The following is a 132,598-nucleotide window of genomic DNA, read 5'->3' as shown; positions in this document are numbered from 1 at the left end:
GTTTGTTAATGAATATGGGATCACCTGGTCAGTTTGGTAAAGTTGCCTTTTTTCGATAAACAATATGTAGCGAATGTTCTTCTCCAGCATTAAATATTTCATTGCTTCCTCATCCCACAGCTTTCTTATCCAAGCTTCTGTTTTTGTACATTTTTACTCATTCCTTTGGCAGATGTAGAACCTGAGGCTTCACCAGGGGAAGTGTTCTTCCCACAGTCACTCAGCAAGCTGCTAGCAGAGCGAGGATCAAAACGCAGCCCTCCAGATGCATCCCACACCAGCCCGAATCGCTCAGTGCCTTGGGAGTTGGGGGGATGTAGACACTCCCCACCACCAACCCAGCTTTCTAGACAGGTCCCTGTCTGCTCAGCCCCTGCCCCTCCCTCTGCAGCAGCCTCAGGCTTTGGGTGGGCAGGAACCCCACCGGGCAGCCTGCTCTGTCTCCATGGTGATGAGAGGAGGGGCGGGGCTGCAGAGGGGGCAGACGGCTTCTCTCCCGCTGGGTCCTCATCAGCCCCCTGGTGCCCTGTCTCCCCGACTTTGGATTTTATGAAAGTCTAATGAAGTCCGCTGAGCCTGGAGGACGTGAGACCTTCTGAAGTTTTCTTCTCTTTTTCTTAAAAGTATTTTTCTTCCTCTCTTTGTTTGGTTCTAAAAGAGTCTCCCCTCCTGCTTCCATCTGCAGCAGCTAGAATTCTTCTGGCTTGCTTCAGAATGAAAGCAGTGGCCGTGTGTGAAGCATCCACTGTGTGCCAGATGCTTCACACGCATCATCTCCAAGCCAAAAAACAACCCTGAGAGAGGGATGATTCTTCCTCACTTTGTTTTAATATTATTATTGTTATTGTAGAGATGGGGGTCTCACTATGTGTCCTGACTGGTCTTGAACTCCTGGGCTCAAGCAATCCACCTGCCTCAGCCTCTCCAAGTGTTGGGATTAAGACCGAGCCTGATCTCTTCCCCATTTTGGAGACAAGGAAACTGAGATGCAGCGATCACATCACTGTCATGGTCATTCCTCCTTTCATGGAGAGAAGATTTTTCCTTACCTGAAGCAGGTGCCAGGAGGAGTTATGACTGTAGGCCCTCACCCCGGCTCTCCCTTTTTCCAAGTGATTTGAGCCCCCAGACTCAGATGTCTGCATCTGTACCAGGAAGATTAGCAGCCAGAACACATAGATTGATGACTTGTCACAAAAATGATTTTTGAAAAATTATCTTGCACGTTTTTGAACACTTCCAGTTCTTAGTTGCTCGAAGTTCCTGAGTTCCCCAAGGCCCAGGTAGATGTGGTATCAGTGAGGGTGTCAGCTAGGAAAGGAACGTTAAGATGAAATCACAGGACAACAACCTACATTGCTATAAAATTAGAATCTTAAAACCAGCTGACGGCTGGGGGTGGTGGTTCACACCTGTAATCTCAGCACTTTGGGAAGCCAAGGCAGGTGGATCACTTATTGCCACGAGTTCGAGACCAGTCTGACCAACATGGTGAAACCCCGTCTCTACTAAAAATACAAAAATTAGCCAGGCGTAGTGGTGTGCATCTGTAATCCCAGCTGTTCAGGGGGCCGAGGCACGAGAATCTCTCTCTTTTTTTTTTAAATATGGAACGCTTCACAAATTTGTGTGTCATCCTTGCACAGGGGCCATGCTAATCTTCTCTGTATCGTTCCAGTTTTAGTATATATGCTGCCAAAGCGATCACCATGAGAATCTCTTGAACCCAGGAGGCAGAGGTTGCAGTGAGTCAAGATCATGCCATTGCACTCAAGCCCGGGCGATAGAGCAAGACCCTGTGCTCCCCACCACACCACCACCACCAAAACAAAAACAACAACAACAAAAAAAACCAGCTGGCAAGTTTCTGAACAAGCAACCCACTGGCTTCCCTGATGTCTCATGCCCAGCCAAATCCAGATGAGCCCATCAGTGACTTTCCACCGCCTCCTTGTCAGCACTGCTGCTGGCCATGGAGCTGCCCCACTGCTTCAGATCTGACCCCGTGTCCTGTATCAGTGACAGTGTCTTCAACCCAAGTATCAGAAACCACCAACTCACATTGCTTCAACAATAAACAAATTTATGATCGCAGAGAGGAAGTCCAGAGGGAGGACAGGCTTGAGATTCTGATTGATTCAGCAACTGACAGACATCTACAGGATCATCTTTCCATCTCTCTGTTCTCCCATCCCCATGTGTCAGATTTGCTGTTACACTGGCTTCTTTCATGGTTGCAAGATGGCTGCAGCAGCTCCAGCCGTCCCATCTAAACAGACTTTCCCCCAAATATCCTTTTCCTCTTCCTCCTCCTCCTGCTTTTTGTTTTTTCTTTTTGTTAAAATTATTATAAAATATTTCAAACCTGTGGACAAGAATAGACCACCTGGGTTTATAATACCTTAACATTCTGCCATATTTGCTTCCTAGAGTTCCTTTTAGTTCTAGGAATTTTGATACATCTATAGCTATGTGTTGTAACCAGGACCACAGTCAGGATATAGAAGAATCCTGTCGTCCCCCAAAACTCTCTCCTACTCTTTCAATTTGACGCAGCTTAAATCATAGGGAAAATATATTCTTCTCAGTAGAAATTCACAGATGGGGTGGATCAAGAGTTGGTCAATTCAAGGGCTGGATCTGTCTATTTTCCTGCTCTTCTGTCCTTGGGTTGTCGACTTTTTCCAGAAGAAAGTGAATTGGGTTTAGAGCCAGGCAGACCTGGGTTCATAGTCCCAGCCAGTCTACCCTACTCTGTGAGCCTGGCCAAGTTCCTCCACCTTTCTGAAATTGGGGTTCCTCATTTAAAGATGAGGAAACAGTGCTCCCCATGGAAGCTGTTCCTGAAGATGAAATGAGATAATAGGTGTGAATCCATTTACACAGAGAAGGTCCTCAGTAAATAATCATAAGTCAACCTTCATCACTAGCTGACTGGAGAGCCTCAGACTCCCCGGGGAAACACACCGGGGGCACTGGAAACTGAGCTCTTGGCCCTCTGGCCTCTGGGTTTGGACTGGATAGGTGCAAAGATAGAGGAATCTGTGGCTGACATTGCCTCTGTGAGCCTTCCACTCTGCCAGGGGCTGCGAGGAGCAGCAGCCATTGCCTGCCTTAGGTGAGCCCCTGCAGCACAGCAAGGCTGTTAAGGGGTGGTTTGGAACCTGACAAATCTGGGCCCAGATCCCAGCTCTGCCACTTCCTCACTCTGTGACTGTGAGCTTGCTGCTTAAACTTGCTGAACCTGTTTCCTCGTTTGTCCCCACACTCCATCCTCAGGCACAGGTCTTGCTCGGGTTTAATAAGAGGTCATCTCTGTGGTCACCTGAGGCCCTGTACTCTCCCTCCCCTCAGCTCTGATTCTCTAGCTCTTTCCCTCCCTCACCCACCAGGGTCCCCCCTTCCTCTGTGTGTCTGGCTTCCAGGCTATGCTGCCAGCCATTCTTTGATCCTGAGTGGGGGTTGCAGGTGAAGGAGGAGCTTGTGGTAGATGCTGGAGGGTGAAGGGGAGGAGAGGAGCAGGCCCTCCTGGAGATCCAGCCTCAAGGTGCAGTATGGAAAAGACAATCAGGCCAGCATGGTGGGAAGCCTAGGTGGGCAAATCTCTTGAGTCCAGGAGTTCGAGACCAGCCTGGGCAACATGGCAAAACCCCGTTACTACAAAAAATACAAAAATTAGCCAGCATGGTGGCCCACGCCTGTAGCCCCAGCTGCTTGGGAGGTTGAGGTGGGAGGATCATTTGAGCCTGGGAGGCAGAGGTTGCAGTGAGCTGTGATCTGCGCTCCAGCCTGGGTGACAGAGCGAGACTCCGTCTCAAAAAAAAAAAAAAAGAAAGAAAGACAATCAAACATTGTGTACATTTTGTATTACGGCGTAAACTCTTAAGAGGGTGTCTCCTGCTTTGTTATGCTGAAAAAAACACTGTCTCCTTCCCAGCTTCACTTCTCATAAACGGGCTCCTTTGAGTAATCTGGTCAGAAGGATATGAGCCTCCAAGGGGCACCCGGTGGGTGCTGATCTTCTTCATTATTACTAATACTAACATTTATTATTATTATTACAGCAATCCCAGAGTGGGACACAAGATATACTCAATAGTGAATCCATTGAAAGAAGAGTCAGAGCATAGTTCCAGACTCTAAGTACTTGGAGACTAAGGATAAGCTCAGTCTGGCCTGGCAAACCCCCAAGTCTTCCAGTGGGGGGCGTCTGCCTCGGTGCCGGGGGGCTGATGGAAGGGCTGATGGTTTTTCAGACTAAAGGCCTGAGCCCTGAACAAAGGGCAGTTTCTGGGACGAGCTGAAGGCTGAGGGAAAGGAAGACAAGATGGAGCAGCTCTCCAGGGGTGGGTGGAAGGGAGGGTGCCTCTCCGGCTTCTTTTGCGCAGGAAACTGGGGTGTTTCACCTGTGTCACAATGTTGGCTCATGGCAGGCCTGGCCTCTTCCAGCCCGAGGGAGGATCACGGGAAGAAAAGCAATAGGGGCAGTTGGCTGTTGCCAAATATGCAACGGCCTCCGATACTTGGGGCTGTTTCCCCTCGGCCACATGAGGAAATTAGCCAAGTCCCAACCGGCTGAGCCCTGAGAGAGCTGCTGGCGGCAGCTGGTAGAGAGCCGCTCGCTGCCTGGCCCTGCCTTATCCTGGGGAGAGCACGAGCTGGGAACACTGGAGGGCTGGGGTTAGGGGGAGGTTAATGAGGACCAGGGCCTGGGGTGGAGCCTTGGTTTTGCCTCTGCTTGGCTGTGTGAACCTGGACCAGTCTTTGCCCCTTTCTGGGACCTAGGGTCCTCATTCATAAGAACAGCCACCATCTTTGAAGGGCTTAATCCATATCAGAAACCAAGCCAAGCCCTTGGCTGACATTCTCTTTTAATCCTTATCTAACCCTGAAAGTAGGTATCATTGGCTCCATTTCACAGATGAAAACATTGAGGCTCAGAGAAGTTATGCAACTTGCCTAAGGCCACACAAGCAGAAAAATGGGAAAGAGATGTTGAAGACTTCAAAATGAGGGGAGGGGGCGCCTCCTGTTGCGTTATGTGATGGAGGTGACTGTGGATTGTGGACTCCTGGAGAAGCATGAGGGGTATTTTGTAGGCAATGACAAAATCCAGTGACACTTAATGTGACCACATTTTTACCCACAGATTGGTGAGGCCCAGAAAAACAACCTCCAGGGACCTATCCTTTCAAGCTTCTGCACCATTGACTATGCCATTTCTTCTACCTGGAGACTTTCTGTCCATAACTGGAAAACTCCTATACATGCTTCAAGGCCCAGTTCAAATATCGCCTCCTACATGGAGCCTTCCAGGTTCTCTGGACTCCCTTCAGAGTCTGTCTCCATAATTGTCACCCTGTGTAATTGTCATCTGTTTACTTGCCCATTTCTCCACCTCTCAGAAATTGAGAGCACGGGTTCTTAGGCCAGTTTGTCCTAGGTTCAATTCTGGCCTCTGTTGCTTTCAAGCTGTGTGACCTCGGGAAAGTCACTAACCACTCTGAGACTCTTTCCTTTTCTGTAAAACAGGATTAATAATATCTACCTTGTGTTGTTAATGTTAGATTAAACGAGCGAACGCATTGGAGTCCATATGAGATGCTCAATTATGCCGTGTCTATTATCATTTGTGGTGGTTAAGACTCTAAAATTGCTTTCAATTTTTTATTTTGAAATAATACCAAACTTACAGAACAGTTTCAAAAATAGTAAAATTCCTATATTTACCTCACACAGATTGTCCAAGTTAGTAAAGTTTTACTAAACTTATCTTTACAGGTGTATCTATATATGAATATATATGTGTATAGATGTATATATGTAAATATCTTTTCAGAATTATTTGGGTGTAAATGCATGCATAATATTTTAGTTTGTGTTTCCTAAAAACAAGGACACTTTCCTGCATAATCACAGCACAAACAGCACATTTTTTTTTTTTTTTTTAGACAGAATCTCTCTCTGTCACCAGGCTGGAGTGTAGTGGCGCGATCTCGGCTCACTGCAATTTCTGTCTCCCAGGTTTAAGCGATTCTCCTGCCTCAGCCTCCCAAGTAGTTGGGATTACAGGCACGTGCCACCACACCCAGCTACTTTTTGTATTTTTAGTAAAAACAGCGTTTCACCACGTTGGCCAGGATGGTCTCGATTTCTTGACCTTGTGATCTGCCTGCCTCAGCCTCCAAAGTGCTGGGATTACAGGTGTGAGCCACCATGCCTGGCCTATCACAGCACAAACATTAATACAGCATTACCAGCTAATCCACAGACCCCATTCCCATTTCACCAGTGGTACCAATAATGATGTGAGTGGGTCTAGGTTCCAATCCAGGACCTCCTGTTGCAGTTTCTTCTCATGTCTCTTGGTCTCTTTTTTTTTCTTTTTTTTCAGATGGAGTTTTACTCTTACTGTCCAGGCTGGAGTACAGTGGTGTGATCTCGGCTCACTGCAACCCCCACCTCCTGGGTTCAAGCGATTCTCCTGCCTTAGCCTCCCGAGTAACTGAGATTACAGGCATGTGCCACCACGCCTGGCTAATTTTTGTACTTTTTGGTAGAGATGGGGTTTCACCATGTTGGTCAGGCTGGTCTGGAACTCGTGACCTCATGATCTGCCTGCCTCTGCCTCCCAAAGTGTTGGGATTACAGGCGTGAGCCACCGCGCCTAGCTTTTGGTCTCTTTTAAGCTGGAACCGTTTCTCGGTGTTTTCATGACTTACATTTTTGGAGAGGGCAACCCAGCTACTTTGCAGAATGTCTGTCAGTTTGGGTTTGGCTGTGTTTCCTCGGGACTGGACTCAGGTCATGCCCTTTGAGCAAGGAAACCACAGAAGGGATGCTGCGTTCTTCTCAGTGCCTCAGGTCATGTGACATTCAACGGTCCTGTTGCTGGGGATATTGACATTGACTGTCTGATTAAGGTGGAGGTGTAATACATGAGGAGGGACCAGCAGGTGGGAGTCACTGGTCAGTGGTGCCAGGGTGGCCTCCCCAAGGACCTCGCCTGAGTCATCCCGTCTGGTGTAGCAGGAAGGCACCCAGGGATCTCAGGGCAGTGTCTAGGTACCAACCAGCAGCAAGTGTGGCTACAGCCACGGCTGTCCTTAGGCAGAGCCCTGGGCAGGCAAATGTTTGGGGTCATCTCAAATCAGCATGTGAGGACCATTCTGGCAGCCCAATTTCACATGACTCCACCAAAGTAACATCGCACTGGCCAGCAGCGATGATCAGCTCTCCAGGCACCCTCCTGAAACTGGGACCTGGCCCCAGGGCCCCAGGACACCTCATAGGATGAGTCCCAGAGCTCTCAGGGCACCTGGCAGGTCCATCCTCAGGGTCCAGGGCTGGAAAGTGCTCCCTAGAGAATAAATGAGGAATCAGACAGCAGATCGGGGCCTGACTCCGGGCCTGGGGTGCCCACGCCGATGACACTGCTGTCCCTTGCTGGTTCTAGGTGCCAGGTGGGACCTAGAAAGTTCTGAGGAAGGCACTCTAAGGTGTGGGGCACCCTGAGGCATAGGGCTTGTGGGGTCCTGACCTGCCCTGGTGTAAGGGCTGCAGTGCTGGCTCGGTTCCACCAGTTCTCCAAACCCAGCTCCCTGTCACCTCCTCCATAAAGCCGGAACCTGAAAGCCCTCTTCAAGCCCTCCTTCTCTCTTTCTCTATTCTTTCTATCCTCTTGACCACTCTGAAGTCCAGACCTTGATTCCTGCTGTCTGGCCTCCAGATGGCCACTCCGGCCTTGTCTCAGGTGCTCAGGCTCCAAGCTGGTCACCTACACCTGCCAAAGAGATCTCTCTGAAGCCGACACCAGCACCGCCCCCCTCTGCATCACCACGGGGCAAGGCCCACTTCCCTAACAGGCTCACAGGGCCCTCCAGATCCCACCCCACGGGTTCTCGCACTGCCACATTGAAGTACAACCTCCCAGGAGCTTGTGACCATGCCGATTTTCAAAAGCAAGCCCCACACCCTGATCCTAAGTATAGGATAGGCGACAAGGCTTGGGAAGCTCCCAGTTGATGCCACCTCTCAAGAAACACTAACTTAGAGAAATAACCTTGAACATGTGAACCTTTGTCACACCTCCACGCCTTCGAAGATGCATTTCCCACCGCCTGGCATGCAACACTGCGTCCTCCAGGAAGCCTTCCCTGAACTCCCTCCCTCCCACGGCAGCTTAGGTTTATTCCACACAAAATGTACAGCCTTTGGCAAACCAGGCCTGGACCACGGGGGCAGTTATTACTCGTTGTCGAGGGGATAAATGCTGACTGTGCAGCTCAGTTCAATCCCACTTCCACCCATTAGGAAGGGTCGCTACCTCAGCCACCCTCAGTTTCTTCCTCTGTAAAATGGGATAGTAACACCAGCCTTATAGGACTTGCCAGAGGAGTCAGTGTGATCAAATGTGTGCGTGGCACTTAGCAGCTGGTCTGAGTGTCTGCAAAGGTTTGGGTTCCGTTTTCCTTCTCTCTTGAGACTCCAGTTCCTCCCACTAACTGGAGCCATGGGGGAGCCTCTCAGTGGCTCAGGTGACAGCATATATTCAGGCTGGGAAACTTAAGGGGCATTTTTTTTTTTTTTTTGGCTGGGTCTCCCTCTGTCGCCCAGGCTGCAGTGCAGTGGTGCAGTCTTGGCTCACTGCAACCTCCGCCTCCCGAGTTCAAGCTCTTCTACCACCTTAGCCTCCTGAGTAGGATTACAGGCACATACCACCACACCCGGCTAATTTTTTTTTTTTTTTTTTTGGTAGAGATGGGATTTTACCATATTGGTTAGGCTGGTCTCAAACTTCTGACCTCAGGTGATCCGCCCACCTTGGCCTCCCAAAGTGCTGGGATTGCAGGTGTGAGCCATCGCGCCCAGCCTTGAGGGGCATCTTATAGGCCAGGAAATGGCAGGACTCACACCTCCTCTGTCAGCCAGGGCAGGAGCCTCCTGTGGAAGGGGAAGGACGTGAGGCCCAACCTGCTTTGCCTGTTGCTTCATATTCCTGATTCTCAGAAACCTGGGCCTAATCTGTCACCATCAAACGGCCAGTGTCCCAGAGGAAGATGACTAAGCTAAATGGATGCCTGGTGGAAAACCCAGGTAACTGGCTGCAGGGCAGGGCTCAGTGCAATCAAGGTGACCAGGTGTGCATTTCTGGACCAGTTCCTCTGCCTGCTAGATGTATGGGTGGGATCAGGTAGGTAGCACCGAAGGCTAGAGGCTGTGAAAAGGCAGGTGTCACAGTCCAGGTGGGACACCATGCAGCCAGCAGGAACTCCCTCTCTGAGCTGGCATCTGTGATGGCGTAGGAGGGGCATGGGGGAAGGGCAGGCCAGGTGGAGGGAACTGTTTAAGCAAAGGCACTGAGAGCCATGCTTTGGTCTTGTTCTGGGTGGTGGGTGACACTCCAAGTTTTTCAAGTACAAAGGTCCTCCCATGATAGTAGTTAGATTTGCAAAACACTGAGAAAAAGCCGCTGAAATTTTAGCAACTCTTTTAAACACATTTGCATTTTTTAGTCCCCAGTTTACAGACATCTGAAATGGAGAGCCAGGGGCATGTTGGATGACATTGATAAAATTTGGCTAGAGGGACCTTGGAGCAGAAGGCCCCAAACTTGCCCTGCCAGTTCCCTGCCCCCTCTTCCCCACTCTACCTGGGGAAACAAAGTACTGATTCATTGGCAGCGGGGCCCGTGGCCTTTAAGCCACAGAGCCTCCTGCCCACTAGAAAACAAGGCTCAATCAATGCCCCAAAATCCAGCCAATCAGAGTGGCAATGCTGAATTCCTACAGGAGGGAGAAGGAACTAGGAGAGCGGAGAAGCAGGCAGAGGGGTGGAGGATGAGTGCTGGCCTACAGACAATGCTTCATGGGTCTGCGGGTTTGCACGCTCTTGGAAAGAATTTGGAGCCTGCACCACCTCCCCCATCACAAGTATCCACAGCCCAGAGGCCAGGGTTTCCATGTTAGACAATTGGATCTATGAAAGGATTTTGAGCAGAGGTGTCACACCATAAGATGTGCTTTCATTATTATTGGATAAGAGTTACTGAGCACTTACTCTGTGCAAGGCACAATGCTAAGTGTGCATCTCAACTAATTTTAATAAGGTTCATTCTGCCTTCCAGGTGGAGACCTGGAAAATTTCCTGTGATTCCATAAATCAAATAATATCCTTTTGAGAAATTCCTTTTCTGCTTAAGTCAGTCATGGTTTCTTTCTGTTGCTTGCAACTAGGAACCCTGGTTGATATAATGCCTGTGAGTTTCTGTGTATACGTGGGGGATACACGAACATGCATGTGTGGCTTGAGTAACTGAGGTGACCATAGGTGGTAAGAGCCACAAAAGGCAGTATCCTGGGGTCTGTCCCCAAGTGCCTGATAGTCTGAAGGTGGAGGCTTTCTTCCTGAGGGAAAAGGGAGCATGAGCACTTACAAAACCCCCACATGTCTCCATATGCAGCATCTCATTTAATCCTTTCCACCAAGGAAGAGACTAATACGTGCATTTTACAGATGAAGACACAGAGGGTCAGGGTGGTTGCTGACGTCTCACAGGTACTAAGAGGTGGATCTGAAGACAAGTCCACACACTCGTCTCCTCCCATTGTACCCACTACCTGACCCATGGGACTCACAGATGTACCTTGAGGACTAATGGATGGGAGATGAGCCAGGGGAGGGCATACAAACAGGTGAGGCACTGTGCTGGCTTTTTAAGAGGAACCCTGACTGGGCTGGTGAGCGCCACTTCCAACCCAATCCCAGCTCGCCTCCCCAGCACATTACTGGATTCTGACATGGGCCTTCCGTGGACTCAGCAAGAGATTCCTCTATAGGGTGCCCCAGAGGGCCCTGCCGGCCACCAAGTGCCTACTGTGCACCTTGCCCTGTGTTGCAAGCTCTCCAAGGAGTGAACAGTCACTCCTCGTGCCCCAAAGCTGCTGCCAATCCAACTGGGTACAAGGCAACCACTGTACAACGAAGGCACCCTTGATGAACTCCTACTGTTTGCCAGGCCAGGGCTGGCGCTTTCCACAGGTAATGGGACACAGTTGCTGATGACCGAACGTGCCCAGCCTCTGCTGGAGCCCTGCCTACTGGAGAGCCTGGCTTGGCCAACTCAGATCCTTCCTCTCCACCGCCCTCCCAGGAAGGGCTGCAGGGTTTTCTTGGGTTCTGGGCGCAGAACGAGGAAGAAAGGGGCAGGTCAGAGGAAGGCCAAGGGTCTGGGCTTTGCTCTGGGGAGACCTCTAGAATCTACATGTGGACAATGGGCATTTTTCATCTGTTTTGTTTTCTGATTTATTCTAAGAGCCTAAAACATCAGCTGGCACATAGCATGTGCCCAATAAACACCGTTGGCTGAATGAAGGAAGTCTGGAGCAGGGGGACCTCCAAAGACATGGCAGGGACTGTGCTGAAGAAGTGGACAGTTGAACTAAGGGGAGTGTTAGGAAGTAGTTCTATAGACTGTGCCTATTTCCTTCAGGAAGCTCAGAAGCACAAGTGAAGTCCCTGAGTCATTTTAACATTATTTTTGGGCCGCCAGGACTACGATCCTGTGACACCCACATGCCCTGAGATGGGACCATAGGCTTACACATCAGGCTGCTGGGTTGCCACAACAATCCTCCTAAGCATTTACTGAGCGTGTAAATGGTACCAGGAGGGGCTCTAAGCTCTTTGCACATGTGTGTATGCATGTATACACACACAACATCTCCACGAGGCAAGCACTGTCTTTATCCCCATGTTTGGAGGAGGACCCGAGGCACAGAGAAGTTGAATAGTTGGCCCAGGGTCACACAGTTAAGTGATTAACTCGATCTGGTGGGCACCAGAGGGCGCCCTCTTGGCCTTCCACTCACCCACAGGAGTCCGGGCAGAGACAAGGGGCCAGTGAGTGGGAGCCACTGGTTCAGGGAGGGCCAGGCTGCCTTGTGGCCTCTGGAGGGGGCTTCTGAGTCTGAATTTCTGGCCCCTTCTTCCAGTCTCCCGCCTTGTCTGCCCAGGGAGGAAAAGTAAACATAGACAGGTTGTCAGCCAGGGTTCATCGGGAGGCTGCGGTTTTCCCAGCTGTGGAGTGGCCACCTCCTCCCAGCCTCCCCGAGCCAGCCATGGACGCCAGCGGGAACACAATGTGGGAAACGTCGTGGGAAAACAGCAAACCCAGGGAGCAAAAGAAAATAAAGACCAGCAGTGACGCCTCCACTCAGAGAGACCTGTGGACACCATTTGCGGTGTTTATCCAGCAGTTTTTTTCTTTCTACCGGTGTGTGCATGTATGCGTGCCTTTGTGTACATAGACTTGTGTATTATAGCGTTATGCAACAGGGATATTCATTTGACGATACTGTGAAAGTTTTTCCATATCATTAAACGTTCTTACATCACGTATGTTTTCTTTAGCTTTCACATTGTTGCTGTATTTTAATTTACAAAGCTATTACCTGCAGCACCTTTTATAGCTTGCGATTCTTTATTGAGGTGTAATTTACATATTGTAAAATTTATCCTTTCTAGTGGGTAGTTTCTAGTTAGTAGGTTTATGAGTTTTGACAAACCCATAGTCATGTAATCATCACCATAATCAAGATACAGAACAGTTCCTTCACCCCCAAAATGTCCCCGTGCCCCTTTATAGTAAATCTCTCCCACCATCCCCGCCCCTGGCAAACACTGATGTTTTGTTTTCCTATAAGTGTGCCTCTTCCAGAATATCCATATAACAAATGGAATTATAGTGTATGTAGCCTTTTGGGTCTGGCTTCTTTCACTTAGCACAGTGCTCTGAAGTTTATCCATGGTATTGCATCCATCAATAGTGTTTCTTTTTGTTGCTGAGTAACATTCCATTGTGTGGGTGAACCATAGCTTGTTTATCACACACTGGTTGAAGGACATCTGGGTTGCCTCCAGTTTTGGGTGAATGGAGCTATGATGAATTTTCACATACTGGCTTTGGTGTCAACATAAATGTTCTTAGATTCTTAAGAAAATACCTAGGAATGGGTTGCTGGGTCCTATGGTATTAACCTAAGCATATGCAACATCATGTTTTTTTAACATGGAGAAAGTGAACTATGTTTTATTTATAATTGCCTGATATCACTATAAAAATTCATATAGTATACTGGGATGCTAAGAAGACAAACTTTTTTAAAAGCCAGATAATACAGATAAACCGCTTGCAGTTTGGTATATGTCCTCCTTCTTTTGTAATTTGTCTAAGAACATACCTCTAGATTACATAGTGAGGATTATACTGTATCTGGATGTGGTTCCATAGTCTGTGCTTTTCAATTTTTCTTTCCATGTCACCACCTTAAAATCTACCATGTCTTTTTAGAGTACTGCATAATGTTCCATTGTATAGATGTAAGAAAATTTATTTAAACAATTTCTTTTGTTGCATATGCAATGAAGTTGTTTGCTAATTTTTGGCTCTTATAAACCACATCTTTGAGATAATTTTTTTTTTTTTTTTTGCATTTACAGTTATTTCTTTAGGATAAGCACTTAGACATAGACTTGCTGGGCCAAAGTGTTGCCTCTACCATTTTATTTTGCTTGGCTTTTTCCTTAACATTTTTTTTTCATGCATATATGAAAAGTTGATAACACAGACTGCATCACAAATCCAGGAGAAGAGGATGGTCTTCCCAGGAAATGGTGCCAGAATAACTCACTATTCATATGGAAGAAAATGAAAATGATTCCTTATGTCATCCCACACATTAAAAATCCATTCCAGATGGATTAAGGATTTAAATATAAATGGTAAAACTTTACAACTTTATAATAAAATATAGGAGAGCGTCTTTATGAAAAGATTCTTTAATGAAACTTAAAAACATGAGATTAAAAAGTTTAACCCATAAAGAAAATAGTTGACAAATTTGACTACATTAAAATTTAGAGGACCCTGTTATGAAAAGACCCTATTCAGAGAATGAAAAGATGAGTCACAATTTGTAAGATTTGCAACACATGTGACTAACCGAAGAGCAGCATCCATAATATAGAAAAACGCCTATGAACAATAAGAAAAAGATTAATAAATAACACAATAGAAATTGGGCAACAAAAGAACAGGAATTTCACAAAAGAAGCATAAATGATTTAAAAACATGAAAAAAATGCTCAATCTCATTATCAATCAAAGAAGTGCAGATTAAGACTCACTGAGATATCATTACATACCCACTGGATTGGCAAAAATTTTAAAGTCAGGCTAGGCATGTTGGCTCACACTTGTAATCCCAGCACTTTTGGAGGATGGCTTGGGTCCAGGAGTTTGAGACCAGCCTGGGCAACATAGGGAGGTCCCATCTCTATAAATAAATAAACAAACAAACAAAGCCAGACAGCACCAAAGGCAGATGAGGGTCTGGAGGGAGCTGGTGAACATGTAAACTTTGGAAAACAGGTTTCCATCTTCACCATCTTCAGTAAAAGTGTACAGGCTGTGCTGTAATTTGACCATGCATGTCTATGCACTCCCAATCCCAGGGATGCCCAGAAGAAGCCTTGCATCTGGATATCAGCCACAGATACGCAGATACTCAAAGAAGCATTGTGCACCTGGAGAGAAATCAGATAGCCATTAACAATCAAACATAGAAACATTGGCTGGGCGCAGTGGCTCACGCCTGTAATCCCAGTACTTTGGGAAGCCGAGGCCAGCGGATCATTTGAAATCAGGAGTTCAAGACCAGCCTGGCCAACATGATGAAATCCCATCTCTACTAAAAATACAAAAATTAGCTGGGTTTGGTGGCTCACACCTGTAATCCCAGCTACTCAGGAGGCTGAGGCAGGAGAATCGCATGAACCCAGGAGGCGGAGGTTAAGGTGAGCTGAGATTGCACCACTGCACTCCAGCCTAGGCGACAGAGCAAGACTCTGTCTCAAAAAAGAAAATAGAAACATTGTAACATGAAGACGATCATATACTATACAGCAGCCCTGCTTATCTGCAGTTCCACTTTCTGTGGTTTCAGTTACCCGCGGTCAACCTCGGTCTGAAAATAAATGAAAAGTTCCAGAAGTAAACAATTCATAAGTTTTAAATTGTGCACCGTTCTGAGAGCATGATGTTTAGTCTGCCTTGCCTTGCCTTTCTCCTGGAAACTCCAATAAAGCCTCTGACCTGGTGCTGTCTTTGCCTCTGCTTCTACCTCCTCACCCAAGGGTGTACACTCTACAGGGTGCACAGGAAGCATGACACAGGCATCTGCACGGCCTCCTGGTGCTGCCCCCGTGGCCCTCTGTGGCACTGTGTGATGCTTTGTCTTGGAATTGTAAGTAATGAATTCTTCTTTCTCTCTATGTCATCAATCACCCCCATAAATTAACATTCCTACTTCAATCACTGAGGCAGGGGGGTTTGATCAGGAAGGAGCATGCAGAGTGTCAGGGGTAACAGTAATATTCTATTTCTTAAATGTATTAGTGAGTTCAAGGGTATTTATTGTTTTTCTTCAGACTGTACATATGTGCCTTTGTCTCTATGGCATGTTCCACAATCAAAACGAAAAAAAATCCATAATTACTTTCATTTCCTACAAAAGTAACACGTCATTGTACCAATGTTAATGTCTTAGTTTTGATAAATGTGCTATGGTGTTGTGAGATGTTAACATGAGGGGAACTGGAGAAAAGGTATACTGGAAATTTTCATACTGTCTTTGCAACTCTTCTGTCAATCTAAAATTATTTCAAGATAAAAAGTTGCTACAAAGCAATGCAGAAGCTGAAGCATGCAGAGCCTTGGAGGTCACTTTAAAGTGTCTGGGTTTTGTTCTCTGAGCAGTCGGGGGTCCCTGGAGGGTTTTCAAAAGGTGGGCAGGACCCAATGGGTGTGATAACATAAAATGCAACTTCTGAAGAATTTCAAATATTGTCATAGATGTGGAGGCGGAACTTCCCTGTGGCCAGATGGAGATTGCTTTGACCACAGGCCTGTGCACCCCCTGGGTGAGGCCATGGCCCCTGCGAGGCGGGGACACGTGGAAGGGAGCCAGAGAGAACACAGCATCCATTGATCAGCAGGACAGCTGTGGGGAGGGACAGACCCACAGGCGGTAGGAGGGGCCCTGGGAGAGATGGGAAGGAAACGGAAGGACAGAAGCTGCCAGGGTGGGTTGGGGATTGGGAGGGAGGTCTGGGGGCTGAGAGAGGGCTGGGAGCCCCCACTTCCTGCAAGCTTCCTGTGTCCCTCAGCCAAACCCTGAGCCTTCTCCCTCCTCAGGGCCCTTGCAGCCTGGCACCTCCTCACTCAGCAGGTCTCCTACCCCACACCATGAACACACACCTGCCTCTCCTCCCTCTCTCTCTTCCTCTCCGCACCCAGAAGAGGCCTGTCCCTCCACCTGCGGCCTTGCCCTCCTTTTCTGATTTTTGATTTTGTCTTTTCAGCTTACAAGATTTTTCATCATAAAATCAGATAAAACTCCCTCTTGATCCCAGGTTTCCCTCCAGCCACCACCGCGGATTCCCTGCTCAGTGTCTCCTGGTGACTCTCCACCCTCTGTCCGCTTCTTCTGCTCCCCGCCCCCCCCACTTTCTACCTACAGGCCACCCCTTTCTTTGCCCATCGTGGACCTCCCCCGGGCTGCTTTCTCCCTCTCCATCTCCCTGGGCTCCTCGGGTATTACAGACCCCTTTGCTTATCATCTCCCTCACTCAGGTTATGAGTTAAATTGTGTCCCCTCTCTGAAAATTCCTGTGTTGAATTCCCAACCCCCTCAATATCACAGAATGTGACCTTATTTGAAGAAATGGTCTTTACAAAGGAACCCACATTAAAATGAGGTCATTAGGGTAAGGCCTAATCCAATAGACTGGTGTCCTTATAAAAAGGGGAAATGTGGGCACTCGTACATATGGCAAGGATGCCACTTGAATGTGAAGACAGCCGTCCGCAAGTTAAGAAGCCAGCCTGCAACAAGCCCTCCCCTCACAGCCCTCAACATAACTGGCCCAGCTGACACCTTGATTTCAAACTTCTAGCCCCCAGAATGGTGAGACAATACATTTCTCTTGCTTATGTGACTCCATCAGTGGCATTTTGTTATGGCAGCCCTAGGAAAAGAACCCAGCCCATGAGGGTGGCGAAGCTCTGTTCCCTTCACCATTTCCAGTGCCAAGAACAAAGCTTGGCGCACAGCAGGAGCTTCACAAATATTTGTGGTTTGGATATATGAAAAAACTTCTTTCCAAACTCCATGGACACTCCTTTTGATTATCTGATAATTATTTTTAAAATGTATATTTATTAGAAGAGGAGAAAAATGTGAGATTCAAAAAGTTCGTGAAAAGTACATTCTTCCAGAGTTGTTCTACGAAAGTATAAGCACATAGATTTTGTATTAGTCCATTCTTGCACTGCTATAAAGGAATACCTGAGACTGCATAATTGATAAAGAAGAGACATTTGGCTCACGATTCCACAGGGTGGACAGGAAGCAGGATGCTGGCATCTGCTTGGCTTCTGGGGCGGCCTCAGGAAACTTAAAATCGTGGTGGAAGGTGAAGGGGAAGCCAGCACTTCACGCGGCTGGAGCAGGAGGAAGAGAGAGAGCAGGGAGGTGCCACACCCTTAACCAGATCTTGTGAGAACTCACTCATTATACAGTACCAGGGGGGATGGTGCTAAATCATTCATGAAAACTCTGCCCTCATGATCCGATCACCTCCCATCAGGCCCCACCTCCAACCCTGGGGATTACAATTCGACATGCGATTTGGTGGGGACACAGATCCAAACCATATCAGCTATCGTGTGTTATGTAATTGGGGGGCCTTTAAAAAGCTTCCACAAATCTTTGTGAATGAAACATACTGCTGAGAACTTCATGTTTATACTTTCTTTGTCTTGGGGATGCCAGCCTCAGATGGTTCCCAGGAACCCCTGCCTTCATGAATATCCTCTCCCACACTGGATAGGGCTCACTGCACTAGGACATTGTGGAAATAGTAACAGTGTGTGACTTCTGAGGTTAGGTCATGAGACACAGTGGCCCATGGGGCTCCCTCTAGGATCACTCACTCTGGGGGAGGCCAGTCACCCATGCTGTGAGGACACTCAGGCAGCCCTGGGGAGAGGTCTGCAGGATGAGGAACTGAGGCCTCCTGCCAGCACCAGCACCAGCTCATCAGCCATGTGAGTGAGCCATCTTGGAAGCAGATCCATCAGCCCCTGTTGAGCCTTCAGATGACTGTAGCCCTGGCCAGTAGCATTGTGACTGCAACCTCATGAGAGGCTCTGAGCCAGAGCCACCCAGCTAAGCCATTCCTGAATTCCTGGACCACAGAAACTGTTCATTGCCACTTTAAGCCCCTAGGCTGGGGAGTCATTTGGTACCTAGCAGTAGGGAACAAATACAACCTTTCTTTTAATTTAATTGTGTTTTTTGAGACAGGGTCTTTTTCTGTCACCCAGCCTGGAATGCAGTGGTGTGATCTCTGTGCACTGCATCCTCGACCTCCCAGGCTCAGGTGATCTTCCCACCTCAGACTCCCCAGTAGCTGGGACTGCAGGCATGCACCACCATGCCTGGCTAATTTTTGTAGTTTTTATAGAGATGGGGTTTCATCATGTTACCCAGGCTGGTCTTGAACTCTTGGGCTCAAGTGATCTGCCTACCTTGGCCTCCCAAAGTACTGGGATTACAGGCATGAACCACTGCACCTGGCCTCTTTTAATTTTTAGTTTTAGAGATGGGGGGATCTTGTTTCATCACCCAGTCTGGAATGCAGTGGTGTGATCTTGGCTCACTGCAGCCTCCACCTCCCAGGCCCAGGTGGTCTTCCCTCCTCAGCCTCCTGAGTAGCTGGGGCTACAGGCATGTGCCACCACACCTATCAAATTTTTGTATTTTTTGTAGAGATGGGGTTTTGTCACGTCACCCAGGCTGGTGTCGAACACCTGGGCTTGTGATCTGCCTGCCTTGGCCTCCCAAAGTGTTGGGATTACAGGTATGAGCCACCGTGCCTGGCCCTTTTAAACTTTTACTTTTAGAGATGGGGTCTCATTCTGTCACTCAGGCTGGAGTGCAGTGGTGCAATCACAGCTTACTGTAACCTCAAACCCCTGGGTTCAAGCGATCCTCCAACCTCAGCCTCCCGAGTAACCGGGACTACAGACACATGCCAACCTTGCAGATAGATCCACATTAGTCTGTTAAGAGAAGTGTCATTCTGTTTACTGCCTGCCAACATTCCAGGAACATATTTTCATCTTTGATTTAGTAGGTCTGGGAAAACCCTTAACATTGCCTGTCTCTTTCCCATTGAAGCATCCTTTGAAACTCTCTCCTCATTTTCCCTGGGGCCTAGACAACTCCCTGGTTCCCTTGTGAGCTTCAATTCCACCCTTTAAACCCTGGGGGTTTCCTGGGTTCTGAGGTTCTGTCCTGGGCCCCCTTATCTCCCAGTTCAATAGTCACGAGCCATGGCAAATGACGAGTGGGTCAGGCACTACTCCCAACCCCCATCATGATGACAACTCCTCACCCTCCTTTCCAGCTCAGATCTCTCTGGAGCCCCAGATCATCATCCCCAAGACAGAGATGTCCCAAAGGAGCCTCAGGTTCAGGCGTTCAAAACTAAATGTGTCTTTTCCCCAGCCCTGCTCATCCCTGCTTGCCTCTGTCTAAGAGATGGGCCTGCCTCCCTCCCATGACCTGCCATCATCCTGACCAACCCAGCAAGAGCAACCAACCTAGCCCTATGGGTTTGCCTCCTTGATAGTTAGTTCAGCACCCCCATTTCTCCTCCTCAGCCCCCCATGCCCTCCATCCACCATCCAGGCCACCATCACTTCCAGCCCGGACCATGTAACAGATGCCTCACTGGCCCTCCTGCTGCCACCTGGTCCGTTCTCCACATGGAAGTCAGAGGAACTTCAAAATCTAACCTAGGGCGTGCCCCCTCCTCTCTACTTAAACCTTTTGCTGACACAGGGGCCAAGGGAGAGCCTTCTCCTTGGCCCCCTAAAGGTTCTCTGAAAAATCACTTCGCAAAAGGCACATTAACTGGAGAAAAGGTACACAAATTTATTTAACATTTGTTCATGGGAGTCTTTAGAATGAAGACCCAAAGATACAGAGGAAATTGTTCATTTTTATGCTTACATTCAATGAAGTATAAACAGCCATGCAGAAATACAACTGGACAAAAAGGGTCTGATCTAAAGCTGATAGACTGAGTGGGAAAACCCAGCACGGCCTGCCTGTCTAGATGCTTCTTGGTCTCTCTGAGCAGTGTTCCTTCCTTCTGGGGATGGGGCAGGACCTTTTCTGGAATGGGGGTCTTATGACCTACAGTCAAAGGAAAGATCATTTCTTTACGGCCAGTTTTTATACAGAAAGTTGGAGGGAAAGTTAGAGTAGTATTTTTAGGTTTTATGACTAGCTTTGGGGAGAAGAGGTTCTGGTTTCTACAGCCCATGTTGTGGAAGAAGGACTCTAGTTTCTATGGCTAGCCTTCAGGAATAGGACTGAGAGCTAGGAGGGCAGAAGGGGGTCAGAGAAGAAACTCGCTTCTGAGGCCTTCATTTCTGGGTATTGTTTTCTAAGTCTGATATGGTTTGGCTGTGTCCCCACCCAAAATCTCTTTTTGAATTATAATCCCCACAATCCCCAAGTGTCAAAGGTGGGACCAGGTGGAGGTTTCCCCCATGCTGTTCTCATGACAGTGAGTGAGTCTTATGAGATCTGATGGTTTTATAAGGGGCTCTTCCCCCTTTGCTTGGCAGTCACTCCATCCTGCCACCCTGTGAAGAAAGTGCCTGCTTCTCTTTTGCCTTCCACCATGATTGTAAGTTTCCTGAGGCCTCCCCAGCAATGTGGAACTGTGAGCCAATTAAATCTCATTCCTTTATAAATTACCCAGTCTTAGATATTTCTTCACAGCAGTGTGAGAACAGACTAATACAGTAAATTGGTACCAGGAGTGGGGTGCTGCTGTAAAGATGCTAAAAAATGTGGAATTGACTTTGGAACTGGGTAATGGGCAGAGGCTGGAACAGTCTGAAGGGCTCAGAAGAAGACAAGAAGATATGAGAAAGTTTGGAACTACCTAGAGACTTGTTGAGTGACTTTGACCAAAATGCTGATAGTGATATGGACAATAAAGTCCAGGCTGAGGTGGTCTCAGATGGAGATGAGGAACTTTTTGGGAACTGGAGTAAAGGTCACTCTTGCTATGCTTTAGCAAAGAGACTGGTGGCATTTTGCCCCTGCCCTAGAGATCTGTGGAACTTTGAACTTCAAAGAGATGATTTAGGGTATCTGACAGAAGAAATTTCTAAGTGGCAAAGCATTCAAAAGGAAGTAGAGAATAAAAGTTTGGAAAATTTGCAGACTGAGGAGGCAATAGAAAAAGAAAAACCCATTTTCTGGGAGAAATTTAAGGCTGCTGCAGAAATTTGCTTAAGTAACCTGGAGCCAAATGTTAATCACCAAGACAAAGGAAAAAATGTCTCTAGGGCATGTCAGAGACCTTCATGGCAGCCACTCCCATCACAGGTCCTGAGGCCTAGGTGGTGAAACAGTTTTGTGGGCTGGGCCCAGGCCCCCCACCTGCTCTGTGAAGCCTTGAGACATGGTGTTCTGTGTCCCAGCTGCTTCAGTTCCAGTCATGGCTAAAAGGACCTAAGGTACCACTCACGTCATTGCTTCAGAGGGTGAAAGCCCCAGGCTTTGGTGGCTTCCACTTAGTGTTCAGCCTGAGGGTGCACAGAAGTCAAGAATTGAGGTTTGGGAGTCTGTGCCTAGACTTCAGAGGATGTATGGAAATGCCTGGATGTCCAGGCAGAAGTCTGCTGCAGGGGTGGAACCCTCATGGAAAGCCTGTGCTAGGACAGTGTGGAAGGGAAATGTGGAGTTGGAGCCCCCACATAGAGTTCCCACTGGGGCACTGCCTAGTGGAGCTGTGAGAAGAGGGCCACTGTCTTCCAGATCCCAGAATGGTAGATCCACTGACAGCTTGCACCATGCACCTGGAAAAGCCATGGGCACTCAATGCCAGCCAACTAAAGCAGCTGAGAGGGGGGCTGTACCCTTCAAAGCCACAGGGGCAGAGCTTCCCAAGGCTTTGGAAGCCCACCCCTTGCATCAGTGTGACCTAGATGTGACACATGGAGTCAAAGGAGATCATTTTGGTTTACTTAAAGTTTACATGGTAAACTTAAAGGTTTAATGACTACCCTATTGGATTTCAGACTTGTATGGGACCTGTAGCCCCTTTGTTTTGGCCAATTTCTCCCATTTGGAATGGGTGTATTTACCCAATGCCTGGACCCCCATTGTATCTAGGAAGTAACTAACTTGGTTTTGATTTTACAGGCTCATAGGCAGAAGGGACTTGCCTTGTCGCAGATGAGACTTTGGACTTGGACTTTTGGGTTAATGCTGGAATGAATTAAGACTTTGGGGGACTGTTGGAAAGGCATGATTGTGTTTTGAAATGTGAGGATATAAAATTTGGAAGGGGCCAGGGGCAGAATGATATGGTTCGGCTGTGTCCCCACCCAAAATCTCATCTTGAATTATAATCCCCACATGTCAAGAGCAGGACCAGGTGGAGGTAATTGGATCATGCGGGCAGTTTCCCCCATGCTGTTCTCATGATAGTGAGTGTGTCTCATGATATCTGATGGTTTTATAAGGGGCCTTCCCCCTTCACTTGGTACTCACTTCATCCTGTCACCCTATAAAGAAGGTGCCTGCTTCTCCTTTGCCTTCTGCCATGTTTGTAAGTTTCCTGAGTCCTCACCAGCAAAGTAAAACTGTGAGTTAATTAAACCTCTTTCTTGTATAAATTATCAGTCTCAAGTCTTTCTTTCCTTTCTTTCTTTCTTTTTCTTTCTTTCTTTCTTTCTTTCTTTCTTTCTTTCTTTCTTTCTTTCTTTCTTTCTTTCTTTCTTTCTTTTCTTTTCTTTTCTTTTCTTTTCTTTCTTTTTTTTTGTTAGACAGAGTCTCACTCTATCACCAGGCTGGAGTGCAGTGGCATGATCTCAGCTCACTGTAATCTCCTTCTCCCAGGTTCAAATGATTCTTCTGCCTCAGCCTCTCAAGTAGCTGGGATTACAGGCCTGTGACATGATGCCTGGCTAATTTTTGTATTTTTAGTAAAGATGGGGTTTTGCCATGTTGGCCAGGCTGGTCTTGAACTCCTGACCTCAAGTGATCTGCCTGCCTTGGCCTCCCGAAGTGCTGGGATTACAGGCACGAGTCACTGCACCTAGCTGGGGATTTTTTTTTATAGCAGTGTGAGAATGGACTAACAAAGCCCCAACACTGGCTTCTTACACTTTACAAAAAGAAGAGGAAAGATAACTCTTAGCATGTCATGTAAGGTCCTTTTCTGAACTGGCCTCTGCCAACCTGTCTCCAGCCTCACCTTGCTCAGGCCTCAGGACCTTTGTGCTCGCTGCTCCCTCCTCCTTGATCATACTTTACCCAGATGCTTTGCCACTCACTGCCCTGTCTCCTTCAGGTCTCCACTAAGGATATGTTCATCAAGAGGCCTTTTCTGGCTACATGTCATGAAATAGGAGCCCCTTACTCCGTGTTATTTCCCCCCTCAGCACTTACCTCCTCATGAATATTATGCCTTGGTTTGCTTATTGGTTTGGGTTTTTTCTCCTCTTTCCCCTAGAATGGAAGAGATATGAGGGCAGGGGCTTTGTGTACATTTGCTCATGGTGCCTAAACCCAGTGCCTGAATAGAGCCCTGCATACAGTAAACACTCAGCAGGTGCGATAAACTTCTCGCCTCTTCCTGCCACACAAATCTGGGCTCCTGCAACACTGAACTGCTTTTTGCTGCCGACCCACACCACTCTTACCTCCAAGTCTCTGCCCACGCTCATCCTCCTGCCTGGAGGGGCCTTCCTCCTTTGTTTTTCAAATTTTCATTTAATTTAAAAAAATATTTGTATATATATTTTCCAGAGATGGGGTCTCACTCTGTTGCCCAGGCTGAAGTGCAGTGGCACAATCATAGCTCACTGGAGCCTCAACCACCTAGACTCAAGCCATCCTCCCACCTCAGCCTTCCAAGTAGCTAGGTGCACACCACCACGCCCAGCTAATTTTGTATTTTCTGTAGAGATGAGGTCTTGCTCCTCTGGTCTCAAACAAACAAGTTCAACCAACTCCTTGCTCAGGCTGGTTTCAAACTTCTGGCCTCCCAAACAACCTTCAGCCTCAGCCTCCCAAAGTACTGAGATTATAGGCATGAGCCATAGTGCCTGGTCATTTGCATATTCTATGGTTCCTTTAGGATTCTACTTGTGTTATCACCTCCCCTTCCTGGGCTCCTGCAGTATCTCAGACATCTCAATTGCAGTACTCATCATTGCACTTTTGAAGGATGTTTGTTGTTTACATGCTTGCTTGTTGTGAGCATCTTGTGGGCAAACTCCCGCCCTGGTAAACCCTTGGCAAAGGGCCTGAAGTAGTCAATGCTGAGTGAATTTTTTATGAACGAATGAATGAATGAATGAATGGAGTTAGCTTGAGTTTGGCCATAGGTCTTATTCAGTGACCCTGAACAATCTCTGTCCCTTTCTGGGCCCCAGTTTTTCTCAATCCATATAGTCAAGCTGGGTCTAACTAACCATCTGTGTTTATTAACACTGCAATTCTGGTCTCCTAGCCCCTGGGGTTCTAATCCTATTGGGGGAGGCAGATGTCTGCCTGGATTGCATCCCCATGGGTCATTCTGATGTGGCAACAGCTGGATCCATGAAGACCTGTTCCCAACCTGCAGACCTGAGACTCTGCTTTATAAGAAACCAGGTGAAAGGAACACATGTGGGCTCCTGGAGGACAGTCTTGGAGGACTCCCTGGGATGGGGGAACACAGGCAGGAGAAAAAGCGACGCCTCCAGCTTACCCTCTTCCCTATCAGGGCTGTGGACTGTAAGGGGGAAGAAAAACAAGCACAGCTGCACAGGACAATTTAGCTCTTTCACCGTGAGTTAAGTTCCCAGCCGCCTGTTGGGTGAGGCCGCAGCATGACCTTGGCCCCCTCCGGGGCGCCACCGCCATAGCATCTGCCCATTTTTTTTCATACTGTAAGGAAGAGGCCTGGGGTGTCCTTGGGTGGCCCCAGAGCTCTGAAGTGGGGCCATAGAGGGAAAGGGGCCGTCCCCGTGGGAAAGGAGGGAGAGGAAGCTAGAATGTTGGGGAGGGAGATATCTCACTGCTGAGAATCCAGGGATGGGAGGAAGCTGAGCTAAGCTGTGGCTGTTTGGGGTGTGTGTGGCTTGTGGAGCTCCTCTACTTATTTTTTTTTTTTTTTTTTTTTTGCAACTGGACTACTCTAAGGGGATGTGGGCAAATTGCACAAGCCCTCAGGGTCCCCCTTGCCTTCTCTGTGAAACAGGTGCGGCAACTCTGATGATGCTGTGAAGAGGCCAGTCAGGTGTTTGCCACTCCCAGCATGCTGTGTGGCCCTGGAGAAGACAGTTACACTCTCTCTGAGGACATCTTTGCAAGGCAGGTGGGGGCAGAATAGAGATGCCTAAGGGAGCCTGTATCTGAAGCGCCCCATCCTTACACAGCATATCAAGAATATGTAGTATTAACACAATTTATTACTGTTGATGTTGGCCTTGATCATCTGGCCGAGGTCGTATTTGTCAGATTTTTCCACGGTAAAGTTACTTCTTCTTCTCTTTTCCATACTGTAACTTTTGGAAGGAAGTCACTATGTGCAGTCCACACTTTAGGAGTGGAAGTTGTTTATTTATGCTCTATCGCCTTGGGGGTGAAGTATCTACATAAACTATTTGGAATTCTTCTGCCCGGGAAATTTGCCTAATCTCTCCCACTTACAGTCATGTGCCGCATAATAACATTTCCGTCAACAACGATGGTGGTCCCGTAAGATTATAATGGAGTTGAGAAATTCCCATTGCCTAGACCTTCCAGTAGGACGAGATGTGGATGTGATAGGCAGTGATACTGATGATCCTGATCCAGTGTAGGCCTAAGCTAATACGTGTGTTTGCTTCTTTTTTTTTTTTTTTTTTTTTTTTTGAGATGGAGTTTTGTTCTTGTTGCCCAGGCTGGAGTACAGTGGTACAATCTTGGCTCACTGCAACCTTCACCTCCTGGGTTCAAGCAACTTCCCTGCCTCAGCCTCCCAAATAGCTGGGATTACAGGCATGTGCCACCACACCCGGCTAATTTTTGTATTTTTAGTAGAGATGGGGTTTCCCCATGTTGGCCAGGTTGGTCTCGAACTCCTGACCTCAGGTGATCCACCAGCCTTGGCCTCCCAAAGTCCTGGGATTACAGGTGTGAGCCACCACACCCGGCCCATGTTTGCAGTTTAGTTATTTTTATTTTTTGTTTTAATTTTTAGCAACAAGGTCTCACTCTGTGGCCCAGTGTGGAGGGCAGTGGAGGGATCCTAGCTCACTGCAGTCTTCACTTCCTGGGTTGAAGCCATCCTCCTGTATCAGCCTCCCGAGTAGCTGAGACTACAGGCATGCATCACCATGCCCGGCTGATTTTTCTTTTAATAGATAAGTTTTGCTATGTTGCCCAGGCTTGCCTTGAACTCCTGGCCTCAAACTATCCTCTTGCCCTCAAACTATCCTCCTGCGTCTGCCTTCCAAAGTGTTGGGATTATAGGCACGAGCCACTGCATCTGGCCTTCCATTTTAGTTTTTAACAAAAAAAGTTTAAAAATTAAAACAAATTTAAAAATAGAAAAAAAGCTTATGGAATAAAGATATAAATCTTTATATATAAATATATATAATTATATATAAAGCTTATATATATAAATCTTTCTTTAAATCTTTTTTCATACACTTGCTTAATGTGTTTGTGTTTTAAGTTGTTATTACAAAAGAGTCAAAAGTTTTAAAAATTAAAAAGTTTAGAAAGTAAAAAATTACAGCTAAGGTTAATTTATTATTGAAGAAAGAAAAATATTTTTAGGGCTGGGTGCGGTGGCTCACTCCTGTAATCCCAGCACTTTGGGAGGCCAAGGCAGGTGGATCATCTGAGGTCAGGAGTTCAAGACCAGCCTGGCCAACATGGTGACTCCCCGCCTCTACTAAAAATACAAAAATTAGCCAGGCGTGGTGGCTGGCACTTGTAATTCCAGCTACTCGGGAGGCTGAGGCAGGAGAATCCCTTGAACCCGGGAGGCAGAGGTTGCAGTTGAGCCAAGATTGTGCCATTGCACTCCAGCATGGGTGACAAGAGCAAAACTCTGTTTCAAAAAAAAAAAAAAAGAAAGAAAGAAAAAGAAAAATATTTTAATAAATTCCATGTAGTCTAAATGTACAATGTTTATAAAGTTTACAGTACGGTACAGTAATGTGCTAGGTCTTCACATTCACTCACAACTCACTCACTGACTCGCCCGGAGCAACTTCCAGTCTTGCAAGCTTCATTCCTGGTAAGTGTATTTTTACGGTTCCTTTTGTATGTTTAGATACACAAATACTTACCGTTATGTTACAACTGCCTACAGTATTCAGTACAATAACACAGTGTACAGGTTTGTAGCCTAGGAGTAGTAGGCTATACCATATAGCCTAGATGTGTAGCTGGCTATACCACCTAGGTTTGTGTAAGTACACTGACGTTCACACTATGACGAAACTGCCTAACAGTGCATTTATCAGAACATATCCTCATAACAATGCATTTATCGGAACGTATCCCTGTCAATAAGGGACATGTGACTGTTTATTTATACACTTATTTATTTATATCAGTGTATGCTTTATTTTCTTGTTCAAGTTGTTCCATCCAGCTTTGGTCATCAGAAGCTCTTTCAGTTGTTTTCTGTGTCCCTTTCACATCCTTCCATCATTGTGGATTTCTTTGATTTTTTAGGCATTTTCTTGCCTTCTGTCATTGTATGATGTTCCAGGCTCATCTTGTACATTGTACATTTTCTACCCCAGTCCTTGCTTGAATCAGCCATTTCTCTCTAAATTTCTCTCTCTCTCTCTTTCTCTCTCTAAGACAGATCTTGCTCTGTTGCCCAGGCTGGAGTGTAGTGGTGTGATCTCAGCTCACCGCAACCTCTGCCTCCCAGGCTCAAGCCATCCTCCCATGTCATCTTCCTGAGCAGCTGGGACTACAGGCACATGCCACCATGCCCAGCTGATTTTTGTATTTTTTGTAGAGATGGGGTTTCGTCATGTTGATCAGGCTGGCCTGAACTCCTGGGCTCAAGCAATCCACCTGCCTCAGACTCTTAATGTGTTGGGATTACAGGCATAAATCACCATGTCCAGCCTGAATCAGCCATTTCTCCGGGGATCCCTGTTTTCTTTTACTGGAGAATGTAATTAGACACCAAAATCTGGATGTTAAGTGTGCTAATTACTATCACAATATTGATGCTTCTAAGTACTCTCAGCTGAAAGAACAAGGAAATATATGTATATATGAACTTCTGTATATACACATACCTATAAACATTTCTGTATGCAACTATCAACTTACCTGTCTGCATTGGGAAGCTACTGTCTCCAACTCAAATCTATTGCCATATGGATCATTCCAGCCCCTTGCTTGTTGGTAATCTCTCACTCCAACGGTGAGAAACCTCATCGTTCTTCTCTTGAGAATCCAATTGTCCGGACTTTGGCTAGTGGGAGCCCCTTTAAGTTGGCTCCTTTATTCTTGGCCTCATCATTCATTGAGTGTTTCCTTGCATTTTGACATGAGATGCTTCAGGTTCACCGTGCACTTTCCCTGCCCAATCCTGGAATCAGCCATTTCTCTAAGGACACTAGTTCTGTTTAGTGGGGAAGGCATTTAGGAGACAAGATCTGGGCCCTGAGTGTGCTAATTGCTATAGTTATGTTGCTTTTCCCTGGTCTGCTCATGTCAACGTCTCCAATTAACACTCATAGCCATAGCCACAGATCCTTCCTCCACTCCCTGTTTTTGACTTCCTTTTCGCATAGTGAGAACGCTGAGTCCCCAAAAATCAGCACATTTACTCATTTCTTCCATCATACAACACAGAGATAGTGGTTTTAGAATTATAACACTAAATACCTAGACACCTGTGGTTAAACTTATTTATTTTCCTTGTGTGGCTATATTATTATTTGACATTCAGTTAAGCTCATCTCTTTTCTCTTTGTTTACAAGTTTACAGTTTACATTTTTATTTTTTTATTTAATTTTATTTTTGAGAATGTAAAATATTTGCATAGTTAAAAAGTCAAAAATCCTGTACAAATATATTCAGAGGAATTTCGCTCCCATCTCTTTCTTCTCCATTGATATTCCCAGTAACTCCTTAAGAGTAACCATTTGCAATAAGTTTCTGATTTATCCTTCTTGGGTTTCTTTTGCATAATTATTTAAATATGTATGTAAATACATAAATGTTTCTTTTTTATTTTCTTAAAAGTTTGCATAGTAGAGGTAGTCCTTTATTTTGCTTTTATCTTATTTTGTTGTTTAACAATATATGCTGGAAATCACTCCCTGTAGGTTTATAGAGATCTTCCTGCTTGCCTTCACGGCTGCATAACATTCTCTCGTGTGGTACCATAGTTTGTTCATCCAATTTTCTACAGATGGGCATTTGGGTATTTTCAACATTTTGTATTATAAATAATTCCTCAATAAATAACCTTGCATATACATTTTTCATATTTGTGGAATTATATCTTTAGGATAAATCCTAGAAGTAAATATCCTGGGTCAAAGAGTAAATGCATATGCTGTTTTGTTCTATATTACAAATTCCTTCCTAGAAGGTTTATTGCCAACAGGCAGTACTGACAATTTATAAAAGTAACTATTTGCTCAAAGCCACACCAACAGGTATTGTCAAGCTTTTGAAATTTTGCCAATGTGATAGATGAAAAATGGCATTTCAGTGCAGTTTTGATTTACTTAAAAAATTCTCGTATGTGCCAGGCCCATTGTACATACGTTTCCCGAGGACATGTGTTGGGTCATTTCAAACAACCCCAATACACTGGATCTTAGGGCTGACCTAATCCTATGGATGTTTGGTGGCTGTGGCTCTCCACCATGCCTTTGGGGCCAGGAGGGTCTCCACAGAGGTTCCCAGCTTCTCAATACCCTCCTCTGGTTCCTGAAGGCTACTGACCCTGCCCTGAGTCCCCCACCAGCTGAGAAACTGCTTCCTCCACACAAAGAAGACTCTGAGTGAGGAGGATGACTTGGCTTCTGAAAAATGCTGAAGTCTTGACCTCCTCCACAATTCCGAGGGCCAGCTGGGGCCAAGGAATGATGGAGCCAGGACCTCAGGGTAGGAAGGACTAGTATGGACTGCTGCTTGAGGAAGCTGAATTTGGAGACACAGGGCAGCCTGTCTCCCCAGGATGAGTGGTCCAGCCTCTGATGACCTCTTGGCTTCAAAACTCACTAACTCTCTCCTCCTCTGTCTGCCTGAATAACCTCCCTAAAGCTTAGAGATGACCAGGGGTTACAAACTTCTTCTGGCTCTCCAGGCTCTGACCCTCACTTTTCCAGTGGGACTTCCCCCGTTACCTAGTGCACTCTGTGTAAATCCATCCAGTCATCCGGCTATCTAGTCATCCACCCATATTAGTTATCTATTGATGCTTAACATAACAAATTATTTCACAACTTAGCATCTGAGACAACAATAAACATTTATTGTTTCACACAGTTTCTGTGGATCAGGTGTTTGGAAGCAGCCTCACTGGGTGGTTGTAACTCGGGGTCTCTCATGAGGTTGCAGTCAAGCTGTCAGCTGGGGCTGCGATCATCTAAGGCCAGACGCGGCTGGAGGAGCCACTTCCAAGGTGACTCACTCACGTGGTTGGCAAGTTGGTGCTGGCCATTGGCAAGAAGCCTCAGTTCCTCGCGAGCTGGGTGTTTCCACAGGGTTGTTTGAGTATCCTAACAACATGGCAGCCGGCTTTCCCCATAGCAAGCAATCCAAGAAACAGCCAGGCAGAAGCCACAGTGTCTTTTATGACCTAGTCTCTGAAATCACAAGTTATTACTTCTTCTACATTTGGCTGTTTACAGGGGAGTCTCTGAGTTCAGCCCACACTGAAGGGGGCTCCGGAGTGTTAAGAAATTTGGGGACATATTTTAAAATCATCACACCATCTATCCACTTAGCCAACAAAGATTTATTGGGCACCTGCTGTGTGCCTGGCCCTGTGAATAGCTCACAGTCCAGAACCTTGAGGAGTATAACATCTAGGTAGGAGTGCAAATTCAAATGTCCACAGGGCTCAGGAAGTAGTATGAATGAGTAAACTGAGCCAGGTGGGGACTCTGGTGAGCTGGATAGCATGTGCCTAGATAAAGGCAGAGGCTGCTGCCCAGTTCCAGAGTGTCTGTGAAGCCTCCCAGCTTTTAGATGTTGACAATTAATTCCATTTTCATGGTTTTTCTTTTCTTTTTTTTGTTTTTTTACCCTCTCTTTTCCTGATTTGGCCTATCCACTGGCAGTTTGCAAGCTCTGATGCAGCCACACCAAATTTCTCAATGTTCCCCGAAACATTGATTCATTCAATAAACATTTACATGCACTGGGCCCCTTTCACACATTACAGAAATAACTTGCAATCACCCCCTGCACACGCTGTTTCTTTGGCTTGGAACGCCTTCTTATTTTTCTCCCCACGATGAACTTCTATTTCTCCTTCAAAACCTAGGTGTAAATGTCCCTTCCTCTGGGAAACCTCGTCTGACCCAATCTCTAGGGGTTTTATTGGTTCCCTCCTCTAGGTTCCTACCATATTTGTGCCCACAGTTCCATCAATGCACCCCTGCCTCACTCACCAGAAGGTGGGCTCCTGGGGGTTGAATAAAAAGACAGGGTGGAGAAGATTGTCTCTGGCCACCTGGCAGGGCTTCCCAGGGGAGGCGGTCCTGGAAGGAGGAGCAGGACTTGCAGAACAGGGGTCCCCTGGTGGGGGAAAGAGGAGAGCAAAACCAGAGGCAGGAAAGCATGGGTGGGGCCTGAAGCTGGGAGGGTCCCGGCTCCTTCCTCCACAGAGCTCACCCAGCCACCAAGGTTCTTGGCTGCCTCCCCAGATGATGAGGGGCGAGGCCTGCAGGCCCCCACAGAGGAGCCCAAAGTAATCAGGGGAAGGGAGACTGCTGGAACAAGAAACCCAAGTCCTGAATGAGTCATCGATGGAGTCTGTCCTACAATAACAAGAAAGGGCTGGACTGGGAGGGAAAGAGAAACTCCAGAGGTGCAGGACTTCTCCAGAGGCTCCGGGATGTGCTGCGGGGAGCTGCACAGCCCTCTGTGCCCCCTGCCTCGGAGTCTGCAGCCCCAAATTCCCCCAGAGCCCTGACTTTTGGCTTCCACCACCCTTGGAGCCCAACTTTTCTCCAGCCCCCCATGTCAGCCCCCTTGCTAGTGGGTCTCCCTGCAGCCCCTGCCCCTCCCATGGTCTCCTCCACCCAGCACTGGAGGAACCTTTTGAAGGGAGGTGGGGGCAAGAAAAACCTAATGTGATCACATTACTCCCTCCTGAATTCCTTCCCATGAGTTTTCATGACTGTAAGGAGAAAATTCAAACTCTCTGGTATACGGAGCCTTGCCCATGCCTCCCACCTCCTTTTGTGTCCCTGTCCCATCACTCTCTGGCTTTGTTTTGCCTCCAGCATGCTCTCCTGCTACAGGCCTTTTGCATGCTGTTCCCTCTGACTGTAATGCTTTTCTCTGACTTCTTTTTTTGCTGGTTTGTTTTGAGACAGAGTCTCGCTCTGTCACCAGGCTGGAGTGCAGTGGCACGATCTTGGCTCACTGCAACCTCCGACTCTCTGGTTCAGGCGATTTTCCTGCCTCAGCTTCCCGAGTAGCTGGGATTACAGGCATGCGCCACCACACCCAGCTAATTTTTGTATTTTTAGTAGGGACAGGGTTTCATCATGTTGGCCAGGATGGTTTCTATCTCCTGACCTCGTGATCTGCCTGCCTTGGCCTCCCAAAGTGCTGGAATTGCAGGTGTGAGCCACCGAGTCCCGCCTTCCCTGACTTCTTATGTTTTCTCTTTGAATCTCAGCTTAAGCCCTCTGGGCCACCCTCCTGGACCTCCACTGGGTTCCATTGATTTGTGCTCTTTTTTTCCCTTTAAGACCTTACCACCATTTGTATGAGGCATTCATTATTAAGATCTGACTGTCTTCTAGACTGTGAGCTACATGAAGGCAGGGGCTGTCTGTCATGTTCACCCTGATATGGCCAGCATCCAGCGCACTGTCTCTGGCACAGACTGGACACTCAATAAATGCATCTCGTGACCTCCATCCCTAGTGAGACGTGACATATGCATGTGTTGTTGCCTCACAGCAGACAGGGGCAAGAGGCAAAGCAGAGGTTATGGGTTCCATTTTACAGGTTAGAAAACTGAGATTCTGAGAATTCAGGCAAACCCCCAAGATGTCTCAAGGAGTTAGTGGGCACGGAGGGACCTGAATTCCAAGGTCTCTGCTTACATATCACAGGCGTCTCCATCAGGAGGCCATTTTAGGGGCAGATGAAGTATAACAGATTGTTGTCCTGGCTGGACAGTGTGACAATGTGAGTCACTCTTCCCTACGTGAAGCTCCCTGGCATAAATCAGGACAGTTAAACAAGGTAAGTTTGCAGTCTTTTTTAGGAGCTCTGAGAGGTTTTATTCCCATAGGTTATTTCCATCTCATCCTTCCCACCAAGATTGTGGGCACCCTAGGAAAGGGTGAGACAGTGTCTGAGGTCCCTAATATACCCACAGGTCACTCTCCAAAGCCCGTCCTAGGACCTGATCAGGAAACATTTAAACATCAGATTTTCCCCTGTGAAAAGAGGAGGTCATTGAGAGAAGAAGCTGTCTTTTTTTGTCTTTTTCCTCCTCAGTGTTTCTGAAGTGGGTAATGATCACCAAAGGTTTTGTTGTTTACCTTGTGTTCCCATCGCCCTCCTTCTGTTTGTTTTGGAGAGCTTCTCCTCTCTCCATGTAGCCCTGGTAGAGCCATCATCATGTACTCCCACCCAAGGGTGGGCATAGAATCTATTCCAGCCAATCAGAATATCTTCATTACCTTGGTCACAGTGATTGGTTCAAGAATTGACATGTGACCCAAGCAAAGCCAATCAGGGTCTTCCCTGAGATTACTATTTTGATGATGTCTTTATATTAGGATTGCCAGCTTGAGACCTTATAGGCCTGGAGGCCAACTTCTCTAGTCATAGGGAAGAAGCTGTTAGAATGATGACAGAGCTCCTGCACCACTTCTCTGTTATAAGGCGCTTAAAGTCCCTTTTTACTTTGAGATTGAGTTGAGTTTCTGTCATTTGCAATCAAGAGTCCTTGGCCAGGCACAGTGGCTCATGCTTGTCATCCCAGCACTTTGAGACCAAGGTGAGTGGATCACCTGAGGTCAGGAGTTCGAGACCAGCCTGGCTAACACGGTGAAACCCCATCTCTACTAAAAATACAAAAATTAGCTGGGCATGGTGGTGGGCACCTGTAATCCCAGCTACTTGGGAGGCTGAGGCAGGAGAATCACTTGAACCTGGGAGGCGGAGGTTGCAGTGAGCCAAGACCACACCATTGCACTTTAGCTTGGGCAACAAGAGCAAAACTCTGTCTCAAAAATAAAAATAAGAGTCCTTGATGGGGAAGGCCAATTTTATGCTGAGGGAGGTGCCCTTCAGCCTCCCTGTCCTGGGTCATTCTTTGCCCCTAGCACTTACAATAATCTCTGTGCCACCCCTATTCTCCCCATTAGAGAAGATGAGGATCACTCCTTTCCAGCCCAGTCTTCTGCAGCTCACAGCTAATGTCACCTGTGTCCTCTGAGAAACAGAGGCCAAAGACAGAGTTAAGAATGCCAAGAGATGCATGGGGGTAATGCCTGCAAAGGATAATGGGGAGAGGGAGCAGGAGAAAAAATGGGAGCCTTTGGACGTTGATGCAGGTCTATGAAAGGAGACGGGGAAGGAAGAAGGATTGGGTAGAAAGAGCTTCAGACTGTGGTGCATCTCTTAGACAGTCTTGGACAGCCCAACAGGGGACTCTGGCACAAAGATTATTCATAGAGAAATTCTATATTAGGCAGAAACAATGAACCCTCATTCACAGTGTGCTTAGCTGCAAGCTGCCCAGGAAGCAGGTGGCCTCAGCTCAAAACCTGAAGCAGATCCTGAAGATATCTGCAGCTCACACAATCTATCTTGAAGGGAGATCTCAGTGGACTCTATGGTTGATACACTCTCTTAGTGCCTATACATTATCATAAGGGCCTATGGCAAAATGCAAACCCAAGACTTCTGTCTCTGGAGCCTTCTGCCTCTGGAGGCCGTTTTCTTACACATTGTGAACTTCAGATGGTGAATAAGCATCGTCTTCATGTCAATATATATTGATTGGTAGCAGCTGCCTGCACTTTCTGTTGAGGAGGACTCTGGGGCAGTTTCTAGGTTTAGCAGAAAGTTCCAATATGGATTAGTGATGTCTGTCATGGGTATGGGAGGGGTGAGTATATGCACACATGCCAAGTATTTAGCATCCTCATAGTAGGAGCAAATAAATTTTTAATAAACGATTGAATGAATGCATTCTGAATCCTGTGACATCCTGCTTAAATTAGGCAACTCCCTTCCCCCAAGTAAGCCTGTCCCCTGGTGAGGCGTCCTGGCACTTGGGCCTGGGAATCTCAAAACCACAGGCAGAACTTCCATTTGCTGAGAACCTGTTATATGCCAAGCACTGTGTTAAACGCTTTCAGTGCATTCTTTCACTGGATTCTTACAAGAGCCTTATGAAGAGAGATTATATAATCATCATTTTATGCTGAGGAAACCGTGGCCCCATGCAGAGAGCTGCACAGTGAACCAGTCGCAGAGCCCATTTCCACAACCCTTCTCCATTTTCTCACTCCACCATATATGTAAGACCAGTGATGGATTTTGTTATTTCTCAAAATTTAGTGTAGCAATTGGCACATGATTCAGTTATTTGTTTGCCAGAGAGAGAGAGGGAGGAAGTGAATACTTGAAGTCCTTGGAAGATCCACTGGAAATTCCCAGAGAGATGAACCAAGTCCAGTCCAGCAGTTAAGCCTGGGTATTTGAAGGGTGAATTCACAACCCCTAGCCCCTAACATAACACTATTTTATTTTATTTTTATTTTTATTTTTGTGGGTACATAGTAGGTGTATATATTTACGGAGCATATCAGATGTTTTGATACAGGCATTTGATGTATAATAATCACATAATGAAGAATGGGGTATCCATCCCCTCAAGCATTTGTCCTTTGTGTTGCAAACAATCCAATTATACAGTTAGATATTTTTAAATGCAGTTCAATTATTATTTGCTATAGTTATCCTGTTGTGCTACCAAATACTAGGTCTTATTCATTCTTACTATTTTTTTTTGTACCTATTAACCAACCCCACCCCACCCCCCCCCCCCCCCCCCCCCACCACTACCCTTCCTAGCCTCTGGTAAACATCCTTCTACTCTCTGTCTCCATTCATTCAATTGTTTTGATTTTTAGATCCCACACATAAGTGTAGCATGTGATGTTTGTCTTTCTGTGTCTGGCTTATTTCCCTTTGCATACTGACCCCCAGTTCCATCTATGTTGTTGCAAATAACAACATCTCATCCTTCTTTTATGGCTGAGCAGTACTCCATTGTGTGTAAGTACCACATTTTCTTTATCCACTCATCTGCTGATGGACACTTAGGCTGCTTTCAAACTTTGGCTATTGTGAAGAGTGCCGCAACAAACATGGGAGTGCAGATGATCTTTTCCATATACTGACTTCCTTTCTTTTGGGTATAGACCTAGTAGTGGGATTGCTGGGTCACATGGTAGATCTATATTTGGTTTTTTGAGGAACCTTCCAACTGTTCTCCATAGTGGTTGTACTACTTTACATTCCCACCAACAGTGTAAGAGGGTTCCTTTTTCTCCACATCCTTGCTGGCATTTGTTAATGCCTGTCTTTTGGATAAAAGCCATGCTCACTAGGGTGAGATGATACCTCATTGTAGTTTTGATTTGCATTTCTCTGATGATCAGTGATGTTGAGCACCTTTTCATATACCTGTTTGCCATTTGTATGCCATCTTCTTTTGAGAAATGTCTATTCAAATTTTTTTTGCATGTTTTAAAATCAAATTATTAGATTTTGTCCTTTATAGTTGTCTTAGCTTCTTGTATGTTCTGGCTGTTAATCCCTTGTCAGATGGATAGTTTGCAAATATTTTCTCCCATTCTGTGTGTTGTCTTTTCACTTTGTTGATTGTTTCCTTTGCTGTGCAAGAGCTTTTTAACTTGATGTGATCTCATTTGTCCACCTTTGCTTTGGCTACCTGTGCTTGTTGGGTATTACTCAAGAAATTTTTGCCCAGACCAAAGTCCTGGATAGTTTCCCCAAGGTTTTATTGTTGTGGTTTCACAGTTTAAAGTCTTAGATTCAAGTCTTTAATTTATTTTGATTTGATTTTTGTATATGGCAAGAGATAGGAGTCTAGTTTCATTCTTCTGCATATGGATATCCAGTTTTCCCAGCACCATTTATTGGACTATCTTTTCCCCCATGTATGTTCTTGGCACCTTTGTCAAAAATGAGTTCATTGTAGGTAAGCAGAATTCTTTCTGGGTTCTCTATTCTGTTCCATTGTTCTATGTATTTGTTTTTATGTCAGTAACATGCTGTTTTAGTTACTATAGCTCTGAAGTATAATTTGAAGTCAGCTAATGTGATTACTCCACTCTTCTTTTGGTTTAGAATAGTTTTGACTATTCTGGGTCTTTTGTGGTTCCACATAAATTTTAGGATTGTTTTTTCTATTCCCGTGAAGAATGTCAATGGTATTTTGATAGGGATTGCATTGAATCTGTATATTGCTTTGGGAGTATCTTTCCATTGTTTGGTGTCCTCTTCAATTTCTTTCATTTTATATTTTGTAGTTTTAATTATAGAGATCTTGTATGTCTTTGGTTAAATTAGTTCCTAGGTATTTAATTTTATTTTTAGCTATTTTAAATGGGATTACTTTTCAAATTTCTTTTTCAGATTGTTCACTGTTGGCATATAGAAATGCTGCTGATTTTCATATGTTGATTTTGTATCCTGAAATCTTATTGAATTTGTTTATCAGTTCTAGTAGTTTTGTGGTGGAGTCTTTAGGCTTTCTCAAATATAAGATTATGTCATCTGCAAACAAGTATATTTTGACTTCTACCTTTCCAATTTGGATGCCCTTAATTTCTTCCTGTTGCCTGATTGCTCTATCTAGGACTTCCAGTACTATGTTGAAAAACAGTGACGAAAGTGGTCATCCTTGTTGTGTTCCAGATCTTAGAGGAAAGGCTTTCAGTTTTTCCCCATTCTGTATGATACTAGCTATGGGTCTGTCGTATATGGCTTTTATTATGTTGAGGTATTTTCCTTCTATACCTGGTTTTTTGAGGGTTTTTAATCATGAGCAGAAGTTGACTTTTATCAGATGCATTTTCAGTATCAATTGAAATGACCCTATGGTTTTTGTCCTTCATTCTGTTGATATGATGTATTACATCAACAAAATGGATTGGTTTGCATATGTTGAACCATCCTTGCATCACAGAGATAAATCCCACTTAGTCATGATGAATGATCTTTTTAATGTATTGCTGATTTCAGTTTGCTAGTATTTTGTTGAGAATTTTTGCATCCATATTCATAAGAGATATTGGCCTGTAGTTTTCTTTTTTAGATGTGTCTTTGTCTGGTTTTGGTAATACTGGCCTCATAGAATGAGTTCAGAAGTATTCCCTCCTGCCTATTTTTTGGAATAACAGCACTATCTTATAAGATGCATGTTAATTCTATGTACCAGACACAGTGCAAAGCACTTTACAGTCATTAACTTATTCTCCACCACAGTCCAATGAGGAAGTATGATTCTCTCTCTTTTACAAAAGATGAATCTGAAGCTCAGAAAAGTGAACCTCCCTGAGGTCATACACAGTATGACTACAAACCATAGGGGTGTGTGTGTGTGTGCACATTGTTGGTTGCATATGGAATTGCTACACCGCGTCAGTAGAGAAAAGTTTTGGAAGAACATGCCTGTGAACAAGGATATAAAGTATGTTGAGAGGCCCAAGGGGTAGACTGTAATTGCACCTTTGTTGTTGTTGTTGTTGTTGTTGTTTTGAGACAGAGTCTCACTCTGTCACCCAGGCTGGAGTGTAGTGGTGTGAATCTCAGCTCACTGCAACCTCCACCTCCCAAGTTCAAGTGAATCTCCTGCCTCAACCTCCCAGTAGCTGGGATTACAAGTGTGTGCCACCATGCCTGGTTAATTTTTTGTATTTTTAGGAGAGACAAGGTTTTGCCATGTTGCCCAGGCTAGTCTCAAACTCCTGAGCTCAGGCAATCTGCCCGCCTCGGCCTCCCAAAGTGCTGGGATTACAGGCATGAGCCACTGTGCCCAGTCTGTAATTGTACTTGTTTATGGACAATTTCATATTCATTTCTTCTTCTTTTTATGCAATTTAATTTCCTTTTGGGTGATCAACTATTCCTGATATGTGCAGGTGCAGTCTTAGTGAGGCCCTGGGCACATGACCCAGTTAGAATTTCTCTATAAAGGCTTTATTTTATTTGTTTGTTTTTTAGAGACGGGGTCTCACTCTGTCTCCCAGGTTGGAGTGCAATGGTGAATCATAGCTCATTGCAGCCTCGAACTCCTGGGCTCAAGTGATCCTCCCACCTTGGTCTCCTAAGTAACTCGGATTACAGGAGCGTGCCACCATGCCTGGCTCTTTTAAGGTTCTGAGTCCATCAGTGAGGAACACAAGGGCAGAGAGAATGGTTGGGATTTATTCAGGTAGCGTAGCAAAGAGGTTAATAACATAACTTACGGAATTGGATAGCTGTGTCCAATTCAGAAATCCACAGTTTACTAGCTGTCTGACATTGGGCAGGCCACATACCCTCTCGGTGCCTCAGTTTTTCATCTGTAAAGTGAGGACAACAATAGAATCTTCTTCATAACTGTTATATACTTAGAAAAGTACCTGACACATATAAAGTTCTACTTTGGTGTGTTTGTTTGTCTTAATGTAATTCCATGTGTTCAAACATTTCCAACTCTTTCCTGATAACGAGACCCCTGGAGCATCCTACTTACTCCAGTGCTTTCCAGAGGATAGACCCCAGCCTCCTCATTGATTCTCTGAGTGCCAATCCATTCTTTTCTGCTTAATTAACTCAGAACCCGTTTCTGTTGCCTGCAACCCCAGAATGCTGGCTGTCATGTCAATTCTGTCTCATGGCAACCTGGGACTCTAAAACCTTCAAGCTGTGATCTCTCAACTCTCAGTGGAATTCAGTAGTGGACATCAAGTCTATTCTCTCCTTAATTCACATCTAGAGTCATGATACTAAAACTATCTAGACTGTCTCCTGTAGAGAGGGTTTACTTGATTGCTGGACTGTGTAGCGTAATGGAACTATCGCGGGGGATTAGTAGTCCCAAATTAGTGATGAGCAAGTGAAGGTCAGGGATGTGAAGAAACTTATCAGAAGTTGGGATAGGATGGCTCCTAGGTCAGGTTTTCTCTGCTAAAAGACTGATTAACCTGTGTGGGGAGGGAGATTGGCTGTGGATAAGGCTTGGGTCTGAACTCTAACCCTTACAACTACACTTGTCTTTTTCAGTTCTTCACTTACTCCCCAGTTCCTTTAAGCTGAATATTGCCTCAGAGCTTTTGCACATGCTGTTCTCTCTGCTTAGAACTTGGTTTCTCTGCATCTCCCCGTCTCCACTCTTCTAATTCCTCCCCTTTCAGATCTAGGCTTTTCCCCCTTTCAGATCTAGGCTTTCAGACCTAGGCTTCCTAGACCACCAGCTATAAGTCGATCCCTCTACAGTTCCCAATGTCAACATTTGTTTGCTTCCTTCTTACAGTTACCACAGTTATTATTTTTTTATTTTTCCTGTCTATCTGTTCCTTGCCTGTCTCCCCCACTAGACTGTACATTACTTGAGGGCAGGGACTCTCAAGTAATGTATAGTCTAGTGGGGGAGACAGGCTGACTCAGTGCACAGAGTTTGATAAATAAATGGACAAATCCCCGAGTCATCTCACCAGGAATAACTTTGGTCACTATTTTAGTCTGGGCTGCTGTAACAACATACCTTAGACTGAGGGGCTTATACACAACAAAAATTCTCTTCTCACAGTTCTGGAGGCTGGGAAGCCCTAGATCAAGGCACAGGCAAGTTGGGTGTTTGCTAAGAGCCTTCTTTCTGGACCTTATGTTTCTGGGCCTATCTGGCTCATAGACAGTCCCTTCTCGCTGTGTCCTCGCATGGTGGAAGGAGCAAGGCAGCTAGCTCTCTGGGGCCTCTTGGGCACTAGGCTGGGCACGGTGGCTCACGCCTGTAATCCCAGCACTTTGGAAGAGTGAGACAGGCAGATTACCTGAGGTCAGGAGTTTGAGACCAGCCTGGCCAACATGGCGAAATCCTGTCTCTACTAAAAATACAAAAATTGGCCAGGTGTGGTGGCGAGTGCCTAAAATCCCAGCTGCTCAGGAGACTGAGGCAGGAGAATTGCTTGAACCTGGGAGGTAGAGGTTGCAGTGAGCTGAGATCATGCCACTGCACTCCAGCCTGGGTGGGCAACAGAGTGAGACTCCATCTCAAATATATGTGTGGGTGTGTGTATATGTGTGTATATATATGTGTGTGTATATATATGTGTGCATGTATATGCCTATATATTAGTCCCTATATATACATACATATATATGTGTGTGTGTGTGTGTGTGTGTGTGTGTGTATATATATATATAGAGAGAGGCACTAATTCCATTCGTGAGGGCTCTGGCCTCATGATCCAATCACTTCCCAAAGGCCCCACCTCCTAACACCATCATACTGAGGATTAGGTTTGGGCCTATGAATTTGGGAGGGACACACACATACAGACCCTAGCAGTCATCTAGTTTCTTAGTGTCACTCCAAAGCTGAGGTTCAGGAGGAAATACCGACTTGACCAAGGTCATTTTCTGAGAATCAAGAACAGAACTCGCACGCAGCCGTCATCACCTCAAAGCCTTGAATTAGGCCGTCATGATCGGGCCTAATGTGGGAGAATTCAAGGGCGCTGGGACAGATGCTTACTCCTCATCACCGAATCTAAGCAGCAGGCACTATCATCATCATCATCATCCTACCCCATTTTACAGATGAAGAAATCGAAGCTTAAGAGAGTCTGTGCCTTGCTGGGAAGTGGATGAGGAGGGGACTCGAACTCGGGCCTGCCAGCGAGGTCCGCGGGCGCTTAACCCGGCTGCTGCGGCTCGAGGCCTCGCTCTGCCCCTCTGTACAATGGGGCCGCCTGGGCCGGGCACGCCGTGGGAAGGGCGAGGAGCGAGGGGGAAAGCTAGGCGGGGCGGGCTGGGGTTCCTAGGGTTCCAGCTGGCGGCCGAGGGGGTGGGCGGAGGGAAGGGGGCGGTGGAGGCGGGGCGCGCGGGCTGGGGGCGAGGGCCAGGCACAAAGGGGCCGCTGTCGCGCCGCGCCCCGCCCCGCCCCGCCTCTGCTGCCGCCCCCGGTCCGGTGGCCCGACCCGCGCCGCCCATGGCTCTCTTGTGTCTCTCGCCGTCTTCAGCCTCAGTCCTTCTCTGTCTCTCTCCCTCTGTTTCTCTCCCTGTCCCCCTCGGCCGCTCCTCCGAGATGACGCCGGGGTCGGTGCCCCGGGCCTGCCCTCTCCCCTGGCTCCAGGGCTAGGCGGGACCGAGGGCTGCCCCAGACAGACGGACCCGCGGACCCACAGACCCCGCGCCCAGGAGAGGAGCCGCGCCGCCCGCCGCTGGCAGCCCGTCACCATGGTAACGCGCCAAGGCCTGGACCACTTCGCTCTGCCCCCTTTCAGCGGGCACAGCCCTCCCCTTTCCCTACAGAACAACCCCAGGTGGTCTCGGCCTTTTACGCTGAGATGACCCTCAGTGCCTCGGCAGGGCTGTGCTTACCTGCTTCCACCCCAGCAGGGGTTCAGGGGCAGGAGCCCATCTCTGGCCGCGTCCTCTCCCGGCTTCTCCATGTGTGTGCATGGATGGAGTAAGATTGGACTTGTAAACTTTAATATTTCCCAACCCCTAGACCTGAGCCTGAATCTGAGCCCTCAGGCTGAGGACTGAAACGGGTTGGTTTTGCATATTAGTTGTGGAACTGACTGTGATAATGCACATTGTCCCGGCAGGGAGTTTGGATGGGGGAGAGTGGTGGTGGGGGTTAAAGTCCCCTCCCAGGCCAGCCAGGCAGTGCAGAGCGAGGAGGGTTAAGGGTCCAGAGTGAAAAGGAAAGAACCGCTTACCAAAACTTGGGAGGCTTTGGCTGTTTTAGACTCAGCTATGGAAAGTCAGATAGACACAGGGTGCCTCCATGGGAGTTGGCTGGGGAGAGGGAAGAGGAAGGGACTTTTGGGGCTGGAACCTTGAAAAAAGTTGGGACATTCTGGAAGAATTTTTGTGTGTGTGTGTGTGTGTGTGTGCGCGCGCGCGCGGTGGCGGGGATGCGTTTGTGCCAGTATCTGGCAACAGGGAATGAAAGAAAAGTCTGTTTTCAGAGGATTTCAGCCCAGCTCCAGACAGATACAAAAGCCTCAGGCAGATTCACAGGGGCTGTAAGGATTTGAAAAAAGCTGTGAAGACAGGCCAAGGCTTTAACCCCGTGACTGTGACCAACCATGTTGAATTTGTATGGGTTTTCACTCACAGAAATGCTTCTCCACAAGCAGAAGAATTCCATATAGAGGTGTTCATACTCTCTCTCACACACACACACACAAACGCATGCACGCACATACACATACACATGCACGCACACGTACACATGCACGCACAGAGCACACCTGAATGCTCCCACTGACTCACACGGCTGAACACATGTTCACGCCTTCTCATACACCCATGCCTTCTGCACCTGCTCCCCCATACTGCTAAACTATGGACATACACTGGCATACACACCACAGACATATTGCAAAACCAGGCACCTACATCCATGCACTGGCGGGACAGGTGTACACACACATGGCTCTTGGAGCTGTTTGAAAATACTCTCATAAGCCAATGGTTATGCATCTCTCCCTACTGGCAAGGCCCCATGCTAGGTGATTTACATCCAGGAGTCGGTGACTCGTACCAACTCTAAGATTAGACCTGCTGCTGTCTCCAACAGATGGGGACCTCAGGCTCTGGGAACTTAAGTAGCTGCCCAAGGTCACTCCAACTAGAAAGTGCAAGTTAGGACAGTCTGAATTCTGAGCCTGCAGTCAGCGGTCACCGTCACTCCAGGGCCACAGCCTGCACCTGGTGTTTGCCAAGCCTCTCCTGGCTTCACACCTAACCTAGTTATTAGAAATCCCTCACTGAACCCCAGATCCTCAGATCAAGGGTCAGGCACTGGTCTGTCCCCTGTCAAAGGGTAAGCAACTCTTTCCAGATTGGGAACAACGTATAGATTTCCTTCCCCTGCCTGTCTTTAAATAATAAAGGTTGTTGCCAGCCTACCTCCCTGGCCTCGCTTCTGTGCTCCAGCGGCTCCAGCCTTGCTTCAGAGCCTCTTATGGTTCATGCTCCCTGCTGCCCCAGGGCCTTTGTACATGCTGTTCCTGCTTGGAGGAATACCTTCACCTAATGAATTCTTATTCACCCAGTAAATCTTCACCCAAATGTCACCTTTTCAGGAAAGCCTTCCCTGATTTCTCTGACTCTTACTCTAGCATGTCATGTATCTTTCCTTTATGATAACCCATCATAGCTGTAATTTTTGTGGGGCATTTGATTAACAGCTGTCTAGTGTTTGGGGGCACCCCCATTGCAGATAATCTTATGGCACAGGGGCTTAGGGTTGATCCTGTCCCATGGTTTCCAAAGTTTAGTATCACTGAAACAACTTTTACACATCCACTTACTGGATAAAATATATAAGAAAATAATAAAATCTACTACTCATTATTTGCTCAATATTTTTCTTTAAATCAACTTACTTTGTACACTGAAAAATATATCTAAATAGAAAATTTTATATCACAACCATGAAAAAATCAGTATCCATTGTCGTAAATAGGAGGTAACTAAGCCAGGCGTGGTGGCTCACGCCTGTAATCCCAGCACTTTGGAAGGCCGAGGTGGGTGGATCACCTGAGGTCAGGAGTTCAAGACCAGCCTGGCCAACATGATGAAACCCCGTCTCTACTGAAAACACAAAAATTAGCCGGGAATGGTGGCAGGCACCTGTAACCCCAGCTACTCGGGAGGCTGAGGCGGGAGAATCGCTTGAACCCGGGAGGCAGAGGTTGCAGTGAGTTGAGATCGTGCCATTGCACTCCAGCCTGGTTCCTGCCTTAGGGGCTGGCAGTCCATGGAGAAGGCAGGTTCATCCACAGATAATTCTAGGCTGTGTCTGATGGGTGGTGGGGGTCCATCCCTTAAGCACATGTGTCCTGAAAAGCAAAGAGAAGAGAGGCAAGTCTGGAAGGGCTCTGAAGGGTGGGCAGGAGGTTGCCCAGTCCAGGGAGCGGGCAGTGGAAGCAGAGACACAGAGATGTGTGTGTCCAGGCAGCACTTTTCAAGGTGGGGCATCCACCAAAGGTCCCAGGAAGGGAGATTTTAGACGGCGCTTAGACGAACATTTTTTAGTTTACAGATTTTCATCTTAATGACTATTAGGAAGTAATTTAAACAGCACAAACACATAATAATAAATATAAATAATTTTTTTTTGAGACAGGGTCTCGCTCCATCACCTGGGTTGGATGGAGTACAGTGGTATGATCATAGCTCACCACAGCCTCTATCTCCCAGGCTCAAGTAATCCTCCCACCTCAGCCTCCCTACAGGTGTGTGCCACCATGCTCAGCTAACTTTTAATTTTTTGTAGAGATAGGGCCTCTCTGTGTTGCCTAGGCTGGTCTTGAACTCCTGGGCTCAAGCGAGTCTCCTGCCTTGGCCTCCCAAAAGTGCTGGGATTATAGGCATGAGTCACCGCACCCAGTCAAAAACTAAATTTAAGTTGAAAAAGAATTGACAAAAAGTCAAACGTTAAGTAAATAATAATTAATAAAAATATTAAGCCATTAACAAATTAGAATATGTGAACATGGCAGAAAGAACCTCATGAACGGGCCCATGATGATTGGAAAGCCCTGGGCTACAGCATAAAGTATGCTTAGAAGAAGTAGGGAAGGTAAGCTGGGAACTGACTGACAGGCCACAGCACCAGGCCAGTGAGTTGCTAAGGCAATAGGGAGCCACCCGAGATTGTTGAGCAGTGGAGGGTCACAGCTGGATCTCTGTGTTAGGAAGCCCACTGTGATGGCTAAGAGGAGCCTGGCGTGGTAGCAGGGAGCCTGGGGAAAGAGACAGGACAGCTGGTGGTTATGTGCCCAGGGTCATACCCCAGCTCTACCATTTACTAGCCATAGAGCCTTGAGCTCAGTTCCTTAACTTGTAAAATGGGAATAAAAATACCCAGCCCATAGAATTATTGAGATAAAATAGTTAATGGAAAACGCTTAGCGCGGGCCTAACACACAAGACAGCAGGAAGCAGCTCTGGTTACAATTGTGATCATGCTGTGATTTGGGTGAGGGAGATGGTGAGGCCAGGGCAGAGGGAAAGGGGAGAGGGAGAGAAAGGAACAAATACAAAACTAAGGCTCAGTGAGGGGAAGGGGGTCGAGGTCACGCAGATGATACAGAGCTGGACGTGAACGTGGGTCTTCTGACACCCACTCGCTTCTCGGTTCACGGCATCAGGGCTGTTTTTCCAGTTTCTGAAAGTTTTTTTCTACGAGCCAATACTCACTCATACCTCCACCCACACAAAAATAAAAAGGACTTTACGCAGAAGTTTTAGTTGGAAGTGAGCAAGAACTTCCTGGCAGCCAGAGCCACAGAATGCTGGTTCTAGAATCCCCAGCCTGGAGAAGTTCGGGAGGAGTGTCCCAGGTCATTGAGACTGGAAGCTACAACCTGACACCCGCTGGGCCATGTCTGGCTCACAAATGTGTTTGGCTTGGCCAACTTTTTCAAAATTGGGAGGTTTTACTGAAAAATCAGTAGATCAGGTGGTGCTGGGCCGAAGCAACACTCAGCTGATGCGGATGAGAAGGGGTGTGTGCCCCAAGCCCCTCTATTCCCTATTGCTTCTCCGGTGCTGAGGCTGACTATCTCCAAAGGGTGGAAGTGAGGGCTTTCTCACATTCAGCCAATGTCTGTCTTCATGTTACCTGTCAGGCCCCTGGAAGCATTTATTTATACCTGCGGCTATTGGTTTAGACTGACTCTCCCTAGGCCTGAGGCAGGAAGATGAATGAGACAGATTTTTTTTTTTTTTTTTTTTGGTGACGGATCTCACTCTGTCGCCCAGGCTAGAGTGCAGTGGCCCAGATCTCTGCTCACTGCAGCTTCTGCCTCCCAGTTTCAAGCAATTCTCCTGCCTCGGCCTTCTGAGTAGCTGTGATTATCGGCACCCGCCACCACACCCGACTAGTTTTTGTATTTTTAGTAGAGACGGGGTTTCACTACGTTGGCCAGGCTGGTCTTGAACTCCTGACCTCAGGTGATCTGCCTGCCTCAGCCTCCCAAAGTGCTGGGATGACAGGCGTGAGCCACCATGCCTAGCCCAGACAGATCTTTTTAAACCTTCTCACCAACTGAGGATTAACTGATCCCATTTAGAAACTACATCCCAGCTCCAAACCTTCCTGAACTCGAATATACTTTTTTTTTTTTTTTTTTGAGTTGGGAACTCGCTCTGCCCAGGCTGGAGTGCAGTGGTGTGGTCATAGTTTACTACAGTCTCCACCTCCTGGGCTCAAGTGATTCTCCTGTCTCAGTGCCTCAAGTAATTGGGACTACCATGAGCTACCATGCCTGGCTAAGTTTTTCTATTTTTTGTAGAGCCACTGCACCTGGCCCCTGATTATACTTTGAATTCTAGAATGCCCCTACTGGAAGGGTCCTTGGAGATAGACATGCCCAGTGCCTCCCTTTTGTAGATGGGGAAGGGTCACCCAGCGAGTCAGGGGCAGAATCTCACCTTCCCTAGGCATTTTTTTTCCCCCCCAAGGAACAGGGCAGAGGTTGAAGGTAGTCCTAGGACTCTGTCCATTTTAGCTTTTATCAGTCCTCTCTTCCCAAGTAAGGAGGCGGCAGATGCTAAGTGATACTAAAATCTTTGCCCGTTTCAGTAAATGGATAAATCTGTACCTTTAAGAAAAGCTCAGTCCAGCTGGGCGCGGTGGCTCATGCCTGTAATCCCAGCACTTTGGGAGGCCAAGGTGGGTGGATCACCTGAGGTCAGGAGTTTGAGACCAGCCTGGCCAACATGATGAAACCCTGTCTCTACTAAAAATACAAAAAATTAGCTGGGCGTGTTGGCAGGTGCCCATAATCCCAGCTACCTGGGAGGCTGAGGCAGGAGAATCGCTTAAACCCAGGAGGCGGAGGTTGCAGTGAGTCGAGATTGCACCATTGCACTCCAGCCTGGGCAGTAAGAGCAAAACTCTGTCTTGAAAAAGAAAAGAAAGGCTTAGTCCACATCTCAGAAGGTCCAGCTAACAACATCTGGTGAGAGCATTTACAAAGGGAACCAGCCTTAAAAACACATACACTCACACTTTTATTTTTTCCTCTCCTGATTATAAAAGCTATACAAGCTGGTTACGAAATGTTTGGAAAATCCAGCAAACTATGAAGAAAATTAAAAGGCTGCCTTACGAGGCCCCTGCCCCGCACAGTCCTCAGGGGTAACTGCAGTTAACACTTAATGTCTACTTGGACTTTTTTCTAGGCTTACGTGGTTTTACTCCTACTGTCGATCATACTGTATGACACTGTTTTCTTTAAAAAAAAATTCCAATAGTCAGGGGTGGGAGAGTTGGCTGGCAAGGGGCCTGTTTCTGGAGTGGTGGAGGTCTTTTGTCTCTTGATCTGAGTAAGTGGCTACAGGGTTCATACGTAGGTAAAAAAGCATCATCCTGTGCCTTTTATATGTGTGTATTTTACTTGATAAAAATGGCACTTACGATTATGATAATAGTAGCTCATTGCAAAGACATTGAAATAGAAGTATACACACGCCCCTACTCCCCTGCCCAGGTATAACTGCTGCGAGCAAGTAGTCCCTCCGAACCTATAAGCTTCCCTGGGTCAGTCCGGAAGGTCATGAGCGTGGTGTAGGGGCCAGCAGCGCGGGACAGCAGACAGGTCTGCCTGTCCCCTTGGTGAACTCCTTCTCTGGCCTTGGGCTGCAGGGGAGGGGGCTGTGGCTCGTCTGGCCTTCTTCCTTTTCAGCCTCACACCCACTGGCTCCTGCCTGGGAACAGTTAAAGGCCCAGGCGGGCTGCGGGCTGTGCTCACTGGGAAGGAATGGAAACACGTCTATTAAGTTTCATGGAAATCATGTTGAGACGCCCACGTCTGGTGTTTGGGTTCCTGTGGTCCCAGGCTGGGCTGCCGGGTGGATTGGGAATGACAGTGGCTAGCGTTCCTTCCTGCAGCCGCCTGGGCACCCCCACACCCACCACGGTGTGCTTCCTCCAATACTTGGACGGCTTATGAGCCCCTGGGGTTCAGGCCTGTAGTGGGTAATGTGCTGGCCAAGAGCTCGAAGCCCTGTTAACTTGGAACATTCTTCCTTTTTACTGGCTCTCCCTGAAATGGTAACAGTGTGTGGCAAACTGAGCCAATTTGTGAAAGCCAAGGGCGTCCCAGTCTCTGAGCCTTGCTCTGTGAGAGGTAAACAGTTTCTTCAGGTTCCTCTAGAAACTGGGAAGGACAGGCAGCTGGGATCGTCAGTCCCCACAGCTGGTGGTCCCCAGGCAGAGGGGGTGGCAGGAGACAATGGAGGATCTGGGCAGACGTGGCAGGCCCCAATCTGGATTGGATCCTGGCTCTGTCTCTCTCTTCTCTGTGGTCTTGGGCAAGGTCAGCCTCGGTTTCTTGACTTGCAAAGTGGGTCGTTCCTACTTGGCTCCTGGCACCGTTGTGTGGGCTAAGCAAGAGAATGCAAGTAGGGGACCTGGGCACAGTAGCCACCTGGAGACTGTTGTTATAATTGCAGTGACAGCAGTGGACACAGGGAGAGACGAGGAGAGGGGTGATACAGAGGCTGGGACTTAAGCTTGGGCTGACAGGATGAATAAAAGTAAATAAGAATGAATAACAATAACAGCAGCGGTGATGCCTTTGACTTTCCCCAAGACTCTCTATATCCACTAGCTCCTTCTGTCTCTAGAACGATCATCTGAATGAGGTAGGATAGGAATCAGCATCCCATCTATGTGCAGAAGGGGAAACTGAGGTACATCAGGGAAAGATAGTTTAACTCACTGTTTCCCTGAGGTTAGGATGCAGATCACAGTGATGACATAGATAACTGGCAAGGGGCCTCTTTCTGGAGTATGGAGATCTTTTGTCTCTTGATCTGGGTAAGTGGTTACAGGGGCTCATACATAGGTTAAAAAGGCATCAGCCTGTGCCCTTTATATTTGTCTATTCTACTTGACAAAAATGATACTTAAGATTATAATGGGGTCAGGCACGGTGTCTCATGCCTGTAATCCCAGCAGTTTGGGAGGCCGAGGCGGGTGGATCACCTGAGGTCAGGAGTTCAAGACCAGCTTGGCCAACATGGTGAAACCCCATCTCTACTGAAACTACAAAAATTAGCCGGGCGTGGTGGTGGGTGCCTGTAATCCCAGCTACACGGGAGGCTGAGGCAAGAGAATCGCTTGAGTCCGGGAGGCGGAGGTTGCAGTGAGCCAGGATTGCACCACTGTACTCCAGCCTGGGCAACAAAGTGAGACTCTGTCTCAAAAAAAAAAAAAAAAAAAAAAAAAGATTATAATAGCAGTGGCTCATTGCGAAGACATTGAAATAGAAGTATACACACACACACCCCCACTCCACTGCCCAGATATAACCACTGTAAGCAGGTAGTTTTCTATGTCCCTCTGCACCTGCAAGATTCCCTGGGTCAGTCCAGAAGGTCATGAGCATAGTATAGGGGCCAGGAATGGGGCCTGGTTAGACACAAGGTATGTCACAGACTGGAACTAAATGACATGGAACCAGTGATGAGACAGTCAGTTCCTTTCAAATTCTCTGAGCTTCTCCAGTCCTAAGGAGGAAGCCTTCCTCTGGTGATAAGATGTCTTTAACATCTCCCTGATGCATTTGGGAGAAAGAGAGGGAGAAGACACCCTTAGGCTCCAAGAGGTGACCAGATGTCCCTAGAATTTAATGGCACTATTCCTTTACATTGTTTACTTTTATTTTTTTAAAGTAGTTTATTTTCATAGAAATACAAACAGTAAACAAAAAATATACCTTATATAATGAGTAATATAGTTAAATATATTTTTATAAATGAAATAATATAAAAACCATCCAATGCATCATCAGTTTATTTTTGGAGTTACATTCTATTTATGCCAGTTTACAGTTATTTTTCCATTTACAGTGATGATGTAACAACAATTATTATATTACCACAGATCCACCCAAACATGGTGATTCCTACCTTCTTCTTTTTGTCCTTGCCCTGACATGTGCCTGGTAACATAGCCGCCCCCACATATCCCCACGTGTGTAGAACATCATGGCGCCCTGCATTTGCATATTAAAAGGCTAGGGTAGGAAGGCCAGTTTTTTCGTGGGCTACATGAGTGACATGCCTGGTCAAACCAATTCCCTGAGCCCTGTTCAAATCAGACACCACCTCCTCCAGCCTCCTTACATAAGCAGCCACTTTTCCCGCATCACACGGGGTTTTCTCTTTGTTAGAATCTCCCCTCCCTCTGTCTCCATAAGGGGGAGCTGTTTCCTTCTTCCTTCTTTCTTTCTTGCTTATTAAGCTCTCTGCTCCTTAAGACCACAAAATAATAACAACAATAATAATATGATCACAGAAATTGTAGTGATGGCTCTTACTTAATGAGCACCTACTAAATGCTAGTCCTGTGCAGAGAATTCGCATGTATTACCTCACCCAATCTTGATCAGCTCTTTAAGGTGGGTGTAATTACAGTCTCCGTTTTACAGATGAGGAAACTGAGGCACAATGAGTTAAATCTGACTTGCCAGGTACACACAACCAGTAGGTGACAGAACCAGAGTTTGAACCCGGGCAGTCTGGCTGTACTTGCGTAACTGCTGTGATGATATAGAGTCTCACTGAAAAACACAATTATGTAAGTTTTGAAAAAGTGAGTAGATTTGAAGAAAAAGAGTAAGTGCTAATAGTATACATGATATGAGGAGATGCTAAAATCATGAAAGTCATCATGAATCATTAAATTTCTACAACCAAAACAAAACAAGCTTAGCCCAGCTCAGTATGCTTTCTTTACACAAGGAAAGAGGCCCAGAGAGGGAAAGGACCTACTCAAGGCTGCACAGAGAGGCCGGAGCCGGCGTCTCAACAGAAAGGCCATGTCTCAGGAGAGTCCACGTCTCAGGAGAGAGGAGGGAGTGGGGACGGCACACGGCAGGGGAGGGAACTGCTCCCAAGTTTGCATGGGGTGGGAAATGTCAGAGTTTGACCATGATTGGTGGGGTTGGGGGGGATTAGAAGAGGATACCAGGCCAGATGAGATTTTCCCTGTTCTGCCAAGTTGAAGGCCTCTCCCCCCACCTCAGTGTAAAACCTCCTGGGTATGTGTGATTTCAGCACCAGGTGCCTGTTGGTCCATCATCCTGAGCTCACGGCCGTGGCAGTGCCGGGACCCTGTTTCTGTCACAATGGGCTGTGGACAGTCATTCATTCACTCATTCATTCTACAAATAGTGATGGCGGCTCCCTGCGCCCAACACTGTGTGGGCTATGGGTGGGAGGGAGCCTCGGTCCTCCGTAAAAGCCTCCTGGCATTGGAATCTTGCTGGCATTGAGAAATGTTGCCCTCCTCCTCCTCAGAGTTCCTACTGTATTTCTCTTTCTTCAGGGGCCTCATTTACTAAAATGATTTTTCCTTCCTAAATAAGCTCCCTTTGAGTGGGGTCCTTATTTATTCTCATCTCCCTTTGCACCCCTGGGCAGCAGGTGGACCTGGAGCTTGCAACCAGGCTGGGGCAACTAGAAGGGCCCCCATGAGGCTCATGACCCATGGGTCCTAAGACCATACCTGGGTGGAAGCCTCTGGCCTAGTCCAACTTGTCTATTTGACAGAAAAATGGTAGTTCTGACCAGGCACAGTGGCTCATGCCTGTAATCTCAGCACTTTGGGAAGGCAAGGTGGGTGGATAGCTTGAGCTCAGGAGTTCCAGACCAGCCTGGGCAACATGGTGAAACCCCATCTCTACCAAAAATACAAAAATCAGCCAGGCGTGGTGGTGGGTGCCTGTGGGCCACAGCTACTTGGGAGGTTGAGGTGGAAGGATTGCTGGAGCCCAGGAAGTCAAGGCTGCAGTGAGCCGAGATAGCACCACTGCACTCCAGCCTGGGCGACAGAGCAAGACCCTGTCTTTGGAAAAAAAAAAAAAAAAAAAAAAAGGCTGAGCATGGTGGCTCATGCCTGTAATTCCAGCTATTCGGGCTGAGGCAGGAGAATCGCTTGAACCAGGGAGGCAGAGGTTGCAGTGAGCAGAGATGGGGCCACTGCACTCCAGCCTAGGCAACAGAGCAAGACTCCTTCTCAATAAAAAGAAAAGAAAAGACAAGACAAGAAAAATTGTGGTTCAGAGAGGGACATTTTGTTCCCTCTGCCATCAAATTTATGAAGCACCTGTTTGTGCTGGGTCCTGTGCAGACACCGAGGCCCGAGAGAAGAAAAGAAGCCAGTGCTTTCCGTACCTGCCTCCTGTTGCCACTGCAGCAAATGATCATGCACTTTAGTTTCAAGCTACACAAGTGTAGTATCTTGCAGGTCATAAAAGATCAGAGGCCTGACATGCATCTCATTGGGCCAAAAACAAAGTCTTGCACGGCTGTTTCTCTTCTGGAGGCTCTAGGGGAGAATCCATTTGCTTGCCTTCTCCAGCTTCTAGGAGACGCCCACATTCCTTGGCTCCTGCTCTGTGTTCCAAGCCAGCAACATAACAGCTCTCTGATCCTGCTTCTGTTGTCGTATTTCCGCTATTTATTTATTATTTTATTTTATTTATTTTTGCTCTGTCGCCTAGGCCGGAGTGCAGTGGTGCCATCTCGGCTCACTGAAACCTCGGTCTCCCAGGTTCAAGCAATTCTCATGCCTTGGCCTCCCAAGTAGCTGGGATTACAGGCACACATTACCACACCTGGCTACTTTTTGTATTTTTAGTAAAGATGGGGTTTTGCTATGTTGGCCAGGCTGGCCTTGAACTCCTGACCTCAGGGATCTGCCTGCCTCGGCCTCTGTAAGTGCTGGGATACAGGCATGAGCCACCGCACCCAGCCTATTTATTATTTTTAATGTGAGAAGAGATGGGATCTCATTATGTTGCCCAGGCTGGTCTCAAATTCCTAGCCTCAGGCGATCCTCCCACCTCAGCTTCCTGAAGTGCTGGGATTACAGGTGTGAGCCACCACCCCTGGCCCATAGTCACATTTCCTCTTACCCTTCCCTCTTCTGCATCCTTTTCCACCTGGCGATTACACTGGGCCCATTTGTCTAATCCAGGATGGTCTCCTTGTTTTAAAGTCAGCTGATTAGCAAACTTAATTCCATCGGTAGCCTTAACTCACCTTTGTCTTGTAAGGTAGCACATTCACAGGTTCCAGAGATTAGGATGTGGGCATCATTGGAGGTCATTCTACCCATTACACCTGCCTTTAGATGGGAACTGCTGTAATAGGGGCACTATAGGAGCCCAGAAAAGGGGACACCTGATCTCACTGGGTAGCGGGGGGTGCCCAAGAAAATCACCTGGAGGAGGTGACGGCTGACCTGAGTCTTGAATGAGGAGTTGGCCAGGTGAGGAGGGGTGGAAGTGAAGGGCATTCTAGCAGGAGGACACTGCATGTGCGGAGGCCTGGAGGTGAACGAGGGAAGGCATGTGCCACTGTGGCCGAAGCATGGAGAGGGGCGGCAAGGCTGGAGGGGAGGCGGGTGGAGGGCAGCTGCCAGAGCTCGGGGGAGCTGGATGACTGGAGGCTAATGCTTCCTGAAGACAGTGGGAACCTTTGAGAGGTTTGGAGCAGAGACTGATGAGGCCAGGTTTGCGTTTGAGAAAGATCACTCTGGGGTCCTGGTGGAAACTGGCTGGGGTGAGAAAGACGAGAATTTGGCAGCCAACGAGAGGAGTCAGGTGATCCTGGGTCCTGGGCCTGGTGTTCCTTCTCCTGGACTCTGACTGCCAGGGGAACGGGCTGACTGCCTTCTGGATCCCTTCCTGGAAGAGGCGGTGAAGCCTGGATCAGGGCGGGGAGCAGGGGACGGAGCGGAGTACCTGGCTGGAGAGCTGTTGGCGGAGGGGAAGTGGTGTGGGACACACTGAGGGCTGTTTGTGGGTCGGGAGGCAGGAGGAGAAGCAGTGTTGTGAGCAGATTTCTGGCCTAGGAGCCTGACTGGGCGGTGGGGTCATCACTGAGATAGTACTGGAGGAGGAGCAGGTTTGGGAAGTTGCCAGATTGGGTCTGATGTGTTGGTGGTTGGTGGCTGAGAGGCATCTAGGAGGTCCATGGAGGCAGCTGGCTATACAGTCTGCAGCCGTGGACTTGTATCAGTTATTGCTGAGTGACAAATGACCCCAAAGTGCAGTGGCAAAACAGGAATCACTGATTCTCACTCTCCCGTCTGCATGTGGACTGGGGCTGTCTGATCTGGGCTGGGCTTCCCTTGTGGCTCAGCTTCAGGCTACAGGCCTGCAGGCCAGCCAGGCGGTCAGACTGGGGCAATGGCAGAATCCTCTTTCTCTTTGACCCTGACCTGAATGCCCGCCCCCTGACCCCTATTCCTACACGTCTCCTTGGATCAGCAGATGACATTTGAGCAAAGACCTGCAAGAGGTGTGGGAATGAGGCTGTCTTGAGGAAGAGCATTCTAGGCAGAGGGAACAGCCAGTGCAAAGGCCCTGAGGTGAGATTGTGCCTAGTGTGTTTGAGGAACAGGAAAGAAGGCCAGTGTGGCTGGCAGTGGTGAGTGAGGGGGGTGGGGTAGGAGAGGAGGTCAGAGAGTTAGCAGGGGCCTTAGGCATATGGGGCCTGGAAGGTCATGGGAAGTGGCCTCTGTCCTTATTATCATTGCTATTATCACCCCCTCCTCCTGTCCCCCACAGGACCCTCCACCCCTCGACACAGCTGTCCAGCATGCCCTGGCGGGCCTCTATCCTCCTTTCGAGGCCACAGCACCCACCGTCCTGGGTCAGGTGTTCCGTCTCCTGGACTCTGACTTCCAGGGGGATGGACTGAGCTTCCTTCTGGATTTCCTGATCCCTGCCAAGCGCCTGTGTGAGCAAGTGCGAGAAGCAGCCTGTGTAAGTCGAGAGGGAAACAGGGCCAGGGGCAAAGCTATCCCAGAAAGTCTTGGGGCTAGAGGTGGGCAGAGAAGGAGGTGGGCTGGCATGTGTCTTGTTTCACGGGGAACTGAGTGTGTATGGGGACTTTCCAAGTATCATTGCTTGCCCAAGGGGAGATTTCAGCCTCCCAGATCGAGGGGGCTTTACCCTGTGACATCTATGAGTTCATTACATTGTACTGTCACCAGCAGAGAAGGCGGCCTGAATAAAGGCATCCTTGGGGGCTCCCTGGTCCTGGGGAGCCTGCCCTGCACCTGACATTGTGGGCATTGCCAAGTGCCTTGGGTGAAGTGGGACAGCTTCAGTGGAAATAGCAGAGAAGGTGCTAGAGCTTCCCCAGAGCCCCTGAGGCATCAGGACTCTTGCTTTCTTCCCCTGTGACCTCTTCAAACTCAGATCTCAGGGAGGCCTCTGCCAAGGCAAAGTGGAGAGAAAACTGTTTTAGCGAGACTCATTGGCTGCAAACGACAGAATCCTCACTCAGACCAGGGAAGGGTGGATCAGGCCTCAGGCCCAAGTTGATCCACTGATCAAACCCCTTGAAGACCCTTTCTGTCCCTAGTCTATGCTTCGTGCTGCTTGTTGGCATTATTCTTCCAGGCTAAGTGTTCCCACGAGGCTGGAACCCAGGGAAGCTCAAGGATTTATCTTCTACCCTAGAGAGGAAAATAAACTCTTTCCCATCCACTGCACGTAGAAAAATCTCAAGAAAGGATCCTGACTGGCCAGGCTTGGGTCATATGCCCATTCCTGGACCAATCACTGTGGCCAGAGGAGTGGGGAACCAGGATTGACAAAGCTTGAGTCATGTGTCTACTTCTATGGTCAGAGGGTGGAGCTGTTTTAAGAAAAGGATGAGAAGGCCGGCAGTGGTGGCTCATGCCTCTAATCCCAGCACTTTGGGAGGCCAAGGCAGGCGGATCACGAAGTCAGGGGTTCGAGACCAGCCTGGCTAAGATGGTGAAACCCCATCTCTACTAAAAATACAAAAATTAGCTGGGTGTGGTGGCACGCACCTGTAGTCCCAGCTACTCGGGAAGCTGAGGCAGGAGAATCGCTTGAACCCAGGAGGCAGAGGTTGCAGTGAGCCGAGATCACGCCATTGCACTCCAGCCTGGGTGGCAGAGTGAGACTCCATCTCAAAAAAAAAAAAAGAAAAGAAAAGGAAAGGATGAGAGAAGCCTGAGGAGACCAAGTCCTCAAATGTCCACCGCAGGAACTTGCCATTCCCTTCATGGGTTTCCCAACTATTCCCTGCCCTATTGTTAATGATCACCCTCCTGCTACCCCAGCCTCAAGAATCACAACGAGGTTCTAAGGTCCCATCAGCCTGTCCTGAGTTACTCACTGCCTGTCAGGGACACAGCTCATCAGAAGCAACAAGGAAGGGTGGGGACTGTGTGCATCATTTCAGTGGTACAAGTAAATTGAATGTGGCAGCTAAAAGTCCAGGGTTAGGAACCAGAAGGAAAATGAGAGAATCTATTTTACTTGCTTAGCACAGAGCCTGGTTCATAGAAATAGCTCAATACATGGGAACTGGTATTGGAGAAGAAGGGAGCTTCTCATGGAAACATTTGCAGCCACTTTCACATGACACTATTTCATGCAGATGCTCTCCTATCTTTATTTATTCTCCCTGACAAGCTACACAATTGCCCACTTCCCTTATTTGGCCATTTAAACTTCATTTGCACTGGCCCCTTCCTCAAGGTAACTTTTCCACGTCTTTATTTTTCCTTGTAGGTGAGTTTAATCTAATTGCAACAATAGGCAAATATCTGTCAACCTCAGAGCAGTGGGAAGTCACGTGGGATTAACAGGATGGCTTCTGGGGTCAGATGCCCCAGGTTCAAATCCAAACTCATCACTGTGAACTTGGGAGATCCATGTCACCTCTTTGAGTTTCAGTTTCCTTATGTGTCAAGCAGAAACGTTAATAACACAGCACCTAACACATGAAGATGACACACATGGCTTAGGGCAGACTCTGACATGCAGCAAGTGCCCAGTAGCTATTGGCTATCACTATCCCACTTCCTTGTTTCTCCATCTGAAATAAGAGCATGGCAGCCTCAAAGTCTGCCTCTCCAGCCGCCATCACCCAGAGGCAGCCACCTTCACATAAGTCTGGTGGGGCTTGGGGACAGATACAGCTGACTTCAAATGTGAAGGCCTAGGTCCAAATCCATGATGTTTATCCACTGTGTGGCTATGAGCCAAATGTTTTACCACACTGAGCCTCAGTTGCATCATCTGTAAAATGAGAATAATAATGCCTGAACTGCCTACACCAAACTGAGTTACTGTGAAAGTCAACTGAGACGATCAAAGCCATCATCACTATGGTGCTTTGCTGTTTGCAAAAAAATGGCTGGGATGTTTTTTCTCATTCAATGACAAGGTGAGAGAGAAAGCACATTGCAAATCCAAGAGGGCTAAGTTAAAAGGATAGAGAAACCTACAGACTCATGAAGGTTTATGGATATTCAGCTTCTCTGAGGCAGCCCAATCTACAATATAACTGATATAAATGGGTTTATCAACGTAAGGTATAACTATGGTCAGATCTCACTATTTCCCCAATCAATAACTCCAGGAAACACCTGCTTCATTAGCAGGAAATTCAGTCTCACTCTCTGTACATCTCCCACACAAACATCCAAATTATATAAGATTGTCTGGGACTTACTCAATCCACAGAACTCAGACTCTTTTTCCAAAAGCCAGTTAAAGAAAGACCTGTTGTCAGCCCAGTGGAGCTGTTGTTTCCGTTGTTGCCACATGGTGTCACTGTTGAACACTGGTCCCGCACAGCCCAGTGGAGAGCCTCAACTGAGAGGGATCACTTGGGTCACAGCCTGTTCCAGAATGACCCACTATGTCCACCTATACAGGGAATTGCTGGCAACTTCTGTTAAAAAAATTTTTTTTTTCAGTTTTGCTTTACCTTCATGTTGTAATCCATTAATGGGAAATAAACAATAAATAAACCTTCATGTTGTTAGCCATTAATGAGAAATAAATAAACAAACAAATAAATAATAAATATTCTGGCCCAGAATATCCTTTGGGTCAGGAAAAACTGGACAGTCATCTAGTAAGTTAGTGGCAGGGTCAGATTTCCTGACTTTTCATTTAATACTGTTTCTATTTCACCCTCAGTACACTATCCAAATTCAATAAGATATTCAATACTTTATTATAAAATAGGCATTGTGCTAGATGATTTTGGCCAACTATAGGCTGATGTAAGCGCTCTGTGCACATTTAAGATAGGCTAGTCTAAACAAGCTATGATGTTCTGTAGATTAGGTACATTAAATGCATTTTTGACTTGTGATATTTTCAATTTATGATGGATTTACCAGGATGTAACCCCACCATAAATTGAGGCATATCTGTATAATCTCACTTAATCCTCATACCAACCCAGTAATACTGACATGTATTATTATCCTATTTGCAGATAGGGAAATTGGGGCTCAAAGAAGTTAAGCAATTTACACAAATTAGTGACATAGACCTTTGTCTAAACCATGTCTCCCTGGCTTTCACATGGAGGGCTAAGGCTTGAGCTGGGTTGGGAGATGTTCTGGATAGATGGGGAGAGGAAGGGAGCATGAGCCAAGCAAGGGGACCACTTGGGAAGGCCGATTGCTAACTAGTGCATGGTGCTCTGAGCTTTCTCACTTAGGTCAGTAGGCTAGCAAGAATTTCCAAGGTCAGGGCCAGGACGAGGGTGGGGCAGGAGAGGCAACCTTTGCACAACCTTGACAGTGAGTGCCTCCTAAATGCTGCCTCATCCTAGTCCCTGACCTGTTCCAGATTCCACGTGGGAGAGGGAATGGAGCAGATCCAAGGGTGGAGCCTTTCAGGGCCAGGTTCTCTGATGCCATCCCCTTCTCTCCACAGGCTCCCTACTCCCACTGCCTCTTCCTACATGAGGGCTGGCCACTCTGTCTGAGGGATGAAGTTGTGGTCCACTTGGCTCCCCTCAACCCTCTCTTATTGCGCCAGGGTGACTTCTACCTCCAAGTGGAGCCCCAGGAGGAGCAGTCCGTCTGCATCATGATCAAATGCCTCTCCCTGGACCTCTGCACAGTGGAGAAGAAGCCTGTTCCTGAGCCAGCCTATCCTATACTTTTCACCCAAGAATGGCTGGAGGCCATCAACAGCGACTTTGAGGGAAGTCCCCTACACAACTGCTTGGTAGCATCAGAAAATGGGATTGCCTCTGTGCCTTGGACCAAGATAACCAGCCCAGAGTTTGTAGATGACCAACCCCAAGTAGTGAATGCCCTCTGCCCAGCCTGGGGGCCCCTTCCATTAGAGGCACTGGATTTGAGCAGCCCTCAAGAGTTGCACCAGGCCAGCTCTCCGGACAACCAAGTGCTTTTTGCCCAGAGTTTGGCCAAGGGTAAGGTCAGGACATATGGGAGCAAGTATCCAGGACTTATCAAGGTGGAGCAAGCCCGGCGTGGGGAGATGGCCTTCAGGATGGGTGAGGTGGTCAGCCAGGACTTTGAGGGAGACTATGTGGCTCTCCTAGGCTTTCCCCAAGAGAGCAGAGGACAGTCTCCCAGTAGGGAGGTGGGCACATCCAGTGGGTGTACTTCTGGGGCACGAGAGGAGATATCTGGAACTAAGGAAACTCTCTTATCTCAAAAGATACTGCCTCTCTCAGAGGCCAACGAAGGACCTTCCTTGGGAAATCGGGCTTGCACGAAGCCAGAAAGCTCCGAGGAGGAGCCCTGCAATTTGGGCTTGAGAAGAAAGGTCAATCATAAAGAACCCACCCACGACTTGGAAAGGCTGCCCCAAGGCTCCTACATGAATGTCCTTGAGGACCCACTGGACTGTGCCTCTGGCCTCAGGGCAGGTGTTTCACAAGAGCCAGCTGCCTCCAAGGTGCAGGGACCTCTAGGAAACCTAGAGAATATGGTGCAGCTCAGGCCTGGACCAAGACAAGCTTCCTCTCCCCGCCTGTCCCCAGCTTCTCCTGCAGCTCCAGCCTCTGAAATAAAGATGGAGGTGAAGACCAAACAGAGAAATGGGAGACTTCCCAAGCCCATGCCCTGCCCTAGCAGAAACACCTCCTCCCCTGAGTCCCCCACTCCTGGGCTCAAGTTCTCATTCTTGAAAGGGCAGAGGCAACCCTCTGTGACTCCGGAGAAAGCCTCACTCCAGCACGATGGGCCCTGGAAAGTCCTGTGTTCCCTCTACTCTCCTAAACCCAACCGAGCCAAATCTTTGGGGAAAGGTAAGATGCCCACATGCCCAGCTGTACAGGGAGGTTATTGTCTGGTTGAGATCACATTTCAGGTGGTTTTGGTTGTAAGCGACAGAGACCACCTGGGCTGGCTCAACTTCAGGGGTTTAGTGTGCTGTGTGGCATGTTAAGGGGCTTGAAGTCTCATATGTCTGGAATTGAGCAAGGCACTGTGACTGTGTTACAACTGCCTGATTTCACACCCCACCTTTGCCACACACTGGATGTGTGACGTTGGCCAAATACTGAGTTTCTCTGAGTCCAGGTCTCCCTATCAGTGCAATGGGAATGTCACCTACTTCACGGTGTTATTTTAAGGGTTCAAAGGGACACGAGAAGCCAGGTGTGGTGGCTTATCCCATAATCCCAGTGCTTTGGGTGGCTGAGGCAGGAGAATCTGGGTGGCTTGAGGCCAGGAATTTCCAAGAAAGAAAGAAAAGAAGGAAAAAAGAAAGGAAGGAAGGAAGGAAAGGAGGGAGGGAGGGAGGGAGGGGAGGGAAAAGGAAAAAAAGCTGGGCATGGTGGTGCGTGCCTATAGTCTCAGCTACTCGGGAGGCTGAGGTGAGAGGATCTTTTAAGCCCAGGAGTTCAAAGCTGCAGTGAGCTGTGTTCATGCCACTGCATTCCAGCCTGGGCAACAGAGTGAGACTCTGTCTCTAAAGAAAAAAAAGTGAGGTTTCGGGAGGAGTAACACTAGAAGTAAGGGGCTTAGTGCAATGCCTGGCACATGAGAGAGATCAATAGTTGTAAGCTATTATTAGTCAGAAGGAGAAAGAGGAAACATTTTCCCCTTAGAAAGCCCACCTTCTGCTTAACATCCTTTTCTTTGTTGTTGCTTTTTCCCAGCTGGATCACCTCAGACCAAAACATCTGGCCCAGCCACTGCCTCCAGCCCACTGACTGAGGAAAAGGCTGCCTTCCCAGAAGCTTCTGCAGGCTCCCCAGAAAAAGGCCCCACCCTGGAGGAGGAGCCCCCAGGGCCTGAGCCCAGGATTGGGGCTCTAGGTGTCAGGGTTTTCCGCTCCAGGATAGCATGCCTGCCAGGTTCCAGGGGATTCAAGCAGGAGGTGGTGGGGAGGGAGCTGGGGGCCCCAGAGCATCCTCAGGTGCTGGTGGGTGGAGGGGAGGCAGGGAAAGCCCTGGAGGCCTAGGTTCTAGACAAAGCCTCCTTGGGCATCAGTTTCCTCATCTTTCCCATGGGAGAATTGGAATAGATGAAAGCAATTTGTTGGTGTCCATCCACCCATCTATATGTCTGTCTGTCTGTCTACTTGTCTATCCATCAGTGAGGCAGCCAAGGTGGATATCAGGTTCCCCAGAAGCAGAACCTGAGACATAGATTTTTGGGAAAGTAACTTATTGGAGGAGGGCTCTGAGAAGAAGGACAGAGGGTCAGGGCAGGGGAAGGAACCAAGCAAGGCTGTGGACTGACCCCAGGGAGAGCGCTGGGGCATGACCCGCCCCACAGAGTTGGCTCCAGCTTAAGGCATAGGGGACTGGCCTTTTATAATCCTTGTCTGTCAGTCATTAACTGTGGGCTGATCCCCAGTCTGTCCATCATTAATAAACTGCAGGAACTGCGGGCTAATCCTGGAATGGGGTGGGGCAGGGGGAGCCAGTGATCCAGTTCAGTCCAGGGCGCTTCCTCAGAGGCGGCATCTGTGAGCCACTGACAGCTGGTACTTCCAGACTCTGGGGATAGGTTCTCTGCCTGCTGAGGGGATCTGGGTTTGGGGTACTAGCAGCATCCAATACAGAAGGTCTTATCACTCCTATTTAATATTTCCTCATTGTTGTAATAGATGTTTACTGGATCCTGGGTTTAGCACTGGAGATTCATAAGAGAACAAGTCTGATGTGTTCTCTGCTCTCAGGAAACCTATATTCTAGTGGTGGGGAAAAGCCAACAGGTTATCACAACAGATTATTGCAACCCAGTGTAAACAAAGTGTGACAGTTGGGAGGGACAGGGGGCTGTGGAAGCACAGATGAGTCCCCTCGTTGAGGCTTAGAGTAGTAGAGGCCAAGGAAGTCTTCCTGGAGGAAGTAACGGAAAGCCTAGTCCTATGGTATGAATAGGAATTATCCAGGTGAAGAGTTGGGAACAGTGTTCCAGACAAAGGGAACAGCATGTGCAAAGGTCTAGAGGCAAGAGAACCACAGTGCTTTCTGGAGACTGACTGTCCTGAAATACTATTTTACTTTACAGACTTCTACATCTCTCCAGGACCTTGGGCACTGCCCTGTCTTTTTGCAGCTCCCAGGAGACCTTATCTGTCCTTTTCCTGGTCATCTTTGCTGAGGCTCCTGCTGTTTGTTCCTATATTAATTGTACACAAAGGATCTCATGATCCTCTTAGGGCTGTTATGTGCCAAGGGCTCAGATTTTGTCCATGGAACGCTCTGCTGTGGGAGGAAGAAGACCTTTGTTTTAGTTCTAACTCTGTCATTAGCTCCCTGTGTGCCCTTGGAGAAGTCACTGCCCTCTCTGGGCCTCCTCAAGAGGAGGAGAACAGGCAGATAGCACCTGGCTCATTGTCACTCTTTCCTCAGTTACTCTTGTTGTAATTCTTGGTGATTGCAACATGCACTGTTAGCTCTCACATGCCTGATGCGTAGTACATGTGCAAAAAGCATTTGCTGCGCGAATGAGCAATGTCCACACGCATGCTCCTTCTGTCCGTTTTTTGTCTTACTCTTCTCTAGTGATCCTGTCCTTGTTCCCCACATGACTCCCCCCATGGCATCCCCTGTAACCAACTTCTTCCAGGTGGGTTTTCATGTTAAGGCTCCCACTCCTTCATTACCACTGCTTCTCTTTCCAGCTCACCCACTGCCCCAAGTTTCATCATCTTCAGGCCTCCCAAAACCTTGAACCTGTTGGCTCAACCACCTTTTCACTCCCCTTTCCCAGCATGTCTCCCCCCACCCTCCACCACATCCCTTCCCTGTTACCACATCTCCCCCCATCATATCCCTTCCCCATCATGTCGCCCCCACCCTTCACCATATCCCTTCCCCATCATCATGTCTCCCCCACCCTCCACCACATCCCTTCCCCATCATGTCTCCCCCACCCTCCACCACCCCCCTTCCCCCTCCCGTCTTCCTGCCCCCCCCACCACATCCCTCCCATCATCATGTCTCCCCCACCACATCCCTCCCCATCATCATGTTTCCCCCATCATATCCCTTCCCCATCGTCATGTCGTGTTGTCCACCACGTCCGGCCACGGTGGTCCACCACGTCCATCCGTCGTCATTGATCCACCGTCCATTTCCCCACGGTCATCGGTCACCACGTCCATTCCGTCGTCATTGATGTCTGCCGTCATCACCGTCGTCGTGTCCCCGCCGTCCATCCCGTCATCATTGATCATCCTGCGTCATCACCGTCGTCGTGTCATCCGTCCGTCCATTCCCCGTCGTCGATCTGCGATCATCCCGTCGTCACCAGTCTGCCATCCATCCATGTCCATTCCATTCCATTCCATCCATTCCATCCGTGTCCATCCATTCCATCCATCCATTGTCCTCCATCCCTTCCATCCATGTCCCATCCATTCCATTCCATCCATCCATCCTTCCACATCCCTCCCCGTCCGTCGTGTCCACCATCCATCCCCCGTCCGTCCATTCCACGTCGTCCATGTTGCGTCCGGCCGTCGATCATGACCACGATCCATTCCCGTCGTGATCCACCACATCCGCCGTCGTCACCCGTCCATCTGCGTCGTCCATGTTTCCATCCATGTCCATCCATCCTTCCATCCATCCATCCATCCATCCTTCCATCCATCTCCATCCTCCCATCCATCCATCCATCCATCCATCCACCATCCATCTCCATCCATCCTTCCATCTCCTTCCATCTCCATCCATGTCCTCCTTTCCATCCATCCATCCACCTTCCATCATCTGTCCACATCCGTTCCATCCATCCATCCACCCCTTCCCATCGTCGTCTTCATCTGTTCCCATCGTCGTGTCCCCCAGTCACGTCCGTTCATCCGTTGTCTTACTGATACCTCACATCCTCCTCGCTTCTTCTAGCTTAGATTCCAGGCTTGTGTAATCCTTCGCTGCAAACACTCACGCTTTCTTTTCACCTTCACACTTACCTGGAGAAATCTCAACCTCCATGAGATCCAACTCTCTACCTGCACCCTCAAGCTGAACAAAGATGGAAAAATCCACACATTTGTGCAGGCTAATTGTATTAGATTCCTGACCACTGACCTCCGGGGGTCCCAGTGGTGCCGGTGGATCCTACTTCACCTCCAGAGTCCTGAATGACTCCCCCACAGTCCTGTGTGATGACTTCACACCTTTTCTCTCCTTGGACCTTCAACACCACCTTCCCCAACTTAAATCTCAGCTGATGACCTTCCTTCTGGTCTTAATGAGTAAGCAGAAGCAATTGGAAGGAAGTCTATGAACTCCTTCTCTGTGAACCACATTCACCTGCTTGCTGGCATCTGTACCCACAGGCTCAGCATTCTAGTACGGATGAATTGTCCATGTGCCCGAGGCTGATCCTGAACCAGTGCTCTGTTCCTCTCTACCTCCTTAAATACATCCCTCCAGCAAGATTCTCCTCTCCTTCCTACAGGATCATCTTCCCTCTTTGGCTCTGGGCCATTCCCATAAGCTTGAGAACATGCTGCAATATTGCCCAGTTTGAAACCGGCCATTCTAGGCCCCCATGTTCCCACCCTCACCCTTGTACATTAAAACTCCACAAAAGAGTTGTCTGTGTTCCCTGTCTCCACATCTTCTCTCTTCCACTCACTCTAATCAGAATCCCTTCCCCACTGTGCCGCTCAGACAGGTCTTGCCGAGGTTGTCATTGTATTCCATGTTTCTAAATCCAGGGATCAATTCTCAGTCCTCATCACCCTTGACCCTTCCGCAGCATTTGGCACGGATGGCCACTTCCTCCTGTTGAAAGACTTTCTTCACTTGCCGTTAGATCTTCAGTCACCCAGTCCTCCTCTCACCTCACTGGCCACACTTTTACAGCCTCCTTTCCTGTCTCCTCTTCATCTCCACAACCTGTAAATCCTGGAGGGCCCCCAAAGCCCAGTCCTTGGTCTCTTTCTCCTCTCCATCCACACTCACTTCCTAGGCGATCTCATCCAGGAGGTGGAATATTTTCTGTAAATGCTGTCTCCACACTGACAACCCTGACACTGATTTTTCCAGCCTGGGTCCTGGCCATGAACACCAGACTTATCCATCCAGCTGTTTACTACTTGATGTCTCTGCGTGGAGGACTCACAGGCATCTCTAACTTAGCATGTCCAAATATGGACTCCTGACTTCACATCCCCTCACCCCACACTTCCCAACTTTCCAATCTTTCCTCATGGCAGTAAAAGATGACGACATCATCCTTGATTGCTCTCTTTCTCTTATACCCCACATTCAGTTTGTTAACTGTCAACTCTTCCATTAAATTGTATTCAGAATCTGTTGATTTCACCCCACCCAAGTCCAACTCAGCATGGTCTCTTGCCTGCTATAGTGGTCTCCTCGCTGGTGTCTCTGCGTCCACACTGGCCTCTGTTGGAGTTTCCTTGTAGCGCAAATAGTCACCAGAGCCTGTGCTTCAAGATCTAGATCTGCTCCAAGCCAGCCCCATGAAGCAGGTCTCCCCGTAAAATTCCCATAAAGATCTGTTCTCAGGAAAGAAACTGATCAACACGCAGATGTGCATGTCTGCTCCCATGCTGGGGATGGGGTTTTGTTTAATAGGCACTGTATTTGTTTCCCATTGTGGCCATGACAAGTTATTACAAATCAGTGATGTGAAACAACACAAATGTATTATCTGATAGCTCTGTATGTTAGAAGCCCAACATGGATCTCGCTGGGCTAAATCCAGATGTCTGCAGGGCTGCATTCTTTCCTGGAGGCTCTAAGGGAGACTCCATTTCCTTGCTTTTTCCAGCTTCTAGAGACCACTACTTTCCTTGGCTTGTGGCCCCTTCCTCCATCCTCAAAGCCAGCAATGTTGCATCTCCCTCACCCTCTATCCATCTTGGCACTTGCTCCTACCAAAGCCAGGAAAAGTTCTCTGCTTTTAAGGATTCCTATGATTAGACTGGATGATCCAGGATAATGTCCCCACCTCAAGGTCCTGCCGTTCATTACATCTGCAATGTCCCTTTTGCCATGTAAGGTAACATATTCAAGGTTCTGGGGATTAGGGCATAGACATCTTTGGGGTCACAGGCACGAAGACTTAGGAGAGGGCTTCCCTGTCTTTTCACTGGAAAATCCCTAATGCGGAAGAGAATGAACAGAGCCCCTGGGATTGAGGCCTCACCTTGAGCTCTCAGTTGCTCCATACAGATCTTTGAAATCCTTTTTGTCTTTAAAATTTCTATACATTTTAAATATCCATAAATACAATACATTCACACTTGTTTTGACATGGAAAATGTTTTTAATTGCTTGCAAATTCAATTACTTACCATTCCTCCCTCCCCAAACTTGGAGTGCCTCTTCTTGCTGCTGGCAGATACAGCACATTTTTCAGCAACTTTGGGCAACCCCGGCTTACCCACCACCCTCATTTTGCAATCCTCATTTTCACCTGAGGCTCATAGTATCTGTGAACAGCACAGCTTAAGCCAAGGTTCTGAGATGCTAATGATGGTTTTCTGGTGCCAGCTGGTAAGTGAGGAAAACATTTGGGGCAAAAGGATCTCCTTGGCCCAGCCGAAGACAAATCAGGTGGAGAACTGCCCCTTGCTGTAATCAACTCAGCTGGCACTGGGTGTGGGGGTGCAGAGCCCTGTTCCAGGCAGTGTGGGGAACCAGACATGTGAACCAATCGCATGGCCACTGTGTCCCGGTGTGGAACGTCCTGAGTATGTGAACCCTTTGCAGATCAAAGTGAGGTCCGGGGACTACCTACATCAGCATGACCTTGGAGCTAGGGGGAGAGGCAGAATCTCAGGCCTGCTGAACTGGCATCTGCATTCTAGCAAGATCCCCAGGCCCATCAGAGTTTGAGAGGTGTTGCTCTAACCCTCCATTCCTTCATGAATCAATCACAGACGTTGATTATCCAGCCTTGTGCTGAGCACAGGGATGCAACACTGAGTTTGACCCAGTGTACACCCATAAGGGCTCTCAGTCTTGCAGGATCTCACAAAGGCCTACATTTGCTTTGGGAACCTGGGACTGGGGAAGAGCTTCTAAAGAGGGAAGGCAGTAGGGAGGTCTTCCTGGAGGAGGTGGCATCTTGGCTGGTCTTTGAACGATAAGGGGGATTTCACCAGATGGAGATAGGACAGAAGGGCATACCTGGCAGAAGGAATAGGGTGAACAAAGCTGGGTGGTATCATCTGTCGTTGGTGGCAAGGGGAGACATAGTATATTAGTGTCCCAGGACTGCCATAACATGGGTGGCTTAAGCAACAGAGATTCATTTTCTCATAGATCTGAAGGCTGGAAGTCCAAGATCAAGGTGTTGGCAGGGTTGGTTCCTTCTGTGGCCTCTCTCCTTGGCTTGCAAAGGCCCATCTTCTCCCTGTGTCTTCATGGGGTCTTCCCTCTGTGTCCAGATTTCTTCTTATAAGGACACTGGTCATATTCTATTAGGGCCCACAGTAACCTCATTTTAACTGAATTACCTCTTTAAACACCCTGTCTCCAAATACAGTCACATGCTGATGTACTGGGGGTTAAGACTTCCACATACAAATTTGGAGGGGTGGGGGTCATAGCTTCGCCCCTAACACCTAGTGTATGAAATGAGGGTGGAAGAGTGTGCAGGGCCTGAGATACTTCAGTGCCAGGTCCAGAAGCTTGCAGTTTCTCTTCAAGGCCATAAGGAGCCATAGAAAGTTACAGAGCAGGGGAGTGCAGCACCATCAGAGCTGCAATTGAGTTCCAGGCCTCAGGTTTATAGCTGACAAAAGGCTCACCATCACCCCTAATTCAAGGGGTGAATCAGGCATGGTCTCTACCCTTGCAGAGAGTTTGGGGACCTAGGCCCATGGGGGACTGGGAAGCTGCTTCCTCACTGCAGTTTCTTCATCAGCAAAATGGACCTAGGTACGTGATGTAGCATTTCCTGACCCAAGGGATCCAGCAGCTGTGATAGGATTTTGGAGGGACCTGTACTAGCACCTCCGTCTTCACAAGTTGTGCATTTTTTTTCATGGTTTAATGACTTCACCTTCTTTTTGACTTTTATATTATGAAAAATTTCAAACCTATAGAAGAGTAGACAGAAGAGTATCATGAATACCCATGTACCTATTACCCAGATTTAATAAATCTTAACATTTTGTCATGCTTCATCTATTTTTTTCTGAAGAATTTATAAAAATATTACAAATCTTCATATTCTATCCCCTAAATATTTCAGTGCATTCCCTAATAATCACAATACCATCAGTACACTTAACAGATTAAAAAAAAAAAAAGTTTTTTTGAGGCAAGGTCTCACTCTGTCACCCAGGCTGGAGGGCAGTGGCACAATTATGGTTCTTGCAGCCTCAACCTCCCCAGCGCAAACGATTCTCTCACCTCAGTCTCCTGCGCAGCTGGGACCACAGGCACACACCACCACTCCTGGCTAATTATTTTTTTAATTTTTAGTAAAGACAAGGTCTTGCTACATTGCCCAGGCTGGTCTCAAACTCCTGAGCTCAAGCCATCTCCTACCTTGGTCTCCCAAAGTGCTGGGATTGCAGGCATGAGCCACTGCGCCTGGCCCCCTAACAAAATGAAAAATAATGTCCTCATACTAATCAATTTCCAGTTCCTATTCAAGTCTCCCCTCTTAGCCCCAATAAAATGTCTTTACTTCTGAAATTTGTAAGTGAATATTAGCAAAAAGATCAAATCCATAATAGCAAGAGGATATAACATTGATATATATGGATACACATTTATATACACACAATTTTTTTTATTATTTTAAAAATTATGTCAGATTTTAAGACATATGTGAAAGAATGTTCCAGGTGGTTGGACTCCTGTAAGGCAGCACTTGTGAAGGTGGTTAGGTTTGTCCAAGGCTTCGTGAGCTGTGAAGGGTTTTGCATGTTGCAGAGGGTGGTGCCCACGTGGAGTGGCTGGTGGCCATCGCAGGGCATCCTGGAGTGAGGTGACTGAAGTGCAGGGCTCTGAGTCCAGGCTGCGGGACAGGTGTGGTTTCCCGAAGCCTGGGCCTCTTTCCCCGCTGCTGTACTTTCCCTCCCCTTTCCTCCCATGAGGATGGGCTGTACTGGCTCCTGGAGCCTCAGCCTCATGACCCCTGTGGGGAGAGTGAGGCACACAGCCTAGATTTCTGGAACAGGAAATAGCCTGTCGGGAACCCAGGGTTGAAAGTCTGCAAGCAGAAATTGTGAGCTGGTGGCCACGGGGCTGCACACTCACCACCCCTTAGACTGGAGATGAGAACAGAGACGGTGATCATTGTAACGACCTATGATTGAGCCACTCAATCATTCACTGAGCTCTTGCTGTGTGTTAAGCGCTTCTCAGGGGCTGTCTGATTTCATCCTTGAAATAACCTAATAAGCTCAGCAGATTATTCCCCCTGTTTAGCTGATGAGGAAACTGAAGCTCAGAGGTGCACTGACTTGCCCACAGACACACAGTGAGTCAGTGCAGAGACTTGACCGCTTTCTGTGTGACCGCAGAGATCACACCATGAGCTTTGGCTGCCCGCGTACTCTACACAGAGGGAGTGCAGAGGAGATTCAGGGAAGCCTTTTCTCACGAAGTTACGTTTGAGCTGGGTCTCGAAGGATGAGTAGAAGTCAGAGTTCACAGAAGGAGAAGGAGAGAAAGGGTGCTCCAGGCAAAGGAACCGTTATGGCCACAGTTGTGAAGGCCACAGGAGAGGTTCCCTAGAGGGCCCCACCAAAGTTCTCACTGCTCACGTGTGCCCTCTGTCCTCCAGGTGGCCGGGACAGGGCTGGGCGGCCCCTGCTTCTGGTGTCAACTACAGAGGGTGCCTGGGAGGCGCCGTGGTGCACAGCTTCAGAGGTCACCAAGCTACTCTCCTACCTGTGCACCATCCCCAGGTAAGGGTCTGGGCCACCCTGACTGCTCCATCCCCACCTCAACCTTCTGGGCCCAGAGCCCTGGACCAGACACTGAGTGGAGAGGCACCATAGCCTTCCATCCAGTCGTCTGTTCACAGAGCCAGTCCCCAGAGAGATGCTGGGGGAAAGCAAAACAGCCTCAGTCCCTGCCATTGGGGGGTTGTCATGTCAGGCTGGTGAGAGAGACGGACAGAGTGTGAGAAACAAACCATGGCCAAGAAGCTTTCCGGAGTGTCATTGTGATGAAGAGAAGAGCGATGTTTATAGATCAGTGGTTTTCGAATTTTTTTTTTTTTTTTTTTGAGACAGAGTTTTACTCTCATTGCCCAGGCTGGAGTGTAATGGCACAATCTCAGCTCACTGCAACCTCCGCCTCCCAGGTTCAAGCGATTCTCCTACCTCAGCCTCCCAAGTCGCTGGGATTACAGGCATGCGCCACCATACCCGGCTAATTTTGTATTTTTAGTAGAGACGGGGTTTCTCCATGTAGGTCAGGCTGGTCTCGAACTCCCGACCTCAGGTGATCCACCTGCCTTGGTCTCCCAAAGTGCTGGGATTACAGGGGTGAGCCACTGCGCCCGGCTGGTTTTCAAACAGGAGGGTGCATTAGAATCACCTGGTGGGCTGTTAAAACAGATTACAGGGGCCCATCCCCCAGATTTTCTGACTCAGTTGATGAAGGTGGGTGGGACCTGAAAATCTGCATTTGTAACAAATTTCCTGGCGATAACAGATGCTGGGTCTGGGACCACACTTTGAGAACCACTGTTGTAGAGTGAGAAGAATAGGGGATGTTAATTTCAATTGGGAAATCGGGAAAGCCTTCCCTGAGGAGGTGATAATTGAACTGTCATCTGAATTATAAATATTTTAATAAACAAAGGAAAGGGGTGAATGAGTAAATGAATGAATGAGAGAGTGAAAGAGTGAGTGAGTGAGTCAATGAGTGAGTGAGTGAATGAGTGAGTGAGTGAGTGAATGAGTGAGTGAATGAGTGAGTGAATGAATGAGTGAATGAGTGAATGAGTGAGTGAATGAGTGAGTGAGTGAATAAGTGAGTGAGTGAATGAGTGAATGAGTGAGTGAATGAATGAGTGAATGAGTGAGTGAATGAATGAGTGAGTGAATAAGTGAGTGAATGAGTGAGTGAATGAGTGAGTGAATGAATGAGTGAATGAGTGAGTGAGTGAATGAGTGAGTGAGTGAGTGAATGATGAGTGGACTCAGGCTGATTTCTAATGCTTCTCTTAACACTCCTACCCCCACCACCATTCAGACTTAATGGACTGGCTGGGGAAGAGGCACCCTCCTTTCCTCTGGGACCCAGCCCCTAGCCAGGGCAGTGTTAGAGGGGACACTGCTCAGTACTGGCTAATAAGCTCCAACTCAACCTAGAGGTCTGCTGCTGGGGGTAAGAGGTGGAAGGTGATAGAACCCTCTGGAACTTTCTTCATGCATCCCACCCCACTGGAGCCATCACTGCCACCTGCTGGTCACTGACATTTTTTTTTTCTTTTCCAAGGTGGAGTGGCTTTTCTGGACTGAGTGGGAGATGGGACCCTCTTTTCTGTGGTGGAAAGTGACTAGCGTGGTAGACAGAGCTCTGGGATCGCACCCACTGGCTATGGGACCATAGGCAAATAACCTCCCCTCCCCAAGGCTCGCCTGAATAAAGGGCATGACCAAGAGGGCTCTAAGGACCAAGCTGGGCACAAGTGGCAGGGATGAGGGGGTGTGGACGATGTAAACTGTGGAGTGCAGTGCACACCAGGTGCTTGTGTGCTGGGCTGGTTTTCTCCACTTGTGCTCTGAATGAACCTTGGCTGGGCCCCTGCTCTGGGCTTGGCTTCATGCTACATGGTGCTAGGGACAGAGGCTCCTTACACCGGGCCCTGCCTTTTAAGGGCCTCCAGGTTGGTACCAGAGACAGGTCTGGAAACAAATCACTGTCCAGCATGGGCATCGCCAGAGGGAGGCAAGGACATAAAGCCAGAGACTTGAAATCACCTCCCAGAGCCTCCTGTCACTATCTGTCACTGGGCCTTTCTGTGCTCAGTTTCCCCTTCTAGGATAATCATAGCAAATACTTACATCCCGTTTACTTGCTCTGTGCAGTCACTGAGTGCTTTACACGAATGAATTCGTCAGCCCTCACCACAGCCCATAAGGCCAGTACTATCATTATGAAATTGACTCAGGGAGATGAAATCACTTGCCCAATCACAAGGTACTAATGGCAGCACCACAGCTCTACCCTCCCACTGGGCCACTTCAGGTTTTGCCTGTGCACTGAGTGGTTGTAAGGCTTGAAGGCAGTTGGGAGCTATTTTTCAGTCCTGCCTGATCATCAGACTGGTCAAGGGTGCTTGGAACCACACAGATTCCCTGGCCACCCTTTACCCACTGGCCAGATGGCTAGAGGGGTGGGGATGGGGGAGGAGAGGGGTGAGGAATCTGTATTTTAACAAGTCTTGAAAATTGGGCCAGTTTGGAAAATCCTAAGATAGTCACTGAAAAGTGGCCCACTGTAAGCTCAGTGCAATGTGGCTGAACCAGGGAGAGTGTTTTGGCTGTAATCAACAGAAATTCCCATTTAAAATGTTTTATCTGTTAAGGAAATGTATCATTCTATGACTCTGCCTCATATCTCTTTGTAAGAACTTTTTAAAGGAGAGAAGGTCTTTCCCAGAAGCCCCTTTCCCCAGAAAACTTCCCCTCACATCTCATTGGCCAAGGTCATGTGACATTTAAGTCACATGACCCTCCCCCATCTAAACCAATCACTGGCCAGATGAATTAGGTCACTACTGTTGGCCTCAACCAATCAGAAGCCAGGCTCTGGGGGAACATGGCTTTTTGGAAGGAGTTGGATTCTTGAACAAAATAAGGATTCTGCCTACACAAAAAAGTGGGTGAGTCCCAAGTGACTCGACTACTGTACCTGGGTTAGTTGCTAGAGTTAGGAATAGTAGGGCTATAAATGAGGGCTGTATGAGGTATTGCAGGAGCACCAAAAAGGAAGCAAAGGGCTCTGCCTGGAGAAGAACCATGGAGGACTTCCTGGAAGGGGCATTGGAACCTGGTCTTACAGGATGAAGAGTTCATCAGTAAATGAAGGTTTCTAGCAGCCAGGTTCCCTCACCTTCCACTAGGTTCTGCCCCCTGTCCAAGGCCATCCAGCAAGACCGTCCATTCTGTTTACCACCCGCAGGCCTGAAGATAAAGCCAAGGGGCTGGCGGTCCTGATCGATGCCAGGAAACAGCCCCCACAGCCTGGTCTGGTCAGTGCCCTGCAGGCCACCCAGGTGAGTGGGAGGTGGAGAGCCTTAGCCTAGTAAGTCCCGGAAGCCACCAGGGGCCTCCTGACATTCACAGAGCCTAGGAGTGCTAAGGGCTGGGACCAGGACTCTCAAGCGGGAACTTTTACCGCAGACAACAGAAAACGCAGCCCTAACAAGCTTGAAGCTCATTGGTTCATGTCACTGGACAGTCCAGGAGCCAAGTCCAGTTTCAAGTATGGCTCGATCCAAGGGCTTAGCTATTGTCACTAGAATCTGGTTCCTCTCTCTCCATTTCTGACCCCGTTCTCTTTGAAGGATGCCAAGCCACCCCGCTTGGCACCCCGTGCCCCTTGGTGGCCGGATGGCTCCCAGCAGCTCTGACTTCACATGGTGTCTAATTTAAATCCACTAGGAAAGAGTAAGAGATTATTTTCCCAGAGGTCTCAGCAAACATTTATTTGTGTCTCAGTTACAGTGGGTTCAGGAGTCCCTCCACACCCAACCCTGTGGCCTGGGCGTGAATGCTACACACTGATTGGCTTAGACTTAGATCACATAAAGCCCATGAGCTGAGAAGGGAGGAGAGAAGAGATTCATATCCAGCCATTATGGGCAGCAGAGTCAATGGAGGTTCTGCATCTGCTTACCTTATGGTCTGACCTCCTTCGCTTTGTAGATGGGCAAACTGAGGCCCAGAGGGGCAGGTCATCTGGAAAGGTTTGCAACGCAGCTTGAACCTCCTGCTCTCATGACTTCCAACCAATGATTCATGGTCCAAACATATCACACAAAGGTCCCAGCCATGGGGGGGCCCCATCCTGTCCTTGTGGCCCATTTGCCTGCAGGGGATGAAGGAGGAAATCAAAGTGTGTGAGGCTTCAGGAAGTCTTGAGCAGAGCAACTCTGCAGTGGTTGTCTTTGACAGGCTCAGGTCCCAGCCTCCATCCGCGCTATTCTCTTCCTGGGGGAGAAGGAGGCGGCTCTCCAGCTGCAGACATTACCTGACATCCAGGTGAGGGGGACTCAGGGTCGGCCGTTGAGGAGGGGAGCTGTTGGGCTTTAGCTGAGCTAGGGTTAAGGGGAGGGAGAACTGCAGAATTCATGAGCTAGAAGAGACCTTGAAATAATCTAGTGTAGGGCAATAAATACGAGGCCTGAGCGCTACCACTCCCCAGTATAGCTCCGTGGCAGGCATCGTCAAATCAGTCACAGAATGATTTCTCTCTGGCTATCCTAGCAACTCCTGGTGGGTGCTGCCACATGATCGAGAATTGCACATGGCATGAAACCTATTTGAAAAGCTTCATCTGGTCCATCCCTCCTCCCTTTCTTTTCAGAGAGGGAAACTGAAGCCTAAGGCCGCACAGCAAGCTAGACGCAGAGCTGGAGTCACCTGACTCCAGTGCCTTTTTCACACTGTGGTCAGACCTGCTCTTCCTGTATTTCTCGCCCTAATTAATACAAATGTGGAGCTGAAGTGGGACTTTGCAGGAAAGAGCCCTGCAGCTCCCTTTAATTAGTGCCATACACCACAATAATGAGTATGGGCAGTCAGTCCTCTGTCCTGCTTCGGGATGTGATTTTCAAACTCTCCTTCCTTCTGGTGAGTGACGAGGCACATTGTGGGCTGGAGATGTGCTTTTCCAACTTTAATGTGCTTACTGATCTCTTGGGGAAATACATTAACGTGCAGGTTCTGATTGAGTAGTTCTGGATGGGTCCTGGGACTCTGAATTTCCAGCATGCCCTAGGTGATGCTGGTGCTGCTGGCCCATGGACCACACTTTGAGTAGCAGGAATATCAGGTGGGTCCAAAAAAACCACAGAATCCACCGAATCCCAAGCCTAGGTACTGGAGCTATTCCTAACATAAACCTCAAATTTCTCTGCCTGGGAGAAGCAGTCACCTAGTTCTTCTTCCATCTCTTAGGGGACACTGTTGGGATTTAGTGACTTTTCTCACCAGCCCCAAGAAAGAAACAGCTCTTGGTGGCTCCTCAGGGAACTATGCAAGGATTACAAACAAGTTTCATCACAAGGGCCAGCTTCATTCCGTTTGTGTGATTGCCCGGAGAGCTGTACTGGGAAGGAGCCAAGCTCAGAGGGAGCGAGTGCTATGATTGATTAATGATGTCTGCCTTGGGCACAGGCTAGGAGAGTGGCAGTATGAGTGCTGTTTATTTGCCATTCCTTAACTAGAGTCTGGTTCTGAATTTTGATTTGTAAGAGTTTCCAGAGAAGATTGGTTGCCCACAAAGCAACTTTTAAAGCTGGAGTCAGCCTTACTTCTGGGAGGTGAACTGGTGCTGGGGCAGGGATCTGGGCAGGACCTTCTAAAATGACTGTCCTCACATTGAGTCCCTGGTTCTCCTGATTCTTTGGTCTGCAGGTGGAGGTGCTGACCTCACTGAAGGCCCTCAGCCACCATGTGGACCCCAGCCAGCTGCCCGCAGCCCTGGAAGGCCCCTTCCCCTACTGCCACACCGAGTGGGTGCAATTCTTCCAGGTGTTTACCATCACAGCCTTTAGCCCCTGACCTCCACTCCTTCTCTTCTTCTCTTCACTATTCTGCCTCATGGATCCATCAACCCTGCTATGCTAAAAAATGAACAGTCACTCAACAAATGTTTACAATGAAGGTACAGAGTAGAATGATTAAGAGCTCAGGCTCTGGGGCCAGGCTGCGTGCGTTGCAATCCCAGCTCTGCTGTGTGATTTTGGATAAGTTACTTACCTTCTCTGAGCCTTGGTTTCCGCATCAGCTAAATAGGGGATAATAACAGTACCTCCTCATGGGGTTTTTGTGAAGATTAATTTAGTTAATGTGGGCAAAGAGCTTAGAAGAGTGTCTGGCACATAAGAGCTATGTCTATGTTAACTGAAAATAAATTTACAGGGCTGGGCACTGTGGTTCACACCTGTAATCCCAGCACGTTGAGAGGCCGAGGTGGGTGGATCACATGAGGTCAGGGGTTTGAGACCAGCCTGGCCAACATGGTAAAACCTCATATCTACTAAAAATACAAGAAAGAAAAAGTTAGCCATGCATGGTGGTATGCACCTGTAGTCCCAGCTACTCAGGAGGCTGAGGCATGAGAATCACTTGAACCCAGGAGGCAGAGATTGCAGTGAGCCAAGATCACACCACTGCACTCCACCCTAGGTGGCAGAGTGAGACTCTGTCTCAAAAATAATCATAAAATAAAATAAAATAAAATAAATTTGCAGGCACTTGCTCTGTGGACCCACACAACTCAGGAAGCTCAGGATCTGGTTCCCTCCGATCAGAGGGAGGAAACAAGGCAGCTGCCAGTGCTGGGCTCCTTTCCTGTGTAATCACAGTCCCTCCTCCCCACAACCCCAAGAGGGGGCATTTCATACCCAATGTAGTACATGCGGACACATAGGGCGAGGGTGCCTTTCAGTGGGCTTAAACCACACCGAAACCCGTGCCCATCAATGACCCTGGCTTCTCTCTAGACCAGGGTTGTTCAACCTTAACCTATTCACATTTGGGGTTGAGCAATTCTGTTTTGTGGGGAGCTGTCTTGTGCATTGCGACATGCTAGGCACCAGCCCTGGCTCTACCCACTGTTCGCACCCCACAAATGATGACAATTAAAGAATGTCTCCTGACATTGCCGAATGTCCCCAGGGGGCAAAGTCACCCCTCATTGAGAACCACTGGTCTATACTAACAGTCTAACATGGTGGCTTATTTACTTTTTGCCCAGGTGATTTTTTAAAAATTGTGTGTTTTTGAATAGGCAGTAAGTATATTCACAGTTCAAATGGTACAAAAAGATACCTACTGAACAATTCCCTTTTCTGCTTGTCCCCCAGGGTCCTAGCTTCCCTTTCCAGAGGCCTCCAATGAATCCACTGGGTTTTGAACTGTATTTTAGCTTTAAACCCTTTCCTTTACATGAAGTCTTACCTATAGACCCACTACGTAGATCTGAGAATGACGATAAACACAGTACGGGCTGGGCTCTGTTCTAAGTGCCTTGCAAATATTAATGGGTTTAATCCTGACACAACCCTATAAGGAGGAACTACTATGATCTCCATTTTAAAGAGGAGGAAGCAGAGACACAGAGAGGTTCAGTAACTTGCCCCCCAAGGCCTCACAGCTTGTCAGTGATGGAGCTGGGCTGAAGTGGGACTCAGCCGAGAATGTTCCCCTAACTCTGCCCTCTTCCTTCCCTTACCAACCACGGTATCCCCACCGGCCTGGGAGTCGCTCAGGCCTGTCTCCTTTCTTCTCCCTCACTCATATTCAACACCAGTGGTTCTCAAAGTGTGGTCCCCCAGGCCAGCAGCATGAGCAACACCTGGGAACTCATTAGAAATGCACTTTCTACCATGCCTCGCCCCAGAGGAACTGAAGCAGACATTCAGGAGCAGAGCCCAGAGCCTGTGTTTTAACCAGCTCTCTGGTGCTTCTGATGCACCTGGAGTTGGAGAGCCACTGCTTCCCACCTCCCCTGTGCGCTCCTGGGATGGAAGAGGCATCCTCTGGGTTGGCCTGGACTGACACCCACCCTCTGGTCCTCTGTGCTGCAGAAGCTGGACCCTTTCCTTGCTGACCTCCAGCAGGCCTCTTCCCTGCTACAAGCTTCCATCGAGGAATTCGAGAAGGCCGACCCCCCTGGCGGGATGCAGGTGAGCCTGGAGCACAGTGGGTGGGGAAGCCATACTACATCCCAGACTCCAGGGACCAAGGACTTTGAGAAGGGGACAGCCTGGGGAAAAGGGGGAGGACATTATCATCCCTGTTTTTCATCATTCACTTGACTCATATTTGAGGGGCACCCACTTTGTACCCTGCACTGGAGACCAGCCTGGGGCGAACTGACTTGTCCCTGCCCTCTCGGGGTTCATGGTGCTGCGGCAGAAGTGGTAGTTTAAAAAGCAAACACATAAATGGGTATGTCATTCCAAATTGTGTCAAGTCCTGTGGAAGTAAGATTGGGAGTAATGAGGGAGGAGGGCCTCTCTGAAGAGCTGGAGTTTAAGTTGAGGCTTGAAGTTTGAGAAGGAGCCTGCCTTTGTGGGGGGCTGTGCGCCAGGCAGGGGGCAAACACTTGCAAAGGCCCTGAGGTGGGATTATACCTGGGGTGTTCAGGAGTAGCAAGGAGGCCAATGTGGAGCAGAATGAGTGGGAGAGAAGCACAAGTGGAGCTTCTAGATGCAGCGGGAGCTGGACCAAGGAAGAGTTGGTCTGGGATTCAATTTGAAGCCTGCAGGGAAGCCACTGGAGAGTTTTAAACCAGGGGTTATCAGATTTGCAGAGATCCGTTCAACTGCCATGTGGAGAATAGACTGTAGGGGGAGCCAGAGGGCAGCAGGGAGATCAGTGAAGAGGCTGGAATGGGTGTCCCAGCAAGAGATGCTGGAGGGTGGACCAGAGAGGTTGCCATGGTGATGAGAGGGGGCACGGCTACAGGGGATGTTTTAGAGACAGAAACGACAGACTTTCTGGAGGACCTTGAATGCCAAACTGGGAGTTGGACTTGATCTGGGTGTGGGGTGCCTTGGAAGGTTGCAAAGGGAGAGTGGGGATGGGGCCTCAGGGCACCTCCCTACGCTGGCAGGAGGCCACCACGTGCCTGAGCAAGTCCAAGGAGCTGATGGAGGCTGTGCTGAGGGACCCGGGCCTACTGGGCCTCCAGCGGGAAGGTGGAGCCACCCTGGCCAGGCTGCAGCGTGATGCCAGCAGGCTGGACTTCAGCCCTGATGTCAGGTACAGACAGATGTCCAGGCCTTTCCTCCTCCACCCCATCCTGTTTCTGGCCCAGGAGCTTGGAGCTGGGACCACACCACCTAGGGGTCACATAGCCAAGCCCTGAGAGTGCCCAGCTTTGCAGTCGTTGCAGGGCCTGTATCCCAGGCTGAGGCCTGGTCACAGGAATCCACCCTGAGCCCTGGCAATTTCCTCGCCCCTTCTCTGCTTCCCCTCCTTCAGCCCCAGCCATCTCGAGCCTGGGATGGGCGTCGGAGGATGTCGCCTACCCATTTCTGGTCACCCTTTTGGACAAAGCACTTTCTCCGACCCACACACCAGGCTGAGCCCCTGCAAGAGCGTGTCTCATTTATTTCTGGCAAGAACCCTGTGAGGTCCACGTTGTCCACATTGTCCATTTGGCTGATGGACAACTGAGGCTCAGCGAAGGGAAACAGCTGCTAGGCAGCAGCTGGTCGGGGATTTGAAGCTGGGCCTTCTGGGCATTGAACCCCTACCTGGCCCTGCCTTTCCCGGTAGGCTGCTCAAACATGCTTGTGAGAACTTCATGGTGTCTCGGGGGTCTCAGAGCCAGAATAAATTATAGACATTCCTGGAAAGTTCCAGCTTTCTTAAATTTAGAGGGTGGGGGAAAGTCAGTCATTAAATTGGTCAGTAATTGCAAGTATTTTCACCCTCTTAGAACACAGCTACTTATATTCAAAGTCAAGGGCTAGTATGCATGAGTTTTTAAGAACATTTTATTTACAGAACCAAGACCTAAATAGCACTGTGTATGTGCCCAGCATTTTTCTCAGGGCTTTACAAATACCAACTCATTTAATTCACTCCTGAGGTAGCTGTAAGTATTATCCCTATTTTACAGTGGAGGAACCTGAGGCTCAGAGAGGGTAAGTGATTAGTCCAGGGTCACACAGCTGGGATGTGGTGGGGCCCGGACTTGAATCCAGGCAGTCTGGCCCCAGAATCTTAACAAACCACCCAGAGCTGCACTAGACTTGAGAGCAGGCTCACACAGATGGACGCACAGGCAGCATTGGGTGTGGGGTCATCTCCCTGCCCCTCAGTGCCTGGTGGGGGCTGGTACTGCCTTTCTCAGCCTGTTCCACCTTCACCTGCCTGCCGGGCCCAGGCTCCTCCTGTCCACCCGAGGACCGCAGACCCACAGCTACCAGAAGCTCCAGCAGGGGGCACTGTGGTCCCACATGAGCTGCTGCGGGCGTTTGTTCTGCAGCGTGTCCCTGCAGCCCCAGGCTGTCCGTGTCCCTCCGTCCCTCCCTCTCCAGGCAGGCAGATATTTTCTATCCCACTCACGCACCCTGGGCCCACACCTCTTCCCTGCAAGGGTGGCAACCCGTGGGGAGCTGCAGTCAGATGGGGAGGCCGAGGTAGAGCAAGGCACCCTTCAGGAAGTTAAAAGCTTTTCTTCCACCTTCTCTCTTCCATTTTCCCTCTGAAGGGAGAGCCTCTGAAGGCAGAGGAAGGCAGAGGAGGGCAGAGCAGGGTTTGAAATTCCTGCCTTCGCGCAAGTATCACTATGCCTGAAATCCCATCCACACTTCTTCCTTAGTGCCTTGTGGCTTTGAGCATTTAAAAAATTATGTGCAGAAACAGCTCTAGGTGGGGTTCCAACTCAGGCTGCCATCTGCAAGTCATTTCCCCTCCCTTGACCTCAGTTTTCCCATCTGTGAAATGGAAGCAGGGCCGGCAGGTGTGTTGCAGCTACTTCCCACCATTGCAATAGAAATAGCGCGAACCTGACAAACATCGTGCGCTGGGCACAGTGTTAAGTGTTTTGCACGCTGAGCGCTGGTTCTTTGCCCTGGCTGCCCCTGGAACCGCCTGAGGTGCTTTAGAAAGCATCAGTGTCCCAGCTGGGCGTGGTGGCTCATGCCTGTAATCCCAGCACTTTTGGAGGCCAAGGCAGACAGATCACCTGAAGTCAGGAGTTCAAGACCAGCCTGGCCAACATGTGAAACCCCATCTCTACTAAAAATACAAAAATTAGCTGGGCGTGGTGGCGCGTGCCTATAATTCCAACTACCCGGGAGGCTGAGGCAGGAGAATCGCTGGAACCCAGGAGGCAGAGGCTGCAGTGAGCAGAGATCACGCCACTGCACTCTAGCCTGGGCGACCAGCCTGGGCGACAGAGCGAGACTCCATCTCAAAAATAAAAGGGAAGAAAAAGAAAACATCAGTGTGTTGGCTGCACTCAGTCTGCTGACTTCGTTGGCCTGGGGCGGGGCACTAAGATTTGTTAAAGCTCCCAGGGCAGGTTATAATGTATAGCTGGAGGTGAGGGCCAGGCGCTAGATCATTTAATCCTTACAACCATGCTATGAAATGGGTTCTGTGATTATCTCCACCTCACAGAAGAAAAAGCAGAGACAGAGAGAGGTTGAGACATTTGCACAGAGCCTCCTACTAGAAGGTAGCAGAGCTGGGCTTTGAACCCAGATCTGTCCGGCCAGCTTCAAACCCTTCTAGGGAAGGGGGAGGGTCATTTCACCTCCTACTGTGTTCTCTTGTCCTCCCAGTCCCATGGAAGACCAAGGCTGAAGCCCAGAAAGGTGTAGGGACCTGCCCACAGTCACACAGCAAGTTAGCTGGAAACCCAGGCTGGGGCCACAGAGGTGGAGGGACAGGCCTATGTGGGGCAGAAGTACAGCAGGGTGAAGAGGGCAACACAGGCCTTTTCTCACCTCCGCCCACCTCCTAGGAGCCATCTGGCTGCAGCCACTGCCTTGTACAGCCTTGTGGACGAGCAGCTTCATGTTCTGGTCACCGCATCCAACAGCCTCTTGGGGAAGCTGGAGCTCCGTGTCCGCCTGGGCCACCTGGAAGCTGCCATTCACCAGGTGAAAGGGGAGTCTGGCTTGGGGTGTGGGGTTTCTGCCTGGCCACATTCCACAGGAAAGCCCTGACTCTGGGCCCGGCCCTAGCCAGGTGCTTTGTTCTGGAGAAAGGACACCAGGCTGGCAGTCCTTCAAAGGCCAGGCAGGCATCCTTGGGGCATAGCACATAACATGGTGCTCAATAAGTGCTCAATGAGTGAGAACATGGCCCCAAGAGCTGCATTTATTGAGTACCAACTCTGTGCCAAGCCCTGGGCCAAGGCCGTTGTGAACATCATTGCTTTCCAAACTCATCTTGGGGAAGGTGCTAGGATTTCACCCACTGCACAGACAAGGAAACTGAGGCTGGGAGACATTATGTCACCTGCGTGTGGTTGCATATCTCGGAGTCTGATTCTGGAACCTGCACCTGGTGTGGCTTCATCTGACTGCCGGTGCTGAGAACCAACACATTCCTTTCTGCCTGGAGCTGCGGGGCACGGCGCGCTCCTGCATCAGACAGCGCTGGTCCATTCCTGGCTCCAGCGCTTACTCATGGTGTGGTCCCGGACAAGATATTTAACCCTTCAGTGCTTCAGTATCTTCATTTGTTGAATGGGGGGTGATAGTAGTACCTGCTACGTTGGATCTGTGAGGATAAAGTGAGTGAACAGGCTCTTTAAGATGCCCCAGAATAAGAAAGGAACTTCCACTCAGGGGGTTGAGAGCCATTATATACCCGCTGTCCCTCACTGAATCTTCATGTCTACCCCGTTTTACCACTGAGTAAACTGAGGCCAGAAAGGGGGAGTGGCTTACCATGTTCACACAGTGAGTTCCCAGCAGGCCGATGGACTTTCCTCTGCAGCCTGCAGCTTCTTCTCCAGCACTGTTTGCATGTGCACACGTGTGTGCACACACACACACACGAACAGGAAGCTCATCATCCCTGAGGCCACCCCTTTTATGATCTGGCATCACTGAGTGGTTAGAGTAGCCTGAAGTTCACCACCCTGTGACTTCATTCAGATAACAGTGTGCACCGAGGGCGTTGGCCAGGCCAGATGCCCTCTGGGGTCCCACTTTGAAGAACATGACCATGCACTCCCCCTCCGCAAGTCATTTCTTCCCATGTCCAGAATTGGGAGAGTGTCAGTCCAAGCCAGGGGTCACAGGCCTAGCCACTGAATGAGTGAGGACAGAAGACCTCGGCCTCCAAGGAAGTGGGAAACTGGACAAGGGAGGTCGCCTAGCAGCCCCTCATGTCCAAATCTGCCTCTCCTGCTCCAGGTCAGCGACTGGATGGAGCAGGAAGGAAGTCGGTGGCTGCAAACGCTGACCCCCAAGGACGGAAGTTTGGAGACAGTGGAGAGAGCCCACGCAGAGTTTGAGAACTTCTTCCTCCAGGCTGCAGTGCGTTCCAGACAACAGCGGAGCAGGACTGGAGCAGATGGAGAGGGCATTAGAGGGGGTGGCACTGCCAGGGCAAAGCTGTGGAAGGGGGAAAGAGCAAGGAAAGTTCCAGAGACAGTGAGGGACCCAGCTTGGATTGCAGAGTTCAGCCGAGATGTTATCTCCCTCAGGGGTTCTTACCACACGGCCAAGCCCAAAGAATATTCCGAATCCCCCAGAGGGTTTCTTAAAATGCCGTTTCCAGGGCCTCACCCTAGACCTGATAACTCAGCCTCACAGAGCCGGGGGTTGGGGGGCAGGGAAGCTGCATCAACATGATGCGATGTGACAAGGCTCCAGACCACAGGGTGATTCAGCCCCGTATCAGCGCTCAGGAATTCCCAGGCCAGTGAGGAGCGAGGGCGGGGGTGGGGACAAACAGGGAAACGTGCACAGAAAGGGAGAATGTGGGGACTCAGAGCAGGAGCCTTTGGAGTCAGAGAAGTTTTCCAGAAGGGACATCTAAGCAGAGCCTGGCTAGGCAAAGTGAACTGCCATGGCGAGGGCCTGGAGACTTCCAGAAGCATGATAACTGCTCTCTATTGTTCACCCCTCACCAGGAGCTAAGCCCTGTAAGGTGGGTGCCATTAGGGTCCCCATTCTACAGATGAGGAAACCGAAGCTCAGGACGTCTCCTGGCTTGGCAGCAGGGCAGCTGGAGGTTGTTGACCTTTGAGGGAGGCCCCAGCCAAGGCGGGAGCTGAGTGAGCACCCCCCGCTCTCCCCTCTCAGGCCCAGTACCGCCGAGGCCTGGAGCTGTCCAAGCAGGCCGCTCAGCTGGGAGCTGCAGCCGGAGGGGCTGGGGGAGCCGAAGGAGCAGAGTTCCCAGAGCTGGCAGCCTTTGCCTCTACCCAGAGGGCCTTCCAGGCTAAGCTGACCCACTTTTACATGGCGGCCGAGCGGCAACGCACGGACCTTGAGACGCTGCTCCACCTGCACCGCTTCTGCAAGAGGGTGAGCCCCGCGGCCCACCTGTATGGATTCCCCCGATCCCCTGGCTGGGGGTATGGTGGGGACAGGGATACCTAGACACAGCCCCATGGCCCACCTCCATAGACAGCCCCCCATCCCCTGGATACCTAGACACAGCCCCCCCGCCCACTTGCACAGACACCACCCCCATCCCCTGGCTGGGGGCACAGCGGGGACAGGGATACCTAGACACAGCCCGAGGCTCTTTGTGATTCGCTCCCAAGTCTTGTAACAGGAAAAAAAACAGTGGGAAGGAGAAGAGCTGAGATTTGAACATAGTTGTGTCCGTGGTGCCCCATGACATGCCTTATATGCTTCCCCAAAGAGAGAAGAAATGATGACAGAGTCCCTTCTCCAAGCAGGCTTGACGACGATGAGGATGATGGGTTGTTGGGAGGGTAGTGCACATTTGTGAGTGTGTACACCACACCAGACCCTCCTGTAGGCTTCACACACCTTACCCGACTTTATTTTCACCATACCTCTTTGATGACAGGACACCAATGTTGTTCCCACTTTACAGATGAGAAAACTGCCCAAAGAGGGCAGTGGTGAAGGAGGATTTGATTTGAGAGCTGCCACCCATCCTAAATTCATGTAGCCAAATCTGTCTTTAAAAAAAAAATTTTTTTTATGGGAAAAGTGAGGTCTGTGGGGACAAAGGAGCAGGCTGGGAGAGTGTGGTCCAGCTGGGACAGGGGCCCCCATGGCTGGCCCAGGCCCAGTGCCCTCAGCTACCCCTTGCACTTGCCACCAAGGCCAGAGTATGAGAAAGACCTGCCCCAGCCTCCCAGCTGTCAGGCCAGCCCAGCGTGCAGGCCACAGCGATCACAGGCTGCTTCAGAGGGCAGCAGGAAGGGCTCTGGTCAACTCACACCTGGGGCCCTGGGAGGACAGGGCACTCTCTGTCTCCTTGGGACAGCAGGCAAGGGAGGCAGGTGTTGGCAGTGGCAGCAAAGGGCTCCCCCAGTTCCAGCTGTGTGTAGTTAAGAGCACGATACAGGCAGAATCCTAGCCTTGGAGTCCGGGGCTTCATGTCCTTGAGTGAGTTCGGTGACCTCAACCACTGTCTTCACTGCTCTAGGCCTCAGCTCTTTGCTAAGACCATAGTTAATGGTTGTGTGGTTCTTATGATGAGCAAGGCCCTGTTCTAGTCATTTCACATATTGTTTTATTGTTGCCCCAATCCTATGATGCGGGTACTACTATTATGCCTGTTTCCACATAAGGAAAGAGACAGGTCAGATAACTCACCCAGGGTCACACAGCTAACCGAGTGGGCAGAGATTCAAACCCAGACCATCTGGCTCTACTGCCAGCCTTACCAGGTAGTGACAGATTTCAATGGAAGTAACCCCTGGCACAGGGCTTTGTTCAAATTCAGAATTATTATTAACGTCAATATTATTATTATCATTAGGAGGAGGAAGAAGAGGAGTAGTGCCTCCAGGGTTAAGGACATCTGGAAGCTTCTTTGCCTTGCCCACTGATTTCAGCCAATTCCAGCCCCATTGGCCTTCCTGGATCAATCAAACGTGCTCCAGCTCTGAAGCCTTTGCATGTGCTGTTCCCTCAGCCTGGGAAGCTCTTCCCATTTACCGGCTGGCTTCTTGTCTTCTGCTCTCAGCTCACACATCCCCTCCTTGCAGACGCCCTTTCTCCTTGCACCCACCCCTGTCTCTCTCATCACCCTGTTTTGTCACTTCTGGGTGCTCACTTTGATCTGAAGTTGTCCTGGTGCTTGTCACTCACTTGTCTCTTGCATGGTGTCTGCGAGGCGAGCTCCCTGAGGCAGGGACTGGGTCTGAGTTGGTCCTAGCTCTATCCACGGTTCCTGGCACAGGGTCGGCCCACAGGGGCTCAGGGAGGCTGTGCAGGGAGTCAGGATAGGCTGGAAGCCTGGGGATGGCCTGTGTGGAGGTGGTGTCTGTGCCAGGCCTAGAAGTCATGCAGCGGAGGAAGCAACCCTGACTTTGAGTCCAGCTCTCGCTGTTGGATCTGGGCTGGCCCTGTTTCCTCTCTGGTGCTGAATTTCAGTTCGATCCACAAGGGGTTGGGCAAGATGATTTCTGAGGTGCTATCCATCTCTGTCCAGCTTAGCCTGGAAGGTCAAGTCCTGGACAGACAGACGGATGATGGGACAGCCCAGCACCAGGCTCAGCCCCTGGTGGGGAACGTGTGTGCAGCAGCTTTGGTCCTAAATAATAATAACACAATGGTGCCACTAACGGAGATTTATGGAGCTCTTTCCCGGCCATGAGCTCCGTGTGCTTGCACGAATATGAAGCCATTTATCTAAAGACAAGTTCCCTTAATCCGTGGAAAGATGTTCTTTTCGGAGAAAATGGTTCTCCAATCCCTACAGCCTAACAGCTCGCTGTCGTGTTCTAAATTAATGGAGAGAAAGATTATGTTTTTCACGAGCTGCTGGGAATGTGTTGGCTTCTTTGCAGTCTGCAGACATTTTGTGGGGGAAGTGGGGACAGACAGAATCACAAAATGGGGCAGAGGCTCGGCTGGAGGGAAGGGCCTCCAGGCCTGGCGTGACTGACGGTCTCGAGGTGTGATGGTGAGGGCACACCCCTGCCCGGCCCGTTTCTCCTTCTGCCCACTGAGGTGCTTGGAGGACAGATCTGAGTGGAATCCTAGCTCCTTCCTGACTTGCTGTGTGACCTAGGGCAAGTGAGTTCACTTCTCTGAGCCTCAGTTTTCTTCTCTGTGAAATGGGCTGCTGGTGCAGTTCAGTGTGATCCTGCCTGAGACACACAGAACCTGGCACATAGTCAGCGCTCAATAAACATTAGCCAGACTCTCCCTCACAGCACTCACAGAGGTTAATACAACCACAGATAGGAATTTCACCTCTCCAAAGGCTTTTCATGCTCATCTAGTGCAACTTCCATTTTACAGAAGAAGAAACTGAGCCCCAGAGAGAGCTAAGTCCCTGCTGGCCCATAGGTCTATTAGAACGTGTCTGATGGGCCGGGCGCGGTGGCTCATACGTATAATCCCAGCACTTTGGGAGGCCAAGGCGGGTGGATCACCTGAGGTCAGGAGTTCGAGACCAGCCTGACCAACAAGGTGAAACGCTGTCTCTACTAAAAATACAAAAATTATCTGGGCATGGCAGCAGGTGCCTATAGCCTCAGCTACTCAGGAGGCTGAGACAGGAGAATTGTTTAAACCCAGGAGGCAGAGCTTGCAGTGAGCCGAGATCACACCACTGCACTCCAGTCTGGGCAATGGAACGAGACTCCATCTCAAAAAAAAAAAAAAAGTGTCTGATGATCCTCAGGGTGCTCGGGGGCTGTTTCCAGATGGCAGGTGTGTGAACCCCAGGAAAGAGAGGGAAACCAGGATCATCATGGTCAGTGGAGAAGATCATGGCCAAGCCAAGCGGGGCCCTGGCATGGGGCATGTATTAATTCAGTCCTCCACAGTCCCACTTCCAGCCTGAGTCCCCACCTCCCTCTCTTCTTGTCCCCTAGATGACCTGGTTCCACATGGACTGTCAGGACCTGATGGCCCAGCTCAGGCTGGACAAGGCCTCAAGGGTCAGTCCTGGGGACCGGCGCCGCCTCCACCGCTACCTGCAGCGACTGGCATCTGAGTTCCCTGCTGAGAAGCTCGCAGCCGTGGGGCTGCAGGTGGCCTCCCTGAGCCGGGCGGGCCTGGGCCAGGAGCTCTGGGAGGAGGCCCGGATCAGGCATGAGGAGATCCGGATGCTCCTGGAGAAGGCACTGACCCACTGCTCTTGCCCAGAGACTCCCACTGCTCACTCAGTGCAACCAGAACGAAGAGGGGCGGTGGCCAAGGGCCAGGGTCTGAGTGTAGAGGTTGCTTCTAAGGGGAGGTGGGACCAGCCCCCACTAGACTCACTGGGCATGGACCGTTCGCCAAAGTCCTGTTGGCCTCCTGGGGCCCCCAGAGGGGAACAGAACAGAACTTTCCAGGCAGGCTTTCCACCCCAGGAAGCTGGCCAGGCTGCAGAGGCTGAAGACGGCAAAGGCGCCCACGAGCTCCCTGACCCTGCCCACGAGCATTCGCTTGCCACCACCTTCTTCTGGCAGCAGCCCCCAAGGCAGAGCCAGGTCCCTCGCCCCACTGGGGGCAGCTTCTCCTCAGAGGGGACGGACTCACAGACATCCCTTGAGGACTCACCCCAGACAAGTCCCCTTGCCTCCCTCTAGCTGAGAGCCCCCTTCAGTGGCACCAGCCTCTGGGAGCACTGGGACAGGGCCCAGCTGGAGGGGTAGCTGGGAGCTCTGGTCAGTCCCAGTGAGACATCGCCAGGGAGCACTGGTTTTACATTCTGCCTCTGCTGGGACGGGGAGAACTGTCGACCTGCCTCTGGCTCCAGAAAACTCCTGGAAGACCCGATCCTCACCCATGCAGAGTAGCGAGAGTGGGCGTCAGAACCAGGGCGCAATAAAGCGTGTGATTGGCTCCATCCCTCCAGGCTGTCATTGTGGAAAGAACTGTTGGCACAGACCCCTCCAGAGGTCTCCCTCGCAGGCAGGCAGACACCCACCTGTAGCTCAGGAACATACACAGCTCTCCTCTCGGCCACGAAGTCCAGCGTTGCCCTCATACAGAATCTTTGGGGAGGTTCGGGAGTGGTTCCTTGTCTTGGATTCCAGGAAAATGTACCCTGAGATGAGGATTTAAGGATCAGTGTGTTTGGTGCTGATCCAGGAACCTCAGCTGGGGGAGTAGGAGGTGAGTCTGCAAAGGGAATAAAGAGGATGTTGTCAAGCAAATTTTCTTTTTTTTTTAATTTTTAAAAATTCATTGTATTTTATTTTTAGAGATGAGGCCTCACTACATTGCCCAGGCTGGCCTAAAGCTCCTGGGCTCAAGTGATCCTTCTGCCTTGGCCTGCCAAAGTGCTGGGATTGCCTCCCCCTGCTCCACCTCCCCACCCAGGGACAAGGTCTCACTCTGGTGTCCAGGCTGGAGTGCGGTGATGCACTCATAGCCTCAAATTCCTGGGTTCAACCGATCCTTCCACCTCAGCCTCCTGAGTAGCTGGGACTACAGGCATGCACCACCATGCTCAGCTTATTTATTTATTTTTTTGTAGACATGGGGTCTTGCTATGTTGCCCAGGCAGGCTGATCTCAAGCTCAATCGATCCTGTGGACTCAGCTTCCCAAAGTGCTGGGATTATAGGTATGAGCCACTGTGCCCCACCCTCAAACAAATTTCCATGTTGGCAACTGGAGCTAGATCTTGCTGGAGATCTCTGAAAGACAGCATGGAATCCTCGAACACCCCCTGACGGGTGAGGCATCCAGGGCATTTATCTGCCAACCCTCAGGAGTTGGCATTTGTAGATGGCATGCACAGCCAGCTCCACTGGCCTTGGCAAAGAGAATTGCCTCCTGGAGCCGGAGGCCAGTTCCTGTGTTCAGAAGGGAAGGACATGTCTTCTGTGCTCCCTGTCTCACGAGGCGCCTTCGATTGGCATGGACCTTCATTCTCAAGTTCAAAGAACCCTGTGGAATCTTGTCCTTGTCCTCCAGAGAGAATCCTCTCCACCCTCAAGGTCACCTCTCTCTCTCACCTCCCCACCAAGCCCCCCTGGACTCAATGTCTTCTGTCCCCTTCCCTGCCCAATGTCCACCTCTCCAGGCTCAACCTCTGTGATCCAGTGCCAATGGGGCTCTGTGGGTGGCTGGGTCCTGGTGGTTGGGGACCGTGAGAAGGGTCCTATCTGTCGGGTCTTAGATGGAGCATCCAGATGGCCACCCTTCATACTGCCCCGAGTGGCCCCTGCCAGCGCCTCTCTGGAGTGTCATTAAGCTGACAGTGTTTGCCTTGCCTCTGCAGTAGGATGCATTACGGAAGTGGCCTCTTGGTCACCTAGCTCTGAATTTTCCTGGCTCCAGAAAGAGGCTGGTGGGCACAGGTCCCCCGCAATGAGGCTGTGAAGGGGAGAGAGGCAGGCCTGGGCCAGGCATAAGAGGACAACTAGGGCTTCTCAGGAGCTGTCTCAGCCAAGAGTCGCACACTCAATACTTAAAATGGCTTCAGGAATCTTCCGAGACTGAAGATTTCCCCAGGCGTGGTCTAGGGCCTGCCTGCCTCAGAGCCATGAGCAGAGCCGGTCAAAAGGCTTGCTAGGGCATCCTACCCCAGACGTTAAAATAGACTCTTGGGGCTGGCCGGTGGCTGGAATCTGCGTTTGTAGCCAAGTGCTCTTCCTGTGTGACTCAGCAAAGTGGGGGTGAGTTTGGGGGAACACCCGGGGCTGGGGCCTGAGCCCCCCACCCAAAGCCAGGTTTGATTCTTGCATTTCACTCCCTGCCTTCCATCCAGACAGGCCCAAGGATGCATGAGGTGTGGGATTAGCCCATCTCTATCAATGCCTGTCGCCTCAGAGAGGTCCGAAGGCTCTTAAAATGCGGTTGCCATAGCAACAGCATCCAGCCAGTGGGGACCACAGACAGGGAGCCATGGAACCTGGGGTGCTGGGATGGAAAGTGACTTGTGAGAAACCACAGCTACTGCTAGAAGGAAGGGGGGCAAAGGGGGCATAGGTAATCTAAGAATCCTTGGGCAGGAGTCCCCAAGGCTACCTTGTGCATCCTTCTATCCCCAAAAAGAACTGTACCCCGACAATCTCTCCCCTCACCGCATCCCCTGGGGAAGAAGGGAATGCAGAAATGAAATATCATAATGAGTAACAATGTATAAAAACAACAAATAATAACAGCTAATGTTTCTTTTGCATTTTCTTTGTGCCTAGCTTTGAGCTAAATCCTTTAACAACTTTACAGGGCTTGTTGACTTTTTTTGTTTTTTTTACAACATTGTGAGGAGTGATTCCACCCTATTTTACTGAGAATGAAGCTGAAACTCAGAGAGGTTTGGAGGTACCTTGCCCAGTGCCACCATGAGGGGCAGAGCTGGACTTGCCCTGGGCCTAGTTTATTGGCTTTGCCCGAGCCTGCCCACAGTAGGGGCATGGCATGGCCTCCCCCAGAGATTCCCTGTGAGTGATGACATAGCTTTGAATCAGCAAAGCCTCGGCCCCTGAGAGGCTGCTCTGAGGAGGCAGAGGCCACAGGGCCCCTCCATGGGATTTTTAAACAAAGTTTGAAGCCTGCTGTGGTGGAAGAAGATGGGCTTTCAAGGAACCCCAGGTCAGCTAGTGATGTGACTGTGTACAGCCCACTGTGATGGGAACACTTTTTTCAAGCTTGAGGGGCTGGTAGGCAAGAGGCAGAAGGAGGAGCACAGCCTGGAAGTCAGGCACTTCAGGTGCCACTCTTCCCTGTTGCTGATGGCCTGGTCACCTGAGGCAGGTTGTGTCCTCTCTCGGGTGCTCAGTTTACCCCATCTTTCCAATGGAGGCATTGGATGGATGAGGATCTTTCTCATCTTGGAGAGCCCTGCTTTTGAATCCAGGATTAACAGCCTAGTGCCTGTGAATAGACAGGTGCCCCTCAGTTTTCCCATCTGTTCACTGGATTCGTCAAGCCTGCTGGGTCAGGAAAATAAGATCTCTGGATCCTTGTGTTCTGCACCAAGCCTTCTTCTTTTCCAGAGGAGTAGCCATCTTGTGAAGGAACAAAGCTTTGAAAAGACTTTTCACTGCTGGGCAGTGATGTGGGGCAGACATAGGACTGAGCCCAAACAGAAGTCTAGGCACTTTACAGTTTGCAAAACACTTTTTTGTCCATCTATTTCCCATCTGATATTTACTACAACCCTTTCGGTCACAGAGGTCATACTCTGAGATGGCCCCATTTTACAGATGGGAAGACTAAAGCCTAGAGAGGGGCAATGACTTGCCCAAGGTCACACAGCCAGGAAAGGGGCCAAGAAGGATAAAGTACAGGGTCTGGGCCTGGTTCTGGATCAATGCCAAATCCAGGATTGTGGATGACTCTGTGTTTTGTCAGCCACTCTGAGGTAGGCCCCTCACACCCTTGTGACACAGACAGGGTGGCTGTCACACCCACTTTAGATCCAGACAGGGTGGCTGGCTGGGGTCAGAATACAGTCTGATCTCATAAAGCAGAGATATCCTGTTCTCCAGGGGCTGTGAATTGGCCTCCAGCCCAGGACAAGTTTGCCTGGTCCCAACCCCTAGCTGAAAATAGCTCTCTGAGGCCAGAGTCCCCTGCAGAGCTAGTGCTCTGGATAGGCGGCAGGACTCTGGGAGTCCCATTGCCCTCTGCCTGGGGCACGCTGGGGAACTCTGGGTAGCCATGTTCTTCCTTAGGACCTCCTTTCCCCATCTGTGAAATGGAGGAATTCGGTCAGACCAGGGAAGGAAAATTGGTGTTGTTTTATATGTGGAACCACTGACCTGCCCTCCCAGTCCTGCTTCCCTCTCTGTGCACTGACCATCCATCCAGGCACCCAGGCTGGAAACTTGCAAGTTGTCCTCAAACCTCCTCTTAACTCCTAAATTCACTCTCCTGATCTCTCTGATATCTTCTACTTCTCTCTCCCTCCATCGTCCTCACCCTCATCCCAGCCTCCATCCTCTAGCCCCAGACAACTATAACAGGGTCCTCAGTGGTCTTCCTGCAGTCACTTGGATCCCCTTTATCTGTTCTCCACCCAGAAACTAGAGGGGTCTTTCAAAATGTAAAATAATGTCAGCCTTGCTTAACCCTGAAGAGTAGCACCCCATAACTCTCCAGATAGAAAACCCAACCTTCCTGTGATCTACAAAGCCTGTGTCTTCAGCCTCTACCCTCCACTTCAGCTTCATCTCAATCTCCATGTCTTCTGAGTCCCAGAAGCAATAACTGGCTTTCAGTTCCTCAGCCATTCCAAGCTTTTTCTGAGGTCAAGTTCCTCAGAAGTGGACCTCGGGGTGAGGATTCAGGTACAGGTGATTCATTGAAGAGGTGATCACAAGAGAAACCAGGAAGGGAAGCAGAACAGGGAAGGGAGGGAAGCCAAGGTGCAATTTCAGACCAAGTCCCAGCCTCTGCCTGGCTGCCTGGGGGAACTCTGGACGATATTTTACACCTCCAAGGCACTTCAGGCTTTCTGCAGAATCATGTGGCACAAAGCAGAGTCCGATAGTTCCAGGGCAGACCTTGGAAGAAAGTTGCAAGTGTGGGCCCATAAAAGATAATATTCTGCACCAAAAATATGTAAAAAGCTCTCACAACTAAATATTACTACTACTAATAATAAATTTTAAACTGGACAGAGGACCTGAATAGGCTTTTCTCCAAAGAAGATGCACAGATGGCCAATAAGCACATGACAAGATATTCAACATTACTGGCCATCAGGGAAATGCAAATCAAAACCACAAGGAGACGTTGTTTCACATCCACAAAGATGGCTATAATAAAAAGACATATGACAAGTGTTGGTGAAGATGTGGAGAAATCAGAACTCTCATACCTTGCTGGTGGCAATGTAAAATGGTGCAACTACTTTGGCAAGCAGTTTGCCAGTTCCTCAAACTGTTAAACATCAAGTCATCATATGACCAAACAATTCCATTACTAGGTATACAGCCAAGAGAAATGAAAACATATCCACACAAAAATTTATACATGAATGCTTATTGAGAATTATTCCTGATAGTCAAAAAGTAGAAGCAACCCAAATGTTGATTAGCTATTGAATGGATTTTTAAAATATGGTTTATACACATAATGAAATATTATTTAGCCATTAAAAAGGAATGGAGTCACTTCTTAACATTTTATGAAGCCACTGTTGTCCTGATATCAAAGCCAAATATGGACATAACAAAGAAAATTACTAACCTTATGAATATACCTTATGAATATAAATGCAAAAATCTTCAACAAAATGCTAGCAAACCAAACATGACAGCATCTTAAAAGGATTATACAGCATGACCAAGTGGGATTTATTCTAGAAGTGCAAAGATAGCTAAACATAAGAAAATCAATCAGTGTAATATGCCAAATTAATGGAATGAAGGAAAATAAACCACATGACCATCTCAATCGATGCAATAGCTTTTCATGATAAAAACACTCAGAAAAATAGGAATAAAAGTGAACTTACTCAACATGATAAAAGGCATTTATGAAAAACCCACAATGAACATCAAACTCAGTGGTGAAAGACTGAAAGCTTTCTCTCTGAGGTCAGGAGGAAGACAAGAATACCCACTTGCAGCACTGCTATTCAGTACTTTACTGTAAGTTCTAGCCAGCACAATTAGACAAGAAAAAGGGAAAAAAGGCATCCAAATGGAAAAGCAGAAGTAAAACTATTTATATATTTAAAAAATCAGATCTCATTATTTTATATCTCAAAAATCCCAAAGAATCCACACGAAAGCTACTACAGCTAATAAATTCAGCGAAATTTCAGGTTACAAGATCAACACACAAAAATCAGTTGTGTTTTTTATAACAGAAACAAACAATTCAAAAAAGAAATTAAGAAAGCAAAATTTCATTTACAACAGCACTAAAAGAATAAAATACCCAGTAATAAATTTAACCAAGGAGATGAAAGATGTATACACGGAAACCTACAAAACATTACTGAAAGAAATTAAAGAAGACCTAAATAGATGGAAAGACACACTATATTTATGGATAGGATTGTTAAGATGTCAATACCACTCAAAGCAATATATAGGTTCAACATAATCCTATCAAAATTCCAACTGCTTTTTTGTCCAGAAATAAAAAAACAATTCTCAAATTTAAAACAGATTGCAATAGGCGCCACATGGCCAAAACATCTTGCAAAAGAATGTCAAAGTTGGAGGACTCAGAGTTTTCAATTTCAAAAACTACTGCAAAGGTATGGTAATCAAAACAGTGTGGTACTGCCATAAAGATAAATGTATGGACAAAGGAATAGAATTTTGAATCCCAAAATAATACCATGCATCTATGGCCAATTGATTTTTGGCAAGAATCCCAAGTCCATTCAGTGGAGAAAAAATAGTCTCTTCAACAAATTATGCTGAGACAACTGGATTTCCAAATGTAAAAGAATAAAGTTGGACCCCTGCTTCATACCATATAAAAAAGATTACTAAAAATAGATCAACAACTTAAATACAAGAGCTAAAACTATAAAACTCACAGAAAAAGCCAGGTGCAGTGGCTCACGCCTGTAATCCCAGCACTTTGGGAGGCCGAGGCGGGTGGATCAGGAGATCGAGACCATCCTGGATAACATGGTGAAACCCCATCTCTACTAAAAATACAAAACAAAACAAAAAAATTAGCTGGACATGGTGGTGGGCACCTGTAGTCCCAGCTACTCGGGAGGCTGAGGCAGGAGAATGGTGTGAACCCAGGAGGTGGAGCTTGCAGTGAGCGGAGATCACAGCACTGAACTCCAGCCTGGGCAACAGAGCGAGACTCTGTCTCAGAAAAAAAAAAAAAAAATCGTAGAAAAAAACATAGGGGTAAATCTTAATGAGCTTGGATTTGCCAATAGATACTTAGATATGACACCAAAAGTACGATCAACGTAAATAAAAATGGATAAATTAGACTTTATCAAAATTAAAATATTTAGTGCATCAAAGGAAATTATCAAGAAAGTGAAAAGGCAACATATAGAATGGGAGAAAATATTTGCAAATTGTCTATTTGATAAGAGTTTAATATACAGAATATGTGAAGAATTTCTATTACAACAACAAAAAAATACAACCCAATTACCAAATAGGTAAAGAACTTGAATACTTATTTCTCCAAAGAAGATGTACAGATGGCCAACAAGCACATGAAAAGATACATCACCAGTCAACAGGGAAATACAAATCAAAATCACAATGAGATACCATCTCGTGGTAGCTACTAGCATGGCTATAACTTTTTAAATGCAGAAAATAACAAATGTTGGCAAGAACATGAAGAAATTAGAACCCTTATACATTGTTAGTGGGAATGTAAAATGGTGCAGCTGCTGTGTAAAACAGTTTGGAAGTTCCTCCAAAAGTTAAACATAGAATGACCTAGCAATTCCATTCCTAGTTATACACCCAAAACGTTTGAAAACAGAAACTCAAAGAGATACTTGCGTGCCAGTGTTTATTGCAGCTTTATTCACAATAGCTCAAACATGGAAATAACCCAAGTGTCCATTAACAGATGAATGAATAAACAAAATAGACACATATAATCCCACTTGTTTTATATAATCACATTTTGTTATATATACATATACACACGCACACACATACAATGGAATATTATCCTGCCACAAAAAACGGAATGAAGTTCTGATACATGCTACAACATGGATGCACCTTGAAAAGATTATGCTAAGTGAAATATGCCAGACACAAAAGGACCAATATGTATGAGTCCATTATATGAAATATCTAGAATAGGCAAATTCATAGAGACATAAAGTAGATAAGAGGTTACCAGTGGCTGAGAAGAGGTGGGAATGGGGAGTTATTGCCTAATGGGTAGGGAGTTTCTGTTTGGAGTGATGAAAAACTTTTGGAAAGAGATAGTGGTGATGGGTGTACATTGCAAATGTAATTAATGTCGCTGAATTGTGCACTTAAAAACAAAATGGTAAATGTTATATATATTTTACCACAATAAAAAGTGTTTAAAGGAAAGAAGTGCTGATACATGTAATAATATAGATGACTTTGTAAACATTATGCTAAATGAAAGAAGTTAGTCATAATAGACTACATATTATGTGTCTCCCTTTATAGAAATGTCCAGAATAGGTAAATCTATATACAGAGAAAGTAGATTAGTGGTCACTTAGGGCTGGGGATAGGGGAGGTGGGAGGATATGGCAGTGATCCCTCGAGGATACAGGATTTCTTTTTGAGATGATAAAAATGTTCCAAAATTGACTGTGGTGGTTGTAAATATCAGTGAATATACTAAAAACCATTGAATTGTACACTTTAAATGAGTGAATTGCATGGTGAATTGGCGATATCTCAATATAAGTTGTTTAAAACACACAGACACACACACACAGAGAAGCCAGAGGAGGGAAGCACAGCATTCCTCAGTGTGATTTTGATTTGCACTTCCCTGTAGACTGGTGATGTATCTTTTCATGTGCTTGTTGGCCATCTGTACATCTCCTTTGGAGAAATAAGTATTCAAGTTCTTTACCTATTTGGTAATTGGGTTGGATTTTGTTGTTGTTGTAGTAGAGATTCTTTACATATTCTGTATGTTAAAGGTATCTGAGTGTAGCACTGACAGTGTCTGCTACAAGCTCTTTCTCATCTCAAGGCTTCAAACTTTTCAACTAGCTAAGCCCTCCTTATCCTTCAGATACCAGCAAGAGGTTCAGCCTTTCCTGACCACTCTGAAGTGGTCAAAATCCTCTTTTGTTAAAAACCAGGTACTACTTCTTCATAGCATGTATCTCAATTGTCATTTTGCAATATTTTATTTAATGCTTATATCCCCTACTAAACTTTGAGTTTCATGAGAGCAGAACTTGAGTCTACCTGTTCAATGTATGCTTTGCACAGGGAAGAAACTTAACAAAATTTGTCAGATAAATGAATGAATGGATGAATGCCAGATCTTTTCGATTAGTAGGGGCTGCCTCCAGCACCTGGTTGGCTCAGTAAGAAAGAATTCTATGGTTGATTAATGATGTCTGCCATGGGTGCCAGCAGGGATATAAGTAGTAGATGTGCCCTAACTTTGCTGTCCTTGAACTAGTAGAGCCACACCTCAGGATCCCCCATCAGAGGGGGTTCAGGTCTGCCTAGAAACAAGAGTCTCACCTCTCCCCCAGCTCCCAGGAGTGCAGTTGTCATCCCAGTTGGCCTTGCTAATCAATCACACAGCCACGCAGTGCCCGTTAGGATTTGTCACTAAGCCACATCCAGGTGCGCCAGGCAGGAGCAGGCAGGCTCGTTTGCATCTCATCTACATTAAATTTGCATACACCTCCGCAGCTCCCATCTCCTTGCAATTTTCAAGTTAAAATGTCATTACCGCTCCTGTGAAGCCTGTTATTTCTTAATTTCATTCTCCCTGTTCCTCTCCCCCTACTCCCTCCTACGCCTTAGACACTCAAGCCTGGACTGGGAAAAAAGAGGTGGGAGTTTTCGCTCGGGTTCTGCTGCTGACTCACCGGACTGCGCTCTCTAGGCCGTGTCCGTGGCTCCACGCACAGCGACAGGAATGTGGCTAAAAGAGCTGCCCTTCAAGCAGCCACAGGAAGGCTAATAGGAACTTAGCCACTCAGTGTTCTCCACACTAAGCACCCAATTCCCCGCTGCCAAAGCCTTTGCCCATGCTGTACGCTCCTCCTGGAAAAAAGCCTTCTCCCTTTTCTCCATGTCAAAGTATTACCTACCCATAGTAAATGTCCAACAACCTCCACCCATCAGTTCTGTTTCCACCGTGCCACGGGCCACTGGTGTAGGCTGACTGGGTGTGGCGATAGACACGTGACTCAAGGTAGCCAATAAGATTCTTTTCTCCCAGGATTTGGCTTTGGGAATCAGAGATGCTAGGTGGGTTCTGGAGGGAGCATGTTTGGAGGACCACCGTGTCCAGCTATGTCCATAGAAAACAGAAAAGTGGTCCCCACTGAGGAAGAACCAAAGCTGACAGGCTCAGAGCCAGACTCAAGAGGCCCAGAGGCAGCAGCGGCCCTGGCTCTGGGCTCAGGCCCTTCCCTCTACCCCCAGGTCAGGCTGCCCTGCATACTAGGGTTCCCCTGGTCACCACCCTGCTCCTAAGCCTCCTCTTCCATCCTCCATTCATGCTTGGGCAAGCTCTAGGGCTTCTGTGCCTCGCCTGGGTGGAACAATAAGCAGATTTAATGTGAGCTCAATGAACTTTTTGGGGGAAAGAACTTGATATTTGACATCTCAAAGAGACCATTGAAGTTGTCATGAAGATAAAAAGCTGAACTTCAGTGAGCTTTTATGTTTGTAGTTATACTGAGAAAAGGGAGCACGATAAACTCTTTAGAAACAGGTGTTTCTTAGGACCTTAATCTTGACATGACTATGACCCTGCCCAGAGGCCACCTCCTCCAGGAAGCCCACCCTGATGCCCCTACCCAAACCTCTCCTACATCTCTGAACCCCACAACCCTCAGTGTGTCCTTCATGCCCAGCACTCACTCCCTTAGCCTGGCCTTCATTCCCTGCAACACGGTGAGTAACCCCAGGGCAAGGCCATATCTGAAAGCGTGAGGTTTGCCTTTTTCAGCATAGTTAATAATAACATTAATACAAAATATGAATGACCTCTTATTTACTGAGCACATATGCTGGGCCAGCATTGTGGGTCATTTACCCTGCATTATCTCATTTTAATCCCCCAGCAGTTCTACAGGGGTCAATTGGTTCTATAGATCAGGAAACTCAGGGTCAGAGGGATTAGGTAATGGGTCTGAGCTCATACAGCCCTTACGTGGTAGAACCAGGATGCAAACTCAGCAGTCTCATTTCAAAGTATGTCCTACATGTAGACTTGAATTCCCCTAGGGGTGCCCCCTGACTTGAGGAATCCTCAAAAATATACCTGCCCCAGAACACTTTGGCCCTAACCTGTGGCCAATGCCTGAGCGACTGACATTGGTGCGTCTAGGAGTTAGGCAATGACTATTCAGTAGAGAGACCAGACATCCCTGCTTGTCTTGGCCAGAACTGGCTAATGCCAACAATCACCACATCATTATTAATAGCTCTCCAAAGTGTTCTGGTTTGGCCAATAAATGACATGGTCACCCCACCCATCTGTTGTGTTTCATTAAGAACAATGTCTCCCCAGGCATGGGTGGAGGGAAGTGTAGATCTGGTGTCCTCCACATCGCTGAGCAACAAGACGGAGGCTAGGAAGTCCCAGGCTAGGGCAGCCTCAGGGCCGATGGGATGTGGGGATGAGTCACAGCCGCTGTCTGATCTGCTGAGATCTGCAGGGAGGAAGCTGCTCACTCGTGCCTGCTCCTCCATGGTTCCCACGCATCCAGCTCACCCTGGGGAGGGAGCTAGGGTCCAGCTGCAGCTTCTGCTCCTCACCTCAACCCCTCTGGAAAGGGTTACCTGGTTTCCTCTCTGAGCCTCGGTTTGCCTATCTGTTAAAATGGGGACAATTGGCCGGGCACAGTGGCTCATGCCTGTAATCCCAGCACCTTGGGAGGCCAAGGCAGGTGAATCACTTGAGGCCAGGAGTTCGAGACTAGCCTGGCCAACATGGTGAAACCCCGTCTCTACTAAAAATACAAAAAATTAGCCGGGCGTGGTGGCACGTGCCTGTAATCCCAGCCACTCTGGAGGCTGATGCACAAGAATCGCTTGAACCCAGGAGGTGGAGGTTGCAGTGAGCCAAGATCGCACCACCACATTCCAGCCTGGTCAGAGTGAGACTCTGTCCCCCCTCCCCCACAAAAAAAATGGGGACAATTATCCTGGCTGCAGCTGCTAGGATAGCTGGGGCTGGGAAGTCTGTAGGGCCCACCTGCTTCCACACTTGCCAGAAACTCCTGACAACATAGCCGGATTCAGCCAGGGGCCCTGGGAGTTCTGGTTGCCAGTGGCCTGGATCAGGAAGCTTTGAAGCACTTGAACAGGGCTGGGAGTATGCCAGCATGCCAACACTTTCAGGGAAGGCCGCTTCCCACCCACAAAACGTGCCTCTGAGCGCAAGTGCCAGGCTTGGGGTCCTGTCCCAGCTCCACCATTCATTCTCTAAGTCACATATCCTCCTCTGGAAATGGGGGTGACAGAGGAGTCCTACCCTCTAGTGCTGTTGTGGGGTTGTGCGAAGTGAAGCACTGGCATGTGAGTGCCTTGAGTGGGAGGTGGCATGATTATTAATATTAGACCTTTTTTTTTTTTTTTTTTTTTGAGACAAAGTCTCACTCTGTCGCCCAGGCTGGAGTGCAATGGTGCTATCTCGGTTCACTGCAACCTTCACCTCCTGGGTTCAAGCGATTCTCCTGCCTCAGCCTCCCAAGTAGCTGGGATTACAGGCATGTGCCACCACACCTGACTAATTTTTTTTTTTTTCAGTAGAGATGGGGTTTCACCATCTTGGCCAGGCTGGTCTCGAACTCCTGACCTCAGGTGATCTACCCGCCTTGGCCTCCCAAAGTGCTAGGATTACAGGCGTGAGCCACTGTGCCCGGCATAGACCCATTTACATACAAGGGATTCTGAACCCCCAGAGGCCTCTGCTGGACCGCCTCAGTGGAAGAGGCAGGGCCCTGGGTTCTAGTCTCAGCTCAGCCTCTGGCTTATTGTGAGACCCCAGCAAGTCCCTCCCTGTCTCTGAGTCCAGAGGTCCTCCTCCAACTCACTCTCATTGCTGGGGAGAGGATCAGATGGTGGAGGAGGTGGAAATTGAGAATGAGCCAGGTCAGGGAGCCATTGTTAATTTGACGGGGCTGCTCAGGCTTTCAGATCTCCCCGCAGAGCCTCAGCAACCCCGACCTCAGTGGTTCCTTCCACTCTGCAATCATCTGCGGCAGCCGTGTGACCCTGGTGCACCCCAGCCTCTGGCAGGGACCCCATTCCACCCAGCTGCTCTCTGAAGGCCTCTGCTCTGGGGGTCCGTGCCAGGGCCCCAGCTCCACCCTCCAGCCCACCACACATAATCACATCCTGTGGCTTGGGAGGCATTTCCCAGCTGGTTTTGTCTCAACATTTCCCCATGTGCTTGGCCAACTCTTCTGCAAATGCTGGGGTCACCAGGGCTGATGTGTGGGTGGGAGCTGTTTGCTTTTGTTTCCTTCTTTCTTTTTTTTTTTTGAGACAAAGTCTGACTCTGTTGCTCAGGCTGGAGTGTAGTGGCACAGTCTTGGCTCACTGCAACCTCCGTCTCCCAAGTTCAAGCAATTTTCCTGCCTCAGCTTCCCAAGTAGCTGGGATTACAGGTGCCTGCCACCATGCCTGGCTAATTTTTTGTATTTTTAGTAGAGAGGGGGTTTCACCATGTTGGCCAGGCTGGTCTCCAACTCCTGACCTCGTGATCTGCCCGCCTCATCCTCCCAAAGTGCTGGGATTACAGGTGTGAACCACCGTGCGCCCGGCCGTCCTTATTGTTTGTAAGAAAAAGGGCTTAACTCTGACTGTGAATACAGTCCTACTGCAGCAATGGCTCAGGGTTACTTTGGAAGGACACCCAGGATTAAGCATGGGCTGGTTTTGACCAGAAAAGGCTTGGATGGGTCTGGAGGGAGGAGTCTGAACAGCTTGGGCTCCCAGTAACAGGGCTGATGCTGCCTTGAATCAGTGAAGCAAGGTTTTAGGCCCAGACTCCACGTGGGGGCCTCCCACCATGAGCATGGGGTAGGTTGTATTGGCCATAGTTGGCCACATCACCCATCCCATATAGTTTTCTTACACTGTGACCTTGACTCTCCTGTTGAGCAGTAGGGTTCTATGTTCCTTCCCCTTTGTGACTGCCTTGACAATAGAGTGTGACGGAAGTGACAACATGTGGCTTCCATGGCTAGGTCATAAAAATGCATTTCCACCTAACTCGCTTGGAGCCCAGCCACCATGCTGTGGAAAAACCCAAACAGTTCACGCGGAGAGACCCCTCAGAGAGGCCACACGGAGGCGCTCTGGCAACGGCCCAGCTGAACTCGCAGCTGACAGCCAGTGTCAATCCCCAGACCTGCAAGTGCGGATGCTTCCAGACGATTCCAGCCTCCAGCCATTGAGTCACGCTTCAAGTGTTCCCAGCTGACATCACGTATCAGGACAAACTGTCTCTCCCTGTGCTATGCCTGCTTTCCTCACCCACAGGACCCTGCGTGTTTTATACCACGAAGTTGTGATGCAGTGATAGTAGCCAAACAGTGTCTCGCCAGGGCCTTCCCCACCCAAAGTTCAGGGCGGCATCTCCCTTCCTAGGGGCGGCTTCACCCCCCTCTCATCACTGGACCTCACCCAGAACATTCCTTCACTGTTCAGGTGAAGAAACAGGATCAGAGGGATGAGGGACTTGCCTAGAATCCCGCAGCCTGCCGTGGTTAACTGCTTTGCACAGGGGAAGCTCTGACCCAGTCAGATCCCTTAGAGCAATCAGCAAACTGCAGCCTGTAGATTGGCCTCAGGACCTGTTTTTGTAAATAAAGTTTTATTGTAACACAGCCATGCCTATTCATTGATAGATTATCTGTGGCTGCTTTTGAACTACAAAGACACAGTGGGTTCTGGCCCACAAAGCCTACTATCTGGCCCTTTACAGAAAAGGTTTGCAGATAATTCCTGCCTTAAAGATGTAAGGAAGCTGCAGTCCCTTCTAAAAGCTCAAACCTCTCCAAGGGACAAGTTGAAAATTTTTTTAGCAAGAGCTCTAAGGAGATCTGGGTTCTAATCTCCGCACCCTCTCCAAGCCTCAGTTTTCTCTTCTACAAAACAGGGCAGTAACTGTTCCTGCTAATTGAGAGTAAATTAGGGTAAAGCGCCCCTCTGCGCCCAAGTGCCAGCATGCAGCAGGCCCTCTTGTGAGCCCCTGCCCACCCCTTTCCTTCCACCCACAGAAGTTTCCGGCATTCAGGGAGGGCAAGAAAGGAGCTGGAGCCCCCAGGGAAATTAGCTCCTCGCCCTTGGTGGCTTCACCTCATTTAGGATGTTAATTAAATATATTTGCATAATGTGCTCACCGAGGTGTTATTTTACTTGCACGTTTAAATCATTTAATCATCTGTGTTTTCCCCTCTCTGAATCGTGATGATGCCAAGATGGGGAGGGGCTGGCGGAAGAAAGATAGGAAACCAGGAGCCTCCAGGTCTCTGTCTCCTTTCTCTCTGTCTCTGTCCATCTCTCTTCCTCTCTCTCTCTCTCTCTCTCTCACATGCACACACACACACACATATGCAAACACATTGACAAAATGCACTCAGGTTTGTAACCCCAATGTCCAATGCATCCACCGTCTCCATCACTGGACTCCAGCCACACCGGCCTTCTTGCCATTCCTCACACATCAAGTGCATTCCTGCCCCAGGATCTTTGCACTTACTTGTCCCTTGGCTTTGTATACCCTTGGTGCACTCATTCCTCAGATATCCACATAGTTTCCTCTCTCGCTTCCTTTAGGTCTTTACTCAAACGTTACCTCTTGAGAGAGGACTTCCTTGACCTCACCGTCTTATTTAGCAGTTCTATCCCTCTGTATTTTCCTGCAAAGTACTTATCACCGGCCAATATTATGTATACACGTTTATTTGTCTGTTGTTGGACTCCCTTAGCAGAATGTAAGCTCCACAAGGGCAGGCCTTTAAGTTTTGGGTTTTGCTCTTTTGCTTGTTTTTGTTTACTGCTGTCTCCCCTAGTGTTTAGAACATTGCCTGGCACACAGCAGGTACTCAATAATATTTGTTGAATGAATGAACACACATGGAAGGTTTGCAGGTCCCCAAAGGACAGGCTGTGATACCGTGAGGTTACAGGCTGCCCAGGGATGCACACCAAGCCCCTGCCAGCTCTGGGTCTAGCAGCCAGTCTTACTATCGCACAGGCTGGGCTTTCTCTAGAAATAGAACTGTTTCTGCAATAGCTCTGAAAGCACTGACTCCACGTCAGCTTCCCCTGAGGGCTGACATTTCTCAAGCAGCCTTCTGGGGAACTGGGCAATTGTTTTGCAACTCAGGCATCATCCGTGGGGTACCCTAGGGGCCAGGCTGATAAGCCTCAGAGGTCACAGTCTGACCACAGAGGGCACCGGGAGGAAGGCTCTGGGGACACAGGGCCAGAGGTCACTGAGAGTTCTGAGACAGCTGCTGTGCCCACTTCTCAGTGGATATTTTGAGCCAAGGTCAGAGCTGGAAGCCCAAGCTTCTTCTGCACCCTTGCATAGATGAGGAAACTGAGGCTCGGTGAAGGGATTCAGCTTGTCCAAGTCTCCTGAACAGGACCAGCTCCCGGGGCTGAGAGACCCTCGCCAGCGAAGCTCTGGGCAGCTGGCTGCTCCACTGTCTGTGTCGTGTCTCTTCCCCCACCAGACCTCGGCTCAGATGCTACTTCCTCAAGAGAGCTCTCCTTGATGCCCTCAGTTTACATCCAGTTTTTCTATTCTCAGAGAACCTCCCTCTTTCCTTTAGAGCTCACATCTCTTTGCAGTGATGACCTGATGTCTGTCTCCAGCCAGCCTCTAAGCTCCATAAGGGGAAAGACCAAGCCAGGCTGTTCTGTTCACCGCCCTGCTCCTGAGCCTAGATCATAGTGGGTGCGTAGTAGGGTCTTCAGGACTATTTGTTGAATGAATGAGCACAGCATGTGCAAAAGTGTGGAGGCGAAAAAGTGCGGAAGCATTTTGCAGACAACGAGGTGAGCACAGAAACTGCCCAGGTCCTGGGATGGTTGCTCAGCTCCTCTGGGCACCTGTAGAGCCTAGGAATCTCTTTCCGGTCTCCAGCACAGCAGCTCCTGCTATGCACTCAGCCCCAGCAGCCTGCACCTGTGTCTCTTGTGGGCTGCCCCAGCTGCCAGAATTCCCTTTGCGTGGGCATAGGGGGAGCTGGAAGTGCCCGAAAACTGATGCCTCCTCTCATTCCCTTGGGGGTGCAGCCACTACCCAACGACTGCCAGGGCAGGGGCAATAGAGACTCCGGCTCTCTTCTGCCTCTGCCCTGCCTGAGGACTCACCTTGCTGGCATCCCTGTACTTGGCCTCCTTCATTTCCCTATCCAGCATCCCGCCTGGCTCTGGTGTTTCTTGTACTTGGCCTCCTTCCCTTCCCTACCCAGCATCCCGCTTGGCTCTGGTGTTTCCTGGGGTCACTCCCTAATAAGCCACTTTCACACAAATCCTGTCTCCGGGCCTGCTTCGGAGTCCCACCTGCAACAGCCCCTCCCACTGAGGACCCCTTTCACACCTGGCTGAAGCTTGAGTCAGATACCCCTGGATCCAATCCCAACTCTGCTTCTGAGCAGCTGTAGGATCCTGGGTGAAACTTCATTGACCTCCCTGACCTCCACAGCAAATGGTGTGGCAACAATTAGAACCAGTATTTGTAAGAAACCTGATCCAGGCCAGGCCCTTATCCAGGGATAAGTGGTCATCGTCATCATCATCATTTTCTAACTCTAAGCATCTAGGAGTCCACCACCTGTCGAGCCTCAAATGGGAAACGCATGTTCAGAAAAGCAAGCACCCTGGTCCTGAGCCGTGGACATGCCAGGAATTTGGAGGTCTTATTCCAGGAAGTCCCAAATAATCTGCCTGGCCTCCAGCTTCCCCGCCTCTGCTCCGTGTTCTTGGCGCAGCCCCCAGCATCTCCATAACCTCCTCCTGACCCTTGTCAGAGCAGAAACCTAAACATCAGGGCTTGGGGAAGCCTCAGAAAATCCACGTGGGTTGGCCCCGCTTCGTCTTTCCTCAAGCCTCCTTCAGGATGACTGGCTTCCCAGCAGCTCCTTAAAGAGGCTTCACTGCCTTGCTCCACCAGGCCTTGGCTCCTGCTGTTCCCACTCGCCTACCTGGCTAACTCCTACATATCGTTTCAAGGATAGCTCCAACATCACCTCCTCCTGGATGCCTTCCCTGACCATGCGCTTTCCCAGGTTGGGTTTGGTGCCCTCTTTGGGCACCTACATCTTCTGTTCTTGACCCAACAACATGGAGCTGGCTACACTTGTGCGTATTGATACTTGCCTCTTGTCTTGTCTGTTTCCAGGAGAATTGAGACTGGTTTGTGAAAAGCTGAATCCCAATCACCCAGCATAGGGCCTGGAATACATTAGGTGGGTAAACAAATGTTTGATGAATGAATGGATGGATGGACGGTTGGATGGATGGATGGATGGACGGACAGATGGATGGATGGATGGATGGACGGTTGGATGGATGGATGGATGGATGGACGGTTGGATGGATGGATGGATGAATGGAGACACCAAGCCACCTCCAGATCTTCCATCTGAGTTTGTTCCCCCATGTCAGGGAGTGATGAGTATGACCGCTCACTGTGGGTTTCACTGTGTGTGTTTTTATTTTTTGCTTTGTTTTTGGTTTTCCCCTTTTCTAAGGAAACAGTTTTAGTCCTGAGGGGCTCTGTCCTAACTCTCCCGTTACCAGGAAAGCGTGGGCCCCAGCATCACAGGAGCATCTGGCTGACACACTCCTCTTTGGGGGTGTTCCAAGCACACCCTGCACTCTCCGAAGCCTCTCCTCTCCTTCTCTTTGAAGCCCTGCAGTGCGGTGGACGGCTAGACTTGAGAGTGACTCAGATCTGAGTTCTAGTCCCAGGCCCACCACTTTACCAGCAGACTAATCTTATAAGCCACTTCCCTACTGCGTGCCTGTTTCCCCAGCTGTTAAATGGACAGCTTAGATGTCCTTACAGGCATTCTGAGGCTCCTCTCCCTGCTTCTTGCCTCTGCAGAAAATAAAGGGTCAAAATATGTGCTCAGGGAGAGAACAGAGGTCTTTTTTCAGAAAAAAAGGCTGGAGCTCAGGGCAGGGCTGGGGGCCTCAGGCTTTGGGACCTGAATGTCCTGAAAGCCCAGCCTTGGCCCTGGGGATGGTGGCTTTGCCACTGAGGCCTCCAGCAGGGCTGGGCAGGCTGAGCTGGCAGAAGAAGGAGGCTTGTTTTTCAGGGCCTGGCCTTCCCTGGGGGTGTCTCCTCCTTGGCCTGCAGGGCTTGGCCCAGCCCCTGGCAGAACCAAGCTCAGCTAGGGTGGGTGGTACTGAGGGTGAGCCTGCCTTGGCCCGTCTCCCTCTGTGATACTGACCCAGCCCCACTTTAGCCTTCCCTGCTTTTTAGCCTGGACATACCTTCCCTGGAGGCTACCCCTCAATGCCTGGTTCTCTTGGACCAGGGACAGGCAGTGGTGAGAGCTGAGGGGGCTGCCTGAAGCAGTGACCATAGAAATTGATCAGGGCAAGATTTCTGGACATCAGAGCATGGTGGTTAAGGGCCTGATGGCCACTTTTTAAAACTCCCAGCTCTGCCTTTTGACCTTTCTGGGACTTAGTTTACTTAGTAAAATGGACTAATGATAGTATCAATGCTGGTTTTTATTTATTTGTTTGTTTGTTTGTTTGAGATGAAGTCTCACTCTGTCACCCACACTGGAGCACAGTGGTACAATCTTGGCTCACTGCAACCTCCGCCTACTGGGTTCAAACTATTCTCCTGCCTTAGCCTCCCAAGTAGCTGGGATTACAGGTGCAGGCCACCACGCCCAGCTAATTTTGGTATTTTTCGTAGAGACGGGGTTTCACCATGTTGGTCAGGATGGTCTCGAACTCCTGACCTCATGATTCACCTGCCTTAGCCTCCCAAAGCGCTGGGATTACAGGCTTGAGCCACCGCACCACACCAGTATCAATGTCTTTAGGTTGCTAAGAGGATTGGTAAGTGATTGATCACTCATAACAGTATTTGGCACACAGTAAATGCTCTATAAATTTTATACTTTGATCCATGGACCCATAGAAGCCAGAAGTCTCGACTTTTCTCTGGAGGTTGAATTCATGGGGGGCTAGAGAGAATGTCCAGGCAGGGAGGAATGAGAAGAGAGGGAGGCTCCCTGGCAAAGTAGAACGCGAGGTGCAGTGGAAGGAATGTTTATTTGGCTAGGAAGTGGGCTGCTTTAAGTTCAGAGACCCTGGGAGTGTGTGTATGCAGTGAGGAGGCAGGGTGAGGGCAGTCCCCTGAGCTGAGCTCAGGACAGCCTGGGTCCTAGCCCCAGTTCAAACCTGTGTTGCTGTGTGACATAGGAAAGCCACCGCCCATTTCTAAGCTTTGCATTTCCTCTCCTTCTTGGAACCATCTGGTCTCCAGGAGTTGCTTCCAGAACAATCAGTGATTCTGGCTGAACCCAGAAGACCAGCTCAGGAGCCCAGCTGAGTCAGCACGCAGGAGATGTGGTCCTGAACTCCACTCTGCTTGTCACTTCCCTTGTGCCCATTTTACAGATACAGGCTCAGAGGCTGACTCACTAATAGTTCCCCACCTGTTCGTGGCAGGGATGGGTTCAGAGCTCTCCTGCGTGCATCATAATCCACCTACAGGAAATAAACATATCTGTCACCGCAGTGCACAAAAACAACTGTGTAGATTTTTACACACTGGGGGGTGTTCATTTGGGATGATCTGATTTTTTCTTTTTCTTTTCTTTTCTTTCTTTTTTTTTTTTTTTCTTTAAGAGATGAGATCTTGCCCAGGCTGGAGTGCAGTGGTGCAATCGTAGCTCACTGCAGTCTCAAACTCCTGGGCTAAAGAGATGGGATGATCTGATTTTAAATACAGGCTGCCTCGAGTATTCAGAGTTTGCTTTTGGGGTTTCCAGGTCGACCCAGAGTGTCTCAGAAAAAAAGCAACTACCCATGGAGTAGGGCTGGAACTGAGGCACCAGGGGAGACACGGGAGATGAGGTGAGTAAATTAAGAAGCTGAGCAGACGGAGAAAACAGTGGCCAGGGGTAGGCGCTCGAATGCTGACATTCATGTCTGACCAAGCTGCCATTTCTTAGAACGCTGAGTCCAAGGTGTTGAAGTCATGTGCTCCTCAGGAGGCAGCAGTGCTTATTTATTTAATGATGACAGACCTGACATTTCCATTTGGATGTCTGAGGCAACTCAAACTTCACGTGTCTTGAACTAAATCTTCTGCTTTCGCCCCACTAAACCAGCAACTCCTGCAACCTTCCCATCCCAGGCAATGACAGCTCCCTCCTACTTAGGTCAAAACCCTTGGAATCACCTTTGACACCCCTCTCACATGCACACTCAATCTGTTAGCAAATTATGTTGGCTCTGCTTTCAAGATGTATCCAGAACTTGACCCTTTCTCACCAGCTCCCCTACCTCCACCATTGTCTCTGGCCTAGATTATTTCAATAGTCTCCTTACTGGTCCGGCAGCTCCAAGCTTCCCTGTAAGGTGATCTGTTCCTCAAGCAGTATCTGGAACATCCTTTTAAAAATCTAAGGCACATTGCTTCTCTCCTCTGTTCAAACTCCTTCAGTGGCTCCCATCTCTCTCAGAGCAAAGGACAATGTCTTTGGAATGTTCCAGAAGGCCTAAACAGTCTAGTCCTCTTTGTTGGTTCCTTACAATACCTCTGGGAAGTAAGCAAGGGAGGAAGGATTGCTCCCACTTTACGGGTAGGAGAACTGAGGCCCAGAGGGTAGAGATTATGTTCTTAGGTCTGAAGCACAGAGCATCTGGGGGCTCTGTCCATCACTCAGTCCCAGAAGCCTGAGTGGGCAGCTGCTGGTGCCTCTCATCAGATGGGTCCGCTCAACCCACCCTCTCCGCAGAGCACTGGCTCCCCGCCCATTCTCCAGAGTCAGACCCGATGCCAAAATAGGCTAATGGACACTGTGTGCTTGGCCGGGGCAGGCCCTCGGATTCCACCCCTTTTTAGGCTAGATCAGAGCAGTGCATGGTCCACTCTGAGCTGCTGAGTAGCCATCAGAGGAATTTAAATCCCCTAAGCCCTGGAGTGGGTCAGTCTTAGGCAGCTGACTTTGTCCCTGCTCTGACTCTGACTCGCTGAGTGAGCCTAGGCAAGTCACTTCTCTCTTCTGAGATACACTCTCTCCACCTGCATGGAGTTCTTTTTTTTTTTTTTTTTTTTTTTTGAGACGGAGTCTGGCGCTGTGTCACCCAGGCTGGAGTGCAGTGGCCCTATTTCGGCTCACTGCAAGCTCCGCCTCCCAGGTTCAGGCCATTCTCCTGCCTCAGCCTCCGAGTAGCTGGGACTACAGGCACCCGCCACCACGCCCGGCTAGTTTTTTTTTTGTATTTTTAGTAGAGACGGGGTTTCACCATGTTAGCCAGGATGGTCTCGATCTCCTGACCTCGTGATCCGCCCGCCTCGGCCTCCCAAAGTGCTGGGATTACAGGCTTGAGCCACCGCGCCCGGCCTGCATGGAGTTCTAACATTGAGGCATTGGAAGAACAAATTGATGGAACCTGGGCTGTATCCCTATGAGGTTGACAAAGAACCAGAAGCCAGAAGATATCAACGATCAACTTTTGCCATTGCCCTTAACAAAGGTCCATGGTGGAATGTCACAGGGCTCTGCCCCCAGCCCCACCTGTTCAACAGGTCTATAGATCATTTTAAGGTGGGGAGATGGCCCAGTACAGCATAGCTAGGAGGGGCAATAAGGCATTGGATATCAGAACCAGCATGTCCAAAGATCCTGACCAGCAGGACCGATGAGCAGAATATAAGCAAACAAAATATAATAAGAGTGGCTGGGCACAGTGGCTTGTGCCTGTAATCCCAGCAATTTGGGAGGCTGAGGATGGAGGATCACTTAAGGCCAGGAGCTTAAGACCACCCTGGGCAACACAGAGACACTCTGTCTCTACAAAAAAACACACCAAAAAAGTTAGCTGGGTGTGTTGGCACCCACCCATAGTCCTAGCTACTTAGGAGGCTGAGGTGGGAGGATTGTTTGAGCCCCAGCGATCGAGGCTGCAGTGAGCTATGAATGTGCCACTGCACTCCAAGATGGGTGACAAAGCAAGATCCCATCTCTAAAAAAAATTTAAAACTATATAATAAGAGTGACTGCCAACCCCCGAACTTGGACTCAAATGCCAACAACTAAGTGTGGAGTGAAGAGGTTAAGACTGAGATGGAGTGGGTTTAAACTGGTCGTTCTCTAGGGGACATTTTACATAATGCATGGGGTCGTCTTTGCACTGGGGGCTCTAGTGACATTTACAGGGCAAGAATCAGGAATGCTGGGCATCCCATAGTGGATGGGACAGTCCCACACAACAGAAATTTGGCCCACATCCTTTGTAGTTTTCAAACGTCCACCAGATGCAAACCTACGACAACTATAAATCGGTCAGCCTTTACTACATTGCAGTACTGAAAGGTTTCTACAAGAAGTTCCGTGAAAAACTCAGTAACTTAGAAAAAGGTTGTTATTGACAAGGACACATAAATGGAATGGTAGTGAGTCAATTATTGAATAACATTCTCATTCCTCACAGCCTGTCTAGTCAATGTGTTAGACCATTGCCAACTACATATCTAGAGGAAAAGGGTTCCCGGGCATGAACGCAGTTACAGCAAAAACAGTGAAACCAACTGCAGATACTTAGAGGAGATGTGTGACTCTTTTTTACAATCTTAGAGACAAGTATTCATAAATTATTAGAGATGCAAGAAATCTCACTGAATCTCACAAAATGACCATAAGGATGATCATTTTAAATCTCTGTTGTGAAAAGGATACATTGAGATGATGAGGTCACCATTTGTTTTCCAGTCTTGCTCAGAAATTGTTTCCACAGGTGCCCCATGTGGCTCCTCCATAGCGTCTTGGATTAAAGCTGCTTTCATGATCTATTTGCTTGTCGCCTCTGCCTCATGAGGGATCTGAAGGCAGAATGCACCCCTCTGTTGCAGGTGGGATTTTCAAGGAAGATGCATTTTCTGCGTGACCACACAGCTACCCTGGCCTGTGTCATAAAATGGGAGTTCTTTATCACTGCACACTGAGGCTCACCTTCCTTATTTCCCCCACTGACAGGCTGCAGCGTGCCTTGGGGGTACTTTCCTTACTCCAATTAAAGTCTTTCTTTCTGTTATCACATACAAATAAGTCAAGTCTGTTATGTCTTGCCAAAACAGCAGGTTTTATTTCAATCTTCACCCTCACCTCCTGCCATTTCATTTTTTGGAACTTCTTTTATGTCACGGCGTCTGGTCTGCTTACATCTCTGGAATCCAGACTTACTAATTACGGGCATACAGGGTCCTGGCACCTTCATTATGCCTTCTTGGGTAGTTGTGCCCAAGAACATATTGAAATACGCTTTATTTTTTTTTTATCACAAATCACTTCCATTTTATGTCTCCTTTATATTAGAGACATTGCATTGATGTATGTATGTATTATCATCCATAAGTTTCATTTCAGACCATTTAAATGAAAGAAAGCATAAAATATTTGATAGAGAAGGGGGCTTGGGTAATCATACTTGTGGGCTTAAACTCAGCTAGAATGTGTTCATGTGTTCATCAAAAGATATGTGGCCAGGTGCAGGAGCTCACACCTGTAATCCCGACACTTTGGGAGGCCGAGGCAGGTAGATTGCTTGAGCACAGGAGTTTGAGACCAGCCTGGGCAACATGACGAAACCTTGTCTCTACCAAAAAATACAAAAATTAGCCAAGTATAGTGGCACACACCTGTAGTCCCAGCTACCCGGGAGGCTGAGGTGGGAGGATCGCTGGAGCCCAGGGAAGTTGAGGCTGCAGAGAGCCCTGATGGTGCCACACCACTCCAGCCTGGGTGACAGAGTGAGACCCTGTCTGAAAAATAAAAAAAGTAAAAGATACGTGCAAGAATGTTTACAGCAGCACCATTTGTAATAGTTCCAAACTGGAAACAACACGAATATCTCAAATATCTCGAAGCTGAATGGATACATAAACTGAGGTGAGGCACACAAAGGAACACCCACAGCAGGAAGAATCAGTCACTCACAGCTACACTCAGCAGTACAGATGGGTCTCACACGAGCATGCGGTTGAGTGAGAGAAGCCAGCCACAAAAGAGTGCGTGCTGAATGACACCACTTATAGAAAGTTCTAGAATCAGCACAACTCATGCTGTTGGAAGGCAGGAGAGTGCTTACCTTTGAGGGATGGAGGGTGGATGGAAGCACAAGGGGAACTTCTGGCGTGATGATCGTGTTCCTGTTTTGTGATCAGATGGGTTCAGTTTGTGAAAATGTATCAAGTTGTACAGTGATGTGCACTCTTCTGTGTATAGGCTCATATTAGGGTTCTCCAGAGAAACAGAAAACAGAGCCAATGGGGTGTGTGTGTATATGTGTGTGTGTGTGTCTGTGTGTGTGTGTGTGTGTGTGTGTGTAAAGAGAGAGAGACAGAGAGAGCGGAGAAGAGGGGAGAGATTTATTTTATTTTAAGGAATTGGCTTACATGACTGGAGACTGGCAAGTCCCAAATCTGCAGGCTAGGCTGGCAGGCCAGAGACCCAGAGAAGAGCTGACGTTGCAGTTCAAGTCTGAAGGCCACCTGCTGGCAGAATTCAGTCCTTTCCTATGAAGGCTTTCAATGGATTGACCAAGGCCCACCCACACTGTAGACAGATTGCTTCACTCTGTCTGCTGCTTTACTTTCGTGATCTGCTTTACTCAAGTCGGCTGATTTAAATACCAATTTCATCTTTAAAAAGATCGTGGCCTAGCCAAATGGACACATAAAATCAACTGTCACAATGCTATACCTCAATTAAAAAGTGATTAAAGTGGGGGGTGCTTTGGACTGAGGGTTGAGAACCACTAATTTAGTTGAAAGCTCATAAAGGGACCCACTTTTTTTTTTTTTTCAGATGGAGTCTTGTTCTGACTCCCAAGCTGGAGTGCAGTGGCGTGATCTCGGCTCACTGCAACCTCTGCCTCCCGGGTTCAAGCAATTATCCTATCTCAGCCTCCTGAGTAGCTGGGACTACAGGCGCACACTGCCACACTCAGCTAATTTTTTGTGTTTTTAGTAGAGACAGGGTTTTGCCATGTTGGCCAGGCTGATCTCAAACTCCTGATCTCAGGTGATCTGTCTGCCTTGGCCTCCCAAAGTGCTGGGATTACAGGCATGAGCCACTGTGCCTGGCCAGGGACCCACATTTTAATTACAATCACCAAAGGGCGAGTTCTGCATTTGGTTGCACAAGCAGGAGTATTGTAACTGGATCAAGGAAGAGGATGTGTGTTCCCCCTGTCCTCCCCCCTCCCTCCTCCACCTCCTCTCCCCCTTTCTGCTGATTATTCATCACCTGGAGAATTCTGGTCATTTCTGAAAGCTATTCTTTCACAGTGACCCAGCTTGTCATGGAAGTTATGTGCCAAGGGAGTAGCCAAGAAAGAATGATTGGTATTTCAAAGAAACATGATTCACACAACAAAACAAAAGCCTTCAAAAAGAATAGGTGCCCTTAACCTCATAAAGGGCATCGATGAAAAACCTACAGCTAACATCATACTTCCTGGCAAAAGATTAGATGTTTCCCTCCCAAAGATCAGAAACAAAACAGTGATGCTCATTCTTGCCACTTCTATTCGACATTGTACTGGAGGTTCCAACCAGAGCAATTAGTTAAGAATATGAAAAAAAAGGCTTCCAGATGGGAAAGAAATAAAACTATATTTGCAGATGATATAATCTTTTATATACAAGAAGATGGTAAGGAATCAACTAGAAAATTACTGAAACTAATAAACAAATTCAGCAAGGTTGTGGAACCTGTATGTAAAATCAATATATAAAAAGCAATTGTATTTCTATACACTAGCAATGAACAATCTAAAATCCAACTGAGAAAACAAACTTAATTTACAATAGCATCAACAAGAATAAATTGTTAGGTATAAATTTAACAAAAGGTATACAAGACTTGTATACATAAAACTACCAAATATTGTTGAAAGAAATGAAAGATCTAAGTAAATGGAGACACACTCCGTGTTCATGGATCAAAGGACTTAATATCGTTAAGATGCCAATACTCTTGGAATTCGTCTAAAGATTCAATGCAATCTCTGTCAAAATTCCAGCTGGCTTTTTTTTTTTTTTCCCGGCAGAAATTGACAAGATGATCCTAAAATTCATATGGAATTGCAAGAGACCCCAAATAAACTAACTACAACGCTCAGGTAATCAGGACAGTTTGGTACCAGCCTAAGGATAGACATATAGATTAAGGGAATAAAATGGAGCATGCAGAGATAAACCTTTATGCTTATGACCAATTGACTTTCAACAAGGGTGTCAAGACCATTCATTCAACAGGGGAAAGAAGAGTCTTTCAACAAATGATGCTAGGACAACTAGATATTCACATCCACACCACACATAAAAATCAACTGAAAATGGATCATAGACCTAAATGTAAGTTAAAAGTATAAAACTCTTAGGAAAAAACACAGGAATAAACTTTCATGACCTTGGGTTAATCTAAATCTTCTTCGATATAACACTAAAGGCACAAATGGCTAAAGAAAAAAAGACTGAACTTCATCACAATTAAAAAGTTCTCTGTTGCAAACAGTATCATCCAGAGAGTGGAAAGACAACCCACAGAAATTTAAAAAAAAAAAAAAGGAAAATCACATATCTTATTAAGGGATTTGTATCCAGAGTATACAAGGAAGCTTTGCAACTCATATAAATATGCAGTGGTTTACACCTGTAATCCCAGCACTTTGAGAGGGCAAGGCAGGTGGATCACTTGAGGTCAGGAGTTCGAGACCAACCTGGTCAACGTGGTGAAATCCTGTCTTACTAAAAATACAAAACTTAGCTGGTCATGGTGGCTGGCACCTGTAGTACCAGCTACGAGGGGGGCTGAGGCACAAGAATCACTTGAACTCGGGAGGTGGAAGTTGCAGTGAGCCGAATGCATGCCACTGCACTCCAACCTGGGCAACAGAGTGAGACTCTGTCTTTAAGTAAATAAATAAAAGTCATATAACTCAACCTAAAAATGGGCAAAGGATTTGAAGAGACAATTCTCCAAAGAAGATATGTAAATGGGTAGTAAGCACATGAAAAGATGTTCAGCATCTTCAGTCATTAGGGAACTGTCTATCTAAACCATGAAATACGACTTCATACCCACTAGACTGGCTCTAAAAAAATGAGAGACAATATTAAGTGTTGACAAGGATATGGAACAATTGGAAATTCATACGTTGCTAGTGGGAATGTGAAATCGTGCAACAACTTTGGAAGGCAGTTTGGTAGTCCCTGAAAAAGTTAAACATTGAGTTACCATGTGATCTAGCAATTCCACTTCTAGGTATATATATCCAAGAGAAATTTTTTTTTTCTCTGCTAAAAATTCCTTTATTAGAGAAGAAGAGGAAGACAAGTCCCAGGAGACAACCAACAATAACTCCCACCACCACCCTTTCTTCTTCTTTTCTTTTTTTCTTTTTTTTTTTGATTGAGACAGAGTCTCCCTCTGTCGTCCAGGCTGTAGTACAGTGGCGCGACCTTGGCTCACTGCATCCTCCGCCTCCTGGATTCAAGCAATTCTCATGCTTCAGCCTCCCGAGTAGCTGGAACTGACTACAGGTGTGTGCCACCATGCCCAGCTAATTTTTTTGTATTTTTAGTAGAGATGGGGTTTTGCCATGTTGGCCAGGCTGGTCTCGAACTCCTGACTTCAGGTGATCCACCCGCCTCAGCCTCCCAAAGTGCTGGGATTACAGGCGTGAGCCACCACGCCTGGCCTCTTTTTCAAACACAAGCAGTCCAATCTGGCAAAAATATCAATCCTTGGATTTGGAGAAAAAACTCGTAACAGGCTTCTCTGACTTTGCCAGACATCTTCCATCCACACATAGACGGAGCCAGAGACTGTAATAAATCAGCATCAGGGGGAGGAAGCTCCAAGTTTGATGACATATGTGTCAGAATGTCTGTCTGAGTAAATTCCTGACTCTTCACCTGAGTGAGCTCTTGGAGGAGTAAACTGTTCTGCTGGCCAAAGGTAGAGAGCAATATCAAAACTCCATGTACACGCTCCAGTTGACTGAATACCATGAAGCATTCTCAGCACAACAATATAGAAAAACTTCAAAGGAAGGATTCTTCCTCTAAGTTCCACCAATTACATTACTTGGGCCTGAAACCATCTTGTTAGACTGCATGTTGAGGCTCATTATTCTAGATTTGTTTGGTGCTCTCTTTGCATTCAAGTCTTGTTTTCCAGAAGAAATGCAGGCACAATCCAATTGCAATTTTATCATCATGTGTTTTGGATGTTATAGTTAGCCTCCATTCCCCTTCCTTCTCCTTCTTAAGTATCACTAAAGCCTTCTCGGTCCCTGACCAACACCCCAACTTTCGCTGACACAAGCCTCCCCAAGAGAAATTAAAATATACATCCACACAAAAACACGTACACAAATGTTTACAGTATCATTATTCACAAGAATTTAAAAGTGGAAACAAGCCAGGCTCAGTAGCTCACGACTGTAATCCTAACACTTTGGGAGGCTGAGGCAGGAGGATGGCTTGAGCCCAGGAGTTTGAGATCAGCTTAGGCAACACAGTGAGACCTTGTCTCTACCATCAAATGAAATAAGAAAAAATTAGCCAAGTGTGGTAGCACACATCTGTAGTCCCAGCTACTCAGGAGGCTAAGGTGGGAGGATTGCTGGAGCCCAGGAGGTTGAGACTGCAGTAAGCCATAATTGTGCCACTGCACTGCAGCCTGGGCTACAGAAAAAGACCCTGTCTCTAAAAATAAAATAAAAGTGGAGACTACCCAAATGTCTATCAGCTGATGAATGGATAAATAAAATGCGGTATATTCATATAATGGAACATTATCTAGCAATAAAAAGAAATATAATTCTGATATGTGCCACGACATGGATGAACCTTGAAAACATTATGCTAAGTGAAAGAAGCCAGCCACAAAAGATGACATATTGTATAATTTGATTTATATGAAATGTCCGGAATAAGTAAACCTATAAAGATAGGAAATAGGCTCACGGTTGCCTAGGACTGGGGAGAGAGGTAAGGAGTTGACTCCTAATGGGTATGAAATTTCTTTTTTGGGTGAAGAAATGTTCTAAAATGAGATGATGGTTTGGTGATAGATCTACAACTTTGTGAATACACTAAGTATCAAATTGTACACTTTAAATATGGTATGTTCATTATGTCTCAGTAAAACTATTTAAATAAAAAGAACGAATCCTTAACTTGTAAGTTCTATGGTAGAGATTTAGTCTAAGGAAATAGTTGCCAACAGGCTCAAAGATGTAGCGTATATCACCCAGAGTTCAGGTGCAGGTCACAGAAACCACATTCACTACTTTCAACATAAGGAGATTTAATGCGAGAAGTTGTGTTCTTGCAAAATCATGAAAAGTTCTGAAGCAAGGGACCTGGGCTTCTAGGAGTGATTCTTAGAATGTCACTACTAAACTGGCCTGCCCAGGAAAGATGCTGCCTCTGCCACCACCCAGAAGCTTGGGCACTATTGTCTTCAGGAATTTGTCACCTTAGCTTCACTCCAGCCATCAGAAGCGGCTGATGTCCCACCACCACTTCTCAACACCCAAGAGTTGGTGACCAGGCACTGTAGACACAGCTGCAGGAGGTCCCAATGGCTTCACAACTGGCAAAAGCTGGAGGATGACGTCTCTCTTACTTTTGCCTTCAAAACCTCACACAAGTGCATTTAATGGGAACTACTTAATTGGTCTCTAAACCCTAGCTGCAAGGGAGTTGGGAAATGCAGTCTTCACCCTTCCAGCCCCTGCAGTTGAGGAAGACATATAAGAGGAGGTTGAAATTGATATGGAATAAGTCAATCCACCTTCTGAGCCCAAGGCTACAGGGATGGCACTGTTTGCAGTAGTGAAAAAAATGGGAAACAACCTAAATGTGCAAGAAAAGCGGGGCTTGATAAGTTAGGATTCAGCCATGTGATGAAATTCTAGAAAACCAATAAATGTGTTGTAGAAATACATGTGATTTGAAAATGTTAGGCACACAGTGAAAAAAGGCAAGGGACAAAATTGTGCTTAGAGTCAACTTTCATGACAGTAGGAACCACATTCTCTGGTCCACTGCCTGCCACATGCTTGGCACAGGCTGAATGTTCAACAAATATTTCCTGGACAATTGAGTGATTCCATTTTTAGAAATTAAACACATAATTATGTGAGTTTGTATATACACATACACTTAAATATGATGTAGCAACACTGAACAAGATAAAACAAAATGTTAACACTTGTTCTCTTTGTTGGTGATATTTGGATTGACTTTAACTTTCATCTTTTCACTGTTCTGTATTTTATAAATTTTAAACAGTGAACATGTATTATGTGTAATTACGGGGAAATCACAGATGTTCTTAAAGCCACAGAGAGAAAGCAGGCCTGCCTCATTTCTTCATCTCCCCCAGGGCCTGGCACAGAGCTGGATCCAGAGTGGGCACTGAGCCACGCTTGGAGACCAAGTTGACCTCCATTTGCTGCCTGAGAGATTTCAGGGTCTTTCTTCAGGAACTCATGGGTAGAGCTGGGCTTCTAAGATAATCTAGACTCTAACATAGTAGCGCTTCTCCCCATCTAAAACTGGCCAAGTACCAAAGCCATGTGACCTTTCCCAAGTGCCAGTCTTGAGTGCTTGCTGAGGCTGTCCCAGGGTGACTTCAAGCTCAAGGATCTTTAAGAGCTAGATCAACGACTCAGCCCTGCCCCTCCCGTGCACCCATCAGGTCCTGGGGCCATTGTTGTTTTGATCTACGAAGCCAGGCCTGACCTCACTGCTCCCAGCTGTGCTCAGTCAGGCAGAGGCTTTTTAGGGATTGAGAGGAGGGTTGGTCTGCCCTCTGAGGCTGCCCCTTGGTATCATGAGATGTCTCTCAGGGGTTGCTTTGTTTGTTCCACTTTCACTTACACAGCTGTTAAGGTTTTAGGTCACACGAAGAGGGGAGTAGGGACCAGAATGAGAAAAATGCGAGTCCCAGTTGGCTCTGTGCCATCCAGAACCACACAGGCTAGTGAGGTAAATTACGAGCCTTGCTTTCCACAACCAGCTCTGCCTCACACTTTCTGCCAGTGGACGGGGCACTGACAATGGCAGGCCCTCTTCTTCCTCAGGGCCTTTGGGAGAATTGGAGGAGATCCCCGAGTGCTTGATAGTCAGTGCCAGCCATCACTCCACTGATCACCCCCATTAGCCAGGTGGGGAAACCAAAGCTTCAGAGAGGAAGGACACAGCTAGGGTCACACAACTGGAAAAGGAACATGTAACAAGAGAGTTTCCACATCAGCCACGATATTTGGAGACTGCAGGGCAGGCCTGAAGGGGAGGAGCAGAGAGAGGGATGTCACAGAGGACTGGAAACTGGTCCCACTGGGAACAGCTCACTTCACAGGACCTGCAAACACACCCCAGCATCAGGCTCAGCCCCACCTACAGAGACCAGGGTGGGGGCAAATGCTTCCGCCCCTGATGAACGGTGGGTACCATTTCCCTTTCTGGCCTCAATTTGCTCTTCTTTTAAAAATGGCCCAGGGATGATGATAATCACTAAATTCAAGATCTAAAATTCTGGCCAGGCACGGTGGCTCATATCTGCAATCCCAACACTTTGGGAGTTCAAGGTGGGAGGATCACATGAGGTCAGGAATTCAAGACCAGCCTGGCAAATATGGTGAAACCCCGTCTCTACCAAAAATACAAAAAAAAATTAGCCGGGCGTGGTGGCGCAGGCCTGTAATCCCAGCTACTCAGGAGGCTGAGGCAGGAGAATGACCCCAACCCAGGAGGCAGAGGTTGCAGTGAGCCAAGATTGCACCATTGCACTCTAGCCTGGGCAACAGAGCAAGACTCTGCCTCTAAAAAAAATAAAAAAGAAAAAAAAAATCTAAAATTCTATGATGAACAATTCCAGCACTATTTTCCCAGAATGCAGCCTTGACTATGCCACTTCCCTGCTTTAAACTTTCCCATGGCTCCCTGTGTCTTAAACTGAGCCTGGTAGACAAAGACCTTTGTTGTCCAAGCCCCACTAACCTCTCCAGTCTTGACATTCCTTCCAAGTACCCCCAAACCCCAGCCATATTGTTTGACTCCTTCTTCCTGTGAATTCTACACACTATTACTCACTTCTGTAACTTTACCCCTGTGTGCACAGACAAGTCTCTTTGCATGTCTGTTAGGCTGTTCTTACGTTGCTGTAAAGGAATGTCTGAAGCTGGGTAATTTATAAAGGAAAGAGGTTGAATTGGCTCAGGGTTCTGTAGGCCATACAAGCATGGTACTGACATCTGCTTGGCTTCTAGGGAGGCCTCAGGGAGATTCTACTCATGATAGAAGGTGAAGGCGAAGTGGGAGCAGGTATATCACATAGTAGGAGCAGGTGCAAGAGAGAGAGGGGGAAGATGCCACACACCTTTAAACAGCCAGATCTCATTAGAACTCACTCACTATCACGAGGATAGTGCCAAGGGTATGATGCTAAATCATTCATGAGAAATCCACTTTTTAAAAAAATTTTACTTTAAGTTCTGGGATACATGTGCTGAACGTGCAGGTTTGTTACATAGGTATACATGTGTCATGGTGGTTTGCTGCACCTATCAACCCATTTCCTAGGTTTTAAGCCCCGCATGCATTAGGTATTTGTCCTAATGCTCTTCCTTCCCTTTCTCCCCACCCCTCAACAGGCCCCAGGGTGTGATGTTCCCCTCCCTGTGTCCATGTGTTCTCATTGTTCAACTCCCACTTATGAGTGAGAACATGTGGTGTTTGCTGAGGATGAGGGTTTCCAGTTTCATCCATGTCCCTGCAAAGGACATGAACTCATTCTTTTTTATGGCTGCAGAGAAATCCACTTTTCATGATCCAATCACCTCCCACCAGACCCCACCTCCAACACTGGGGATTACAATTCAACATGAGATTTAGAACAGACAACATCCAAAATCTGTCAATGTGAAACACTCCTCTTTACCTTATCTGCAAAACTCATATTCATACTGCAAAACCCATGTTGTGTCACCTTCTCCATGGAGGCTGCCCTGATCTGTCACACAGAGAGAATCCCTTTTTCATCTGGGGGTCTCTCAGGTCCCAAGCCTTCTTCCACCACGACCCTGAACACTGGTTGTGAAAATTAATTGTTGTTCTTGTTTTTTTGTTGTTGTTGTTACTGTTTTGAGACAGGGTCTCACTCTGTTGCCCACACTGGTATGCAATGGCATGATCATGGCTCACTGCAGTCTCAGCTTCCTAGGCTCAAGCAATCCTCCTACCTCAGCCTCCCTCAAGTAGCTAGGTCTACAGGCATGTGCCACCATGCCTGGCTAATATTTTATTTTTATTTTTGTAAAGACGAAGTCTCACTATGTTGCCCAAGCTGGTTTTGAACTCTTGGGCTCAAATGATCCTCCCACCGTGGCCTCCCGAAGTGTTGGGGTTACAGGGGTTAGCCCATGCCAGGCCAGGAATTACTATTTGCATAGTGAGCACCTTGTCATCTGCTTTGTCCACTGCCCTGAGCGTTCCGTCTCCTCTCTGGCCTCAGTGTTCCCAGCTCTACAACAGCAGGTAGACCAGACAGTTTCTGAGGGCATGACCGCTTTTTCCCCACAAGCTACAATGAGTCAAGGACCCCAGTAACGTCATCAGCTCACTTAGAGCCCGTTTGGCTAAAGAGGAAATTGAGACACAGTTAAGCAATCTCCAGGGTCACACAGCATCTAATGTGTGTGGGCCAAATCTCTGTCCCTTCATCATCAAGTTCCCTCCACACTCTCCCAAGCCCGCTGTGTGGATGCAGCACAGACGGCTCAGGCGCCACACTACACCCAGGCTACCAAGACAAAGAAGAGCACGCCAGGCCGAGGGAACGACCAGTGCAAAAGTTCTAAACAGAGGACACGCCTGGCAAGCTGAAGGAATGGCAGGGAGGCCAGCGTGCCGGGGCCAAGTGAGCAGGGAGTGGCCAGAGAGAAAGTCTGAGAACAATAGGAGCAGATGGTGGAGGTCTTGGGGACCTGAGGAGAACTTTGGCTTTAATCAGAGTGAAGCGGGCAGTCACTGCAGGTTTTGAGCAGAGGAGTGGCAGGAGCTGACTTAAGTTTTAAAGAGATCCCTTTGGCTGTTGTGCGGAATATAGATTGGAAGTGGGGATCAAGGGGAAAAACAGGGAGACCTAGTCCAGGTGAAAGAAACTGGTGGTTTGCACCAGAATGATGGTGGCGGTGGCAGAGGCAGAGGTCGTGAGAAGTGGCCAGATTCTAGAGATATTTTAAAGGCAGGGCAACCAGGATTTCCTGAAAAATTGGGGTGGGATCTGAGACAGAGGAGTCAAAGCCGACCCTGGGGACTGAGCCTAGGGAATGGTGGCGTTTGTGTCCACTAAGATGGGGATATTGCGGGAGAGTGAATAGGGGGTGGGGCACATCAGGAGTTTTGAGGAGGTGATTAGAAACCTGGACCTGGGATTTAAGAGTAAGGACAGGGCTGAAGATGCAAATGTGGGAGCCTTCAGCACATAGATGGCATTTAAAGTCAGGGATGGTGAGTAGACTGAAGATGATGCATGTAAATTTTAGGGCCCCTGTACTCAGTAAGCCCTTGGCAAATGATGGCCAAGCGGCCGTTGATGAGATGGTTGTCATCAAGACGTGATCCTGGAGTTAAGCTGTGAAGGATAAAAAAAAGCACGAGAAACACTATGCACAAACAGGGTGTGAGCAGGGTCCTCCCACCTCCCAGCCCAGCCTTCATCCTCTCTCACCTGGACAACAGTACCACCCACCTCCTTCTGCTGCTCTTCTCGTCCTTACTCCCTCCTTAGCTAATGCTGGTATTTTGCAAAAAGCACAGGTTTCGGACCTGGGCAGATCTGGTCCTGGGCAAGTGCCTCACTTTCTGCATCTATAGTCTGTGCCAGAGCATGGGGCCAGGACCCACAGGGAAGGAATCAGACCAAGTGTGAATCCACCCAGACAGACCACAGGGCCCACCCCAGCTCCAGTGACCAGAGGCATGCTCCTTGCTTTCTCTGACCCCTACTTTTTTTTTTTTTTTTGAGACGGAGTCTTGCTCTGTTGCCCAGACTGGAGTGCAGTGGTGTGATCTTGGCTCACTGCAAGCTCTGCCTCCCGGGTTCACACCATTCTCCTGCTTCAGCCTCCTGAGTAGCTGGGACTACAGGCGCCTGCCACCACACTCGCCTAATTTTTTGTGTTTTTAGTAGAGACAGGGTTCACCGTGTTAGGATGGTCTCGATCTCCTGACCTCGTTATCCACCTGCCTCGGCTTCCCAAAGTGCTGGGATTACAAGTATGAGCCACCATGCCCAGCCTCTGGCCCCTACTCTTTACATCTGGAAATTGGGTGATGGAGCCATTCGTCTTCTAGACATAGAACTACCTGAGAGAAGGATTAACTTATGGTCCTTGTCGTCCAGATGGGGCTGAGAACAAACAAACAATCAAAAGGCAATCACGGCCAGGCACGGTGGCTCACACCTGTAATCCCAGCACTTTGGGAGGCCAAGGCGGGCAGATCACCTGAGGTCAGGAGTTCGAGCCCAGCCTGGCCAACATGGTGAAACCCCATCTCTATGAAAAATACAAAATTAGCCAGGCATGGTGGCACATGCCTGTAGTCTCAGCTACTCAGGAGGCTGAGGCAGGAGAATCGCTTGAACCCAGGAGATGGAGGTTGCAGTGAACTGAGATCATGCCACTGCACTCCAGCCTGGGCGATAGAGCAAAAGACTCCATCTCAAAAAAAAAAAAAAAAGCTGGGGGGGGGGGGGTAATCACATGTATAAAGCTTCTTTACACAGAGCCTGGCACACAGGAGGTGAACAATGACCATCCTCTCTCACCTACCCTCAGAGCTGACTTGCAGGGGCACAGATGGAATCAAGGTCTTTGAAGCCCTTGGAAGTAATTATAAGAGTAATAAAAACAGTCAACATCTGCAGCTTTTCCCTGCGCCAAACACTAAACCATGCAATAACTCATTTATTCTTATCTACTCTGTGAGCTTGGTCCCCTCATTACCCCCATTATCAGGGTGTGGAAACTGAGGTCAGAGACATGACATTTGCAGTAGGTTGTACAGCTAGGAGCTGTTGGGCCTTGAAGCCCCAGTCGCTGTGCCTCTGAGCTTCCTCATGGGCCTGGGTACTGTCCTGTGAGCACTGGGAAGGGAGGTGACCTGTGAAGCAGGTGAGTCTGGCTTATAGGTGAGGCCCCCGTCGCTTCCCTCTGCCTACCTCTCTGTGCCCACAGGGGCTGCCGCTTAGGAAACCAAAGGGTTAATCTAATCGGAGCTTCCAGGATAGTGCACAGGGTGATTTATTTTATTTTAAAAAGTTTAAAAAAGAAACCAGCCTGTCCAGTCTTGTTTAGAAAACTGGACATTCTGAAAATATTGGTGAAGAGAGGGGGCTGCACCCCTTAGAAGATTCTTAGCAAAGGGGGGTGATGTGAATCCAAGGTGACAGGGGCTTTTTTCTTTTTTTTTTTTTTTTTAGGCCAGAAAGGCAGGAAGTACAAATTGCTCTTCTAGGGGTCAACCAGCTCTGGGCGCAAGCTCAGGAGGCCGCCTGTGGGGACTGATGGCGGAGTGAGTGCTGGGCTCCCCTTCCCCCACCAGCTTCATTTCCCTGGAATTTTTCATCCGGAAAGAAGGGCCTGATGTCTCCACTTTCACAGCCACCGCATGTGAACATCACGGACGCTAGGGGCACAGAAATTCATTACTTGGTCCCTACTTGTCATTTCACACATGGGAAACTGAGGCCCAGAGAAAGGGAGTGAGGCATTTATTCGATAACTCATCAGTCAATAAACACTCACTAGAACCTTCCTTGTGAAAGTTCCCTCCCACCAAGGTGACTGGGAAATTAGAAAGGGGGCTGTGGCTTCCTTTGTGACTTTGATTTAGATTTGAGTACCTGATGTGTGGTCTGGGGCAGGTTATTTAGGCTCTCGAAGCCGCTGTTTCCTTGGTAAAATGAGGTCAATAATCCATAAACCCCACAGAGTCACTGGGAGAATTAGGCGAGGGAGCTGTCCCTGTCCCATTCAGCTGCTGGGCTGCATGAATGAAAAGAGGCTCAGGGCAGCTTAACCACATCCAAAAAATTAACTGGAAGGATGTGGGGATGGCTTACAGGTATTTGCCCAAGAGAAGTGAAGAGTCTGTCCACACAAGGAGCTGTACCTCTACGTGTATGGCAGCTCCATTCATAATCTCCCAGAACAACCCCAGGGTCCTTCAACTGGTTAACGTACAAGTAAATTGTGGTATATTCATTTGACGGAATAGTACTCAGTAATAAAAAGGAATGAACCGCTGATATCTGCAACAACAGGGATGAATCAAATGCATTACGGCAAGTGAAGGAAGCCAGACACAAAAGGCTGTGTGCTGCGTGATTCCATGCCTACGACATTCTGGAAAGGCAAAACCATAGGCGCAGTAACCAGATCAGTAGTTGCCAGGGAAGGAAGGTAGGGGGAGAGTACTGCCTGCAAAAGAGCATAAGGGGAATTGGGGGAGTGACGGAAATGTTCCATATCATGATTGTGGTGTAGTAACACGACTATATTTGTCGATTCACGGAACTGTATTATGGGTGAATTGCACTGTATGTAATACAACACAGGTGAATTGTATTGTATGTAAATTTTAACTCCATAAATATGACTTTAAAAAAATCAAGTAAACAGCTAAAAAGCCCAACTTTAGAAAAGATGAGAGCTGACGTAGTTCTAGACATGAACCAGCAAATTTCAACCATTATTTAGAACTTGTGTCAGAGTTGTAAGAGTCAAAGTCCCAGAAGAGCGTCTGATTGGCTGACTTTAGGTCCCAGACCTGCCCTTAACTAGAGTGGGGTGGGGCCTCTTGATTGACAGTTTGGCAGTATCAACAAGACTATGGAAAAGAGCAGTCAGCCAGAGGCAAAACAAAGGACTCGTTATGCCTACAGAGAGGACACCACCAACTGGAGATGCCTGTACGTGCGTGTGGGGTTTATTATTCTGGAGACCGAGCCCTGCCCTTCCAGGACTGAGGCCAAACCTCCCGTCTCCTGTGATGCTGGCGCGAGGTGACTGCAAGCACCTCCGCAGATGCAAAGATCGGGATTTAAACTAACTGGGTCAAGTTGAATGTTCCTTCAGACCTACAGCATTCAGTTGAGGCAGACGTCACTCAAGCGGCTCATCAAACAGGCAGGAGAAACAAGTGGTCAGTTTAGCCAAACATGTGTTCAATTTAGTCAAACGAGCTCCGCCACCGCCCCCAAAGGGTCATTCATTTCCATGAATGAAAGTGTGTTTGACTCTTATTGACTGAACTGGGTGTGCCAGACAGACACAGGCAATGACTCAGCCTCGTGGGAGGGATGTAGGGGAATGCTGTATATGCGGGTGCTTCATCCCTCCATGTCTCCAGCAGCCCCACATGGCCATGGGAGCCTGGCCAGGCATCTACGACGCAGGCTTAATTCCCTTTGCATGCTATTCCAGCAAGCACTTCTGGGCGCCCCTGCTTCACCCTTTCTGAGCTGTGTGACCTTGGGCAATACACTGCACCTCTCTGAACCTTCATTGACACAAAATCACAGAATAGAAGATTTTCAAGCACTTTCCAGTGTGATGCTGCAGGAGCACTTTGAGACATAAACAGTTTGTGAAGTAAACAGAAACTCGGTGTAGCCCTCAAAATTACGTTTCTTAGATGTCATTCAGTTCTCATCTTGAATTTCTTATTTATTCATGTGCTTATTTATGGGTTTGGTTCTGCAAGACTGTGCCAATATTAACAAAAGCATTTTAGGGGTTGATTGTGGATTGGGGGGCACATTTACTTTCTCTTTTATCTTCGACTATACTTTTTTCTATCTACTTTGCCAGAATTTCTTTATTTTGGAGTATTTCCTTTTTTAATGACAGCGCAATTCTAAATGTAAAACAGGTTATTCTTTTGTTTGTAAAATTAACCTTTAATTACCTAAGTGATATATAACATTATTTATTCACAGAAGACTTGTCTCACCTTCCAGGGAATATTGAAATCACCTTTCATTACCACCATATTTACCCCGGTTATGGCCCCCAACATCCCCTCCCACCCTGCCAGCAATTTGGAGTGGATTTTTCCAAACCTTCTGTATATTTACATTTACGTACTGTGCGTATATTTACTTACCTGTTCCCATAGAAATTGAACAGCCTGGTGGAATCGTACTTCATGGAATGTCCTGCAACGTGCTTTCTTTGCTCTACCTTATGACTTGGAATTCTTTTCATGTCCACACACAGGAGACTGTCTCTTCTTTTTTTCAACTGCTGAGTAATATTCCCAGGCATGGCTTCTTCATCCATCCCCATCTACTGGGCACTTAGGTTGTGATGGGTTTTTGCCATAACAGACAATGCTGTAAAGACCCTTCCTCGACACATCTGCTTGGGCACATACATGTGCAGTTTCTGTTAGATTTTTTTTAAATTTGAGAATGAGACAATATTTGCAAAGACTTTCAGAGCTTTATTCTTGGCTTTTTTATTTTAAATCGTTCAAACATTTTTGAAAACCACGTTATCAAGAGATATTTCACATACCATAAAAGTCATGCATTTAAGTGTACAATTCAATGGCTTTTAGTCTATTTATGGTTTTGTGCAAACACCACCATCCAATTTTAGAATGTTTTATTTACTCCCAAAAAGAAACCCTGTATCCATTAGCAGTCACTCCTCATTCCTCCCTCTTCCTTTCTCCCTTCCCTTGGCTCCTGACAACCCCTGCTGTACCCTCTATATCTATGAATTTGCCTATTCTGGGTGTTTTGTATAAATGGAATCAGATGATATGTGGTCTTTTGTGACTGCCTCTGTTCACTTAGCATGATGGTTTGGAAGTTCATTCTCGTTGTAGCATGTGTCAATGCATCTTTCCTTTTTATTGCTGAGTAATCAACTACCTTTATTTGAGTGCTTACTGTCTACCAAGAATGGTGACAACCTTCACGAAAATCCTGTAACGTAGACACTGTTTTTATCACCCCCATTTCACAGAGGAGAAAACTGAGGCTTGGAGACATGCTGTGACTCACTCAAGATCACACAGGACAGTCCATGGCAGAGCTGGATTTGAACCCAGGCCCGTGTCGTCGTAGTTGAACCTTGCTGCTGCTAGAAGAACCTAGAAGGGAGTGAAAAGTGTCTTGTGGGGCTAATGTGCAGGTCACAAAGTCTCTCTACTCGTAGGATGGCTCTAGGTCACCATGGCAATCACTGACAATTGCCCTGTGAAGCTGCACAGAAAGAGCAGGACTGTTTATCCCAACACCAAATGGCCCCATCTGTTGTCAATGTCAGAGCTCCGGTCCTGCTTGTGCAGTTTTTCTGACCCTCCCAGCACCTCCCACCTCTAGTGTTTCCTGAGCCCTAACGTCTCCTCATCTTTTGGAGTTGTCATATCAGATGACCGTCTTTGTTAGGATCGTGTGCCAAGGAAGGGATAATCCGGTGGTCAGTTTTGATCCTATGAGAAAAGCAAATCTTGCTGCCAGAGATGGCCAGAACTCTGTTCTCCAAAAAACCCTAAAACTCCCCATTCCCTCGGGTGTCTGGATTGCTAGGAACTGGAGCCACTTCATAATAACAATAATAGAATCGACTTATTTTCCTTATCTCCCATTTCTTCTGATCTCATCCTTTGAGCCCAGCAGGATGGTGTGTCGGTCGTGTTGAGTCTTTTTTGAAGAAGGAGAGGCCACAGCCAATAAGAGGAGGGCAAGCTGGAGCCTGGAGCTGCGGCCCCTGCCTCACGGACTCACTGCCGGTTCTAGCATTTGAGCCTCATCTTCCATCGCACTCCTTGTTAAATGCAACACCTATTCCAAGTTATATAAAAACAGCTTTCTCAAATTTCAAAACTTACCAGTGCCTGTCCCCTAGTCATAGCCTCCCATATCTCCTTCCACCACTGCCAGCAATTTGGAGTGGATTTTTCCAAACCTTCTTCTGTATGTTTTTATGTATGTACTGTATGT

The 132,598-nt window shown here is 48.2% G+C and overlaps 1 protein-coding gene and 1 non-coding gene across 3 annotated transcripts; one reads left to right on the top strand and one right to left on the bottom strand.

The window, feature by feature from the left end:
• Positions 1 to 1,601: 1,601 nt before the first annotated feature.
• LOC116270936 lies at positions 1,602 to 1,708 on the bottom strand. Its single transcript, XR_004179231.1, has one exon. It is a non-coding gene; the product is annotated as a U6 spliceosomal RNA (small nuclear RNA).
• Positions 1,709 to 42,601: 40,893 nt separating this feature from the next.
• Positions 42,602 to 92,836, top strand: KIAA1755 (KIAA1755 ortholog). 2 transcript variants are annotated; one of them, XM_031656751.1, is made up of 14 exons: positions 42,602 to 42,873; positions 56,247 to 56,444; positions 60,402 to 61,749; positions 62,605 to 62,802; positions 71,690 to 71,813; positions 75,046 to 75,139; positions 76,041 to 76,127; positions 77,505 to 77,621; positions 79,682 to 79,780; positions 80,713 to 80,861; positions 83,581 to 83,719; positions 84,986 to 85,108; positions 85,880 to 86,101; positions 89,608 to 92,836. In XM_031656751.1, the coding sequence occupies exons 1-14, from the start codon at positions 42,871 to 42,873 to the stop codon at positions 90,307 to 90,309; spliced, it is 3,603 nt and encodes a 1,200-aa protein (XP_031512611.1). In that variant the 5' UTR covers positions 42,602 to 42,870; the 3' UTR covers positions 90,310 to 92,836. The 2 variants fall into 2 exon arrangements, with proteins under 2 accessions (XP_031512611.1, XP_031512612.1); XM_031656752.1 differs by lacking the exon at positions 89,608 to 92,836 and adding an exon at positions 87,540 to 89,193.
• Positions 92,837 to 132,598: the final 39,762 nt, after the last annotated feature.

This window comes from Papio anubis, chromosome 16, assembly GCF_008728515.1.
Source record: "Papio anubis isolate 15944 chromosome 16, Panubis1.0, whole genome shotgun sequence".
Classification (NCBI taxonomy): Eukaryota; Metazoa; Chordata; class Mammalia; order Primates; family Cercopithecidae; genus Papio; species Papio anubis.
This window is presented reverse-complemented; position numbering and strand designations above follow the sequence as displayed.

Bases quoted from the DNA above. Each gene is read 5' to 3' on its own strand.
- KIAA1755 (XM_031656751.1), top strand. The intron at 56,445-60,401 runs GTAAGTCGAGAG...TTCTCTCCACAG, and splicing joins AAGTGCGAGAAGCAGCCTGT to GCTCCCTACTCCCACTGCCT. The intron at 75,140-76,040 runs GTGAGTGGGAGG...TGTCTTTGACAG, and splicing joins GTGCCCTGCAGGCCACCCAG to GCTCAGGTCCCAGCCTCCAT.